Raw genomic sequence first — 116,819 nt, 5'->3', positions numbered from 1 at the left:
TAAAAATGGATGGATGGATTATTGGAGGCTGGCAGGAGGCAGTTGGCAGGTCAAGACTCGGCTCCCTATTGAAATGCGCAGTGCTAAACAGCCAATAGTCCGGTATCGAGCCAGGAGAGCTGGAGAGACCCGCTGCTCGCATCTCTTAAAAACGCTGCAGGTGAGCCAGCCTGGCTCATAAATCTGCTTCAAATGGTAAACAGCAAAGTGGAGTAACAAAATGTTCATGTCAGCGCGGGAACTCATCTGTGCTGCCAAGGGGCATGAAAACAGATGCATGTGTTTGAAACAGAAAGTCATTGCCCTTGTGCTTCCTTGCTTCCTTTGGATCAACGTTTAGCAATCAATGCATGCACTTTAAACATGGAAACTTTTTAAAACACACTATTTAGCACCTGTTCTCACACTCTTGTTAGTTCTCCAAAGAGGCGAAGAGTGCCTGCTTCAAGCTGTTTATATGTCACTCCCAGTTGAAGTTGACTGTAAAACTGATATAAAACAAGATAATTAAATGTTGCATACTTTAACACCAAACTGTTGAAACAAACCATAACATTTCTAGCTAGCTTAATGCTAACATATAATGTGAAACGCCATACACGGGCTAACGAAAATTAGCGTTACTATTACAGTATTTATATGCTTTCAAACAGCTGCACTTTAACAAACTGAGCAGCAACATTACAATAACGCATTGTGCATCAACAATACTCACAGGCTTAGCGCCGTTGTTACGCGGAATCCTCACATCTCCAAACTCACAACTTTCCAGAAAATTTTTTTTTTACTTGAGTTACCAAACACCATGTTAGTTACCTTTTAATGCCATCATATACTGTTCGTTGTGAACCATCAACACAACACCACCCCAAACACATGCTAATTTAATTAACAACAAAAATGAGCAATTTCTTTATTTCTTTATTTAATCTTTATTTATCCAGGTAAAACAATGAGCTAACTAATCAGTGTAAGGGCGGAAATTACATTTATCTAACCTAATAATTTTCACTCATTGTTTAAAAAACATCCAGACTTTCAATCCTGAGGCGACATATTGCCGCACGGCTCCCGCAAAGTGAGGAAGAGGCAGAGTTTTACGACACTTCTCAGACAGTTGAAGTGTCCGAGAAAGTTAATAGATTTGTTCTCAAGCCATTTTCATCGCTCAAAAATCTGCGATGTAGCGCGGGTGCGAACTATGAACCGCAATATTTACTGTTACGACAAATGGAAAACTATGGCAATAATATCGCACAGCTGGTGACTCCCCCAGTACGGCTAACAGGTGCCGGCTTTGATCTACGCTCTTAAACGTTGCCAGCCGTGCAAAAAGATGTCCAGCCCCTCTTGCGGTCCCCAGCCCGTCGCCTTCATCAGGGACGCAATTTGACAAGTTAATTGTGAATTTCAACGAATCCACCAGCGCAGTTTTCGATGGAACGCCGACCCGTGCGTGACCCCCCACCCCCACCCCCCTCGCACCTCACTCCCCTTGCCTCATCTTAAACAGACCGGGTTCAAGCTCCCGGTCCGCAGAATCCCGCAAACCAATCAGCGTGGGGCCGTCCGCTAATCCCGCCGCAATGTAACATTCCAGCTCTAAATCCCCCTGATCCCTCCGCATACATGAGCGTAAATACACGAATTGGGACACGCTGTGATTGAACAACAGCTAAAATGCCCGGGTAGACCCCCCACCACCCCACAACCCCACATCCCGACCCTCAGGTGCACCGAGGCTGAGAGCGGCGTGCAGCTCTGACAGTGACATCCATCACGCGTGATGAATAATCAATGAACACCATCTGGCGCGCTCATCCCGGACTGCCTCACCTTCCTCTCCTTGCCTGTTCTTTTCTCTTTTTTTCCCCCTCCACATGTTCCCACAGCTTGTCGCAGCGGTGACGGGTGGCAGGATCCCTCGTTCCCTAATTGTGCTGCATAATTCTGCGGAAGCTAATGAGGTGACCCGCGGCCCTTTAAAGGACGCCCTTTGTGATTTCTCCAAGACTAATAGGCCGGATTGACGCGGCACGTCTAAGTGCTCGATTGAGCGTCCGTATCCCGTTTTTCACATAATGCCGCTGCCCATTCCTGATGCTTTTAATCACTTTCAATACAGAGAATAATATTTTGTTCATATATTATTATTCCACTGTGGATAGTTTCCTTTTTCACTGCTTATATCTTATATATATATATCTTTTTTAGAATTGAACATTTTATTGATTATTTCATTGATTAATTGAATAATTGTATAAAAATGTATTTTGCATGAAAATTTATAGCAAAATGTATTTTCTTCTGATTCCTATTATCAAACAAATCCAAATAACAATTAAGCAATTTGACACGAGAGGGAGTAAGGTTGGGCTCACCAACCTTTTTGAAAGTAAGAACTACTTCCTGGGTACTAATGCGAAGGGCTACTAGTGTGAAGTACATTTCTGAGCCTGCTTCAGATGCAGCTACATGTCACTCGCAGGTTATTCGTATAACAATTATTTTCGTGCTCAATTTCCAAAACAAATTGTCCTTAGAGGTGCCCCCCGCTGTCTGAGGAAATGTACACAGTGACATCTCGGTGTCCATTTTTTAGCGCTACACGACAGCTCAGCAAGCCTCTTGTTGCCTTAGTGGCGTTCTATTACTGATAAGTGCTTTCGTCCTTTGGGAAATAGAATTTTTTTTCTTCTAAATTGATTGTGATGTTTGGTCTGTGAAATGTCAGGAAAATAGGGAAAAATGCTGAAGTCAAAACAGATGTTTGTAAATGTCCAATTTTGTTTCAACGCGAAGATAATCAGTCTGCTTTCTTGGAGGACTACAGAAATCAGAGAATATTTACTGTTGAGAGGCTGAAATCAGAGGATTTGGACAATTTTAAGCTTAAACAATTACTTCAAGCGATTAATCGAGTATCAAAATATTTTGATGATCAGTTACTTGTTGTGTGCAACATATAGCGCTGCTGACTAGTCTTGCTGCTGTTCACGTTCTAATTTGAAATGAATTTGAAGTATCTCATTTGAAATCTTCAACATAATAAATAGTGAGTTAGGCAAATTTGTATATTATTTTGGATCTGGTATACAAGGCTGCTGACTATTTTTGCTGATTTTGTAATACACTATAGTATAGTATTGTGTTGATATGCTGTCATGTTTCTGTTCTTTGCCTGTGTGCTGTTTTTTTCTTTGTCTACAGTTTCCTGGGCGACTGCTGGTGGGCGGAGCCTCCTGTGGCACACCTGTTGGCAATGACTATCAGCAGGTTCTTGGTGCCGGATTGTTGCATTGCATTGTTCACTCACATTGTCTTTTGTATTTCATGTTCTTGCATAGGGTGAGAAGCTGAGAAGATGAGGTGGCTCGGGCATCTGGTTAGGATGCCTCCCCGGTGAGGCGTTCAGGGCACGTCCCATCGGGAGGAGACCCCAAGGATGACCCGGACACGCTGGAGAGACTACATCTCCCGGCTCGCCTGAGAAGAGCTGAAGAGCTGGACGAAGTGGCTGGGGATAGGGAATTCTGGGCTTTCCTGCTTAAGATGCTGCCCCCGCGACCTGACCCGGATAAGCGGAAGAAAATGGATGGACGGATGTTCTCGTGTTCGTACTACTTGCTCCTTGTTATCCGGTGTTCTGTGTAAGTACCTTGTATGATTTTTGCTATTTTTTCTGGTTTTTTCCATTTTCTGTACCACTTCTCCTCACGCGGGTGGCGGGCGTGCTGGAGCCTATCCCAGCTATCTACGGGCGAGAGGCAGGTACACCCTGAACCAATCGCAGGGCACATAAACAAACAACCATTTGCACTCACATTCGCACCTACGGGCAATTAATTGCTCGTTAATTGGAAAGTGTTTGTATTTTTACAAATACAAGTGTCTCCTTGCACTTGCATTTTCTTCCCCAAATCATCTATATGCACTTTATTTTAAGGGTAATGTTGTAAGATGAGTATGAAATAATATTCAAGTGTGTTGGATCATAATTAAGGGTATCATGACGGTTTAAACTGTTAATATAGACGATTATGAATGTTGTGCCAATTATTATTATTTTTTTCACCATTCGCGGCATGACTCGCTCGATCTGCCACTAATTGTGGGTGTTTAATGTATAGTAAAATATATTCTCAATTTACTCACAAATGTAGTGTGAAATGTGGGTCTGTTTAGTTGAGTGTTGTTATTTGAATGGCAACAAGTAGCAACACAGGTTAATTGTACCTTCTGCCGTATAGTGGAAGAGCATTTAACTATTCGGTCTGTCACAATACATCGCTGGCATAGATGGATGAACAGAAATGCTAGTCGCAGTAACTAATCATTTATGCACCAGCTAAGTGAATTCACTGAGCGAAAGCGAGTGGCGGGTAGCATTAGTTACTCAAGAATTCTTGAAAACAAATTCCAAGGGACCCGCAGCTCAATTTCCAAAACAAATTGTCCTTAAAGGTGCCCCCCGCTGTTTGAGGAAATGTACACAGTGACATCTCGGCATCCATTTTGTAGCGCTACACGACGGCTCCACAATCCTCTTGTTGCCTTTGTGGCGTTCTATTACTGATAAGTGCTTTCGTCCTTTGGGAAATTGAGCTCCCTCTCGCCAGGCCCGCGCAAGGTCAAAGCTTTCGCCGTGATATTTTAGTCGCCAATGCAGCGGTGGGCTCGTTTGTTTCAGCTAATTAGTTCACAAAACTTGTTTGTGCCCGTCAAGTCGACGTGCTGAAATGAAATGCGACTATCAGGTTGGGGAAGCGGCTCGAGATGCCAGTCACATCTAAAAAGAAGAAATCAAATGCTAATGTATTCGCCTACTGACTGACAGCTCATTCAGTCGCATGCGTCGGGAGATCGTCCCGCTGACATTTCTCCCCAATCATCTGTAGCGCATTCCGTGGGAGCAAAGCGGCTTGTGTTGGCCGAGCACTCCCGGTGAAAATAGAAGCAATCATTTATTCATCGATTGAAACATCACAGGACTAACAGGCGGTGGGGGTGAAGGGGGACGGTGGGGCGGGCTTGTTTAGCAGAGAATGGGGCAAGAGATGGACAGGGTGGAAGATGAACGGCAAAGATGCGGGCGGGGAGCGAGAGAAATGGAGTGCGCATCAAGGCGAAAGCAGGAAAAGGTGACGTGCCAACAGTAAAGGACAGTTTTGCAGGAACAAAGGACATCAAAGTGTACACAGGAGGTTTGATGGCTGGATGAGAAGCGCATGGGAGACGGGGGTGGAGGGGGTCGTTATTGCAATAGCGCTCACGATCAAACCCCATCAAAGGTAAACAGAGGCTTTGAGAAATTGTGCAGCGGGCGAAACTGCAAAGCTTTAACCAAGCCGAGTGCATTGCGATTGCAAGCTGTGTCAACTTGGTGTTTTAGAGCAGGAATGTCGATTGGATGTCCACCGAGCCCGACATTTTCTTATTCCCCCGCGCTCGTAGCATCCATATGGCCGTATATACTGACATCAGTGTCGTGATGCTGGTTGCTGTGCCTTGCGATCGGAATAAAGATGTTATCGCAGTTGTTGCTTGCACATTATTGGACATAACGTTTTGACAATGAAGTTCGAGCTTTACTTGGTCCAGCTGGTATGAATATTTTAGACTAGCGGCAATCGGAATAGCCGAAGCTAGCGAGGCTAACCACTATTCCTGGTCGCCTCGTTGGCGATTTCATTTCTCTCTAGACGGGCGAGTCCAATGTCTTCTGAAAAATGGATGATTGGAAGACAAGATGTCAAAAACGTGTTTAGCGGTTAGTCTTCTTCAAGCTTTAAAAATCGTTGCGGACTAGTCGATTAATCGGTTCAACCCCTACTACAAACATGTTTTACGGGTGGACCTTGGCTCTCTGACCAACCAATCAGAGGACAGAACTACCCTGACGTTATTGTATGCCTCTAAGGTTAGAAATCTGATTCGAAAAAGAAAGTCCCATTGCAAATATACTTTGTTACGTGGGTCAGCGCTATTGCTTCTGAAGGACCTGAGAAGGTTAGGCTGTCATGGCAACACATCGAATCTGAAATCTGATTGGCTAAAAATTCTAACATCCATGTTCTGGACGCAGTGTAGCCAAGAGAAATGCTACAAAATGAAGAGGACAGACTGTTGGGAGTAAGCTAGTACAATTTCAATGAGCAAATATTATAATTTAGGTTGTACATGTAGGTCAGTGCTTCTGATATTCTTCAGGCCAGAAGAAAAAAGTGGATTTGGGGCAAGAGGCGGGTGTAACACCCTGGGCTGGTCACCAGTCAATCACAGGGCAATTATAATACAAACAAGTGGTAACCCAAGACAGTTCATGAGTTTAAATAGCCAGAGTGATGTAGAAGTAATTTGCTATTTAAAAAAGAAAAAAAGAGGCTTGTCGATTTTTGTAAGGTGACAATCTAAACACTGTAATACATTTTTTTTAAAATTGTTTTTTAATTGACACACATTGTTAACAATCTCATCTCAGGTACAACACGTCCAGTACAGCTGGAAAAGCGTTTTTTTTTTTTACATTGAAAACAGTTTTGTCCTTCACAAGTATATACGTGACGTGGAACAAAAATAATGGAATTTCAACCACAGGTGCTTTGAGTGAATTTCAGATGACAATCTCCGAGACATTCTGTCATGTTTCTGTTTTTTTTTTTTTTTTTTTTTTTTTAATTCTTCGGCTTCCTCCCATGCGCTGGAAAAAAACAAAACAGAAATCTACAGACTGGGACAGGTACGGTGATGCAAAAAGAAACGAATAGTCAAACAAAGCAATAAATAATTACAAAGAAGCAGCTAAATATGTAAAAATTCCCAAAGCCAAACTCCACCATGGTCCTTTATTTATTTATTTATTTTTTAAATAGTAGGCTATCATACAGCAAAAGACATTCAGTAGCGGTAAAAAATAGTCATGCAAAGAAAGTTTCCCCCCCCCCCCCCCCCCCCCCACATGTAGTGCGCACCAACAACACGGGTTCAATGAGCTTCGTCGAGAGAGCCCAGCAACAGTCGGGGCCTTCGGTCGTTATTGTCGCTGTCCTCCACGGCCTTTATTTGCTACGATACTCGAAAACGATATGACACAATGTACTGTCAAGTCCGTGCACGAGTCTATTCATTGTAGACTGTTTTTTTTTTTTTTGTTTCGCTGAGCAATAATGGTCTTTGTTTCAGGACCCACTTTGAGGATTATTTTATATATTATATATATATATATATATATATTATAATCATAACCATTTGAATGAGCGCAGGTTGATGATGGAAAAAAAGACTTTTTTCTCCTTTTTTTGGCAAGTTGTTTTGTATTACTTTAAATCTGATATACACATATTAGCTTTATATAGATGTAGTCTACATTTACAATCATTTTCTACACGGTAAACAAACAAAGGTTTTCATTCCAAACTGACAAAAGGATGGCAACTAGAAAATAATGTTAACTGTTGCCTAGCTAGAATAGACATAGTAGAATCTTTTCTTTAAGTATAGAAAATTAATTGTTTTAAATCTAACAATCAGATATTTTTAGATATATTTTTTCTCTCCCCCCGAAGTCCTCTGTGTACATTCATTCTTTCGCAGATATATTATCGTACATTGCCGTCTTACCACGATTACAGTTCCTCTGAGTGGATGACGTGGAACAGCGTGACGTTGTAGAGCACCTGGTGCCCATTGTTCCAGGCGTACAGGGCGCGGTCCCGCGGGTTGTAGTCCAGCATGGAGATGTGCGAGTACTTGTTCTGGAAGGCGATGTCTATGTATTCGTACGTGGAAGAGTTGGTGGAGTAGGCATAGTAGACCTTGGTGCCTCCCGAGTATCCGTTGGTGACGTACAGCGTGCCGCAGATCATGAAGGACTCGCCGGCGCTCCTTTTGGGGTGGTTGGTGGTCCAGCTCTTGACGATCTGCAGCGTGCTGGGGTTCAGCTTGCTAATGACTATGTTGCCGGCATTCTGGTTGGTGGCGTAGACGGCCCACAGGCCCCCCTCGTCCACCATCAGGTCGATGTCGGAGTGGCCGCCCCAGGCGTAGCGATACACGTTGTTGAAGCCGGCGTAGTCGAGTTGCCGGGACTTGCTGATGGCGGAGGCGCGGAAGTCAAACTTGATGATGACGTGGCTCTGGAACTTGTTGAAGTAGATGGAGCCGTTGTAGACCACCTGGCCCGTTCCGGACCACGGGTGGGGGAGACGGTGCGAGGTGAAGTTGTCCGACGTCATGAAGTCCTGCATGGACTTGTACTCCCGCACGAAGCGGTTGTTGTGGTAACCATCCATGTACCAGACCTGCGAGTCACATCAAAGACGGACACAAAGGAGTCAGGGGCACTAAGGATTGGGTCATTCAGGTGTAGTTCTATAATCTGAGCCAGCAGATAGAAAAGAGGCATACAGTAGTACCTTACCTTGTCGATGAAAGGACTTCCGTCAAATGCCCTTCCCTAACTGGCACAAGGCTAACCGTCTTTAATCACCAACAGAACATTGACATTCCCTTCTGTCACGCTTCCTAATTTCAATTTATTGTACTGGATCCTGGCTGTAGGAACTGACAGACTGATGGTGCCTGGCTAAATAATAGAGCGGCATCAAAAATGGCCCAACAGATCGGCAATGTTTTTTTTACCCTCTAAACTGCGTTATCTGCTGTCAGAACGCTGACCTTTTCCTCTGCACCGCCACAGGATTTCGGCAGCGTGCGCACTCGTCAGCCCTAATTTAAGGAGACGGATCGATGTCAACAGTTTGCAAATGGCAGCAGCGGGTTTTCACAGAGTCAGTCAGCTGTAAATCGTACACATGTTCCAACCCGCTAAAAGCCAAATCACAAATCTGGAACAGGAATTCAATTTGCATAATTGGGATTATAAATCTAGATAATTTAGATAAATGATACTTGACTACTACTATACCAAAATAGGAGTACAGTACAAACAATCCTAATTTGGATTAGCACCAACTTCAGTTTGCTTTAGTGTGGTTTGTATCCGATAAGTCCTGATCGGACTTGTCTCCATCGCAAGGTTTGAAGGCGGAATGGCGCACATAAATGGCATACCAGAGAGAAATCAGTTACATTGTGTTAAAATACCAGATACTTTGTTCTGAGATACAAGGTACTTAGTACTGCAATAGCAGACACTAAGATACCAGGTACATTGTGCTGACAGTACCTATAAACCTCTGGCGGAATCCGAAATTGTTGTTTTTTTCAACTGATACCTTTGTAACATAGAAAAAGGTGGACTATTCTCTGTCAACCAATCAGCGGACAGCGGTGGATCTGGCTTCGCCCTACACAAATGTAACAAAGCGTACCGCTTGCGACTAGCACCCCAACAATGGGGATACAGGGAAAAAAAACCCCGGACTTTTCCAGGCGGATATTTTGTGATGGACACTCACGGTAAAAAAATGCATAGGCCTACCAAACTGTGCTGAATCAAATTGTGCTGCTTGGTAGAAACGAGGCTAACGATATCAAACTCCTACATACTGCATACCCAAAGTTTTGAAGTTAATCATAGCGAACGCAACTGAACTGTACCTCTTTGGTGGAAACGGGGCTAAAGATACTGAGTTTATTCAAGCGAGAAAAAAATGACAAAAACAGACATACGGTATCTCGCAATGTTGGCCGTAGGGAGGAGAAAGCGTAATATTTGTAGCGAAGATAACAGTATAACGGTGTCTGCCAATATTTACAAATAAACCACAGCTCAAAATTAATAGATGCGTGCAGCTTAAGTCAAAGCATTCCGCCGGCATTTCCTTTGCGAATACCTCGATTTTGCAGGCAGCTCACTCGCCTCCAACGGAAGAAATTACACGGTAAACACGCGTCCCAATTAAGTTAGCGCCAAGAGTTCCTCAAGGAACACGCGGCGCTGAGATCTGGCGGCGGGTGAACACAGTAGTCAGGTTGACAACTGCGGGGGACAGCGGCAGTCACCGCCCCCCAATAAAAAGCCCCTTCTCAGCGGCTTTGTACCGACCGCCACCGTTCCTATGCTGCGCCGGAGGCTCAAACGCTTCCCGAGACATCCCGCCTTTTTTACCTGCCGCCCTTCCGCCAAGCACCTGCCACTCCACTGGAATTGACTTATGTGAGTCACATCAGGAAAGCTCTCTTTGAATCCATGTTTTGTTTGTGCTTTCCGTTATCAGTGTGTGGGGGGGGGGAAAGGAAAAACAAAAGTGATCTTAGGTTTTTTTTTTATGACAGAAAACCATACATGAAGCTCTTCAACTCACTTTCACATAGTTCCTTGGCACCGAGATGCCACAAGCTGGCACCAAAGAAATGTTTCGAAATTCCACTTGAACGTGGAACGAACGAACGAAACGAAACGCGCCTGACTTTGGGTCGCGAAAGGCGAAGAAACGAAACCACAGGATAAAAAGACAGCGGCATGCCAATGTCGATTACCGGCATCCTTCATTTTCCTGCCCCTGTGAGAATAGAACAGCAAATCTTTCATGTGATCTGCTTATGTATTCGCTTTCCAGGTAGCCTTCACAGCGTGCTAAATATAACATTAGGTCAGCAATTTGCTCGTTGAAGCAGCCTCCAGGAAGCAATTTACATAGCGGCGGATGTTCTTCATTCTCCCGACGTGACATTGAAAGTTGGGTCGCTGATCGCGGGGCCCAATAAAGTGCTCTTGTTTTGCCGCCAATAAAATGTGTTTACTTCCCGCCCTCACCTTTACTTGTCCGCTACACTGCTTCTGGTTAAAGCCAAGATTTATAACCGATATTTGCATTTTCTTGTTGGGTTGTGAAAGTCTGACCATGGATCTATTGGTTATTTGCATCACATTCTTCTTTTTTGTTTTTTGTTTTCTTGGTGGTGTTGTTTTGTTTTTAAAGCTCAGGATAAACTGGAATATTATCAGCCCAGCTCTGGCCAAAGTCAATGTGCTCGCAAAAAAACGTCCAGCGTGACTGTAGTAAATGTTAAACATGTTCAATATTAACGATTAAATGAGTATGTCTGATTTAAACACTTCATTATCATTTATATTCAATTTAGGAACGTTGTTTCATGTCCTTGGAGTTTGGTGATCATCAGTAACCTCAATGATGGAGTCTACATTAGTGAGATTGACTTATTTCCATCATTTTTAGCTCCACTGAGGCGAGGGTGAGAACATTGTAGCTCCTAAGCATCTACATGTAGAAGTAGCGCTGGTAGCTTACAGATAAGTGCCGGACAATCATAAATATTCAAACGTGTTCAGTATTTATGTACATAAAATCGTAACGTGTGGGGTTGACAGCGAGGATGTCTAAGATCTTTTCAGCAATTCATCAGCACTGCTATTTAGGGTTGGAAAAAAAATCACGTTATTTTGGTAACCTCTCAGATGGATTCGACATTACATTCATTTTTAGATCGTGAGAACGTAACGGGCGAGTCATTGCGCTAGTGGGGGGCTGACAATCAGGAATGTTAAACATTTTCAACATTTATGATCACCAATTCTTATCAAGTGCAGGCAAAACCGAGGATGTCCGAGCCACCGACTGTGATTTAGAACGTAACAAAAGCCAATCGGGAATCGGTCTGACTGAAGAAGTGCCGGCATGACTAGATTGCAGCTAGGTAGCTAGCCTGGCTGCTTCTTGCTCCGCAGTCTGGATACACTGCTAGAAATTGCTGCCTCTCACAGGTCGGCATTGAGTGCTACATCAGATGACGCTTTTGGATTTGGGGGGCGAGATTCTCCATTGTCAGGTGACAAATTTTTATCTTACATGAAAATCAGTTAAGATGGCAATAACCTCGACGCCTGCTTAAGCTTGTCGATTTTCTGCCCTTTTGGTAGCAAACCTCTCAGGCTGACGTGCACAAAACGGTTGACCTCATTCAGGAATAATCCAATGAGGAATCTAATGAAATTCCGTTTTGCCCATTTGGCTTCTTGGCCACCTCCGCCGGGGCCGAAACGCTGCCAACAAAGGCCGACGGGCTCCAACCCAAACCCTGGGTCCGCAGACGCTCGTCGGCTGGTGTGTCGGAGAGGCTTTAGCTGGTTTGCTCTCTGCAGACGCAGCCAGCGAGCTTCTTTTTTGCCAGCTCACTCCATGCAAACAAGCTTCTGGATAATGGTCCTTACTTGATGCGCCGCGAGTCGCTTCCAGTCTGGGCTCTGCTACTAATGCTAACAAGATGTCGGCTCAAACTTTGTACATGATGTGCAGACATGCAACTACTTACAAGACAAAAGGCTAGCTTAAATTTCTATGCAGGGCAATGCAAGTTCTGGTTATAGCTCGTTACATAAGGAACGCAATTATTACGGGGGGATCGGGACCAAACTCTGCTGTGAATGGAGGAAAAAAAAACAACTGACACCCCCCAAACTGTTTATAATTCCCTAAAGTAGTAGTTTAACCCATAAATATATGGATACAGACTGCAGCTCCTGACATCACTCACTATGCCATGCTCCTTAAAGGCACACATACAACACAAAATTTGTTGTTGTTGTTGTTGTGACTTTATGCTTGTTGCAACGTACAGTAATTGCACTGTATAAAACCAGTTTATTACATTCTCATGTTTTTCTTGTTCAAGAGTGAGGGGAAAGTGAAGCGGGGGGATTGAAGTAAATGGATGGCTGGATGAAGGAATTTGTTTTTTGGGGGGCTGGAATGAATGAATAGGATTTCAAGGGGGAAAATGAATCCGATATACAAGTAAATAGATTTATGGACTTGGTCACGGAATGAATAAACGCGTTAAGTCAAGGTACCATTGCGCCTTCCAACGCTACTGTAACGCTCCAAGGTAGCCGTGCAGCACAAATGGAAGTTAACAAACATATTACGTACCCGCGTGTCTCCTTCAGGCGCCAGGGGATCCGTCATCCAGGAGCCGTACCTGGACCCCGACGTCTTGACTGTGATGGGGTCGCTGATGCTGGTCAGTTTGCCGCATGCTGCAAAGGACAGGAGTTAAGAAGACGGCAGCCAAAAGCCATTCAGGGCTGCTTTGTATTAAACGGCCAATTCGTTTAATTTGCTTGACATCCAAGCGAGTTTGCTTGAACGATGCGGGAGCCGGTGTCCATCTGGCCTCTCTCGCCGTCTTTGTCGCGGTCAATAGATTCTTGTTGTTATTCCGCTCACACGTGAGCTGCTCTGTGTACTCCGTGCATTCGCTACGCTTTTAATTGGCAATGATTGACTTCTTCGTGTGAACTTGACAAAACTTGCGTTCCCCCCCGTCTAACACGAAGAGCGGTCCGACTTTAACGAGAACGGATTAGCTCAGGGATATAAACCGCTTGCCGTTAAGCGTCCATTCCTTGGGACGCCATTTCGCCCAGGCAAATGTCAATTAGGTGGTTTGGATGAGTTAATTCGTAATGAGCCATTCCACGCCGCTAATTCAAAGAGTAAGCTATGATTGCCTGTTGCGGCTCGCCGTTAGCCCCAAATTTCCAGTCATTATATGCTAACTGTACAACTCCTCGACGCTCTTTTAAGGCTCCTAAAACCGCTGTTAAGTGCTCCAGATATTTTACTTGGGCATCGTCATTTCCAAACGGTGAAGCATAGAGTTCAGCTATTAGCTATTACGTTTTTGAGTCCGAACACTTACGAAATTACGAAATAATTGGCCTTTTAACAAGTCGTCGTCTACGTGGAGTGCGCATGTAACCTACAGAATATCACTAACTCAAAAGTAAAACTTACCGGGCATCATGTATTTTTTTTTTTTCATAGCTTTACCCCTCCCACATGCATGAATACATTTTTAATAAACATATTTGAACACACAAAAATGTGGATATGGATATGCTTTTCTTGTCCTTGGTGCTTCATGAATTTTTGACGATTGTGAACGAGGCATTTTTCGGTAGACGGGCCCATACCGATCTTGACTGGCTAGCTTTTGTTTCCAAGTCCAAACATGTAAAACGATCGGGGAACATAGCACTGAATCATTGTGACAGTCCATTAATTTCAAAGGAAATGCCTTCATAAGAGTAACCAATGATTTGCTGTTGTTGTGCACAGCATTTACTATCAGCAGTGGGGGGGTTGAGGCTCTTGCATAATTCTCAACAGGATTAGAATGAAGCAATACATCTACGGTCTATTTAATAATTCATTTATTTTCTCCAATTACGCCTCCATCTTCAAGACGACCGGTGCTTTTCGGCTCCGAGATAGCCCGCGAGGCACACCGCCCCCCCCCCCGCAATCCACTGTTCATGCTAATAGTCTTCTTAATGATGTCCCCTGGCAACTCGTAAAGTCTAGAGAGAGGGCCCCATTGGCCTGAATGTACGGAGGTCAAAGGTGAGCGGGCTGAAAGCGGCGGGTGAGATGAACGCTTTGGTGAAGAAACACTATGTTGGACCATAGATACAGCCATAATAATTGATTTTGACGTCACAAGTGTTTTTCACACCAATATTTACTGTAATTGTGATGTTAAGACCGCAATGGCATAGGTTAGTGACAGACTACGGCGCTGTGGTAATTCGGCGCGAATTGGGAGGTTTTCGAAAGACGCTTAGATGAAGTAGCATCGGTTTTCCAGGTTGCAATAGTGGTGAGCGGGATGCGGTTTCAGTCCATTCAGTGGGATTTGATTTATTTTTTCAGTCAAATTTGGTTGTTGACAACACTTCTTTGTGGTGTGTCAAATTTTGGAAGAGAGAAGACATTTGCAGCATTTTCACGTAGCAGGGACTTGCAAAGTTGCAAAGCGTTCAGATGCGGTTTTGTAAATGACACACAACACCCCATAATGACATGACAAAACATTTGAAGTTACGGCAATCTTACTTTAAAGACTAATTGTAATAAATTTGCACAAAAAAAAAACAAAAACTTTTTCACGTCATTATGATGAGCTGTGTGTTGACTTTATTTGGTTTTTGTTTTTAAAAGAAATGCATGAATCTAATCCATTTTGGAATGTGGAAAAAGTGAATTGCTGCGATTACTTTACAGATGCACACCGTATATAGCGAGCCTTAATGCATTATGTGAGACGTACAGTAGCTCACATGGCTTTGTCTAGTCCTTATTTATCCAAAATACTGAAGTTGATAGAAGTATTTGTCAAAGAGTTGACAAAGATATTAATAGTCGATTTATAACCCCGCCCTTGGAGTGGCATCATTCGTCAGCATTGACGATTAGCCCCAAGCGCTCACGTTGTTGGGACGTGACTGCGGGTGATTTATCGATTTGATTATTGCCCGGCGAGCTGGCGCGTCCCCTTGATCGATGGTCATGGTGCCCCACCCCCCGCTTCCTGCGCGCCTCGCCCGCGCCACGGGACTGTTCCAGTATACAACAAAGCTTGAAGGACAGAATCTACTTTCAATTTCTTGTCCCGTTGCAGTCGCTGCTAAAATCTCTAAATTGATTGGGGGGGGGGGGGGGGGGAACATTCTGCCCCTGAAGCCAGTTTCATTTAAATGAAATTTGGTAGGCGCATCTATCGTGAGTGGACTCAAGAAAAAGTCTCAAGAAGCCCTGCCTTAAAAGACAGGAAGTCTGCGATTTTGGTTTGAAGCCACCATTTTGGGGCCAGTTTGGCCATTTCCAAAGTTCTTCAAAGAAAGATTTTGTCCTCAGTCTCCAAAGCCAGTTTTACTTAGGACCATAATATTTGGTAGGAATATCTATTATCAGTAGACTCACAAAAAAAAAAAAAAAGTGTCATGAACTCCACCATTTTGGTTTTAGAGCCATTCTGGGCCATTTCCAGGCATCCTTCAAAGACAAACTTGTCCTCAGTTCATTTGATTTAGGAACATGATATTTGGTAGACATGTCTATCTTTAGTAGACCCACAAAAAGGTCTCAAGAAGCCATGTCCTGGAAGAGGCAGTAAGTCTGCCATTTTGGCCATTTCCAAGGGTCCTTCATTGACAAACTAGTCCTAGAAATTCAATTTGATTGCTACCAAATTAGTTGCGTATCCTAGACCGGTAAGGCTAAATTGAGTGTGCATAGAGCATGCCGATGAAGTTGGATGACTCACCATAAAACGCACAACTCTCGTAACTCGGGTTTATACGGTCCTTCACAAGAGAACTGGAGATTTTGTCCGATTGCTCCTAAATTCAAAGATTGCGAGTGCCCGTTCATTGGGACTTGGAACTTCAATTTGACTTTTTCTTCTTTCCACCCGCCCCTTCCTCTTCTGTTCTGCTGCTTATGCGGCTTATTGACCTTCAAGAGTGAAATCTAAGCAACTGGAGCGCTGCGGCGCCTTTTGGAGCGCACATGAAAGCACCGGCGGGCCTCGATTGTGCCGTCCCCCGCCGGCTAACCTCGTCTTTTATCACTTCTTGTCTTTTATACACGCACAAACTGCGCAACAAGCATCAACTCTGCTTGCTTTAGACCGGAGGGGGGGGGGGAGTAAGACAAACATTAGCAAGTCATAAGTCTCAAGTCTTAACCTTCAAGTTTTAAGCAAATCCAAAGTTACTGTGGCATAAATCAAAATTGTGCCTATGCTAAATCTCAAAAATGTTGAGTCAATTCATTACTTGCTTTAAGCAAATCTTAAGTTATACGATCTTGCTCAGTCACAATTTACTGTATATTCACATTAGCCACGTTTGACTCGATACTCTATTAGCTGTACTAACGTTCTCTTTTTCACGATTTGTTCAAAAAGATAATCCTCGATTCCAAATGTAATCATCTTCAGCGTTCCCTTCATAATACTTTATTCTTGAGGTGACCTCTGCATCAAAGCTGACTGGTGGGTTGCCAGGATCATGCGCACTACAGAGGGGGAAAAAAAAATAAAAATAATAATTTTCTTTCCAAATCAGCACGTCATACTATCTTGAGTCTTTTATACAGACTAGACTTATCAGGTCATGTTGCTCTGGACATAACACTGCTCCACAGGGCATTACAGTCCGCTGACGGCAGCGGACTAAAATCTCTCTGTAAATTGGCCGATTGGAAGACGAGACGCCAAACGCGTGATTGGCGATTAGTCGACGTCAAGCGTTAAAGGTCGACACTGTGTAGTAACAGTTGACTCGGCCACTACTCGACTAATCGGTTCAACGCCTACTTCCGACAGACATTAGGGAGCACATTAAACAATTTAAAAAAAAAAAAAAAAAAAGCTTCCCAAAACAAAGCTAACTGCATACGGTACGTTTGCAGATTAAACGAACCAAAGCAGGTCACGTGCAGCACAGGCCGCTCATAAAGTGCGTAATAATAATAGTAGTGATGATATGAGTAGGGGGGACACAATATACCCGCGATTTGCAGCGTGTCCGTGTTGCTGCTGTCTTATTCGGTCGAGTGTGGGTGTGCATCCATTAGCGCCGGGACTTGTGGTAGAGGTGTGAAGACACTGGCGACGGGCCGGAAAGCAAAAGGACTTCGCGAGCCGCCGAGACATTTATCATCACCGCGGTGCCTCCATGTTTTTGTCAGATGATTTCCTCAGATTTTGCGTGGCAGCGACGCTGTCGCGGAGCCCGAATACCAAAACGAGCAAATGACGTGAGGACGTCACACCGCATCGTAGCAATCCCCTAAATTAGTATAGTTAGTACAGTGGCGTCAAAGCACCTCATGGTGAACACGAAACATTTCCTTATGCATCTGGCTTTTTAAAATGAAATGTATGCTAAATCAAACACAGCTGAAACTTACCGCATTTCCTCAAATAGTGGCCGTGCTGGAAGTAATCGGTGGCTGTGCGTTCCACTTGAACAAGCATTTTAGCGCAGCTGCTGTCGTCTCCATTTAAGCCGATCGTGATGCCCGTACGTGTTTATATCGTCACGGACTTGTCACGCAAGGCCTCAAACGTGTCCACGCCCGTTATTTCTTAACTCGCAATTATCGAGCGTCGATTATTTTTGAAAGTGAGCGTGAAATAATTGTGTGAAGCAGTCCAGGAGAGATGATATCATGAAACTCATCGGTGCGGTGACGTGTCGATCTCTAGCAATCCCATCGAGAACGCTCCCGTCTTTCACTACAGCCGGGAGCCTATTTAATTTTTTGCCCAATTTTTCTTTCTTTCTTCTGTTCCACAAACAACCTGAATTGGGCGCATGTGTACTGTTCACCTACGACTTCAGTTAGAGGAGAAAAGACGAGAAAGGGAACCAGCTGTGAAAGAATGTGCGCGTCTCCTCTAACTTTTGCTGCTCTGTGCAAAAATATTACTTTCTTAATATACTTTATATTCACTTAGGATACCCAAATTAAAATTATTGAAGCAGGAACCAAAAAAAAAAAACCCAAAAAAAACATTTTACTAAAGTCACAAAAAAAAAAAAAAAAAAAAAAAAAGGCGAACTCCTCGCTTGTTGTCGTACTTGTAATGCAGCGTAACCGTAAATCAAGATGCCAACGTTTCTGCGTGGTGCGAATGTGCCTGAGCATCTTGTCGGTGGTCGTCGCGGCAGGTGTGTGCGTGCACGTGTCTGCGTCTGTGGCCTACCCAATTTTTGCATGCACGCTCGCAGCCTCTCCTCGAGATTTGACACTCTGCTGTGGAGCTCCTCGAAGTCATAGGCCCCCATCTCCTCCTGCAGCCCGCTTAGCACTGACGTCAGATTCTGGACCTCCTCCTTAAACTGCAATACCAATTTGGCATCGGCCTTGTACTCCACCAACACGGGTATCAACGGCCTAAGCTCCTCCATTTTCGCCTTTATGGCCTGAAAGGATTAGAATAAGCTCGGTTGAGTGTCAGGCGTGTCGCAAAACCGAGACCACCTCCCACCCAGACGTCGGCCAAAGAAAAAAAACAAACTGTCTTTTCCTGACTACGCTAACGCTAACCTGCCACCAACCCCCCCGTGTGTGTTGTGTGTATATGACGGTGTGTGTGTGTGTGTGTGTGTGTGTGTGTATGCGCGCAAACCAAATATTCATTTACTTTTTTTTTTGTTGTTGTTGCTCTCGAGGTTCCGTCCCGGCGGTGACCAGCCGCTTAAAACAAAAATAAAAAAGCAAGCCCTCGGTACACCAGCAACAATTGGGAAAACTCTTTATTGGTCATTGTCTTTTTAAAATGCAACATTGTAGCAAGGGTTACATGCTTTTTTCTTTTTTTATTTTTTAAATTTTTTAAATTTTTTTACATGTCACACAGAGCTGGAATTTTACTAGGGTTTTTCTTGTTTCATTTTTTTTTCTTTTTTTTTTTTTCTTTTTTTTTTTTTTTTTTGATTTGTCGAGTAACCAAATATGCATAGACAAAAGCTCCAAAGCAAGTAGAATGAAATAACAACAATTAGAGATTAATCAATTACACTTGGAAATAAAAGTAGAGGCGGGGGGAAAAACAGCAATAAGAAACATGCAGGAAAAGATCAGTGGTGTGGGCGGGGGCTGGTCTGGCTCTTAATGGCTGCTAAATGAACTGCCCCCAAAAAAGCTCTCACTTGGGTTAAGTGGGAAGGGAGGGGGGAGAAAGATCTGGATTTTGACCTGCCTCTTCTTCCCTCTGGCTCTTTCTGTTTCTCTCTTTACATGTCTTAAAGTTAGCCCTGTAAGCAAGAAAACGACAGGCTGTTGATGGCAGCTTGCTAACCTCGCTAGCAGACACACAACAAACAAAACGCGCAAGATTTTTTTTTCAAATTTTTTTTTGGATACAGGGAAAACGGTAACGCCGTTGCGTGCGATGGGTGGGGCGTTGCGATTATGGTGTTGAACATGCAGGGGGGGACGAGATCACACAGTAGAGGTCCGATTTGGGAAGCATCTGAACAAGCTAGCGCCAATCCTCAAATAAATGCTCCCCAATGGGAATTTTTTTTTAAAGCACTTGGTGTCACTGGAGAGAAATTAGGGAAGTGGCAGTGTTTTTAGGAATTTGTTTTATCTGTGGAAGGAAAAATAAAGACCTCCCCTCAAATCACAAAAAAGTAAATGCCTCACCTCCAATAAGGAAAACGTTACAAACACCATGTGTCACAGCGAACATCATTACCAAATGAACGCAGCAGCAGTGTTTTACGTCTTGATTTTTTTGGGGGGGATAAAATAAAGGCCTCACCTCAAATAGTCCCCCCCGAGATTTTTTTTTTTTTTGAGGGTGATGTATCATAGTAGCCGTCATTAGCAAATTAACATGGTGGCGGTATTTTAAGCGTTTTCATTAAAAAAGTAATTAATGAATAAATTCCTTTTTTAAAACATTTAACAAAGTAGCACCTCACCTCTAACAACTTCCTAACCCTTGCCAGCAGGTAAAAAATACTACCAGAATGTGTTGCTGCCAAATTACAAAAATAGCTACCTGTATTATAATTTTTTTAATCTGCGTTATTTTTGGGGGGTATTTGTGGGAAATTTTTTTACAAAATATAAATACCTTGCCACCAATAAATGCCTCATCTCGCTTACTGCAGGGCAAAGAATTACCACAATGTTTCAAGTCTTGATTCATTCAATTTAAAATTTCCAAAGATGACTAAAAATAAACACCTCACCACCAATAAACTAATCTCTCTTCAGTGAAAAAAGGACGAACAGCGCTGGAGGTGAACATCATTACCAAATTAAGGTGGCAGTTGTGCTTTAAATCTTCAAATATTCATATTTTGGAACTTAATCAATCAAACTATAACCTATTGCTAAAGCTACACGCTAAATGTGTTCTTTTCCAGATTCACCAGGAATGAAAATTTAAACTTTAACTCATGCTTAAGAAGTTAGCGTTTCTTTCTTTATGCTTCCATTTTGGCAAATGTGCTGCCTCCCTGCTGTTTTGGAGGGTGCAACATTAGCGAGCGCGAGCATGTTCAGATTTCCTCCAAGTTTGGACAATTGTCTGGGAAGGGATTATGGAAATACTGTCGCACATCCAGTTAAGTAATCATGTACACTATTGTTGAAAAGCTTGGGGTCACTTCGAAATATCCTTGTTTTGGAAAGAAGAGCACTAGTGTGTTTGTATACAGATAAGCAGTAGATATACACTACCGTTCAAAGGTTTGGGGTCACTTGTAAATTTGAAAATCTTTTTAACGACAAGCACTGTTTTTATTCAAAGGCGATAACGACGAATTAATCCGACCTACAGTCTAGACATTGTTAAGGTCTTTTGAAAATCCATTTCTCAGTGACCCCCAACCTTTGGAGCGCTAGTGTGTGTATCTATAGATGTTCATAAAGTTACTGTGCACTTTTTGACTTTCCGAACACCCGCACAATGGTGCGTTTTTCACGGAAAATACCAAATTGTCTGGGTGACCCTCAACTTTTGCACAGTAGTGTATGTATGGGAGTGGCACGGCGGGATCGGACCGAACCATCCCCAAAGACGAGATGGAATGGCTCATGGTGTGCTCACCTTGTATTGCTTGGCGATATTCTGCATGTGGTTCTCCTCCACCTGCCTGAATTTAGTTTGCAGGCCGCGGAGCTGCACCTCCATCTTCTCCACGTACTGGAGCTCCCTCTGAGTTCTCTGGTCCAGGACCTGGATGGACTGGGTCATGTTCTGGACCTGCGAGCAAACTTGTGTGATGCGTCGGCTGTTTTTTTTTTTTTGCGGCGATTTTAAGTCAGGTTACCTTCTCTAGCAGTTGCCTCAGTTGTTTGGTGCGGGCATCCCTGGAGCACATGGATTGTTGGGGCGCCACCACAGTGCAGACGCACCTACCCTCGCCGTCCTGGCCCGAACTGTAAACCTGCCACGACTCCTCTGGATTTGCCGGCAGCACCTGAAGGGCGGAGAAAAGCGGCGGTTGAGTGGCGACGCCTAAAGAGAGGTGCTCAAAGGGTGAGTAAATTTGGAAATATTTCAAATTGGAAACGTTTCATGTGAATTTCTGGGAATTTAGGTTAATTAATGTAAAGCTATGTCATTCAAGCATCAATACTTTGTTTGTCATGAGCAGACCTCCATGCAAAATATGTAGATGGCTTGTCTGGCCAGAGAGGGCAAGTTCCAGTTTAATACCCAATCTTCAATTTTGTACGTTTTTTTTTTTTTTTAATAAATTTTTATTTTTTTCTCTTCTTGTGCTTTCCTATAATTTCCCATGGTGATTTCTGATATCAGTTCACCACACCCTGAGCACGATTTTTGGATGCTTAGTTGGAGAACTGCTGACACAAGATGGCGCCAAAGCCCTGGCTAAATAGGAAAGTAATAATTGGATATATATGTGTGTGTGTACATGTGTCAACTGAGACTAAAATGCATGTCTCGGATGCCCCAAGTTAAGCCTGGGTTGTTAGCGGAAGTTATGGCGAGTCTTCACCCACACAAGCATATACAGCGAACGTGCACTTCCGGTTCACTGGTGATATCTTCTGGAGTTCAGAGTTGCTCTCCAAAGTGGGCAAGATGGTCGACGGATGGGAAGACGGGTAAGATCCCAATCCCAACCACTCTCATCCAGCGCAATGAATGAATCACGGCGGATCAGAATCGGTCGTTTGGGAGCGTGCTGCAATCATTCGTTCACAGGAGAACATTTTCTGACCGACTGACTGAACCGAGCAAGTGGAAACAAAAACATTAATCGCCCTGCAAGTCCCGTGCGCGCCAGCTGATCCCATCAGTGGGAGGAAGCCGCGAACAAATTGGAAAAAGGTTGCTGCCGCGCCGCTGCACTGGCAACAAAGAAGATGCCCACTCAGAAAACGAAGTAACCCCCCAGACCAAGTGTCCTGGGGTTTTAGGAAATAAAGCGTTGTACCATCTGATTTGATTCAAACTGTTAACGGTTTGTTCCGGACGACTCAAAGGTGACGTGCCCGGACTAACGAGCACGATACCTACAAACAAAAACTGTGACTCCATTTAGGTTGAACTCGCATTTGATTAACCCCCGAAGTATTCAACGCATGCACTCATCTATTGGTGGAAGAGATTTACGTGGGTGTGGTAAACCATGACTGAAACAGTATATATGATTGGTTGAGTTGTGGAGTTGAGGTTTAAGCACTGTCCCCCCCCCCCCCCCCCCCACCCCGATGAGCCCCACAGGGGAGACTTGCTTGGAGGTGTGGAGCGCTGGTCTTGATACATCTGATGAGTTTAAAGCTTTCGTGCTGTCATACTCTCATCAGTTGAGGGAAGATGCATGATGAGCCAGAATCTCTTCAGGATGGGAACCGTACGACTGCAACGGTGGTCTTTAGTAATTTGATGGGTTTCAACCTTTGGGTTTGTCATATTCTCATCAGGATTCTCACAGCAGATGAAGAGTTATTTGTCGGGGGTAAAAGGACAAAAGAAATAGTTGCACACTTACTCCGGTGCTCCGGTCCAGGTAGCCACCCTGCGCCGTCGTCAGCTTGGTGGTGTTCAGCCCCACCAGCGAGGGGAGCGTCTGCGACATCCAGTTGGTGATCATCGCCATGGTGCTCAGCACCACGCCGATCTTGAGCAGCGGCACCGACATCTTCCTCCCCCACCACCTTGCCAAAAGTGCACCTCCACTCACGCCGTCTTCATCCTAACGACTCCGGGGAAGATTTGCTTTGAACAGGGTTCGCCAAGCCCGGGCTGGCTCGCCGTTTCACACCGGGTCTCCGGTTGGGTTCTTCGTTTCTCCATCATCTTCTTCTTGCAATGTAACTTGATCCAGTGGAATTTTTTTTGGGGGGTGGGGGGGTGGGACAGGATAGGTGCAGGATCCTGTGTGTGGCTCGGCTTTCTCCCGCGCACTGGTCCCTCTCTCTGATGCGCCCCTTTACTATTTGCTTCACGCCCACAACCCGCCTCCCGCCTGCCGTCATTAAGAGGCTGCACACTCAGAGTGGATGAGAGCGGTGGGGGGGGGGATAGAGGGATGGAGGAGGGGAGAGCTACTACGCAGCTATCTCCAGACGCAATGATGTCAGGCAGCCTCATGGAAAAATCTATTTCAGTTTGAGGCGCCCATCGCGGTTCGACCCTCCCCCGAGTTGGGATGACAATGAGGGATTAATCAAGCGGCAAAACTGCGAGGGGATGCTCTCGGTCACTGTGGCGGCGCTGCCTCCACCCTCCACTCCACCTCTGAATCAACTCTGCTTGTGATAGGGCTTCTCTGATGGGTGCGGAGATGCTTTCAAACCCCTAATGAGTGTTGGGCTTTTAATGTCTGGGACTCTGGCGCCATCTGGACGCAAACGGTGGTAATGTGGGTGTTCAAGGACTGCAGGTCCATCCCTAGTCATGAGGGTTGCAAGTGAGCTTTCAAGGAAAATTGAACGTTTTTAAGGATGCGGTGTCATTTTTAACCCTCGTGATCATTTTGGGAATATTTTTGTAAAGCAATAATCCACTTTCCACTTGTGCATCTATCTATGCCAGCACATATAGTGACAGGCGGAGCAACCAAATGCTCTTCTCTTCCACTAGATGGCAGAAGGTACAATTAACCTGTGTGTTCACCTGTTGCCATTCATGCAACAGAATAATAGCTTTTTGATCAACTAAACAGGCCCTGGTTGAAATGTAAAGTAAATTGAGACGAGATGATCATGATTTCAGTATGAATACCTTCTGTGACACTTTTCTACAGCGGTTTACTGATCCTGGTGCGGTTTTTCTGACGTAATATATGAATGAGCTTTGGCGCAGTAAAGGTGGGGAAACACTGTTTTTGCTTCCCACCAATGACGCACATCTACCCCGTCTGTTTGGTGTGCGCAATTGCACACCAAACCTTTTCAAATGAAAGTTCAGCCATGTGACTTCATCCATTTTTTTTTTTTTGTCCTGTATATGTGCACTTCCACACGTAGGCCACGAAATGGCAGCGATGCATCATGCATGAGACCCCCGGAATAGCCGCAGCGCTCCTGTCTGCCGACCGCCGTAATGCGTTTTTACGGGTAAAATGGAGGCCGAGTGTACTCTAGCCACGTCGGCGCATCGGTGACTTGAGCAGAGGTCACCCCACGTGTAGCCGCAGTGTACGCTTTATTACGGCACCGTGAACACAGCAATTAAATACATGCCACAAATAGTGAATCCATTTTTCACAGTCCAAATCTGACAAATGAGCATTCAAAGTTTCTAAGACACGAGCCCCGTTTTTTAAAAAGTAGCATCATAGCCCGTGGAGTGTTACATTGAGCAGCAGTTGCCATGACGACGTTAACACACGCACACACACACACACACACACAGTCACGCTCCCGGCCCACAAGTGTACCACGAAAATGCAACTCCCACTCTGACTGCCACTCATAGCATAGCACCTCGAGCTTCAAATTTGAACCATTTTTTTTTTTTTTTTTTTTTTACAACAAAAAAAATGATACGGGTTACGTAACGTGATGTTCAAATATCTTAAGCAGTCATTCCGCCACATATCTTTGAGACTGGCCTGCTCAATAAAGTCAGGAACAAATTAGAAACGGTGCATTTTTCACCACCGCAAACCAGAAAAATCAGCATTAACACCAAGGCACAAATTACATTTCTCCTGACTAAACTTTTGTTGGTTCTACAAAAGTTTTTTTTTTTTTTTTTTTTTTTTTAGGAAACAGTTTAGTCTTTGACCAACCTAGGGTGGATGTTTTTTTGTGAACATTTAATGCAATTTATTCTGTAACGAACCTAACGTACGTCTTCTTCTTTCGAACATCGAAGACAATTTACCGACACGTTCTCGGTAACGTGGGAGACACGCTACAATATAGAGTCAGACAATACCTAACATAAGTCTTTTTTTTATTTTATTTTTTTTACAACAAAGACAACCTAACGTACGGTCTGTGTTTCTGGGAACGTTGACAATAATTTCGAGTTACTAATCAGCCAAGCGTACAAATGTTTGTAAACATCGAATGCAATTTAGCGTCTTTAACAAAACTACTGTTTCTTTTTTGTTTAAAATCAGGAAAATTTAGTCTTGAGGAACCTATACTATGTCCTTTTGAAAAGGCTGAAGACTGTTTAGTCATGAGGGAACGTTAATTGTTTCGTTAAGTTTTCAGAAACGCCGGCAACAACTTCCAATTTCTAATCAGCTAAGCGTATGGATTTTTTATAAACATCGAATGCTATGTAGAGTCAACGACCTAACGTATGTCTTCTCGAAAACAAAGAACAAGTCAATATCGGGGTAACCCAATGTACGTGCTCACGGAAACGATGACGACAATTCCGATTTTTATCAAACAAGTGTACGTATTTTTATAAACAAATACAATTTTGAGTCAAACAAACCGACCGGAAGTCTTTATGGACCCCGATTTCCGTTAACATTAAACACAATTTAAAGTCTCTAATGAACTTAATGTAGAACCTTTTTTTTTTTTTTTTTTTAAATCTGGAGGGAACATTTCATACGTTAACATGTCGAATGTACATTGCCTCTGACGTGTTTTTGTAAATGTTCAAGACAAAGTTGACTGTTGACAATCAACCAAACGCACATTTTCGTAAACATTGCTGACCACACTTGACGAGTTTGACCTTCCCAATGTTCACATCACATTGAGAAGGTCAAACTCGTCGTGTGTTCAACATGAGGCTCACTTGCGAAGAATGCCGTGTGCCATCCTTACCTCCTTTTTATCGTTCAGAGTATCCAACGATGAGCGCCCCTTTTTTTTTTTTTATGTGGATTTGTTTAATTGTATTTTTTTTAAAACCTCAATTATGATTTGGAATGGCTCCATAACATCTCGAGCCGCTTCAACAGAGCTATAACCCCGCCGACGCTCTTTTTATCGAGTTTTTATTGCGGCTCACTTATTAGGAAGGCGCTTGCCGTGGCGAGAGCCGATCTGCTCTTTTGCGCGAGAGCTTGTTTTCGATGTATTGATCTGTTGTAATGTGTTCCTTGTAACTATTGTGAGATCACTGTTGTGCCCTTTAAAAAGAAGGAAAGAAAAACAACAACAGTAAAGCGACCTCAAGCTTTGTGTAAAAATGTAAGCGCAGCATTTTCGTTGAATAATGGAAACGCAACAAGATAAATGTGTTTGCATAATATGAGTCGTATCGCAAATTACTCCACGTTTCTCACCCTTACAGTCCCGAGATGTGAAATAATTTTGCTACCCAGCATGCACCTTGATTTTGCACATCCACGAATCGAATGTCATAATCACTCTATCGTGACATTTTTCACCTGCATAATATCACGATATATTGTTTCACAAATTAGTCTGCAACCTATGTATGTTCCCAGTAGTGCAAGGATGACGAGTCACTTGTGATACATTATCACAATATTTTGTCAACGTTTACGATAGTGATAATCGATGGGAGAATATTGTTCGCTACATCCATCGCACAATCGTGGTATCGACAAATGAGATCACTGAATCGTGACTTTGCCAAACTAGAGCAAATATATTGTCGCGATATTTGAAAAGAAAATGAGCTACCATTTTTATGTAATCACTTTGTCTTGAGATTAATGTGAGCAAAATATTGCAAAACCAGTACTTTGCATCCTGATATGAATTCTGTGGAAATATTGCAAGAATGAGACCATCGCAACTTAATCTGCGATTCATTGTGATTGTGCGATGTTCTGATAGAAAACCAGCGACCAACCATTGCCCAATAATTGTTAATTTGTGATATCAACTTTGCAAACGATCACAAAGCGCATCGCAACTTACTCTGTGACTCATGGCAGTTCTGCAGTATGTTGAAAGAAAATCTAGTGTATAGTATGTGCAGTGTATCGCGAATCAACTTTGCCGAAATAGCATAAAACTACAACTGGATTGCAATTTATCTGCTGATATTTCAAAAGAAAACCATTATATACCATTACTGTGTTATTGATGCATCTCGATCTCAACGCTGCCTAAATATCGCAAAACTTATCGAAACGATTCATGGCGATTTCTCCGTATTTTGTAAGAAAATGTCGTCATGATCTGTTTTTTCTCGTTTGATTTATATTTCGTTTTGTTTCATGTTTTATCTAGTTTTCCCGTGTTCATGTCTTGTCTTGCGTGTCAGGTTTTCGGTTCCACCTGTTCGCATTAGCCCTGTTCCTTGTGTCTACCAATCAGCCACTTGTGTCTTGTCCAGGTGTGCCTCGTCGTCTCGTCACGTAGCTTGTATTTAGTTCCCTGGTTTCTTTCCGTCTGTGTCTGTTCACTGATGTCGCTGCAAGTCACGTTACGATTTTGGTTGTGGAGAGTTTATCATTATCATTTACCATCTTGATGTCAACTTTGCCGAAAAGGTCGCGAACTCGAACCGTATTGCGACTTTCCCCCCGATTCATGTTTTCGATGTTTTTAAACAAACCTAGCTCCGATTACCGCAAAATCACTGCATCTTATCAACTTTGCCAGACTATCGCAAAAAGAATTCCATAGCTCGACTGATTCCGTGTTTGTGATATTTTGAAACCAGATACCATTACCGCATAATTGGGGTACTGTGAAATCAACGTTACTATCGTAATGGGTACGATTAGCGTGTTATTGATATCACTTTGCAAAATATTGCAAACTCATACCATATCGCAACTTATTCTGTGCTCCTTAAATACTTGAAATAATCTAAGTGGGGGTGGGTCACTCCTGCGATACAGCGCAGATGGCCCGCTTGATGAAGTGCCTTTTTCGATGACAGGAAGTCATCTTTCTTTTTATATATTACTGTGCACTAATGGTGTTTATGCGTTAATCCACTCGCTGAGCATGCTCACAACACCTCCGGGAGGGAATGCGGTTCGTTGGGATTTCAACGCGGTCAACACAATCATATTTTTCTCTCAAGTAGATGTCGTATTAGCATCAAGGCGGCACGCGTAATCTCGTTAATTACGCTTTGCTCATTTCTCCTGAGCCAATGAAAGGGCCCGGATGTCGTTGTTAACAGGAAGGGGGATGCAAAATGGCGTTTTGAAGAAAATGTTTTTGAAAAAAAGAATCTTACTTGCGTGAGTTCCGTGCCCACGACGATGAGGACCAGCGCGAGGAGCCTGCTGGCGGGCTGCATCTCTCTCGCCTTCCCGAGTGTGAGGATGGAGTCTTGTTTTTTTTTGTGTTTTTTTTTTTTTCACGCCCCCCCCCACACCCCTCCCCCCCTACCCCCTACTGCCTTCCTCGCGTCTTCTTTCTCGGCGTTGCAGGTGTTGTTTTGATGCCTCGATGCCCAACGTGAGCTTACACTACAGTAGCCCCCTTTCCCCCCCGCCCCCTCAGCAATGGTGCGTATGCATCGCCTCGTTTCCACCGCACCTCCTCCTCCTACTCTTCCTCTCTTGTTTTACGCGTCAGGGAGAAGCATTTGGGTCGGTGGGTGGCAGGTGCTATAAAGTTTACATTACCCCGTCTGGACACGTCGCCGATGCTGCCGGTGGAGAGACTGGCCGAGCGCGAGGTGCTGAGAGCCGGAAGTTGCAGCCTGATGATGGAGGGATGCAGCGAGGGAGGGAGGGAGGGAGGGAGGGAAGGAGGGAGGGAGGCGAAGGGAGGGGGTGGTCCAACTGGCACACGCGCATAGGAAATGAATGACTGCAAAAATCAATAGAGGTCAATTAGGAAGGAGTGTTAGGGACGCACTGAAAAGGGAAAAATATGCAATATATTTCCAGATGAAGTCGTCATCTAGACAATGAATACAAATAATTTTAGGGGAATTAAAAGTCATATTTCATCAAGATAAAGTCTGATGTCATTGAGAATGAAGTGGTAAATAGTTTAGTTCCCCCCCCCCCAAAAAAAAGGCATAATAGGAAATGTATGACGATAAAGGCTTTTTTTTTTTCAAGGAGAATTCGCTCATACTTCAAGGAGAAGAAAGTTTCATGTTTTATCTATACAAATGTGTAATATTATGAGAATACATTTATAATTGAATAATAAAAAACACATTCACTGCCATTGACTGCCGAGTACGTCGTCCTCATAATAACACCCCAACAATGAATTCATTCTTGTCAGACTGTCACTTTTGTCTTGAAAACTCAGACTTTATTCCGGTCATTAGTGTTTGAGTGGCGCGGGAAGAATAAAGAATAAATGGGCTTTTTTTTTGTTTTTGTTTTTTGGGAAAGACTGCTTGATGACCGAGTCAAGAAAATGGCAGAAATGGGAGGAAGGAGGAAGCGGGTTTAAATTTAGGTCCCGCGACAGATTTTTCTCCTCGGCTCTCAGGCGTGCTGCCATTACTTTCCCCTTTCATCACTTTCCCCTCCGCTGCCACCGTCCTCTTCCTCCTCTTCCCCCCCCCCCCTGTTCATTTACTGCGCCGGGCCCTGATTAGCTCGGTGTTAACAGGCGGCGCGCCATCCAGTGATTTATTAGGAGTATGAAAGCGGGCGAGCGTGGAGGTTTGGGGAGTTGGAGGAGGAGAACGGAGGCCGCCATCGCCTCGTCCCTCCGCCGTGAAAACGACGACTTGTTTGTTCTAAGCGACCTTTTGAAATGTCAGCGGGCCATATTTCACTCCAAGGTGGGACACGATACGTTTCCCGATTTGAAAACGATTGCCAACCAATAATGTGCCAAGGCATGTAATTTGCGTCGCAAAAATCCCACGGCACACCAACGAACAAATTTGGAGCATAAAAGTACGTAGCGTGGTGCCTTCAGATAAGAGATTAATTTTTCCGTGACTATGCTTGTAACTCAAACACTCATATCAATGTTCCTTATTGAAATGAATGGAAATGCCATTACAGCGGATCCCCACATACTCGCGATTCGCCACCGGCAGATTCACCTATTGGCAGATTTTTTCTTCTTTTTTTCAAAAATGTTCTTTTTTTTTTTTAATTAATTTATTAATTTTTTTATTTTTTGTAATCGTTGTAAATATTTTTCTTTTTTTCTTTTTCAAATATATATTTTTTTCATTTTTGGGATGGGAACCATCCCGGACAACACTTATTGGCAGTTTATCCAATATTTTTGGGGTTTAAAAAAATGTTTTTTTTCAATGCCATTATAATGGCCGTCAATTATTATCCGCATATTTTTGCTATTTGCTGTCCAGCCCGATCCCAACTGTAATACATTACAGCCCCTTCAATAAGAAAAAAATAACATACACTAAGGATTCAATTAAAAGGAATACATAGGTCAAAACTGTTTTGAAATTTTTTTTTGCCTCAGTTCAATGGGCATTTTGCTGCTCCTGGTATGCGCGCCTTGGCCGCTATATTAGTCATTCTTCGGAGGATAAAAAATGTGCTCTACTTTTCCAAATGAGTCTAGTGAACAGCGAAGAATTCATCTTCGCGGACCTTTGCGTCAGGACAAAATGTATTTTGTCTGAGTTTACGAACGACCCGGTTTACAAACAATTCGGTTTATGAACATTTAAAAAAAAAAAAAGACCTGGTTAGATATACTGTTTGACATAATACAGTGCTATTCCCTTTCATGAAAAAAAAATGTCTGCAATTTCTGGATTTTAATTTCAAATCAAGTGCATGTTTACATTAGTTTTCCGCACAGAGTTGAGCTCGCTGTGGCCTTCTGTGATTGTTTCGTCCGGCTTCATCTCGCCACCACCAGCGTTAATTTGATTAGCATGGCACGCCGCCACGAACGTCGTGTGCCCTGAGAGCAGTCGATATTATACAGTACTTTAGCAATCGGCGTGAAGACATTTTCATCTTTTTTTTGTACGCGAATGTGACTGTAGGCAAATCATCATCCTTGTTTAAAATAAAATAAATAAACGTGCCTCTCCCCCTGCCCGTAATCATTAGCATAATGTGTTAGCTCGGGGCAGTTCAGTCGGAGAGGATTGTTGAACAGCTCTTAAGTCAGGGTTTTCCCCGACTCAAATTGAGGCATTGAGGTCGTTATCGTTCTGCTGCACCTTGCACTTGATCAAATTGTTCTATTCATCTATTTTTATTTTATTCTTCTTTAGCCAGTGACTGCTGCGCGGGGCTACAATACATGGATCGTATATTACAAAGCACGCCTTTCTTAGTTTATGTGAGTCGGGGGAATTTGTGGAGCCACTGCGGATCAAAAGCCCGCTGGCTCTGTGTTTTGAAAATCTGGTGGCGTTAAAATCATCCTAAATTCTATTATTTTTAAAGTCACGTTTTTCAACTTTAAATTTTATATATTTTTTAAAATCGTCTGCTCAACTCATTCGCTGTCTAACAGTAATGCTAACAGCTAATTGTACACCCACATATAACCCCTTAAGCAGCCCATTTTTGAACACGAACGCGGCATCAACACATTTACACATTCAATTTAACAGGACTCCTAGTCATATATTCTTTATCCTCTGAGAGGAGCTGAGATGTCTATATTGTATAGATGTACATGTACAGTACATAGTGTATAGTTCTGGGTATATATTACATTGCCCCCCGGTGGCCAAGGCAGGCAGCAGCACAATGGCCATTCAATTGATGTCATTCGTCAGGCAAGTTTAGACAGCTCACACTCGAACAGATTATATGCATGTGTGAAATAAACAGAGTATGTGTCACAGCTGATTACTAAAGAACAGAAAAAAACGAAAAAAAAAGTCGACTTTTTGCTTTGGTAGGGTCTGCGCTTATATTGTTGCAGAACACAATATCCTGTGGGTGCCGAAAGATTAACCAAAATGCTCTAAAACCGTCGGCTTTGAAAGTGATTGGTAGTGAATAAGGTAATACAACGTTATTCCTCGTCAAATGAAAACCCTCGCTTCAGCTCCATGTCCTTCCCGGAATCCTCGCTTTCACTGTTCCTCTCCGTTTTGTGAAGCTTAACTACTTTCGTGCCTGACAAATGAGCGCATCTCATCAGAAACACGAATCCAAAAACCCCGCTTAAGCGAAATTTATTGCAAAAGCGATGAGCAGCTTCCTACGTGTAAAATAAAATAAAAAAAATGCATCATCTGTCAAATGCAGTTTGCCTGGAGTTGTTTGTTGTCTCGGCGGTGCAAACACGCGTTGAAAATGAAACGAGACCTTAGCGCGCGGCTGGATGGATGCTAATGAGGTTGTTACGGCAGTTGCTCGCGGTCCGCCGGGATATTTGCATCGCGGCCAAATAAATGTCGGCACCAGCTGCTGCAGGTTCTCCCAAGGTTTATTTTTTTTTCCACACCTAAGATGGATGTCAGAGTTTCTGTAATGGAGGTCGTTTTTACCTTTCCCCTTGGTACAGTGATCCCGTTGTAATTACGTTGAAATTTAGCACTTTTTTTGTTGTTGTCGTGAAAATCAGCCGGTTTCAACCAGGCATTTTTACACACTGGGCCCGTCGAATGATTGAAAACTGTCCTATTTTGACTGTTAACTAATGAATGAATGAATGTTGTTAATATTATGAAATGAAAATACCTTCACATAGAATTTTTCATGTCCGCAAAATCTAGCGTTTTCATGGGAGCATCTTTTCGTAGAGCTTTGCAACAGTGTAATTAGTTGGAGAGAGACATAAAAAAAAAAATAAAAATGAAGTCGCTTCATGGATTCATCGTCTTTTAAATATTTCCCTTTGGGGATTAAAATTAGCATTGTGAAAATGTTTCCAGTTTTCTTAAGTGATAGGAGAACAGCTTTCTGAATATTCTGAGCTCATTTTCGGAAGTAATCGTTTAATTTCACTTTTTCCAAAAATTTGACATGCCACAAAAGTGACCTTTTGATCTGCATTTTTGCGCTTCTCCTTTTTAAAATTCACTTCTGGTAAAGAAAAAAACCTAACAAAAACAAAACATGCCGCCGGATTTGCGTCGGTCGGTTAACATGCAAGTGGCGTCCACGCTACACAAACACAGCTCGATGGGGACGGAGATTAGATGGCGACGACGGCGTCTGTCCGCTTTAGCGACGCTAATACCGGCGCACACTTTGGGACGTGATGTGCATGGGAACTGAGACGCCGTGGGGAAGCGGGAGACATCTTGGCCTCGCGCTCAAGTCGAGGGTTCGGTGGCAAAACCGAAATCCTCGCGAAACATTTGCTCACTCGGCCGCGAGGGAATAGGCGCCGTCCCCGCCTTTTCCTTTCCGTCTCTGTGCACATCGTGAAGCGCAATCCCGCCATCTGTCTTCGCTAAGAATCGGGATGATTAGCGAGTTTGGCTCCCAGCAAATTCCGCACTCTCCCTTGTTACTCGGAGCCAAACGCGAGCGCTCCAGAAGACAAGGAGTGGACTTATCATAGGAGCGTGATCCCCAAAGATTTTCCCGGTAAGCCTGCTCTGTGGAATTGTTTTTGAAAAATTCAGCCCACGCTGTCTATTTCACTTAGCAATGTGAAATTTGCTAGAGACGTCGCTCATGATTAGTCCCACAAAAAAGTCTTAAGAAGCTATGCCTGAAAAGACAAAGAAAGTCTGCCATTTTGCTTTGAAGACACCATTTTGGCCATTTCCGGGAAAGATGAACTCATACCCCTCCCCAGAATGTTTTGGAAATTCAGCCCATTTCACTGAGGACCAGGAAATGTGCTAGGCATGTCTATCATGAGTAGACCAACCAAAAAGTCTTAAGAAGCCATGCACAAAAAGACACGGGAGGTCTGCCATTTTGTTTTAAAGCCGCCTTTTCAGCGTAATTTTGGTCATTTGCAGATGTCCTTCAAAAACAAACTCAACCTAGAGAGTCTGTCCGTTTGTGTCGGTTTGAGATGCTCAACTGCAACTGGAACTCTAGTTGTTGGGATTCGTATGGGGGCAAGAACATTATTCAGTGAAGCTCTCAGACCCCCGGAATAGACTGCGAGTGTCACTGCACACCGAGTGGAACGCCTTCTCCGCTGCTCATTTGCATCGTCTTCATCAGCGCAGCGCCGCCTCATTAATAATGCAGCGGCCGAGAGGGAGGCCGCGTGGGCCGCAACACTTGTTTGTGCGCCGACGTGTCTTTTATATAACTGCGGCAAACGCCAGCGCTGACAGACTTTCAACTTTTGAAGAGCTTCCTGAATTGAAACCATCTTTCACACTCGCTCGCACCGTTGAGCACTTTTTTTGGGGGGGTGGGGGGGGGGGGGTCCTTCTTTTGAAAGGAATCGATGAAGGAGAAATGCTCGAGAGCCATCTGACCTCAAACAGATCCAACTGGCAAGTGAATGAATTCAACTGAACCTGCGAGGGCTTAATGGTGACGTAATTGGCACCTTTTGAATTAATTTGGACAATTTAGGATGAACTCGTATGTTTTGCTTTTACTTTGATTTCTTTTTTCTTTTTTTTTTTCTCTCCACTTCTTTTCAGATTACTGTAGGCTCACGTTGCTCTTTTTTAGTTAAGTTACAATATTGTCCACACACGCGCACACACAAAATTGTAGCGGTAGTGATGCGTTAAATTGAACATATTTGAATTTTACAGAGACCATATTTATAAAAAAAAAAGGGGTTTTAAAATTATTTACATTTTTTTTCCCACACACTTTAAACTTGTCAACACTTACTGAAGCACACCTAAACTTAAAAGACACGTTTGAAAGACTTCTTCAGAGCCGGTTTTCAGTGTTGAGCAGATATGGGAGACTATCGTACCACTTTTAGGAAATAAAAAAGAAGACTTGCCAACTCACACAGTTCTCCAAATGAGAGGCAGAGCGTGCTTGCTTCAAGCTGGTTATGTTTCACTTCCAGGTGAAGTAAAAGTGAGACATCAAACAAAAGAGAATGCAACCTTGTCTATTTAAACACCCAAACGTTCAACCAACTCGTGTCATTTTGTCTAACAAAAGCCTGCTAGCTTAATGCTAACATACAATGCGATACGCCATTGACAGGCTACGGTAATTCTAAACCTTCAAAGCCTCACCGTGCGACAGTTGAGCCATTGAGCCTTGCACGATGCGCTGCGACGGAAAACTGCGACCTTGTGTTCAGGTGTACGGTAGTAGGGTATATACAATCCTAAATTTGGACCTTGGTCTTGAGTTTCTTTCACTCTCTCACAGTCCCGTTAGATAATTTTATCCCATAAATGATGAATCAAGCGCTAAAATGTCATTGCTTTACTTTTCCGGCGCGGTGGAAAAAAAGCAGCATGTGCTTCGCTTTTCTGAGGAAGCTACACTTCATGAGTTGGATGAACCCAGACTTCCACTCATTTGTCAGGCTGTCAGCGTTTTTGTTGTTGTTTTTTTTTTTTATTAGCGTTTCTCATTTCCGGCGGGTGCAGTCGAGCGACGGCGACACAGGTGTGCTGTCGGCAAACTGGAAGCGGAACGCAGCTGGAAACCTGACGTGATGTCTCGCTCAGCTGTGCGTGGCACTTATGCTGACCACCTGCAGGCTTTTAGTGAGGAAAACAAAACAAAACGGGGCATTAAAGTGACCCAGTTTGGAGCAACAATGAGGACAAATGTCCCTAATTCTCGGTGCTCATTTAAGGGAGACATATTATGCATTTCTTCCCCCACAATTTTCAACAGTTCCCCGGTGTCTTAATCACGTCTGTGGCATGCTTTTGTAAAATCCCCCAAGGATTAAGAATTTATAGCATCATTCATCTAGACTTCTAAAATCAGCCCTTTTGGGGAGGGGACTGTCTCGTGGACACCCTCAAGACCCATAAACTGCTAGACCGACGGCGAGTACGGATTCTGTTACCACGACGACTGGAAGTGGAACTAGTGGATTGAACAGGCAAACAAGCGCCTTCGACAGCAATGAATCCCAACCCAGAATGATCCAATCCCACTTACTTGGGCCAAAAATTCCCATTTGTTTACTACAAATAATTTATCTTTTATCATCCATCTATGCCAGCGATGTATAGTGACAGGCAGAACTATACAGCTTTGCTTAACTTTGGGCCTTGACAGGAAAGCAGGTGTCATACCTGTGGAAAATTGGGGGGGGGTTCTGCATGACTTGAAAGTGGCTCTAGATCTTCACAAGACGAGCCTACGACTTCGGCAAGAGCAAACCGCATTCAACTTTGCAACCGCGTTCCTCGTATTGCTCGCCGCTTTAGAGCATTTTGACTCATCTTCCAAGAATATTGTGTTCTGTGACAATAAATGACAATAAAAGAAATAGTACGCTCCCTTGTCCCTTTGTTTCCATCTTTTTTCGTTCTTTAGTAATCATCACATACTCTGTTTATACCATACAAATACATACTCTTGTTGGACTGTGAGGTTCCTAAACTTGTCCAACTTCCAACATATTGGCATTTCCCTCCCTCATAATTGAACAAGCTGAAATTCACCGCCTAATTTTTATCTTCTACTCAAAAGCGGTGCTGATCTCAAAACCAAAGTGAGGCAATTCCGCCATGTACTTCATTACAGGGGTTTACAAACCTGAATTCCACAGACAAGCTGGGCGAGATCCTCTTCCAGGCGACGTTGAAAAACATACTTGACAAATATATTCATCGGTGACAGTAAATGGTTGGATTCCAGTTGACGGATATAAACGTAAATGGCAATGAACGACTAAAGAGACAATATCAGCAGTCCTACTTAAAATAAGAGTTTATCACTACAAGTGATTTTCACAGAACAAGCAAGCTCTGCGAAAATGAGTTAATGAAACTCGTTAAAAATAAACAAGCGCAGGGCTTCCACTAATTAGCTACAGCTACAGTCAGCATAACTGTGAGTTATATTTTTTAATCATTTGCTTTTACTTGTTTCTATGGTAGTCCATCAAAATATTGCTTTTCGTGAATGGGTCGAGAAACGCTGCTTTAAAGCCTGCGTCCAGCTCCGTTAGCTGTGATGTCAGCGCGCAGCGGTAGCGCTTCTCCACCACGCCGCCAGCGACTGATGCAACGTGATGCCACACTGGTGTTGAATTAGCAGGAAGAGGGCAAAGGTGGGCAGTATCACGTGGGCAAGCCCGGGGTGCGAAAGAACGGTAAATTGGGCCTGGAGGGGAAGGGGGAGCGTTGAGTCGAGGCGGTGGATGAAGAGGCCAGGCGGAGGTGGAGGAACACGTGGCCGACGTAGCCGACAAATTTCAAGCGGAGGTGTCGGAGACAAATAATTGAACAGTGTGAGCTTGTAATAATGACCATCTCGGACCGTGTGGCCGTGTTTTCACACTAGGAGACGAGTTGGTTTGAATAGAAATCCAGCTGGTTCCCCCCCCCCCCCAGGTGCTGTTCACTTTGACAGGTGCGAACATGGCAATCCAACTCAGGTGCTCGAGTTTCGATGTATAAGCACGTTCATTTTAGTTGTGTTCGTCAACCGCATTTTCACAGTTCACCGTTGACAAATTGACCTATTTGCGTTTTTTTTCCCTGTGGAATCTATCTTCAGCTATTGGCTGAATTCGCATCTGTCGGTGTATTTTTATGATTCTTTTTTTTTTTTTTGGTAACCCCCAAAGATGCCAAGAAGGGGAGGAACTAATTTCCTTGCAAATCGGGTCTCATTAATCTCTTCATCAGTTGCTCTGGTTTAAAAGTTATACAGCTGGGAGCCAGGCTTAAAAAGTAATCAGTCAAATCTGGAAATCAATTCTAAAGGAGACTGGAAGCCAGTGAAGTGCTGCGACTTGTGTTCCACACCCAAGTCAGCGCAAATAACAGTTTTCGATGTCAAAGTTTAAAAAAATAAATAAATAAATTATTATTTCAAAAAGTCATAAAAACGGAAGCGAAGACGCACTAAAGCCAGAGAGACGAGCATAGAAGGCAGCGGCGGCGGCGAGGGAGGCGAGCGAGCTGGTTTGATGTGTAAATACGCCACCCGAGGCGGCCATGTTTCCCCTGCAGGACGACAGGTAACAACGTAGGGTTGACGCGTGGCATAACAAGTCGGAGCAGAGATCATTAACATGCGCGAAAAGGGGGGAAAAAAAAAACCCGAAGTATGGTGTTGCGTTGTCGTGGGAGTTGCAAACATCTGAGATTTCTCGAGAGCGGGGGGGGGGGGATGGGACGGAAATAACAGCGTAAAGTATTTTTTTCCCGCAGACTTAAAATACAGCAGTGCTCATCCTTGGCTGAGTTGGCATTGGAGGGCCGGAAAGGAATTTTTGAACAAAAATGACTTTGAGGCTTCTCTCAGCAGGAGACGCTTTGTAGCGCTGCTGCAGGACGTAGCCTTGATTTAATTAGATGGTGGGCTTTAAGTGCCAGAAGGGAGACCATATGGTCGCGCGCCCGTAACCCTCCCCGATCCTCCTCAAGCACGTTCGGCTCACGATGCTGAGAGGAGTCTCGGCTTTGAAGCTCGAGAGAGAGCGACGAGGCCGAAGACGATCGGCAAGGACGGCCCGACGTTAACGCCGTCCTGTTTTGATGAACTGGTTTCGGTAGATTCTTCCCTCCGCGCCATCGTTTTGACATTCCGGAGACGCTTGAATATTGGCGGCAAGTGTCTTTGGCTTCATGAAATTGAAACTTGTGAAGTTGAGTTTTGCGTTTATGGCGTGTCATCAAATTTTGCCACCGTGCTCCGCCCACACGCAACGATTGATGTAAGAGCAAACGCTTTGCAATTTAGTGTCATCCATCCCTCTAGTATACCGTATGCGCTTCCAATTCGGCAGCAATCCAGCACAATTTTTAAACAACGGTTCGAAGGACACTTGGAAATGGCCAAAATCAACTGAAAATGGCTGCTTGGAACCAAAATGGCAGCCTGACTGTGTTTTTCCCCGGCATGCATGACTTCTTGAGACTTTGTTTGTGGGTCTACTCATGAGGGACTTGTCTACCAAATTTCATGTTGCTAAGTGAAACTGGCTTCAGGGGCTGAAATTTCCCCAAAACTGCTACGAAATGTCCATTTTCACCAGGATGGCGTTTTTGAATGCGGGAAAGCCGTCTGCAGCGAGGAAATAAATAGGCTTTGCACGCTGATATATACGGCCCGTCGAAATTATTCTGTCCATCTCCCACGCTACATCTTCTATGCTAACGTGTGCATAAATCATATTTTAGTGCCCTCATTTGCATCCTCAAATAACACACTTGGAATTCTCTTTTTCTGTTTCGTTGTTCTGCAAATGATTTAACGGGGAATAAAAAAAAAAAAAAAAAAGCCCAAGAGCCTCCCGACACCCCCGCGCCGTGAAATATTCCGTCATTAAAACAGGCCTAATTCACGCGGGCGCCTTTGACTGAAGTCGACGCAAAGCTGACAAACGTCACCTCGCACCTGAGGACGTGCGAAGGATTTACGCTTTAATCAGCGGCCAGATTGGCGATACATCGCGATACGCGTTTGTCGTTAACTTGAAGAGGACTTGATTGACGGCGTGGGGCTTATAAAGCGTCCAATTAAACTGGAAAAATGTTACTGTTGCATTTTTTTTTTACAATGTATTTTCTAAGCTTCCAATCGTGAGTGAAAACAAAGAAAAAACCGCGCAAAGACTCTTCAACAGGTACAAAATCCGTCAGACTTTTTACGGCATTGTAACAAATAATGACAACCATCGACAATAATTTGACCGTTATTTCTGTTGTCCATTCATACGTTTCGTTTTCATTTTTTCGGGAGGCAAATGGCACGGATGGAATGGAATACATTTTGTATCATTTTGGTTCGGTGTTGTGTCGTGAGATTGTTCTCATGATGCGCCTTGGCTCAATTCGGCGCCTCTGATTGAAATTCGAATGAGAACGCCTCATTTAAAGAGCGTCGTGGGTTCCGTTTTGGACGGGTCAAGCAGAGGGAGTTTCGGGCCGGTCGGGCTCTCTCCCTCGTGTCGGCGCGTAATTGCTTTGAGCCAGAGGACACTCGGCTATCAGAAGTCTGGTCCCGCCGCCGCTGACCCACTTGCATGCCAATCAGATAAGCGGCGAGAGATAATGCAGCAATGCACGTCGCTGGGAATTTAATAACGGGCTTTTCCGCTCCAAGGGGCTTCCAGATCGAGCAGCCGACATGTTTGTCGATGCGCCGCCGTGATTAAAGCGCTCGCCACCCAGGGGTTGCGAGGACCAGTTTGGGCGGAATTTTGCCAATCTCATACTAGATTTTCTCCAATTGTACCCGAAGAACGAAAGCATCTTTTCCTCGGTGAAAAAAACTGCCGGAATGTTGCCGACGCTCACCTCTTCTTCTGAGCCGTCGTTGTTTCCGGTCGGGGTAAGCGAGGAAAAAAATCCTTTCAAACAAGAAAAAGAACTCATTACGTCAACACAAGTTCTGATAAAAAAATGTCGCTACATTAGCAACAGCTGTACTCTCCTAACTTTTTTGGTTTTGTTTCGTTTACGAACTGGAAGTCTGTTGAGAGACGAGTGAACAAATCCTTTCAAATATGAAAAAGCATGTTCAATACAAGTTCTGATAAAACTGTTGTGACATTGGCAACATCCACACTCTCCTCTTCTTCGGTGTCGTCGTCGTTTCGGAACTTCTGGAAGTCAGTAAGGATGAGTAAAAAACACCTTTGGAAATTCGGATAAAACTGATGCTACGTTAGCAACCGCTGGCTGCTGTCCGGATCCTCCGATTGGTCCACGAACAAAGACAACTCCAAACATAAAAACTCTTCATACTGGTATGGCTTCTTTACACTTGCATTTGAGAAGTATATTTTTTATTTGGTTTATTAAATAATACAATAAATATATTAGGGTGACGACAACAAGAGAGCAAACATAACCATTTCATGCATACAGATGAGTTTTAATGCTTCAAAAGACATACAAAGGAGTGGATGGCCACAGTAAACTTGGATTTATTGACATTTTGAAAACAAAACCAAAAAAAAAAAAATCAAGAGGGAAAAAAAACCTAATGGTTCTTCTACTCCTTTTTTTTTTTTTTTTTTTTTTTTTTTTTTTTGTCCGTACACAGGCTTGACAAACAGACAGACAAAAAAAAAAAGTTAAAAATAAAATCAGAACAATGGCTGCTTCTGGAAAACAAACAGGAAATGCGTCCGTTTTATAGTGAAAACATCTACAAAGCATATGGAGAAATTGTTCAAGTCACATATTTGTTTATTCGGTTTTTATTATATTTTAACAATGAGCAAAACACATGAACGGGAAGAAAAATGTCTGTGAAGGGCTGTAGAAAATTCTGTGGTAAGATAGTAGTGGTCATAAGCGTAAAAGAGTGCATAGGTTGAACATTTATTATTATTAAAATAAAAACCTGTTTCAGAAGAAGGAAAAAAAGCACCTTTCCCAAACAAAGCGTTGACTTTAAAGCTCTCTCTTTTTTTTTTTTTTTTGGCATGGTTTTTCTTCACAACAGCAACTCGAAAAAAAAAACAGAAAATGCTCTTTGGTTTATTTCTCGTCCCTCCAATTTGTTCCCGAAATTCAAACAGATGGCTGTGTTGAGAAAAACAAAAAACAAAACGTACAATACGCAGCAAAGTGTATGTAGCACCACAGAAGAGAAAATAGCACCGAAGTTCTTCCGATTTTCGGGTGGAGTCATTCGATTTCCTTTTTTTTTTTTGTTTTTTTTTTGTTTGCTTGTTTCAAATCAGTCGAGCTTCTTTCATTTCCATTCACACGAACAAGAATCCCGATTGTTTTTTTGTTTTTTTAAGTCCCTTGTTTGATGTCTTTTTTAACACGTCGAATTTCCTCTTCGTTGATGATGATGATGTCATCGGCACGTCCGCCCAGTCAATTGAGTCCCATGCACGTTTTGAAGCCAGTAGAGCAATAAAACAAACACCAGGATCAATATACAGAATGTACTTACAAACATAAAAAATATTTATATATTTATATATATTTATTAAAAAAAACAAACAAACAAAAAAAAAAAGGGCAGGGGAGGGACAATTATGCACAAACAAAGCTCCCGACAACAAAGAAGAACGAGCGCGACAGGAAGGAGGAGGAGGCGGAGCCGAAATGGAGTCCGTGGCGGGGAATGACACCGGTGCGAACGGCACCGTGTGATCATCCACTTTCAAAACTTGCATGTGAAGGAGAAGAAGGCACGCTGAGGTTTCAAGGTTATTTCCTCTCATCCTACAGAATTTTGCTTTATGGAAAAAAAACAAAACAAAAAAAGAAAACTTTTTTTACAAATAGAATTGTCCTAGAAACAAAAATAAGTGTTGTTTGTTTTTGTTTTTGTTTTTTGAAAAATTGCCTCCATATTTTGCTCAGTCTTTAGCCGACGAAGCAGACGGGGCCCACTTCGAAGCCGAACTTCTGCGTGGGGCCGCCGAAGTCGTTGAACATGATGTCCACAAACGGCACCTGCTCCACCTTGGGAGTGTTGAGCTCCAGTACTGTCCTGTCGTAGCCCTTTTTCAACTGCCAGAGACAAAAAAAAAAAAAAAATAGTGGGAAAAAGCCACACCGATAATCGAGAACGGAAACCAATAACGTTAGCAAGAATATCTCTCAAACATTATTCTGAGAGAGGGTGTGGGCTGTGTTAAGGGTGATTTTCATTCATTCATTCATCTTCGTTAAACACAAAGCGATAATTCCTTCTGTTGTATTAATGGCAACAGGTGGTGGCTCAAGAGATGAATTGCAACTTCTGCCCGTCACTATATGTCGCTGGCATAGATGGAGCGTGACCAGGACCGGAGTGATAACGGCGCTCGCTTTCCTTACCGCGCAGCCGTCCAGCACGGCTCGGATGTAGGGGTTGTTGTCGAAGGACATCTCCTCGTCGTTGGAGCCCAGGAAGCGAATGGCCTTGTCGTAGTTGTCGCCCTCCTGATCGTGCCAGGCCACCGACTGGTGGCAGCTGTACGTCAGGTTCTGGCGGGCGGTGGCGCTCAGCAGGCGCATGAAGGTCATCTGCACCACGCCGATGGGGTTGCCCTCGGCGTCCACGTAGGAGAGCTGGAACGGAAAGCAACAGCGGGAGCTTTTTATTTTTTATTTTTTATTTTTTTAGTCCAATTTGGGAATGTTTATAAAAAAATAATAATAATAATAATAGAAAAGCGAGACAACCAGCGTTGTGATAGAAGCAAAGATGTTGAGTAAAAAACCCGCAATACCCATTTTCATGACTTTTGTTACTTTGTGTTCCATTATTTTAAACACATAGTGACATTTGTACGACTACAGAAACCATTACATTTCGTGTGGATCTTTTGTGTGATTTAATTATTTATCATAACTGCAATTCATTTCATTAAACATCACAACATATCATACATTACCACCACCCACAATCTTTTATCGTAATTGTTCTACGACGACATTTCCCGCTAGTATTGAGTTACATTTCTTTGTTCCACAGCATACATTAAAAGCTAATATGATTTCTCTTTATGATATTTAATTGGGCGGCACGGTGGGCGACTGGTTAGAGCGTCTGCCTCACAGTTCTGAGGAGCGGGGTCCAAATCCCGACCCCGCCTGTGTGGACTTTACATGTTCTTCCCGTTCCTGGGATTTCTACAGCCACTCTGGTTTCCTCCCACATCCCAAAAACATGCATAGTAGGTTAATTGAAGACTTGAAAATTGCCCGTAGGTGTGAATGTGAGTGCGAATGGTTTGTTTGTTTGTTTGGCTGGCAACCAGTTCAGAATGTACCCCGCCTCCCGCCCGATGATAGCCGGGATAGGCTCCAGCACGCCCGCGACCCTGGTGAGGAGAACCGGCTCAGAAAATGAAATCCAGAAAAGGAAGGATGGATATTTAATTGCGGATTTTCCCATCTATCACGACAAGAACTCTGATGTGTGGACATTAACGCTTGCAGTTGCTTTACGATTAGATTTTCAACTAGTTTTGGACCACATTTGTTGGTTACCAGCGTATGTCAAAAACTGTTCCAACCGATTTATCTTTCATTTGAATGCAGATGTTTTGTGGAATTTTCCGATATATCGTGACGAAAAACTCAAGATCGCTGGATGAAAGTGAACAATACTGCCACCAACAGGACAGGTCTTTTATCGTAATGTTTATACTGGGCATTAGCCGTAACCTGATTTATCAGAACAAAAACTGATCTTTGGAAGAAAACAGACCAATCGCGCCTTCTACAAGAATTGCCGTCAGAATTGTTCTACGATCAAATTGTCCACTAGTTTTCGGCTACATTTGTTTGTTACCAGCGTACATCATAATCTGCTTCACAGTTTTGTCTTTATTACATTTCAGTGCAGATGTTTTGCTTCATTTTCCGATTTATTAGGACCAAAAAAATCGGATCCAAAATCAGAGATTATTGCCTACAGAAGAGGTCTTTTCTCAAAATGGTTGTACTGCCTCTATTATAATTGCGTTTTAGCAGTATTTAGTCAGTTCCATTTTCAGCTAGTTTTGGGCTCCAAAAACTAAAAACCAGCGTACATCGAAAATGATTGGATTTCTACCAATTTTTACATTTCGCTGTTATTCCAAGTTGCGCTTTGAGGAATTTTCTGAAAGTCGTGTTTTGGGTCAACGACCACACCAATTTGTAAATGATCAGCATTTTTCACTTAGAAACGCAAAGTTTTTCGCACATTTGAAAACAAAGTGAAATACCATAGCCGGTGTATTGCTACGGCTAATTGTATCTTTCAATGATGACTTCTGGCCTTCTCTGTTTGTCGACAGGGCAACATCATATATGTCTTGTTTGAAATAAGCTAATGATGCTAAAGAAAAAAAAAAAAAATCAGATGCCATCTTTAACCACATGGTCATTGTCTTCAAGTGAAGCAATTATCATTAGCTGTTAGCATGAAGAGCCGTTGCTCCGATTTGTATACCAACCGTGACAAATCCGTTAAGGTCCACATTGTGGCTTCGTCTTTCCCGACAAACTTACTGGGCGCATGCGGAAAGGCAGCCTTTTGTCTCCATTTCTTCTCCGTGCACTTTCATTCATTCGTGCGTCCGTTCATTCACATGCATCTCCTGAGCCACAGCGGCCTCCCGAACGTCGGACTTCGTGCCGCGTTTAATTGCGCTTCAGTGGTACATTTGAAGTTCAAATGGCCCGAACAGACACTGGAATGGTGAGAATTGGTTGAGAAATGTGGAAGTGGGAGGGAAATATGTTAAGGATCTCTTAATATAGACATTTTGGGAATGTGACGGAGAGTTTCGTACGTGTCCTGAATTAGCTGATGAGCTTTGAATTGGTTGAGGAATATGGAAGGAGGGAAATATTGAAAATATCTCTTCATTTGGAAATTTGCCTGTAAAAAAGGTGGGAATTCTGGGCTCTGAATAAGATGAACAGTTTGAAGTCGGGTACCACTGGAAGCAATTTGGAGTTTGACCACCGTGGCCCAGGTCGTCATGCTCCTTGCCCCCCTGCTTAGCGTCTGGACCCAGGAACATTACCTCTTTATCATCATCATCATCATCATAACAGCCTCAAGTGAGTGATTTTCCCAGAAGCCCCTGGGTGGCCGCTGACTGAGTGTCCTGACCCGCTCGACTCGCAACATCGCCGCCTAAAGTCCAATTTGATTTCCGTGAAGGTTGCGGAAATAACGGTTGTGTTCACGTTTGCTTGTACTGCCGCGTTCAAACAAGATGTCGGTTTACTCGGTCAGCTTACAAACAAAAGAGTTAAAATAATTAGCAAAGGGGAAATCGCACCAATAGGTTCGGTTCAGCCGCCGGAAGCACCTTGTACGGGCGTATATCTGGAATATTGAGAAGCTCTATTTGCGGTTTATGTGTTTTTCTTCTGTAACGTCCTTGATGGCGCCAAAGGCCTGGTTAACAAGTAAGTAGTAATTAGTGTAAAGGTAGCATGTTGACATGATACATATTTTACTGAGAGACCAAAATCTTTATATGTTGGGGAGGAGCTAAATTTAACTTGGAAGAGTCTTCCACCCACTGGAAGTGGCCGTTGGCACCGACTGTTAAGCCGCACCAGAACAAGCAAGTGTGTGAGCACAACATTGGAGACCTTTAGCTTGGATTCAAACGACTATTGCAATTATTAGCAACGGTGCAGCGCTAATAACGGATGCGTCCTGAGTCGGCGGCGCCAGGATATACAGCCAGTCTCTCGGGGACTTCGGACAGGGCGGCGGCAGGACCGGACGCTCCGTCCGTCCGTCCCGGTTCTGCTGTTGGACCGAAGGAGCATGCGTCTCATGCCGAGTCATGCACCCCCACCGCCGTCGTCATAACAGCAAAACAAGCCCCGTGTGCCGCGTACTCAAACACTACAACCCCAAAAAGTTTGGGATGTTGAGCTTTCGGATGAAATTTCAGGATAAAGCTGAAATGTACTATAAACCGCCGCACAGATGCATTTCATGGAACCTTCGCTAAACATTTGAATGCACATATCGAACTGGTCGATGCTTCAGTACTTTTTTGCACAACTTTCTGTTCTCTGACAGGCCTGTGAATATTCGCCATCATCCAGGTCATTTTAGTTTTCAGGGTCGCAACTGTTGGTTTTGTTCATTCCCAACGACATCCACTTGTCTACCTTTCTCCGTGTCGCTTGAAGACTCGCAATGATGAAGTACTGTTGATTAGCTGCTAGGTGTCATCTTGGTATTATGATGGCAAAATGTGAACACCAGGATTGAAAAGTCGTATGTTTTCAAGGAAAAAGGTTGTGTTTTTTATAAGATAAAACTTTTCCAGGAGAAAGCCTTCCATTTTTCAAGGAAAACGTTACTTTTGACTGCAAGAGTCACAGAAAGGAATAGAAGTGGATGTCCCTGGAAAATAAAACTGGAATGGAACTTTTCCATTTAGCTCTACGTTAAAGAACAGCAGGTTGTGCGAAACGTATTGACACATTGAACAGTTGGACAATCAAAAGCTTAGAGAAGGTCAAATTAAGTTGACCTGTAAAGGTGCGTAGTGCAAATTAGGTTGGTCCTGAAATTTCACCCGAAAGACGAAAATCCCTAACTTGTTTTGAGCAGTGTACTTCAGGTGCAGAACCATAACCATGCACGGCCCGGGGGCCCACACAATCCCAGCCTGGGCCGCAGGCGGGGGGGCCACTTACCAGGGAACCTCTCTTGTAGTGACTATACCATGTGCCTGGTGAGTCTTTGGGCCATTTTGCCATTTTGCTCTGTAAAAACCATACAACAGGCATTCAGGAAAAAGGGAGTCGGGAAGGGCCGGCTTACCAGTTTACCACGTTTGAATTCACTGAACCAGGAGCCGGGCTTCTCCTTTAACCAGGAAGTGAGTCTAGCCTGGGGGGGGGGGGGGCACGGATCGACAGGAAGGAAAAATCGTTAGTGTTGCCCACGAGGGAGAGATGATTAGTTCACCCTTTTCTCGCTCAAGCTTGTTCTCAGGGGTGATGAGGGGTGAGGGTAGCGGTCCACACCTGCCGGAATGTACCGGCGCGCCGCGGTGCCGCTTTGGCTAAAAACAAACCGCAGCTGGCAGCTAATTGCTGCTGTGAAAACTGCGGCGCACACAGAGATGAATGAAGACACCGGGGCCCGTTGGGGGATTTGCTGGAGTGCTATTTAAAGACCAGCAGACATCGATGAATCTGTCTACGTATAGTGGTTTGTAGCTCTCTATTAAAACTGTCGTCGTTGGAATTCGGCGCTAATGAGTGATGTGTCGGGACGTTAACCATCGTGGATGGAAAAAAAATTGAGGAAGATATTTGGAGATGTATCGGGAAAATAGAAGGGCCCCCATAAAATTCAAAGATAAAGTCTATACCAAAGTGGGTAGACCAGCCACGACGTGAGGATTTGAAGCAGACCCACTCAAGAAACTAGAAGAAAAGAAGCTTGATGTTATGTTGAGATGGATGTCCCGAGTGACTACAAAAGATAGAATAAGAAATGAATGCATCAGGGGGAGCAGTGAAGGTAACCCAAGTTTCAAAGAAAGTACAAGACTGAGGTGCTTTGGACATTTCATGAGGAGAACTGTCAGAAGAGAAGTGATGCAAATACGAGTAAAAGAAAAAAAAGGAGGAAGACGAAGAACCAGACGGAAAGACTGCATTGGATCAGAACTGCAAGAGAAAGACGTGGATCGATTCCATTCACGGGAACATTTAGAGGTGGCTTATACAAAATGGCAACCCTGAATAGGGAAAAGCTCGACCAAGTAATGCATCGGGCGGCGTCCATGTGACTTTCTTCTCCGATTCATCACTTTGGCTTTTTGTGGCTGATTCCGGACAGGAACGGAAGTACTCGTACTCCACACTTGAGTAGAAATACAGATGCTGGACTGCTACAAGTAGGAGGATTGAGGATTCAATTCCTTTACTTCAGTAAGAGTAAAAAGGTACAAAAGTGAAAATTGTATTTTCCACAGCAAATTCACCTACTCGCAAATGCACCTATTTGCACATTTTTTTTAATTCACTGAAAAACAAACGTAATTCACTGTTTATGTGCTCAGGCCAAAGCCTACTGAGAAGCTAGCTAGCGTTAGCCTAGTATTTTACCCCCCCCCAAAAAAATAAGCGTTCCCATAGCTTTGCTAACATCATGAACTGAGTTTAAAAACAAAAAAGCTAAATTAGCTCATGACAAGTGAAAAAAAATACACTTTAACTGGATGTTTTTTTTTTTTTTTTTCAAATTAGACAGAATTTTTGAACACCCATTTTTGGAGCCGACAACATCAAATAATTCTCTTAAATAAGGCCACGAATGCGAAATATCTTGATTCTCCAAATCTGTTTGCTTCATCGTCATTAATGCTAACCTGGTTTACGTTTTTGTTGTTGTTGTTTGTTTGTTTTTTTCCCACCTTCTAAGTTCCCAAGTTCTTAATCAATCAAGATGTCAACCGTGATTGACTATCTCTCTCTATTAACGTCTTCAAACGAAACTAGAAAAATAAGTACAGATACCTAAAACACCTACTTAAGTATTTGTACTTCCCACCACTGGACAGGAAGCGCTCGCTCAATAAAACAAAGCCTTGACAATTTCTTTTCTTCTTCACCACCTCGGCTTCATTATTCTCGGCTTAAGCAAACTGACGCTGCTCCTCTGGGGGGTTTGGGCGCGGGTGGTGGGGAGTCTTGGCGAGAGGCCTCATCAAAATGGCCGGCACGCGGCCCTCCCACCCGACAGACGGATCGCACCGCCACTCGTCAAAAAGTGGTTAAGTTGTCCCCGTCTCAATGCCGGCCTGCTTGGAAATGAATGAATGCAATGTACAAGTGAACGTTAGGAGGGGGAGATTGTTCGAATGGTAACGTCGACACCCCGCGGCCCGCCTGCACAGATGCTGCCTGTACTTTCATGGAGGCTGGTAACACATGCACCAGAGTGGAAATAATACAATTTCCTGTCAAAATCTGCGCTCCGATTATGCGTCAAGTCATATGGTTGCTAGCACCGGAGCAGTGTTACCCGCTCCGTTGAAGCCGGGGCTAAAAATAGCAACACCCCCACTCACCCCTTCAGACTTCTTGTCGGGGAAGATGCAGCTCTCGCCACCGGCTGTGAAGTTGCAGTAAACCTTGAAGGAGTCCCGGGAGCAGCCCTGGTTGGGATCGATCCAGTACTCGCCTGCGGAGCGTCAGAAGAGGCACGTGGTTATATCGCGGTTCACCTACAGCGCCCCCGATATATTTCCGATTAGACCCATCGACTTGTCTTTTCCGGAAATCCCTACGATACTGTGTCAGGGACATCTGTGGTTTATGGTGATCATTTTGTGTGGGGTTTCTAGTCTAATGACTGTACACTGGGACAAGCCGAGTCACAACAATAGTTTGTGTTGCATGTGTGCCTTTCAGGGGCGTGGCCATGTGAGTGATGTCAGGAATATGGCCGGTTAATTTTTCGCGTGACTTTCGGTTTAGGCTTGGGCGTGAGCTGTAGACGACAGCAGCTCCTGTGTGAGTGTACTCATTGTTTTTTTTTTTGTTTTTTGTTTTTTGTTCTCCCCGGCATGAAATTAACGGCAGAATTTGTTCATTGGCAACCACAGTACTCCTTTCCCACATGCGAGGGCATTACAGTAAGTACAGTATACTGTAATCTGCGATGTAGCGCGGGATCACTGTGCTTGCAAAATTCCACGTCGTTACAGCATGGGAGAAACAGACCATCTGGGAAGTCCGGGTGGCACAGCTGCAGGTCCTTGCAGGTGCGGGCAGGGTTGGCCTGGGTGCCCAGCGGGTGCTTCATCTGCTCGATCTCCAGCTTGAGCGAGTTGAGCGAGCCGAAGATCTCCTCCATGCCGTCGTCGTAGTCCTTGTAGTTGGCGTCCGCAGCCTCGTCATCCATCATCTGGCTAGCGTCGATGTTTCTGCGTGAGCGGCCCTTGGTGGAGGCCTGGAGGGGGAGTGGGTGGATGACGTCGCCTGGGGGTCCCTGTTACGGAGATAGGAAAGATTTAATCACTGAAGTAAATGTTCAAAATGTGACTTAAATTGATTTTTGATCCAGAAAAGTACATAACACATTTGATTAAGTACAGTTCAGTTGTATTTAACTTAAGTACCTTTGCAAGTGCATTTGCATTTAATCTTTGAGAACTGTTGCCAAACATTTATTTAGGTACAATTTAATTTAACTTAGCAAAGTATTTTTTGAGGTCGTACTTGGTGTATAAAGTTTGAGAACCACTGTGTAAGATCATTAAAATCATGAACCTATGGGTGGTGAAGAAGTCTTAACTTACCGGTGGGCCTGGAGTTCCAGGTGAACCAGTCTCTCCCTTTGGTCCAGTTTGACCCTAAGAAAGACCAATCAAAGGAACCCTCCATTATACTGCATTTAAAAGTATTCTGACTTCCCTTATTCCTCCAGGAACTTACAGACGAGCCTTTAGCACCTTTGGGACCGGCAGGACCCTGCGGAAACAAAGTCGATAATGTCACGATGATTTGTTCAAACGAGACTAAGTAAAGTCTGATTTGCAGAGTCTTACGGGTAATCCAGGCGGACCAAGTGGACCAAGTGGACCAGAAGGACCAGCAATGCCCTAAACAAACAAAGAGGAACCAGGAAAGTAGGATTATTTTGTTGCTTAGTTTGTTTGTCGCTCGAACATGTGGCTAACACGTTCAAAGGTTCAGGGGTTCAAATCTCGGGTTTGTGCATTTGTGGGTTTTCTCTGGGTACTCCGGTTTCAGTGCTGTGTCCACAAAAATCCCTAAACATCACCTATGGGCCCAAGCCAAAAGGACAAGATTGCAAATACAAGCAGCAGTAAAGAGTTATGGGGGGGGGGGAGGGGGGGAGGTCGGTCATCCGGAGAAGGACTCAGCATTTCAGATGCCTCCCTGATGAGATATTCGCTGACCCTGGGGCAGACTTTGGACACACTGGAGGGACTATACCTCAAAGCCGACCTGGAAACGCATCAGTATCTCCCGGTGGAGCTGGATGAGGTGACCGGAGAAAGGGAAGAAGTGGGAGGTTGGGGCTTCCCTACTTAGACTGACTGCTGCTTCTGCCGACTGGACCCAGATTAGCGGAAGAAAACCAATGGCTGGATGTACACTATTTGTGGGAGACTCGGAGTCCTGAAGCGAATAGTTTAAACCGTAAGTATGTCACAAAGTATGATTTCGACACATTTTCATTCCAACTCATCTTACAACAGAAGCCTTAGAAATAAATGGCTTACAGCTTGAGTTTCACCCTAGTTTTTGAATGGCTAACATAGACGTCACCCTGTCGAGAACCACCTTGCTTGACGATAAATGGGCCCGGCCCCCCTGCACCTCCGAGAAGACTTTTTTGTTTTACTCACATTGTCTCCTTTGGGACCAGAAGTTCCCGCCGGACCGGGAAGACCCCTGTCACCCTTTTCTCCCTGCTCTCCCGGTGGTCCAATAAGACCGATGAGACCCGGGTGGCCCTGAAGAGAGAGCACACAGCTAGTCAATAACACACTAGCACAGACATTGGCACCATCGTACATCTAACTGGCAGCTGGTGCTCTAATGGTTTCATGGCTGCGGGCAAAGCACACAGCTGATCAATCGGCCAGGAAACTAGTCCATTAGTCTTTTCTGTTATAGTTCGTGACCTCACCTTCTCTCCCTTGATACCAGAGTCTCCTTTCAAACCAGGTAAGCCCGGAGGACCCTGTAATTTTACAGGGAGTAAAAGTCCGATTAGTATCTGGGTCACACACCCAAACAACACACTGTCAAAGTTAAACTCACCATCGGCCCGGGAGGTCCATCGGGACCAGGGGCGCCGGGTAGACCTTGCTCCCCCTGGGCACAAATAACAAGCAGTGATTTTGGGCTCACGGGAAAACAGAATCTCGTTTTCCGCAGAACTAAAACTTACGACAGGGCCAGGGATTCCCCTCAGACCTTCAGAACCAGGTTTACCAGGTGATCCTTGAGGTCCAACGGGACCGGTCTTCCCTTGAGGACCTTCCAAGCCGGACTCTCCCTTTTGGCACAAACACAAAATCACACACAGAAATGATTTTAGCTTCAGTTCAGGCGGCTCAACGTTAACGTTGACCATCAATAATTACAATTCATCAGTTTACAGCCGCCTGGACTAAATTCAAGGTCAGGAATTGTCGTTGTTTTTATGCATTTCTCAACACTTGTTGGAAAGTTTTTTTTTTTAATGCATTGTACATTTTAAACTGATGCTTTTGGTTTCCCTTTTACCTTGGTTCCCTTCTCCCCTTGTCTTCCCTCCGGTCCCGTCACTCCAGGTGGTCCCTGTTTGGGAAAACATGGCATGATTGTTGTCCTGGAATATGACGGTAGCTAGAACAATGGCACGGGAGGAGAGTACTCACTCTCTTTCCTGGTGGTCCAGAGGGACCTGACTCTCCAGTGGGTCCAGGGGAACCCTAGTTGGTAATGTTATAATGTGAAAAATGTAACATTATACGATGTAGAAAAGGATGTCAGTGGACTTTTTAAATAATCACGGCACACTTACAGCCTGACCGGCTTCTCCGTCGTCGCCCTTGTCACCAGGTGGGCCATCTAAGCCCTGCACAAGACATCCAATGCCCAACCGTTTAGTCACGCACCCCAAAATAAGTTCGGAGTTTGCTCAGTCACAGTTGAATTGTTATACGTACAGCTACACCGGGCTCTCCGGGGGGACCTGGATCACCAGGGAAACCGCTCGGACCCTGAAAGTCGACACAGTCACTTTAAAGCATTTTTCGATACCGACTGTGATGAGATGAGTCCAGATGGGAACTTACAGGGCTTCCTTTGGGACCGTCATCTCCAGCGGGACCCTTGGGTCCGGGTGGTCCAGCAGTACCAGCTGGACCGGCCTCTCCCTTCTCTCCTCGCTCTCCTCTCGGACCCTGGGGTCATGCAAACGCAAATGAATATTTAGTGTAATAAAGAGCCTAACAGGAGGTAAAGGGGCTCCAATGATGATGTGATGAAACCTTATGCTCCCAGCGTTGATGTCATTGGCAAAGTTACTCACCGGTGGACCGCCGTCTCCCTGAAGACCCGGCTCTCCGGTCTCACCAGCGTCTCCCTGGATAGAGAGAGACGGGCATTTCAGGAGATTTGTCGACGATGGCATTAAAAAAAACAAAACGGTAACATTAAATCTGTCGCAAAGTGGTTTCTGGAGAGAATTAATAATGCCAACCCTTGTGGTATGATCCACTAGCTCACCGTACAATGAAGCCTATCTCCATTTTTATGAATGATGACCGTATCTTGTGGCTTCAGATCCCCTCTGGGCCTGACTGCTCCTCATCTGCTGACAACAGCCCAAGTGCCAGCATGACTGACAGCTACTCAGTACTGTTATTATGCTGATGTTCTGCCTCGTAAAAGTGCCATTTCGGCGGAAGTGTCACTAGCCCAAAGAGATGTGAGAGCGTGGGGTTGTCATTTTGAAACGGAGATCTGATTGGGCGATTAGAGGCCTGTAACAGCTTTTTCCCGTGTATTAATGGCACAAAGTAAATTTTCCTTGACAAACCCCTTTAATCATTTTCATTTTTCAGTATCACGTCCCTGTGTAAATTTTGTGGTATGAACCCGGCCCGGCAAATTTTCCGTCATTTGAGGTAGTAACAAGCCCCTTTGGCATTGCCTGTAAAACCCGTTTTTTTTTTTTTCCCCCCCCGTGATGTTGTTCTGTATAATCATCATCAGAACGGCGGGTGAAGTCGACACCTTCCATCTCCGGCAGTAGAAACAAAGATTGAATTAGGCAATTTTCTGCCTTTGGCAGTAGTAACAAACCTATTTTATAAAGACTGTAAGCGTCAACTTTGAAGAATCAGCTAGTACATGTCTTTCACTGTTATTTTGAATGTTGTTAAGGGAAAAACTCCACCAGCAGCCACTGCCACCTACAGGACTGGAGGGGTATCATTATCATCTTCATTAGTTTGAAACTTGTCTGTTTCTTTCTTCGCTTCTCTAACAGAAACGCCATTGGCATTGCCATTGGCATTGCGGTCCAGCCTTTTGCGGAGGTTTACCGTCAACTGACTTACGGCATTAATGAACGCATTCGTCACCCCGACAGATGAGAGTTGTTTGTCGTACTGACAGAGCGGCCATGCAACCTGTTTGCACACAACAGTCTCCTCTTAAATCAAATAAACTCGAGTGACGCGGCGCTCGCCTGTTTGCAATTCTCATGCCCGTCTGGGGAAAGAAAGAAAGGACAAAGAACGGAAAGTGCCATTTGCCACAATCCATCTCCGCAAATGGAGCAGAATTGTGAGACTGCCACGAGGTAGAAACTTGCCAGATTCCCAGGAGAGGAAGAAGCTCCCTGAGATGTACAAAAAAGTGCAAATACGCCATAGGAGTAAAAAGTGCGGGAGGCAAAGTAAGCAAACAACAACAAAAGAAGCAAGGCTTACTTTCTCGCCAACAGCACCGGGGTTCCCAATACCACCAGGAGGTCCCTGAGGTCCGTCGGCACCAGGGGGTCCGGAGGGGCCTCTTGGTCCAGGCGGGCCGGGTGGACCCTTAAAGAAAATTATGTTTCAACAATGTGAAAAATCGTGACATAAATCCTGAAAACAGTGAGCCCTCGCTGAAGAGCGGTTCATCGTTCGCACACCCCCTGCGATAAGCAGATTTTCAAGCGATCGTTTATCGAAATGCCAGGCAGCGCTGAGCTCGACTGGAGGAGATGCCGTGTCATTAAGTAGAGAAGGTCTTGACTGGAACTAATCTCCAGTAATAGTCGTTGTTTCCACAGTGCAGAGAACATGCTGTATATGCCTGTGAGTAATATGCTCTGTATGTATTGTTGCTCCGTGAGCGTTAAAGTAGCAGTTTTTTTTTTAAAGCTTTACAATTACCGTAACATCTATGCTCATTTCTGTTAGCACATCTACGAAGTTTCACATTATATGTTGGCATTTACCTAGTGTTTTGTTAGACAAAATATTTTTTTTTTCCAAATTACGTTGTGTCAAATTATTTTTTGTGGTACGTGTCAATTTTCCAGTAAACTCCAAATGGGAGGGAGAAATGAACACGCTATTTGGAGAACTGCGCAAGCGAGAGTTTTCTTTACCCCCGCAAAGCGTTGTTATACGATCGTTTCCCATTTCTTGACAGTGAGAGAGTGAGAACAGGCGCTAAGGAATACTTTAAAAAGTGTGTTTTAATAAGGTGAAGTGTATTTTATTAAGTGTAAATGTGTTCAAGGGGAGGGTTCAAACTATTTAAGAAAATCTGTACCGAGCATTTCCAGCAATCGCAGGTGGGTCTTGACCGTATCCTTCGCAATGAACAGGGGTTGACTGTCTAGCATATTGAGGTCTTGTTTCTCACTTACCATCTGACCAACATCGCCTGTTTCTCCTTTTTCGCCAGGTGGACCGGGCAAGCCCTGCGGAAAACAAGAGATACGTCAATCAATCAGAGTGCTGCGGGGAAAATCACCTCCACAGATTTACACTTTTTCTTACTTGCAGCCCAACTGGGCCCGGGGGTCCGGGGAAGCCTCTGGATCCTTCGTCTCCCTTCTGGCCAAACAGACCCTGCTGACCTCTGGGACCGGGCTCGCCATCTGCTCCCTGTATACCCAACATAGATCAACAGGTCAATTGCCAGTTGAACACAAAAGCGCAGCGTTAAATTTAAGACACTCACAGCAGGACCGGGCGCTCCCACGGGCCCTTGTGGTCCGGTGGGGCCAGGAGGACCCTGTCGATTTGAAGGGACGTGTTAATTTGATGCTAATTGACGATTAAATACAGAGTTAAAGATCAGATGAACTCACATGTTCGCCTTTGTCACCTTTGCTTCCTTTCTGGCCGGGTTCTCCGAGCTCTCCCTGACAAACAAAGACAATGACAGCTATTACAAATGTTAAGTCGAGCCGAATAGTTTTGCGGATGAAATGAACGCAGAGACGAAAACCTTTTAGAGACCTTATTTCATCAGGGAAAAAGAAGGTGACAGAAATACCCCACCTTGTCTCCGTCCTCTCCGGGTGGTCCGGGGGGTCCCCCGGGTCCTGGCAGACCCACCGGTCCCTGAATACCATCTCTTCCAGCTGGCCCTTGAGGTCCTTTCTCTCCCTAAGAACAATTTCAGACACAGCATCAGGACTCAAGATTCAGAATGGGTGTAACAAGGCTTACTGCCTGTAGAAGTCGACTCTTTTCTGTCGCTGTTCCGTATAAACGCCGTCGACATGAAAAATTCCCGGCTAGACTTAATATGGGTGATATTAAGTCGACCCGGCAATTTTCCATCTTTGGCTTCCGATGCAGATTCAGTAGTAACGAGGGCCTTGCAGACTGCCGGGTAAACGGCAGCATTTTGGGGGAAAAAAATCTTCGCCTTCTGTGGTAGTAACAAGCCCCTTCAGCACCCACGTGGAATTGGGGGGGATGAAGTCAGACCTACAGTCTTCCACCTTGAGAGTTATTACGGCCCACTTTCATACCTCCTGTAAAAGTAGACTTATTTATTTTCCACCAACATGGAATTGGGGTGGATGTCACCCTGGCAATTTTCTGCCTCTGCAGGTAGTAACAAACCCCTTGACCATTCCCTATAAAAGCAAGCTTCAGGACTCATTTGGTATCTGGGACTCAAGACTTCCTTACCGGTCCGCCTTTCTCTCCTGCGGGGCCCGGAGGTCCCTGGGGGCCGGGGCGTCCGGGCAGGCCTGTGGGTCCGCCAGGGCCAGCAGGACCACGTTCGCCGGGAGAACCCTGTAACACAAAGTACGGACAATAAGTTCTGTTCTTGACAGTGTTGAGTTTTGCTTCAAACAAAGAGATCAAATGTTTAAAACATGGCAAAGTAAAACTAGCATCGGGACATTACCTGGTTAATTTTGCTGAATTAATTTGAGAGAAACTAAAAATGATGCCATTAATTGCATTGAAACCAAGTATCGACAATCAGTTTTGTTCTTGTCAGTGTCAAGTTATCGCTCTTCATCCAAAGTAATCCAAAAGATACAAACTCAGTATAATAAAACGAGCGTCAGCACTTTACTTTCATTTTTGCTTCATTCATTTCCAGAAAACTAAACATAACAAATCTAATCACATTAAAACAAAGTATCAACAGTCAGTTCCATTCTTGTCAGTCTCCAGTGTTCGCGCCACATCCAAAACAAGCCAAATGGTAAAAAGAAAGCGTCTGCACTTTAACATGTTCATCTTGCTTGCCTAATTTCAGACAAACTAAAAACAATGCATTTAAGTGCATGAACACAAAGTATCGATGGGCAGTTCTGTTCTTGTCGGTATCAAGTGTTGTTCTTTAACCATAAAAGGATAGCAGACTAAAGTGTACGCTCAAAATCTGAAATGAAGTACAGACTGAGGTCAGGTTGCAGTGGTACTTACAGCTGGTCCGGGTGGGCCGTGAGGACCCTCGTTGCCTTTCAGACCGTGAGCCCCCTGTGAACAAAAGCGGAGGTTTCAGACCACAGCACGGCTCTTTAGCTTTCGCCTTCCATATGTTTGTTTCGGGCTCGATGTGGAAGTAGGAGCAGATTACATAATAAGCAAGACTTTGTGCGTGGAGTTCTGAACAAACAAGGCAGGGTCACGTCGTCGTTCTTCTCGAGCCCACGCAAGGTCTCGCCGGGCTTTTGATAGCCCACGAGCGTTATGCAACGACAACGCAGAAAGAAGATCGTACTGACCACAGGGCCGGGCAGGCCTCGTTCGCCGGGGAAGCCTCGCGGGCCGGGTGGGCCGTCCTTTCCGGCTGGGCCAGAGGGTCCTGGGTCGCCCTGCGGGGGGGGGGGGGGGAACAATACCATGAGGCCCTCAAGCGAACACTCTGGCAATCTTAGCCGCCTTTTTTAGGCAAAGTACGAGCCGTTCTTCAATCCGGCCCACCAGGGAATTTACAGTACATCAAGAGTCCACTTTTGTGTTCCTAATAATGCATTACACTTATGTATTTATTCATTTTTTAAATTCATGTATCTAACTAAATACTTGATTACCATTTTATAAATACATTTTTAATTCAAAAAATTGTTACTTGCTTTGTTGTAAATATATTTTTTTTCATAGTAAAATAAACCATTTCAAATACTCCATACTTAAGTTTTTTATATTTTTACATTTGATTAAATAATTGGCTTTGTAATTTTTTCACTAAGTCAAATGTTTATTTTATGCATGCTTTTTTTTAATTAAATCATTTGTTTGTGGGTGTAATTATAATTAGCACATTGCTATTTTTAATGGTATTGCAACAGTAAGTTTAAAATGAATTAAGCAATTATGCAATGAGGTGAACAATATTTCGGCTACGACCATTTTTGTGATCCGATTACGCCGCGTCGACGTGCGATTTTTGGCCTGTTTGAGGATTCACCTTAGCGCCTTCCTTCCCGGCAGCTCCGGGGAGACCCTGCTCACCGGGTGGACCTGGGGGTCCTGGGTGGCCACGATCTCCCATTTGTCCAGTCTCGCCGGTTGGTCCCTGCAAAATCACAGTCACAAGAAATGGTTGACTCCTTATTACATTTTTATGACAACTAATAGCATCAAAATATTAAATAGTCCGTTTTATATTGGCCCTGGAACAGATTATTTCGATTTCTCTTTTGTCAAGGAGGAAAACTGTTTCAAAATCCCAACAGATGGGATTCATTTCAACTTGGAAGGTTCCGTCGTCTAAAGAGCACGCACTCACCTGGGGTCCGACCACGCCTGGAGGACCAGGAGGGCCGGTCTTTCCTTGGAATCCCTGCGTGTCGCATACGAAGACAAAGTATAATAAAAGAAGTTGTCGTATGACTCGTCTGACCAAGTGAAAAAAGGATAGACGACTGATTTTATAGACGACCACTCACAGTCTCTCCTCTCTGTCCGGGGTGTCCGGGAAGTCCGTCTTTCCCGGCAGGCCCCTGAGGAACCGCACAAAGACAAACATTACGCTACACTGAGTGGACGGATTGAGAGCGGCCCTTGTAATATTGTTATTGCATTTGCAACAACAACAAAACTCATCAAGGCACATTATGTGTAGAATATTAATAGATTTTTGTCTTTAGTGGATTACGAAATACAGCCGTAATGTAACAATGTGGAAAAGGTGTACTGTACTGTAATATTCATTTTATTATGGGGAATTATGTGAAGAATTTTCCAGTTTTTCTTTAATTCAATAGATTTTTCCAAATATCGTTTTAATGTGTAAACAGTAAGAAAAAAAGTTATATTTTTGAATACTTGTGCACATATACCGGTAATATTTTTATTTTTTATTTTTAAAATTTTGATGGCATTTTCTTTACTTGGTCCTCAGAAGGCATTATGTTTAAAATTTTACAGGACTTTTATTTTTTTCAAATTCAAATGATGGCTGTAATGTAAGCGAAAGCGAGTGAGTGAAAATAATATTTGTATATTTTCATAAAATTTGCAAATATTTATTTGAAAAAAATCCTCACTTTTCTCAATTATGTTTCTCGTGTGAATAATTATGTCACAAAAAAATCTAATATATGTATTTTAAATATAGCTGGAACGGAATGCGGAAAAAGTGAAGGGGTAAATAGTTGTGTAATTATGTATGTATACGAAAATATTTTTGTTCACTTGTCAATGGAGCGGCATTATCTGTGGAATTTTATTTTTTAATTTTTTAAAAATTCTATTCCATTTCAAAATACTGTTGCAACATAAGATGTGGAAGCAGTGAAGGGGTGTTTAGTTGTGCACTTTTACAGAGTTAGGTTTTGACGTTTGTTACATTTTCACACATTTCCAAAAAAGTTTTTACTTGGTAATCAGAGGCATCGTGTGTGCGCGTGTATAGAAGTTTAGAGGGACTTTTAAAATGTCGACTCAATTTTCCAAATACGGCTTTAACAGCATAAAAAAGGTGGGTACTTGTTTACATTTTATAGTTGTTGCTTTTTATGTTATGAAATGTCAACAACAAAAACAACTTGTCTACTGATGGGGCATATTGCGAAGAATTGAAAGGGAATTTGTATCCAATTTGGAATACCGCTGTAACGGAACAAAATGTGGAAAACGTGACGGGGGTGAAAACGTACAGGTGGGCCCTTCGGTCCTGGGAATCCAGTTGGTCCCTGAGGTCCTGGCAGACCCTGACACACGAACATCAGTGTTTATTAATCAAATTCATTCAATTATTAATTTAAGAGCTTGGAGGTCACCTACCCTCTCGCCGAGAGGTCCTGGTGGTCCGTCTGTCCCTGAGGTGCCCTGCAGAAAGAAAGAGACCGTGGGTTGAATTTCCCACCATTATGAGTGAAATAAAATGACTATAATGAGTATAATAAAAGATGTCCATTTAAGCGTAGATTTGACATTTTAAAGTGAAAGTTTCACGCACTTTTGGACCAGCTTTTCCAGTGGGTCCCCTTGGTCCTCTCTCACCTCGAGGGCCCTGCGGACAACGAGGAAGGGTTACATACCATGCGTGGCAAGACCGTCAGAGTTTGAGTCGTCCGAGGTGGCAAGATGGCCATCTGTCAGCGTCACGACACTCACTGTCGGTCCTCGCTGGCCACGCGGTCCCGGCTTTCCCGCCGTTCCCTGCGGACCCAAAAGGAAGATTCGTCATTCTTTCTCATTCGGATTACGGAATTATTTCCTGAGAAATTTACGACAATGAAAGAGCAAAATAACACGGATAATGTATACTTAATGTTACTTGCTACGCTATGTTACGTTATGCGTTACACAAGAGTTGCACATACCCGAGTTCCTTTCTCTCCATTAGCACCAGGGAAGCCTTGGAAGCCTTGCGATCCCTGTGTGGAAAAGCAAGAAACGTGTGTTCTCACTCACTATGATACAAAAATGTAGAAAAAATAGCACGATTTTGTTTCATGTCCATAGATATTTTAAATGCACTGATGACCCTGAGGCAAATTTTGCCAAATAGAAACAGAAAGAAGGTCATTCCCAGGCACAATAACTTTTAACGATTTATTTTCTGGTTTCTCTTATTGATTTATTTATTTTTATTGAATCTTGAATGTAAAATCAGAAAGGGCAGAAATCTTACGCCTTTGCCAAGGCCAAACTATGAGCAAAAAAAATGTAGATTGTCGTATGTGCGATAGTTGGCAAACAACTTCCTGGTTCATGGAGGATGGCTGGTACCATTTTGATTCGGGGTGGGGGTGGTTGGACACTTCCATTGATGCCATTGTGACTCAATGCCTTGTCCAGATCCCCACCAAAATGTCATGGCTTCTTCTTTTTATGACAAGTCATATGCTTTCTCACAATTTACTGTTTTAGTTGAATACAAAGTTAGCGAAAAGACTGACACAGTGGATTTTTGTCTTCAAAGTGAAGAACTACGAATTTGTGTTACCTTTGGTCCTTGTCTTCCTGGGTATCCGGGCAAGCCGGGCACTCCGAGTTTACCCTGTGACAAGATATACACATCTGAGTGAAGATGTAGACTGCTACGTTAGCTTGATGCGCTAGCTACATGACCGTGACCAATTCTTACCTTCTCGCCAGATGGGCCAAGGGGACCGGAGTCTCCGGGGAGACCCGAGCGACCCTTGGGCCCCTCGGGACCGTCTTCTCCTCTGGGTCCCGCCGGTCCAAACTCGCCCTAAGTGGTGAGGACATGAATAAGCGTTAGCATGAATGCGACAAATGTTACCATTGGTGCTAAGGGAAATAGGGTAAAAAATGTTAACATATTTTCGGGGCAGATTTTAAGTTGGATTTTGCCTCGAATCTTTCATATTGATTGGCTTGTTATCTCGAGGAACTGAAGGAAACTCTCCAGGGTTTTGAGGGGTTAGTAGTGCTATTGATTTCTTTGTAGTAAGGTTGGGTGGACTACAAGGCCTGTTTGAGGATTCACTCAAGGACTACGACTCACAGTTAAAGGCAAATGATTCAACGTAAAAGACCACAACTCAACAAAATAAGCTACGAACCACAAGTAAAGGTGAGAAGCCAAGGTTATGACTCAAGCTTAAAGGCTACGACTTAACATAAGGGCTACGACCCAAGGTTACAACTGAAGGTTTAAGACTGTGAATCAAAGCTAAAGGCTGCAACGCCTTGTGAAAGACCGCGACTCAACTTAAAGGCTATGGGCTCTAGTTTCGTGACTCGCACAAAGGTGGGCTAGACCCGGTTTTGGTAATTTTGTGAACCGGCGTACCGGCAGCACATTTAGAAGTGGGACGTCTGCGCTGGTGTGGGTGTCATCACAGCAGACTGCAATTCTGTCCAATCGAAGCAGCTCCTCTCATTTCCTTTAAAAGCGACGCAATAGTCTCACACGGAGACGTCTCCACACGTGGAAGAGGACGCAATGATCCATGTGTGACTGGAGCATTAAACGTTAGCGGGTACCCTTATTAAATACAGAATGAGCTGGTGAAAACTGCTGGCGACTCAAATATTTCCGCAGACCTCACTTATCTATATCCCCTCCAACGATCGTTCGATTCAAGGCTACGAGTCGTCATAATAGACTACAACTCAAGGTTATGACTCAAGGTCAACGCCTACTGCTACGACTGACGGTTAAAAGGCCAGGACTCAAGGTTATGAGTCACAGTTCAAAGTTACGAATCAAGTTTAAAGCCTATAACTCAAGGATAAAGGGTACGACTCAAAGTTAAAGGCTCTCACTCAACGTGAAAGGCTACGACTCAAGGTTAAAAGCTACAACTCAAGGTTAGGACTCAAGGTTGAAGGCGACAAGTCAAGTCAAAGGACCCAAGGTTAGATCCAACGACAGACAGTTAAAGGCTACGGCTCAATGTAAAAGACTTCGACTCAAAGTGAAAGGTTACGAGTCGAGTTTACAACTCAAGTTTGAAGGCTATGACTCTAGGTTATGGCTCAATGTTAAAGCCTACCAATGACAGTTAAAGGCTACGACACAATGAAAAAGGCTATGACTCGTGGTGACAAATGGCGGTTAAGGGACAGGACTCAGGACAGGTTATGAGTTACTGCTAAAAGCTACGGCTCAAAACTAAAAGTTAAAGTTGCGGAGATGACAGCTGGAAAGTGGCCGGTGCCTGGCCACCGTAACGGTGCCTTATGTTTCCTCATTACCCACAATCCCCAGCAGGTCCAGCGTACCGGAGCGCTACTTTTGGCTGTCAAACAAGAAAACAAACTAGGAAGACTTACCCTGTCACCCTTGATACCCATGTCTCCCTTGAAGCCCAGGAAGCCGTCTTCACCCTGGCAACAAGAGCGAGGCTCAATTTAAATGGAAATTCATCAAATGACACCCGGGGAAGACAGACGACGCATCATGAATAATCATCTACGTGTTACTAACTCTTCTCCTTCTCTTACCTTCTCTCCTTTGGTTCCTTTCAGGCCGCGAATGCCGTCTGCTCCCTAAGACGCAATAACATACAAAGGTAAGCTACAAAGTGGAAAAGTTTGCATGTAGAAAAGTGCGACTTTATTGTCGGAACTTGACGATCTACTTATATTGTTTTCTCGAAATAAAATCTCACTTTATTTCTGGAAAAAAAAAAAAAAAACATTATTCACGAAATGTTACTGAATTTTCTCCTTTAAAATAAAAAGCCATTCTAGTTTTGCAATGTTACCCATTTTCTCTCTTGAAGAAACATTAACATATTTTTAAAAAAGGGTTTTATTCTCACAATATTCAGAATCTTTTCAAGAAAAAAGTGACTTAATTCTCGTGAATTAAATCTTTTTACTTGAAAGAAAATCCTCATTCTTCGAAAATTATAACTTTTTAATCGAAATATCTTGACTTTATTCTTGTGAAATTGAGGTATTTTTATGAATGTGAATTTATTCTCAAAGAAAATACTTTTTTTTTTTAAAGTAACTTTATTTTTATGTTTTTTCTCCCGCTAAAAATTACCTACCCATTTACAAACATTTGAAAAATGAGACATCATTTTGCTCAAACAACTCACATTTTTCCCCTCCTAATATTATGTTTTCTCACAAAAAATCCACTTCATTCTTGTAAAAGTCTGACTTTATTTCCAAATAAAAAGTATTTATTTTTTGTGAATTACAACTTTCTGCCAAAAGAACATCTGACTTAAGTCTCATTAATACAATAATACTTTATACTTGAAAAATCCCACCTATGTCCTTGTAATACGGCCTTTTCTTACTTAATATTCTTCTTCATTCTTGTTCCAGTCCAACTTTTTTCTCCAAACAATGATACTTTATTCTCGCAAATCATAACCATTTGCTAAAAAAAAAAAAAAAGCCCCCCCCCCCCCCCCCTAATTAATATTGCAACTTATTTCTTTGTCATTTTACCATTGTCTTTTGTAGATACTACTTTTGTATTATTTTAATATTTACAGTGACTATCGCGAATAGTGGTTTTGTCCCGTTGTCAGCTTTTGGCGGTCCGGCAACTCACCTTCACGCCTCGTGGGCCGGGATAACCGATGGGTCCTTGAGGGCCGGCGGGTCCCTGGAGACAACAGGAAGGTCAAGACTTGCAACAAACACACAAACATGCAACAGTGGAGTCATAAGTAAGTTACCAAGTGTCCCTTCTCTCCATGAGGTCCTTCTTTTCCAGGGTGACCCTACGAATCGTAGCAGTAAAATAACATCATCTCATCTGCGTGTGAGGACAATCATGAAGACTTATTATGATGGCCAAAGATCATCGTAAAGATTTATTATTATATTATAAAAGTGGAAGTGGTAGAACTATTGGAGGGCAAAACACAGGAAAGTTCATTCGTCAGTGAGGACTTTCTTCTCAATTATTCTTACGGACTGTACGACTGGACTTCACACACACGCACACACACACACATATACATATACTGTATATCTATTTATTACCTACACACACACACACACAAACACACATTCCTCATTTTGGCCGAGGGAGAGGAGAGATTGGTAGGAAATGGAGAGCTGATGGCTTTCCAGTGTTGCCACTTTGGGAAGGAAATGGATCCGAGATGAGGTGCAGGCGGGCGCCAGCAAACAAATGGAAGTGCAGAAAGAAAAAAAAAAAAAAGAAGGAAATAAAGGAAGTGGAAAGAGCTATTTGTACTCTCAAGGCTAAAGAAGGATAAGGGGAGGCATTGCAGCCAAGGTATTGATTGATGTAACATTTGTTTTATTATATATAGCTACAATATTGACAATAAGATGCTCGGGACATAATACCAAAAGGATTTAAAAAAAAAAAAAAAGTATTAGGCCACGCTTGTTTCTTCAGTTTTTTTTTGTTTTGTTCATTTTAATACCCTTAAAGTACATTTGTTTGGAAAAATGTACTGATAACAACAAAGAGAGCCCATAATAGTTGAATTTAAGAGTTTATATCTAGCCATTTTTCCATAGTTTTCTCACTGGGGATACAATAAGCCTTAAGCAAGTCAAATAGGACAAAATATGATGGAATCAGCTACATTTTTTTGTCACGTTGATTGTATTCTTCACGCAATACAGTATCCGTTTAGTGGTACCAGGGATTCAAATGAACAAGAAGTTGAAGAAACAAGGGTGGTCTAACCATTTTTTTCCATGACTGTATAAGGACTGGATGGCATCACTGTATGAACGTACACAATCCAAATGCATTGTGGGACGTGTAGTTGCAGGCCACTCTCTAAGCCAGCATTGCAAATTGTCAGTTGAATAAATACAAACAAAAACAAATATACCAAAAATTGATAGATTCTCAAACATTTCTTTGAGAACATGGTAAAACGGGTTACTCACTGGTGGTCCGTCAGCTCCTGGCATTCCTGGCAAGCCGGGCTTACCGGTTGGACCCTGCAAGTACAAAAAAATAGGAAAATATATAAGTCACACTCCAAGAAATGGTGGAAATAAATCTCCATGCGTCAGACGAAACCAGCTGCATTATTATTTCATGGTTGACTAATTAAAAAGTGGATGGGAGCCATGTTTCAGTTGTGCCTCAGAGGCATGGTGTGCTCATGACTTAGCATTAGCATTTGCATTAGCATCCCATTAAGTCGGATTGCAGAGGTGGCAGATTTATGCCTCAAACATAGTTAAGTCCCGCAAAAACTGAGACGTCACCTTATCTCCGGGAGGTCCAATGGCACCTTGAGGCCCGGCAAGTCCCTGCAGGGAGGTCAAATGTTATTTTTAAGTTTTTTTAATCATGGATTTGCTCGGAAAGCATCTGCTCACCTGAGCGCCAGGGTTGCCTTGCTGACCAGGAGGTCCTGGTTCTCCTTGAGGTCCCTTTGGGTGCGGGGTGCGAAAAGCATAAGCCATCATTTCCAGGCAACACTTTTACTACTTCTGTAAATCCCTCAAAAGTTGCGCAGGTTCAAATACGATTACCATAAATTGCTTAAAAGTTACACAGACTAAAGTAAAACAACCATTAATCCTTCCAAAATTGGGCCGGTAACAATGAGACGACTGTAAATCACAATCATGTTACACAGGTCAAAAGAAATTACTGTAAATCCCTCAAAAATTCTGCAGGTTAATGTAAGACTGTCATAAATCACTCCAAAGTTGCTCTGTTTGTCGTCACTTACGATGTTGCCCTTGGGTCCAGAGTGGCCGTCCGCTCCGGTGACGCCCTGCGGGACGCCACACGAAATTGGATTTAGCGCTTATTACTGCATCAACCATAAAGATCCAGAAATATAAGCGACCGCAGTCACTGTGAAAAGTGACTGGTGGTGGGAATGTGGGACTTACAGGAGGTCCCTGAGTTCCCTGAGGTCCTTTAGGTCCCAGTAAACCACGGGGTCCCTGGGATAAGGGAAGAAGAATCAGATCAGGAACACCTTCACAACAGCTACAATTAATAATAATCCACAAAAAAAGTTTTTGTTTTGGAAAATCATACTGTACTGTATAAAGACATTAACTGCAAAAAGGTAACAGCGATTTCTTCTTCTAATCATCGCTACAGCTTTTTAGATCCAATTTTAGATTATTATGTACACTATCATAATGTGTTCCAGTCAACTAAATCGAATAATAAACAAACAATAATGAACAGAGTCATCAATAAAATTAACAGGTATACAAAATAATAATAATAATAATAAAAAAAGAGCTGATCAATGAAATGACGCAGTTTTACTGATCTGTCCCACAGTTTGTGGGCCCTACACTAAAATGAGTTGGATACTAGTCGACACCATCTCATTTTCATTTTCCAGTCGCTCTGCCTTTGCAGGACATCAATCCAGTGTAGCACACCCTGGTGGACAAAATACAGCATAACGGCAGCTCTAATGGTCTTAAAGGTAATATCAAGACTTTAACGCAGATTGAAATGAGAAATGGTCGTAAATTCCCCAAAAGTTACAAGGCTGAAAATGAGGCGATCGTAAATCAGAAGGTTTAAATGAGACGACCGTGAATCCTCCCAAAGTTGCGAGGCATAAAATTAGACAACTATGAATCCCACAAAAATTGTACGGGTTGAAATAAGACTGCTCCTTAAAGACCCCCTCTCAAATTGCGCCGGCTACTGTAAATCCCACAAAGGTTCCGCGGATTAAATTGACACTACTGTGAATCCCCCACAAGTCACAAGCCTTAAAATAAGAATACCATAAAGCTCACAAAAGTTGCACAGGTGATAATATAACTATCCTAATTCCCCTTTATTTAGCTTAAAACCCCCCAAATTGCTCAGGCTACTGTAAATCCCTCAAGGTTTGTGCAGTTTCAATGAAGACTACCATAAATGCCCTAAAAGAGTTGAAATAAGATTACTATAAATACTTCAAAAGTTACACAAATTGCAAGTCTTAAAATAAGACTACTGTAAATCCCACAAAAATTGCACAGGTTAAAGTAAGACTACCCTAATTTGCCCCAACCCAATTACCTTAAATCCCTCCCAAAATTGCTCAGGGTAAAATATGAGACTACCCTAAATCTCGTCAAAGATGCGCCGGTTCAAATCAGACAACGTAGATGTGCTCTTTTCCAAAAATGGGAACACTCACCGATTCCCCGGGAAGACCCCTTGGTCCGATCTCTCCGTCCTCTCCCTGGGAGCCAAAAAAGAATCGGGATCACATGGCGGGAAGTTGACGGGTGGAAAAAAAGTGTGATCAGATCTTACCCTCTCTCCATCCTCGCCGGGAGCACCAGGCGGTCCGTGGGGTCCCGCTTCACCCTGGAACCACGCGCATTGGTGTTAGGGAAAGGGCAATGCTAACAAGGGGAAACAATTAGTCACTCACTCTGTGTCCTTTTTCGCCAGGAAGTCCGGCCAGACCGTCAAAGCCGCGATCTCCCTGGGGAAAAAAAGACAAAACCAAACAAAAAAAACATCGCAGCAATCTGGGGGTTTTGCGAATGTCGTAGTTCATCCGAAGTCCGAACGTTGGTCCACGTACCTTAGGTCCAGATTGGCCTGGCATTCCCCTGGCGCCATCAGATCCGGCGCGACCCTGCGGAAGTCACAATTTGTATTCATATTGTGATATTGGATTTTTTTTTTGCCCAATATGTGGTATGGTCCTTCTTTACTTGGCACCACACGTACCCTTCTGCCGGACTTTCCAGGAGGCCCAGATGATCCCAATGGTCCCCGTGGACCCTGCAAGAAAAGTCCCAATTTAGCCAAAATTCTGAGGAAAATACATTTATTTGAAAATCAAATCAAATTATTACATTTAAACATTCAATTAAATACAATATTATTATATTATTATAATATAACAAAAATAAAACAAAGTCGAATCAAATGAAACAAATAAAATACAATTCAATTTAAAATACTAAGGCTGCAACTAACAATTTTAATAATCAACTCATCCATCCATCCATCCATTTTCTGAGCCGCTTCTCCTCACTAGGGTCGCGGGCGTGCTGGAGCCTATCCCAGCTGTCATCGGGCAGGAGGCGGGGTACACCCTGAACTGGTTGCCAGCCAATCGCAGGGCACATAGGAACAAACACCCATTCGCACTCACAGTCATGCCTATGGGCAATTTAGAGTCTCCAATTAATGCATGTTTTTGGGATGTGGGAGGAAACCGGAGTGCCCGGAGAAAACCCACGCAGGCACGGGGAGAACATGCAAACTCCACACAGGCGGGGATGGGGATTGAACCCCGCACCTCAGAACTGTGAGGCTGACGCTCTAACCAGTCGGCCACCGTGCCGCCTAATCAACTCATCTGTTGATTATTTTTTCAATTAATCGATGAATCGGATTAAAGAATTTTTTTAAAATTTCCATCTCTTTTTTTAAAAATCAGGGCATTATTTCAAATTGACAGTGTAGAAAATGCACAAACATAAATCGATTATGATTCAGTTACTAGTTTGGGTTGTGACATTTCAGAAAATGAGCAGAAATGTTAATTGTTTTTATAATTTAAATAATTGTTTTCCAAAGTAAAAGATGTCAGCAAATGTCTTAGTTTGATGAAATAAAAAGAAAAATCACTGTTTTGTTTTTATAATATAAATATAAATAATTACCTCTCTTATCATTATAATAAATTAAGATATTATTATAATATCCTAAGATTATTCATTCATTCATCTTCCGTTCCACTTATCCTCACTAGGGTAATATATATTATTAAAAAATATTATGATAATTATTCAGATATTACTATTTGGAGAATTTAAAGTTAAACAAGGTCTCAAAATAATTAATCTATTATCAAGAATTGTTTTTGATTAGTTTAATTGATTAGTTGTCTATATATAAGTATAGACATAAAATAAAATATACTATGATAACCTAAACTGAAATAAATAATAGTATTATAAAATATAGATATAAACATATGAAATATGTATTAACAAATAATATAATAAAGAATATAAAAACTACAGTGTAATAAAACATAATACACTAAAAAGTAAAATATAATAAAGAATATAAAACTATAATGTTGTAAAACTATGTAAAAATACAAAATTCTATAGTATAATAAAATAAAAGATACTAGTATCTAAAATAAAATATATAATTTTCAAGATTAAACAATATACTGAAATACAAATTAATTCACACATTAAAATATGTAAAATATGAAATAGAATGTAAAAGGAAAATCATAATCAACTAAAAAACATTTATAAAATGAAGAATAATATAAAAACAATAGTATAATAAATGAAAATATGCAGTGATACAGTGAAATATAAGTGAGTTAATACAATAAAAATATATATTGTAAAATAATTGAATACAAATAAAATACAGCACACAAATCTGTGCTAACCTTATTTTTACACTTGTTTGACAATTACAAAAATGTTCAAATGTTACTTTTAAATAAAACTGGCTGCAGCAGCTTTATAATGGCGACAGCCTTATTTGTATTGCTCTTATTTGCAAAGGGGAAACAAATGTGTTAAGGCAAATATCTCGTCTTTTGGAAAGATCGAATATGAACTCTTTACCTGAGGACCCGCCTCTCCGGACTCTCCCTTCAGTCCCGCGATACCAGGAGGACCCTAAAAACAACAACACTGATGAATGACGTCGTCGTCATCGTCATCTCATCGGTCACGTGACTTCAGGCGACTTCCTCCTCGTACGCACCAACGGGCCGGTCCTGCCGGTCAGACCCATCGGACCGGTCGATCCGCGCATCGCCAGCTGGACACGGGAAAGACGTAAGTTACCATGAGAAGACGAGTATGCGGTACTGCGTCAGACCACGTGGTGGGGTGCCGACTCTCACCCGGGCCTGCTGCATGATGGCCTGCATCTGGGCCTCCTGAGCTGACACGGCGGGGCCCTTCTGCCCGGAGTCTCCACCGGCGCTGAATCGGAACTGCGACGGGGAAGAGCCAAAGGTGCAGCTTCACCAAATATGTCAGACAACACCCGCAGTTTGATTTACAAGCCAGGTTTTTTTTTTTTCCTTCTGCATCACAGTTCTGAAGTTCGAGTTCGAATCCCTGCTTATCTCCGGATACTCAATCCGACGTTCTCCCACATTGCGCAAACATGCGTGTTGAATTCATTGGCCGTACCTCTCGGTGTGAATGTGAATATTTATTCGTGTACGTGTGCCCTGTGGTCAGCTGTCGACCAGTCCAGGCTGAGCCCCACTTCTCTCGCCAAAAGTCATCTCAGGTGAAATCAATTACTAAATTACTCCGCCTTCCTTTCCATATTCCCAAAGATGCATGTTAGGTTCTTTGGAGACTATAAATTTTCCATAGGTGTGAATATGAGTGTGAATGAATGCCCTGTGCAGGTAAATGGAAGAATCTTTTCTAAAACACCACCAGCAGCACCTCAGGCCGTTTCCACAAATGTAACACCTGCCACCTGGTGGCCAGAAGGCAGCATTGCACCATGGAGGAATATTCCATTCCACTCCCTTTCACAACTGGTCATTAAAGGCCCGATTGTCGGATGTCTCTAAAAGATGATCCTGAGTGATTATACTGTTGTGTCGGGTATATTAAGTAAAGTAAAATGAAATATAAAGGAAGGTATAAGTGAGGAAAATATAATAAGAATACCTGAGTACCTTCAAGTTTGTTTTCTTTGCAATCCCTTACCGTTACCCCTTCAAATTCACCACTGACCGCCTCATGATAATCACATTTATATTTTACTGTCTGGATGCCACTGCAATGATTCATATTTTAATCTTTCCAAAATATTCATGAGCTCATTTTCACACAAATTAACGGAATAGTCCATAACTTTATTAAGGGTTTGCTAATCGATTTCGGGGAACCTCGTGGTTTGGAAACCGTAGTCCAAGATGACACACACAATTGCAGCAAATCGTTTATAGATTGCCTCACTACGGTGTTTTTTATGTATTTTTTAAAAATATGTATATATCAAGAGGCAAACTACAGACAGCTGAATGCAACGGTGACTCAGTCTCCCTCCCTCTCTCTCTCACACCACCATTCAGGCATTTTTTTCAGATGTCATGTGGCTTTCATTTGCTGGTTGGCAATGGGCTACGCCTGTACATATGTGATGTGTTTTATTCTCAAAATTACAAATGCAAATTAACTCAATGTGCTCAATTTTTATTTTTTTATTTTTTAGGGGGAATCATTTTTCCATCAGAATGACAGATTTCCCGTCCAGATGCCGCTTGCGAAAAAAATGCAAATTTGCACCTGGGAAACTCATCAGAGACGGTGAGGAGCGGGAAAATGTGACAGCTTCTGGGTCATTTTGACCCGATTCCACAAGTGCAACATATTGAAAGTAATGATTGACGATTTATCCTAATTCAAATGGTTAATGTAAAGTTACCATGGTGATATATTCAACGTCACATATGTACACATCGCTGTTCTTCCGGGTCATTCTGTCCTGATTCAAAGTCACTACATGAATGAGCTATGTGTTTTTTTATTTTTTATTTTTTTCTTCCTTGCTTCACATTTTTAGTAATCTAATGAGCAGCTGTGTGAGCAACATTGTGATTATCAAATGTCCTGTATGCATCACTTCTGGGTGATTTTGCTCAATTCAATCATTTATGTCAGTGATTTTAATGTCGACTTAACTGGGTAAACATAAAATTCGCACGACGATGATGATGTATTTGCAATCCTGTACACATCGCATTTCATTTGGGTCATTTTGACCTGATTCAACGCCTTCAATTGGGAAATGAATGTTTGACATATTTTTCAATCACGTTTTTCTTAATTTATCTGGTACACATATCGTCAACATGATGATATATTCAATATCCCGGTACATTTCGTCATTATTCCGGGTCATTTTGACCCGATTAAATCATGTCATTCATTGACATTATTTCATTTTACACTTATGTATATTATTTGTTCAGTCATTTTGTGTCATTTTAACCCTAGGCTGTTATAAACATACAGGTATAAGACATATAATTTTGGCTATATGAATAAGTGACAAACAAACCTGAAGTAACAGACACATTTACATAAATTAACTTCTATTTAAAGTCAATTTCAAGTTTGGACTGAGGCCTTGGATGATGTCGTTACAACAAACGCCACAAGAGGCTGCTAAAGCACAGATCGAATTATTTTTTTTGTAACCTTCAAAACAAAACAACAGGAAATTTTACTTTCCAAAAGAGTGACTCTAGTACAAATCTAACATGAAATCTGAAGTTGAAAGCAATTAATCACACTTGAAATGTATGAATGAGTGAATCTCCCAACACAAGACTGCATACGCGTATTCATTATGACGTTGTTGAGTTGTTTACTTACAGGCAGCATGAGGACAGTGCCAGGGGGCCCGGGAAGACCATCAGCACCAGGAAGACCAGGACGACCCGGAAGACCCTGTTAGGGGACGAAACAACAACGAGTGTACATACGCATGCACTTCACCAACAATCTCATCTCAGTTAAACAACACGCTCCCTGTGCCGCAAACATGAAAAATCTAACTCTATGCTTGTTTTAAGGAATCTTGCCAAGTCAAATTTTCCTCATCCTATTGGCAGATAATTTTGCTTAATACAAGTAATTGTCATCATAGTAAGTAATACAGTAATACATTCCACATTGTCATTGCTTTGTTTTCTTCATTTTTTAAGCCCAGTTTTTTTCAGTGTAATTTTCCTCTTCTATATGCTGATAGTTTTTTATGAATTATGTAATATATTCTTTTTCCCCCTTGTTTTTAAGACCAGTTTTGGCAGTGTAACTAGATACTATTTATTTTTAGACAGCTAGCTAGCTAGACAGCTAGCAAGCTAGACAGCTAGCAAGCTAGAGAGCTAGCTAGCTAGACAGCTAGATGGATAGATAATAGTTTTTTTTAAAGAAACCTTGCCAAGTCAAATTCATCGTGTTCTATTGGCAAATGAATTTAATAAAGTAATATAATCCCATATCAGCCGAGTTTTTGCACTGTACTCACCCTCTCGCCGGTTTCTCCAGCAATGCCCGGTGAGCCGGAGGCACCCGCGGGTCCAGGAAGACCCTAGTTTATAAGCACAAAATAAGATGACATTGGACTCTCACATGTATCTCATTAAGTTCTTCTTCTTATTATTATTTTCATTTGAAAAGTGGTCACACGTAGTGGGGAAAAGGAAGATGGGCCCTCCATCAGGGGGTGCTATTTATACTCTAAGGCTATGACTTGAATTAGGACTGCCTCTTTAAGGGAAAAAAAAGCCCAATAATGGACATCTGGGCAAGTCCGTATCTCATCTGGGAAAGCGACCGCTCCCTTTTTGAACGAGGAAATCAAGGCATGTTTTCTGTGCGGAGCGCTAACCTAAACAGGCCGGGCTGAGGAGAGAACAGCAACTCGTGCCAACAGTCAGAAGGAACAAGACATGCGGAGGACAATGTTCAGGCTGCTTGACTTACCGCTGATCCCTCAGGCCCAGGCGGACCTTCCACCAGCATTCCCTGCAAGGCACCAAGCACATGAATCGTGAGGGTGGGTGGGTATGGGGGTGCGTCTTTTGAAAAAGTTATTAAAACGACAAGGTCGAGCCTTAACGCGCATTCCTGCCCGTCATTCCGTCACTTGAGCGCATGATTAATATGAGCAGGGAAAAAGCCCTACGGTGCAGCGCAATGCATGGCGCACCATATCGCGCACCGCCGTGGATGACTCATTTGAGAGGCGACGCGTACGTGCACGCTCAGGCAAGCGCGTCGGGTCAACTCCAGGTTTGTGGTGGGACCATTTTGGGTGTATTCGAACGAGAAGTGCACGGTTGCGGCATGGGATTCCCTCCAGGAGCACCCTCAAGGGAGGGTGTGCAAACTTGAATGTGTAATGACGTCGTGGTCAGATCATTATTATATAGCGCAGTATGGGACAGGATGCGTCAACTCTATTGGGAAAAGTCTGGGGAAACGACGGCTATTGACGATCACAGCACGATGGGGTCATCGGGATGTTGTTGGGGGGGTACGTTGGCGACCACAATTTAAAAGGGGTTTCGCCAGTTCTACCGTGACGAAGGAAAAAGTTAAGGAAAAATACTGTTGGAGATGACAATGTGAAGAGGGTGTGCCCACTCTTTCAGGATGTTGAAGGACAAACCTGGCGGGGGGGGAAAAAAAGCCTCTCCTCCAGATTAGTGACGCACCAAAATGACAATTCCTCACCCAAACCAAAAATGAGGAACCCGAGGCCGAAAACCGATACGCCGAAAGAAATTACTTTGCCAATTAGTAGTAAAATTGCTTTCATGGTCATGACCACAGAGCTGCCGACGTATAGAAATTCACTTCCGGAATACTGCTAGCATACTGTTGCATTGCACAACGTAATCATTACTGTATAATCATAACCGTTAATAATTGGCGTCTCCGTCGTTCTCCTGTTAATTACTCCTCGACCTCCATTTGTGAAAATTTCAGCTTATTCGCTGCCACGGAGGCGATGATTAGCGACTTATGCTGAAGCAAACGTTAGCCTCCGCGGCTCCCCGTCGTATTTAACCGCGTTAGCTGTAGCTGGGGCGGCGCATATTAGCGTGCAACAAGCATGCCCCCTTCGTACCCACACAGCAGGGGTGGGCAACTGTTCAATGTGGACGCGACCTTTTTATTTTATACAGGGTGATTGAAAAGGAAACTCCCTCTTTTACAATACTTATAATTTATTCATATGTTGCCATATTTTTCTCATTTTGTTTGTGTATGTTCCACGATTAAAGGAGCAAGTCTGTTCTACCAAACCAACGACTTGGGAAGAACTTGAAGGGCGAATACGAGAAGTTATGTCTTCCATCCCACAAGAGTTCCTTGTGAAATCAGTTCCCAGGCGGCTTGAGAAACCCTCGAATTTTAAATCAAACTCCATGCAATACACTTCCTTCTCATGTTCATTTCTTGTAAGAATTATAGTTCAGAAATAGATTACAAGTACTTAAAAATAGGGAATTACTTTTCAATCACCCTGTATTTAATTTCTTGAAAGCCGACATCCGTCTATTGTCTGGAAGGCGAAGAAGCTAAACACACAGTCAGTGCAAATACCAAGACGCTCCGTCACGCCGCAGTGTATACTCATTGACATTTGTTTTGGGAGTGAAGCGGCTTAGGTTCTGAGCGAAAAGCTTTGAGGGAATTCTCCATTGCGTCCTCTAAGTGTTTAGACACAGCCCGCGCTGTGTTTACACATGACTGACGAGCCCCAAATGGCTCTTCTCCAAATGTTTACATTGTCGTCCCGATGACCACGGCCTCTCCCGGGTGGTAGTCCACCAACAGTTTGTGTCTGGATGAGTGCATACGGATGGTAGATGCAAACATCCATACGTGCTACATATGCATGGGGAGTAAGTCACAATATGTGCATTAGTAAGTTGCTCGTCTTAACCTTCAAGTTTCAAGAGAGTTACTAAGTTACCGTGGAAGAAATCAAGCAAGTCGAGTCGAGTCCCCACTAAATTTCAAGTGTGTCAAATCTTTACGTCATCGGCAAGTCATACAATCTCGCTCAGTCACAACATGTAGATTATATATACATTTGATCTACTTTGCATATGTGCAAGTCATAAGTAAGTCTTAAGTCTTAGCCTTCAGGTCTGGAGCAGGTCCCAAGTCATTTTGTCTTGGGCAAGTCACAGGTTATCCCAAGTCAAGACCTAAGCCAGTTAATGCAGTCTTACCTGCATATCTGGTCTTCTTAAAACCAATAAGATCAGATGAGTAATTATTAATTATCTATAGATCTGATTCTCAAGTCTTCGTTTTTGTCAAGTCACTGAGTGACTCAAATCGACTTAAGTCCAAGTAACATTGACTCGAGCGCCCATCTCTAATTTTAACGCATAACGGCAAGAAGCCTGGTTTATGTTTGACCAGCTATCGTTTAGCTAAATCCTTAATTGCCCCACATTGATAAATACAATTTTAACAATCGGAATCGGAATATACGGAAGTTAACGTAGGTCTTTGTTGGTTTTATAGTGACCGATAGATAGATGTAGCTGTGTCTCTTTTGAGTTGCCAACGTTGTCCCAATTTTCTTTTTCCCAATTTGATCAAAAACAAAAGTACTTGAAGAATCTTAATCTCTCGTAAGAATCTTCAGAGCTCCCTTTATGGTATTTGCTTCATGAGGGGGCTCCTGCCCCCCGCGTCGTAGCGTACTGGTGGGTTGCAGATTAGCACACAATTTGAAACCTTTTGAATGCAGGTTTTCAAACTTAGGTCTGACTGGAGTCAAGTCAAGTCATTAGAGTCCCCCACCTTTGCGTGGTTTTACTCACAGGTTCGATGATAGCCGGTTCTCCCTTCTCTCCCTTCTCGCCGCGAACGCCATCGACCTGCAACGCAAACGCTGCTGTCAGCCACACGTCATCTTTCCCGCCTTCCCTTTTGAAATCCTGTCCACCATCTTTTTCTTTGAGCCTAACCCTCATTATCCTCTGCCTGTGCTCAGCATCTTGTGCTCTAACTGCAACTCTCTTCAAGTCTTCCCTCACCAGATTCATTAATTCTCTGGTTCTTACCTGGTGGCTCCTTTGCCAGCATCTTTCTACTTCTCATACTCAGTTTCCCTCCTCTGCACCTGTCCAAACCATTTCAATCTGCCTTCTCGAGCTTTATCTCCAAACCTTCCACTCGGTGCTGTCCCTCTTGCGAGCTTTTTCCCCCTACTACTCTTATCCTCTACTAGATTTGTCCCATACTATCTTTCACTCTACTACTTTTGTCCACTACTAGCTTTGTCCCAGTATCCTCTATGCTGTCCTCCACTAGCTTTGTCCTTCACTAGCTTTATCCTTTACTAGTGTTGTCCCTCACTAGCTTTATCTGCTACTAGTTTGGTCCTCTACTAGCTTTGTCCCCTACTACCTTAGTCCTGTCACTTGCTTTTTCCTAGAGTAGGTTCGTCCCCGCGCCCTCTACTAGTGTTGTCCCAATGTCATTTACTAACCTTGTCCTCTACTAGGTTTGTCTCAATGTCCTCTTCTAGCTTTGTACTCTGCAAGTTTTGTCTTTTACGAACTTTGTCCCAATGTCTTCTGCTACTTTTTTTTTCCTCGACTAACGTTGTCCCCCGCTGTCTTAAGCCTTTCCTTAACTTAAACTTGTGACCGCACTTTCCTCCATCCACTTCATTCTGCGTGTTCTTTCTTCTTCATCTCTCTTCCACCCTCCCCCATTGCCATTGCATTCAGTTTTCCCTTACCTGTCCATAATACTCGTTGGTTTCGGCGGGAAGCACTTTGGAACCTTTGTCATGATATTCCAGGTCGTCGTAGTTGTCGTCGTAAATATTCAGATCCAAATCGTCATAGTTATTGATGTGCTCCTCTTTGAAGATGTCCAGGTCCGTGTAGTCCCCGTCACCCTCAATGCCCAGGCCGGTTCCGGTGGCGATGGAACCGCCGGCTCCGGCTCCTGCGCTGGCCGATCCGCCCCCGACTGTGGAAGAGCCTCCCGCTGACACGGAACCACCACCGCCCAGGTTGATGGTGCCACTACTGCTACCACCTCCAAGACCGAGGTCTATGCTGCTGCTGCTGCCTCCGCCGCCCAGCCTGATGGTGCTGCTACTTCCGCCACCAAGGTCGATGGTACTGCTGCTGCCGCCGCCCAGGTCAAGGGCGCCACCGGCAAGGCCGAGGTCGACGGCGCTGCTGCCGGCGCCGAGGTTGATGCTGCTGCCGCCGCCGCCGCCGCCCCCACCGCCAAGATGGATGGTGCTGCTGCCGCTGCTGCCTCCACCGCCGATGTTAACTGTACGGCTGGGATTTGCGCAGAGGTGAAAGTAAGTCACATATGTGCAAGACATAAGTCTTCAACCTTCAAGTAAGTGCCAATTTACTGTGGCAAATCAAATCAAGTAATTTGTTGGGTTCAGCAAGTCATAAGTCATACAATCTCAAAATGAGTCACATGTATTTGCACATTAGTCACTTTGCACTCTGTATCTCTCATCACATTCAAGTCCGAACCTTCAGGTTTCGAGCTAGTACCAAGTTACTGTGGCAAAAATGAAATGAGTCAAGTCATTAAATGGGTCAATCAGGTCATAAGTCAAGTCATACAATTTTGCTCAGTCATAATATATATTTGCAATTACCTACTTTGCATTCAGTATCTCTGTTTGCGCCAGTTGTACTACCATAAGCACATATTTTTAATAAAGAGGCAAGACTTGTCAAGTCATGTACTTTAAGTCTAAGTCAAGTTGAGTCTTTCATAAAATGTTATCCTAGTAAGTCCCAAGTCCTAAAAGCGGCAACCTAAGTCTGACATGAGTGAAGTCATGTGATTTCGAGGCCCCTACCTGCTGCTGCCTCCACTGGTTGTCACGTGGCTGTCCACACCGTAATCCCCATCGCCGTAATCTCCGTAGTCGCCATAGGCAGTTCCAAGCTAGGAAAACCCAAGTCATTAACCCGAGAAATACTGGTGTCCACATCTAAGCGATTCACCTACTGTTGTTTTATTAATGGTGATGGAAGATCCACCGCCACCACCACCACTGATAAGCCTGGTTTCCACTGCACTTCCTGCACCCAGGTCAACCTTTCCCACTGCTCCCAGGTCCAGTTTATCGCCGGTGCCAGTGCTGGTGATGGTGATGCGCTGAGAGCCGTCGGCCTCAGGTGACGGCGTCAGCTCGTCGTAGTAGTTCTCGTAGGTCTCGTAGGTGTTGTAGCCATCGTACGCGCCAGCATCGTCAGTGGCGCTCGCTGAAGAGCTGCTGGAGGACGAACCCGAGCTGGAAGACGAAGAGATGACTTTGCCACCCGTGCCAGTGGCTCCCACGACCTCCTCCACTTTGGACGCCAGGGTACCCCCGTCCGTCACCTGTAACGCAGTGCAGATTTGTCGTGGCGCAACGTATTTCAGTGACCCACTTATTGATCGACTACCTTGACTTCAGTAGTTGTCTCCTCGTTGTCGGAAGTTGACTCGAGGGGCTTTCCGTCCACATCCTCGTAGTAGGGGTACTCATAATAGTAGCTGTCCTCCTCTGTGTTCTAGATCATCAACAGCGATGATGAGAGCTTGTCTGCTATTAAGCACTCGTATCCGAAAGCCGGTGTTGTGGAAAAGCGAACCCCCGTCTATTCACAAATTCACCTATTCACGTTTTTTTTGGGTGTGCTTTCTGTAGTGCTATAAAATGCCACAAGATGGTGCCAAAGTCTGACTTCAGAGTTGCATGCCTTCAGTGCAGTACTACCTTGTGCCACAACATGCTGGGCAGCACTGAGCGCTACTGGAAGAAAAGAAAAGGTCCCCAACTAGTCTCCTGTAATAGTCTTTATTCCCACAGAGCAGAGAGAATATATGCCCGTGAGCATTGTTGTGGGTGTTACAGTAGCAGTTGTTTGGTGGTTAATAATTATCATAACATCTATGTTAATTTTTGTTAGCCCATCTATGGTGTTCCACATTATGTTAGCATTAAGATTGCTGACTTTTGTTCGCCAAAATGACATGGTTTGGTTGAACATTGTTTTTGTTACATATGCAATGTTTACATCTGTTTTGTTTTAACTTGACAGTCAAATTCAAGATATATTTTGAAATGAAATTAGTGTTACGGGATCATAGTCTGTCGTATATTTACAGTTTAAATTGTTGATATAGGCATAGTAGATTTCCGGTTTTGGCGCGCCATTAATCAAGACAGAAGAATGCCTTCGACTTGTAGAAACGTACAGCGGACGCCCCTGTTCCAACTTGTTAACCCCACTGAATGAGGAATGACTTTTTTTCCGCAGTTGTTTTTTTTTTCAGCGAACGTGTTAACACTCAAAGGTCAAGTGCATGTTCTTCATTTAACACCTCGCAAGGTAACGGTTGATTGGCGGCACGTATTGAGGCAGGAACTCAGATTCGGACAGGCGCCATTCATCGTCATCAAAATCATAACCCAACCTATTGCCCGATTAACCTATGCGCTCCGTCAGTGAAAATGAAGTGCTCTTGTCTGATTGGACGGTTGCAAACGACTATGGATTCAACTCAACCTAATAGGTTGGAATTTGGGGGTTCTTTTTCTGGAATATCATAAAGCATGTCCTATGAAAAGCACGCATGTCCAAATTTTGATCGCATTTTGCCTTCACCGCTTGTGCATGTATTCAGCTACATTTATTATTTGCCATTAACCAACATGTAACTTCTTTTTTTTCATTTTCTATTTTCTTTTCTCATCAAGATTAGATTTAAAATGTCTTAATGTCTTCTTGCTGCTTTGTTTTTAGTTTACAGTCATGTATTGGTTGTACATTATGATTGATACAAGTGTTTATGTGTGAATATTGCTGCAATTTTATGCTGAGGGCTAAAGCCTTGTTTTATATAAAAGTATTACTTTGGCGCCATCTTGGTGCCAAGGAACTGTGTTAATCACATTTTAGGAGCTTCATGTAGTGCTTTGTCGCCATACTGTGGCATCTGTGAGCTATTATAAACCTTTTGCGGGGGCATACATTACTGGGTATGTCAAGGAACTATGTTGAAGTGAGTTGAGGAGCTTCATGTAGTGCTTTGCCACCATCTGGTGGCACCTATAGGCAATTATAAACCTTTTGTGGGGGGGGGGGGGGGCATCAATAACGGGAAGTTACCACAGTTTTTGTGCTCAGGCCAGTCTTGTGTAATATAAAAGTATTGCTTTGGCACCATCTTGTGGCATCCTGATGCCAAGGAATTCTCTTGCAGTGAGTTGAGGAGCTTCTTGTCCTGTTTTGCTGCCATTTTGTACTATCTATAGGCAATTCGAAAATGTTTTAGGGAGGAATAGTAGGGGCACAAGGTACGATTGTGTCTGGCCTTGTTTTATCTTGTTTTGTTCTTTTTGGCATTTAGCAGAGGTGGGAGTTAAGTCCCAAATGTCAAAAAGTAATTCTCAAGTCCTTGAAGTCAAAACATGACATATAGTACGACTTGCTGAATCCAAGTCGTGATTTGACTTGACTTGGCTTGGTTTTTGTGACTGTAACTTGGGACTGGGATGAAATTTGAAGGTTAAGACTTGAGAGTCGGAAACGAGACGATAGAGCTAACGGAAATTGTGACAACTCACGTAGTCGTCGGTGTTGGGGTCCTGGTTTTGCGGCTGGTCGGGCACGGCCACCTCGCAGTCGGGGCTGTAGTGCTCGCAGTAGTCATAGGCGGCGCGGTGGTCTGCTACAATCATTAGCTGCTGGATGTCTCCCTGGAAACAGCGAGAAACAGGAAGTGAGCGAGACGACCAAGTTATGCATTTAAACAAACAAGGGCAGGAGGGGCGAAGGGACTTCAACAAATAAGGACAAAGCGGAACATCTGCACACAAACTAGGTCAGGGCCTGGCTTCACCTTCAGAGCCTTCAGTTCCCCCTTTGTTTTTCATACGATTCTCGCCTTTTGAAGACTTTTATGCCTCGGAGGTGACGGTGAAAGGTTTGCGCGTAGCGTGAGCAGACCTGCAGGAGTTTGATTTAAAGGAGATCGTATAGCAACGTGGAGGGGGCGGGTGGATGGAGGGCTGGCCAGTGGGCGGTAAAACGGTTATTTAAGAAAGAAAAAATGCTGACAAGTGGGGTGAGATCGATGGGAAGGCGAGAGAAGGGAAAAGAACGCGGAGGCGCTGCGGGATCCCCGGGCTACACGGGGAGCTGGGTGTGTGTGTGTGCGTGTGTTCGTGTGCTACAATTTTCGGAGTGTTAACGCACACACTGTATCGCTTCTGTCCAAACATGTTCTCATCGGAGCTCCAAATGCAGTGATGTCATCGCACATCATTCCAATACGGAATCAACTTAGCTCAAACAAACGGGGGGGGGGGGGGGGGGGGGGACAGGAACAACGAGGCACAATTGTGGGAATGGACTGCCATGTTTGGTGTTTTTAATTAGGCCCCTCGTCCTGCGCTGTGCACTGCAAAAACTGGCCTTTATTCTGTTCAAATCTCCAATCAAGATTTTTAACGAAAAAAAAAAATAATTATGTTAAATGCGTATCTGAATCTGAAGTACACAGGTAGCGTAGCTCGTATAACCAGTAGTTTTGGGCTAGCTAATGTTGACTTGATTTGAGAAATCTTGCCAAGTCGAATGTTCCTGTTCCATTAGCAGATCATTGTGCAGAAATTAAGTAATATGTTCCTCATTTCATGACTTGTTGTTTTTGAAGGCCAGTTTTAGTGTCGGTTTGCAGCAACAACACACTGAGCACTAAAACCTTGTGATCCTTTAATAGTCCTCAGAGCGGGAGGGAAAATGATGTTTCCTGCTCTGTCTTTGGCTTATCACTGTCGTTTACTTTGGGGCGCGAGAAAACAAATCCCCACGCTTCCTCCGAGTACGGGAGGAATGAAGTAGCTGAGAAACGGTCCAGTGACCATGTCTCCGTTTCGGGATATGCGAGGATTTAAGAGTCGGTTTCGCCGTTACGTTTGGCAAGGCGGCCGGTTGCAGCTGCGCTCTGAAGGGACGATGGGATCTCGGCGCTCGCAATGAGCTCACACTTGGTCGGGGAACGTTCGCAGCGTTGTCGAGAACAACGTGACCGCGTTCCCTGGCCTTTGTTCTGTCAGGCTGTGGAAAACTCACGTAGAATGGTTCTAAATCTAATAAAAGTAACTGTGATATAATTACACGTGTTTCGTAGTCGCTAAAGTTTGACAAAAGAGCCTCACTGATCAAATATGGCACGTATGCCGTGATTGATATGCAAATAGGAGGGGGGGGGGGGGGGAAACAAAACTAATCCTTGTTGGACCCGGTACTGTTCCGCTTGTGTCCAGGTGGGGGCGGGAGGGAGCTCCCCTGAAGGACGCAGCCAAACATCTGTCTCCCTGCCTGAACTCGACCCAAAACTATTCAGGCTGGACTGAGTTCTTTGGACCGGAGCCCTCCGGATTGCACTCTCACGATTTGCGGTTTTTCTAAAAGCTGTGCAACAAAGTGTTGCGACATAAGCCACCGCACGCGCAAAAAAAAAAAAAAAACACAAGCGTTGACGTTTTAATGTAGAGTTTCTCAAATTGTGGTCCGTGGACCACATGTGGGTCCCTGGCAAAGATGTGATGCCTCTGTTTGTTCACTTACGTTTTTTAAATGTAACTTTACAATGATTCAGTCCAAGTAAATTGAATTTCGTACAATTATTTGTTTCTCATTTAATTTTAATACTGTGTTATACGAGAATACTTAACTATATTTCTAATTTTATGTGTACAGTACCTGCGGCTTACTCCCACCTATTGCCTTTTGTTTTTGATTATTTGTGAGTCGATGGCATGTTTGATTTTTGGACAACTCCTGCGTCTCCACTTAACCACCAATGGTCAAGATCTACTTAAGTAGGTTTTCCAGGTATCTGTACTTTACTAGCGTACTAATTTTTTTTGGCGACTTCTTACTTTTACTTATTTTAAAACTCAGGGATGTACTTTCTTCTCCTTTCTTGATCTAAATAGACTTTTCTTCAAGCTCTGCGAGTTGCGACGCCACAAATAAAAAAAGACATGGAAAAAGGTTAAGTCAAGCTGAGTTGAGATCTTGATTTATTGTGATCTTTTATGATCTTAAAACTTAGAAGACGGGAAATACGTGAGGCGGGGAGCAAGTAACGACGGCTACAACAAATTCAGAAACGCGAGCTATTTCCTGTCCGTGATGTTATTTAAGAAACTTAAACTTAATTCGTAGGGAATTCATTGTGTCTCGTGTCAGTCTAAAAAAACGTCAGCTTCCGGCATTCAAAAATGTTCTGTCTAATCTGAAAAAAAGATACGATAAAGTGTATTTTTCTCAGTTGTTATCGTGAGCTAATTCAGCATTTATTTGTTCGTCAGTTCGCAACGTTAGCAAAGCTATGGGAACACGTTGTTTTGATGGCATAAATCTTTAACGGGTATTGTCTATAATTGGCAGTGAAGCATGTTTTCTTTTTTTTTACATAAATACATTTGCAGTGCATTTCAGAGTCTGTACTTTTTTACTTTTACTCAAGTATAGGTGTTAAACAAGTACCTCTCCATCTACCGTCTCTTTGTACACAAGCTTTAGCTGTTGTTGAGCCCGTCGTTCGATTTTGCTTCGAGATAACGTTCTGTTGTAAATTGTCACGATATCAATTGACTTGCCTGTCAGTATTTGTGCTCAGAGTCTGTACTTTAAAAAAAAACCAAAAAAACCTTTTATTTAGGTACAGGAGTTGAATAAGTGCTTTTTTTTTCTTTTTACACATCTGTCAGCTGTTGTTGTGCCCATTGTTCTCCAGTGCCTTGAGCAAGCTTTCTCTCGTGAATTGGCGCCATATAAATGAAATTGCTGTACTTTTACTTAAGTACAGAGTGTGAGTACTTTTGCCGCCTTGAACCACGCTTCCCACCCCTCTGCTAAAGAACTTAATCCCGCGTCTCTCCGGACCATATTCCCATTTCCCGTCCTTTTTTTTTTTTTTTTTCACCCTCGGTTGCGTGTTTGGCTTTTCGCTGAAAAGTGCTGAGGTGGTGAAGGACTGACTGAGGGAATAAAAGGGAGCAAACATCTGATTCCAGTTAGGGAACTCGTCTTAATTGGTGGAAAGTCCTTACAAATATTCCCTTCCCTAACCCAAAAGTATGGAAAAATGTGACACATGGATGACACGTTTAAGGACAATAAACATGTTTTAGTGGAACCATTAACCGTCCCATGCTGAGAGAATCTGACGCTTGAGTTACAATACACTCCTCCAAAAGTAGGGAAAACGTGATATCTGCGCGTGCGACTGCAGCGGAAACAGATCACATTAAACAGAGGAGGCCTACATTCGAGGTGTGTACATTAAATATGATGTGAATATGGTACATTCAAGGTACAGTATATAGAACATTACATTAGAGGTGCATTACGTTAAATAGGATGTCAATATGGTACATTAATGGTGTATATACATGAAATATGATGTAAATGATACAGTAGCCGTGTAGAGCTATTGAATATGATGGAAATATGGTACCTTAAGGTGTACAGTATAGACAAATGTGATGCAAATATGCTATATTCAAGGTGTGGGTTCCAGATCGTATCCTGTGGAGCTCCTCCACCTGAACCGTGCCGCGCAGTCGGCAGTACCAATAGAAACTTCTGGATGATGTCGTGCCATGTTGCGACCATCCCAAGATTGACCTCAGCTGCAAGATCATCACATTTTCCAGACTGCCTTTATGTGCGCAGCCCCCCTGTTCACCAGCTTCCCCGTGCATGGCCTTTCCCCTTCCGCTTAACCTTAACCTAGGGGTGTTGAAAATTTGCCCTGGGGGCTATTTGCAGCCCACTGCACATTTTATTATCATTTAAACATTTTTTTTTTTTTAAAAAGCACAGTCTGAATCAAAAGGTTATGAGAAACAGTTTAAATCTAGGCAGATGCTATGCTAATTTTTTACAATTAGAAATAAAAATGTAACTGCTAGTAAATTAAAAAGTTCCATGATATGACAATTTAAATGAAATAATCACAATGAAATTTGGCACATATGTTTTTAAAATTGCAAATAAAGGTGAATGTTATGGGACATCATGCCTTTTTATTTTATTTTTTTTTAAATGTAAAAGAAAAAATGAGTAAAACTTTGTCTCTATTACTTTAAAATGTTAGTTACAGGATTGAATTTCAAGTTACAAGATATCACACTTTTTAATTTCATTTTTTTAATGTAAAAAAAAAACAAAAAACATTTGTCACATTTTCTTGAACACTTAAAGGTACCAGTATTTTTCTTTTTTTTGTATTTAAGTTTTTGCCTTTTCACCACTAACACCACACTAAAATTTAGACTTTTTTTTTTTTTTTTTTTTTTTTTTACATATCTTGAACTACTTATCATATGTTGACCTATAGCAAACTGAATTGTTTTTTTAGCATGTTTCATAAACACAAGGTGAAGGGATTGCACAATCCTTCCTACGTAGGTGCTAATTTTGGCTTTGAACGGCACAGGCGGCGGCACCGTGACGAGTTACCGAGACGGTACTTATGGACGTTTGTCCCGCTGACCACGACATCCACTTGAGAAACCAAACCACAAACCAAAGATGGAGGGCTTAGGGTAAGTAGCACTGTTTCACAACTGCCTCACCACCACTGAGTGTACATGTACATGTACATTGAGGTTTTATGCCTAACATGCTAACTTAGCAAATATTCACGCAAGAAAGCAACTTTCCTGTGGGTGTCTACGAAATAATTTGCAATAAATGTCATCATTTACAAAAGTGCGTACATACAGTATTGGGACCAATAAAACAAACATTATACAGTTAACAAATTAAAAGCTTTTATATGATTGTGATGTATTTTTTCATAAATCTGACAATGGTCATTTAAAAAAAATATATATTACAGGAATAAAATCATGTTGGTTTTTTTCAAGAGCAAAGGGAGTATTTTTTTCCCCCCGAGAATATTGTCCTATTTTTATTAAAGAATAGTCTTTTCCAGAATAAAAGGTGTAATAGTATGAGAATAAAGTTCTACTTTTTAAATTCACTTGTTAAAATCTGACTTTCTTCCCTTGCTAAACTTTGACTTGAAATCACAGTATTAACTTTACTCTGGTAAAATATGACTTTTTTCTTGCCAAACTGACTTTTTATCCCGACAAAAGAAGTTTTTTTTCCTGTAAAGCTGTCGTTTTTTTGAAAAAAAATATGACTTTAACATTAAAACTTTTTACCTTTTACCTTGTTGTACACACTATGTTTAGTTTTTTTGTGTTTTTTTGGTGGGGGAATGCTTGTGACAGCACAAATTCTTATCTGAGAAATATGTTTGTTCTTCTAAAGAACAGACATTTTTTCTTGAAAAAACACGACTTTAACATCATAACGTTACACATTTTTTTCTCTAAAAAGTACAAATTTGTTCTCAAAACACTCAAACTTTTTTTTATATACAATTTTAATTCTGAATGGTTTTGTTTCTGCAAATGTTACAACTTTTGTTCTTGAAAAAAAATAAAAATGAATTTTTGTAGCCTTACAACCGTTCTTCTCTAAAAAAAACTTTTTTTTCTTTTTGCTTTTTTACCGTAACATTAGAACTTTTTATCCTGACAAAATTTGTCTTTATTCTTGCAAAGATTGTCTTTTTTTTCCTCTTGAAAAAAACCCCAACTTATTCTTGTGAAATTATGATTTTTTTTTTAAACCTGACAAAATGTGTTTTTGTTCTGGTAAAGATGACAACTAATTTAAAAAAAAAAAAAAAACAATTCCACATAACATTACAACTTTTTTTTCTCTTAAGTACAAATTTGTTATCGTAAGATTAGGATTTTTCATCCCGACAAAATACGTCCTCGTACTTGTAGAGATTGACATTTTTTTTCTTTAAATAAACACTACTTTATCCTCGTAAATGACAACTTTTTTTCTGTTAAAAATACAAATTTGTTTTTCATAACATTGCAGCTTTTTATCCCCAAAAAAAGACTTCGCTCTTGTAAAGATGCCGACTTTATTATTTCTTGACAAGATGTATTACTTATTCTCATTACATTACTTTTATTTCTCCAAAATATGAATTTGTTATCGTAACATTGAATTTTTTTTCTTCAAAATAGGCAACTTTTTAACTAAATTGTTCTTAAATATAGTGTTAGAATTAAACATGTATTGCATGTCTCTTTTCTAAATGTTTATACAATCTAAAATAAAGTTGTTATTGGTTTGACCCATTTTTTGACTGTTTCGAGTGGATTTACACAGTACGGGTCAAAATGACCCGCAACATAATCAATTAAAAAAAAATTTCAACATAATACAAGGGTTAATTGCTATTTCAGGGCTACGCATAGTATTTATATTTCATTGGCGTCAAAATTATGAGCAGTTCTTTCGAACCATTTCTCCTCCGGACCCAAAATGTTTGAGAATCCCTGTGCTAAAGGCTCTCGTCAGAACATGCGCTCGGTAAGTGGCGCTGACGAAAAAAAACAAAACAAAAACAAAAAAGTGGGATCAGACTAAATGTCGAAGGTGTGAAGGGAGCAAGCGGAGAACGGTGTGGAAAGTATACCGTTTAGTGTTCCATTTTCTCTCGGGGAGTCTTGTCTGTCCCGCCAGCAAACTGGCAGATGAGCAGCGGGGGAGGCTTTTAAAGCAAAAAAAAAAAAAAAAAAAAAACATATCGCCCCGTTCCCACGGCAACAGCCGGGAGTCGAGCTGCCGATAGCCGGGGTTGGAATTGAAATGGTTTGGGTATGGCGTCACTCCCAATAAAACAACTGCAGCCCACAGTGCGCTCGTCTCTTTTGGCCTTCCTGGGTAATTACGCCTCGTTAAAACACTTGGAGATGCCACCACTTGATCCGAGCCAGCTGTACTTGCGAGTCCATTTGGTTCAACGGGAGCTTTGAAATTCTATCAAAATTTGGTTTGGTTAAAACCAATTCAAGAGGTCCTCGGTTTATGACAGTTTCACTCCCCGTGCCGATGACCTTGAACTCTTTTCAACGTTCCAATAATTCCCACGTTACCCGGATTCACACATTTTTCACAGTAAAATTCTCAAATGAAGAAGTATTTCACACATTTACCTCCTTCCACATTTCTTGACCGATTCAAACCATTCCATCTTCAAAATGCTCAGCTCATTCAGGACACGTACGGAACTCATATTACATTCCGGAATTTCCCACATTTTCCGAATAAAATTCTCAAACGAAGAGAAACTTTACGCATTTACCACCTCCTTCCACAATTCTTCACCGATTCAAACCATTCCAACTTCAATTCATCTACACTTCAGAAAACCAATGTCAGTAAATACAGTTCGGCGCTACATCCGTAAGTGCAACTTGAAACTCTACTATGCAAAGCAAAACCCATTTATCAACAACACCCAGAAACGCCGCCGGCTTCTCTGGGCCCGAGCTCATCCAAGACGGACTGATGCAAAGTGGAAAAGTGTTCTGTGGTCCGACGAGTCCGCATTTCAAATTGTTTTTGGAAATTGTGGACGTCGTGTCCTCCGGGCCAAAGAGGAAAAGAACCATCCGGACTGTTATGGACGCAAAGTTCAAAAGCCAGCATCTGTGATGGTATGGGGCTGTGTCAGTGCCAATGTTATGGGTAACTTACATATCTGTGAAGGCACCATTAATGCTGAAAGATACGTGCAGGTTTAGGAGAAACATATGCTGCCATCCAAGCAACGACTTTTTCATGGACGCCCCTGCTTATTTCAGCAAGACAATGGCAAACCACATTCTGCACGCGTTACAACAGCGTGGCTTCGTAGTAAAAGAGTGCGGGTACTAGATTGGCCTGCCTGCAAAATGTGTGGTGCATTATAAAGCGTAAAATATGACAACGGAGACCCCGGACTGTTGAACAGCTGAAGCTGTACATCAAGAAAGAATGGGAAAGAATTCCACCTTCAAAGCTTCAACAATTAGTGTCCTCAGTTCCCAAACGTTTATTGAATGTTGTTAAAAGAAAAGGTGAGGTAACACAGTGGTAAACATGACCCTGTCCCAGCTTTTTTGGAACGTGTTGCAGCCATAAAATTCTTAAAGGTTATTGATTATTTGCTGAAAACAATAAAGTTGATCAGCTTGAACATTAAATATCTTGTCTTTTTAGTGTATTCAATTCAATATAGGTCGAACATGATTTGCAAATCACCGTATCCTGTTTTTATTTATGTTTAACACAATGTCTCAACTTCATTGGAATTGGGGTTGTACATGTGCCGTACTGTTGATTGGCTACCAGTTCAGGGTGAACTTCACCTCTCAGCCAAAATCAGCTTGGACTGGCTGGGATGGCTGGATGGATGGATGGATGAAATTATTATTATTATCTGCCACAGGCCACAAAAGAAAGTGTTCTTTTTTTCCCCCACAGATGCCGACCATCACTGTGTAAAATCTTCGAGATGTTAGCATCTTCATTCATTAGCTTAGATTCCGACCAGGTCTTTGTTGCTTTGTTGCAAATGTCTGTAAGTCAATGACCCAACTGTAGGGGGAGCTCTGGAGTAAAAATATATTTCTGACTCCAGACGATTTAAATCAGTAACAAATCGATTTAAATCAGTAACAAATCAAACATGTGAAGGTCATCCTCCGGAGATCTTACATGGCAAGCTGGTTTTGGTTCGCGCCAGGCGTTGATTAACAGTTTCGGAAGATTTAACATCAGGAGATTGGTCGCTCGGTGGCGTGGGGAGCGGGTGATGTCACTTTTCAAACGCTCCAGTGCACGTGAGCGGAAGGGAGTTGCGAGGTCGGCTGGCTCGGCATCAGTCATGTCGGATCGGCCTCTGCTACTAATTACAAGAGTGCTGATATTTCTTTTTCAAAACCAGCGTGACACAGGCGACACGATGCCGTTGGGACTCTCACATGCTCAAGCAATAGATTTTTTGGGACGGCGTTCTTATTGAGTATCCTCTTTAATTAGTTCATTATAGCACGCTAGCGAGTGAGTTCAGGACATCCAGAAATCCATCCGTACATTTTCTGAACCGCTTATCTTTAAAACAAATATTTTGGTGATTTTAATCCCCAAAAGGAAATATTTAACAACAAATCCATGAAATGAGTTTTCCCCCATAGTTTTAGGAATTTTTTTCCAATGACCATCCCAAGTTAAAAGGACAAATGGTAGACGGCAATCTTTGTTAACAATGTTGTATGTATTCCGTATGAAAAGTGTTTTTGTCAGAAAATCAAAGAAGGGTAATTTCCGTTGCTTTTCGGATAAATTTGGAGATACAGGACGTAGGGAATTATTTACACAATAGCTTTTTTTTAAAACCCTGTTCTGATCAGGTATCCTCTCTAATAAGTACATCATGGCATCACCGCATTGCATTTGTGTTCAATTAAAAAAATCAAAAGTTGGACAAATGAAATAGAACCACAAAACAGTTTGTCAACTTGACTGTAAATACTGGCGGTCACAAAAAGACAAAGCGTCGGCAGCATTCTGTAACTCGGCCGTATTTGTTTTCATTTTAGCTCCAAACACAAACTTGTTGGCACAACTAAACTTAATCAGTATGATGCTTGCTATCTTAGCCAAAAAATAAACACTCAGCTTCCAGTTATAATTTTACGTGTTCATTTCATATTCACACTGTACAAGGAAATCGCTTAGTACTGAAAGTCAATGCTAACGCTAAGGCTGTGTTTGGTTTGTTGCCGTTCCAGTCTAAAGCTAAGAATAAATCCAATCGGCGTACGAACGGTCCTAAGTGGTGTGAAAAGCTGGCTTAACTGTTTAAATGCTCAAATAGAACAAACCTGTCGAGCCGCAACTTGCAAGCTCACATTGTAACCTCGGAATGCTAATGCTAAGCACATTAGCATTGCGTTGCGGCCAATCAGATTTCTCTATGGCAGAAAGTGATCCGATCATCGCACGTTTTAAAATGTAGTCATTTGTCAAACAGCAGCATCTCCGCTGTCAGTACTCGGAATGTTAATGCTATAAACAAAATAACGTACTTCAGATTGCCGTGCGACTGGTCGGGAACTGCCATTTGCTCGAGCAAACAAAAAGAATCCGAAATGGGCTTGCGGTGGGCTAACGACCGTAGTCTAGTTTCAAAACATTGTGAATTGTCAAAACAAATAAAGACGATAAAGACACCCATCATCTGTGGACACATAATGCTAATGCTAAAAATAGAATAGAACATCCGAGAAGAGATTAGCCTTTATTGTCATTGTAGCGAACAACAAAATTGGAAAAACACTGCAATCTGTTTCCCTTTTGGTCGAGAGAGGCCATTCGCACCTCGGTCGCAACCAACAAATATGAATCTGAACTGAGCTCAAACCAGGCTAACGACTGTCCAGTTAAGTCCAGTTTTGAAGTATCGTTGACCGTCAAAACAAATCAGGAAGAAGACACTTTCTCTCGTATGTGGACAACAAAGCAACGCGCATCCACTATAACTTGTTATACCCAGCCAAATTTCTCACATTCCCCGAAATTCATCAGATTGTCGTGCGACCAGTCGAGAGAGGCCAACCGTTCTTCGTTCACGACCAACAAAGATGAATTGGAGCTGGGCTTGAAATGGGCTAACATCCTGAAGTCGAGTTTCAAAAGATCATCGACGTCAAAAACAAATCAAGAAGAAGACAATTTCTGCTGTCTGTGACACAGAATGCTAATGCTATAATCAGCAGCATGCTTCCATTATCAGTTTTGTCATGGCCAACCTAATTTCTGACATTTCAGAAATTTATCTCACTGTCAGGTGACCGTTCGGGAACTGCTAACTTTATACAGCCAGCTTTAGCCAAGGCCTCTGCATCGCGGCTAACGCTACTGTACACTGTTATGGCACGTGGGTGGCGGGCGTCGGGCAAGCTTGATCACCGACATGTCTGCAGAGAAAATGGCCCCCACTACCACAAACCTCAAATGGGCAACAGTGGTTTTTTACAGCCTCACCAAAAAGACAAAACAGCTCAATGCGTTCATTCACTGTGAACGTTTTTACCGTTTTCTCGTGCTATGCAGTAAAGAGAACTCAAACAGGGCCAACCTCAAAGACTTCTTCATCAAGTATTCTTGTTCCGAACACGATAATTCCTTTGGTGTCGATGATGGGGTGGGCAGATCGGAGAAGCTTCTGGGCGCTCTTCTTTTTACAGTCCAGAATGAGGGTGATGGTCTGCTTGTGGACACTGATGGCCACTCGATGCCACCTGGAAGAGAACAAGAAGAGGTGCTGTCGGTTCACACGCTTTCTGAGTTACTCGTTATTGGTTATTATACTTTGGGGCTAAAGTGAGCTTTCAAATTCAAATATGTTCTTGGGTACATTTTGAGCATTAAACGATTCAATGAAGGGTTGAAGTGTAACCCTACAAACTCTCACCCGACCCTAACTGTACGAACTCTGCCCAAAACCTTAACCCCAAAGCCTAACCTCTAACTCTAACCTAAAACCGACCCCCTTACTCCAACCCCACCTCAGGTCTTTAACCCTGCTAACATTAACCCTAAACCTTAATTCCCAACTCTAACTATAAACCACAACTCAAACCCCATAACCCTAACAATAACCTAACCTCATATCCAAATCCTAAACCCTAATCCCGTCCCCTAAACCACTAACCCTAAACCCCTAACAACACAAACCTTAACCCTACCATATGGTAACCCTAACTCTGAAACTGAGTCCCAAACACAAAATCCTAAACCCAAGTCCTACCCTGTGCTTTCCCCCTTAGACTAAACCATAATCCCAGGCCACCAAACCTAACCCCAAACTCGGTGCCCCTAAATCATAACACTAACCCCGAATCCTAAACCCAAACGGCTAACTTTCTAACTTAAACCCTTATCTTCTGTGACGTGAATGTCCACTAAACCAGTCCACCTACTTTCCATCAGCCAGGTTGATCCCCCGGAAGAGCGGGTAGTCCTCTGGTCCGGGCTTTCCTGTGTGGTCCTCGTAGAGGAAGACGGGCGAGCGCCCCATTTCCAGCCCGAGTTGCTGGATTCCCTGCTCGTTGTACACGGACAACAGGAACGACTGGCTGCCCTTCTTGGGCTTCACCGTGGCCAAGATGGAAAAGTCCCGGGGGAATACATCACCTGGCAGGGGGAAGGAAAGCGTTTTATACTATATATTTTGTGAAAGAAATATTGGACTTTTGGGGGGAAAAAACAATGTTGATGTGTAAGTATTATACCAGACTGCCATTACACAACTGTGCATCATGCATATTGCCACAATGTAACATTTAGTCAGACAAGAGTGCTCTTGAAGATTTTACAGCCCCAGGAGGCGGGCCAATTGAGTTGAAAAACTGTAAGCTGCTGACGACACGAACCCTGGCGGAGGTAGCTTCTGTCGCCCCGAGGTGCTAATTTGCGCATAGCCTCAGCAGACGTACCGTGGCGTGGGAAGTATGCGCTATAATTTGCGTGCCCTTTTTGGGTCATTAAGGTAATAGAACGGACTGTTTCTGGCTTTGAACGAATCATCCTTTCCTCACGTTTGATGACTGCATGTCTGCGCTCGCTCTTTTCCACAACGCCGCCGCAAGAGCTTGTCGTGTTGTCCAACACCGTTTAGCGTCTCTGGAAAAATTAATGGGATAAAGTGACGTCACTGGATAGGCTCTCTTCTGGAATAAAGGAAGGTAAAGACATGGACTAGTGCAAATAAAGCTATCTTAACATGTAAATGATGTCAAACCCGTTTTCAAAGTTTGCGTTTTTGAAGGAACAGTCATTATGAACCAAAACGTTTTATGTTTTTACTGTAACGCTCGCGCCTAAGTCTAGTTCACACCTGATATCGGTGCCATTCTTCTGAACTCATGAAGCAATTTTTCAAAGGTTTGCATTTTAAGAGTCCAAACGGTCACATAAATGAACAGTTTTTAATGTTTCGCTAGCCAGTAACGCTATTTCAATCAAAATTCCGTGGACTAGACTCAACTAAAGTAGTTTTTACAACAACAAGGTTTTGCATTGTTTTTTTAGTGCTTTGACGGAAACAATAATGGTGGCATTTTTTCTGAAACTGAAACATTTGCATTTTCCTGCTCAAAACAGTCATGTGACGGAACGGCTAAGACGACAACACTTTTTAGTGCAATGCTAAACACTAAGCTTTGCTTGTACCTCAGGATGTGGACTAGAAACAACTACCTTCGTATATTTATATATTTCGTATATATATATTTCAGTTTTGACGGAAAGGTTAGGCATAATTTTCAAAAACTCTGAAAACTCATTTTAAAAGTTTGTGTTTTCATGCTCAAAACAGTCACGTAAACGATCGTCCAAAACAACAGTTTTTAATGTAGCGCTAACCAATCGCTACCTAAAACAATGTGAATAAAGGTGGCAAAGGTTACATTTGTCAACAAGCGTTTTCAGTTTTTTAATGGTGTCATTTTCCAAAACTTTGAAACCTGTTTTCAAGCATAAAACTGTAAACATTTTTATCGTAAGGCTAGAAACCTTGGACGATGGAGTAAAAGCAAAAGGCTTTTTTTGTTGTTGTTGTTTTTTTTTTTGAGGGGGGGGATATGTTTGTATTTAGGCCATTTCCAGGCTCCAGAGCAGAGTTGACATGTAAGCAAGCAGACAAAACATCTATGTTTTTATTGTAATTCTAGCTCCTTAGACTACATTTTTGTACGGCAATGATGTAGTAAAACTAGGATTGTTTTTTGCATTTTTGTTTACAAAAGTTTGTGTTTCCAGGCTCCAGAATAGCGTTTTCATGCAGATTTTGTATCACATTTTTATTATGCGGCTAGTCCGTTAGGCTAGCTGGCAAGCGGAAGGTTACGGTTATACGATGTATTCAAGTCGTGTATAAATTTACAAAGTGCGTTTTCAGGCTCCTGAATGTTTTCATATAAACCAACAGACAAGCCCAAAATGTTTTTACACGAACACCTGAGGCTGCGTTCATACGACATTTCTTTTTTGTTGTTGTTTGTTTTAAGGCTGTTTTCAAGATTTTGCATTTTCATGCTCCACAACATCATTTTCATTCCAACAGATGGCCAAAACGACCCAAATTGAATCCACTAACCCCCAAAATTGTGCCCGCCACAGTCTTGTAATTACAGCACGTGGCTCAGCTGAGTTTAAGTTTTCTTGCTAAGTGTCTTCTTCAAAGCGAATATCAGTCTTTGGTAGAGCGTGACAGGAGACGCTGGCCGACAAGAAGGAAAGCCACGGTGGCGCAGTTCAAAGGTCCGCCAAAGGCCAATCCCAACGTCTGACGCGGACGGTGGTCCAGTGGAGCGTTTTTACTTCGTTCATTCCTCTGCATCTCAACCACATCACTGCACTTCTCCTTCATTTTACCCTCCAACCGCTAAATCATTCCAAGAATGATTTTTTTCTTTTTCATAAAGAAAACAAAATGTGGGATGACAGTACAAAAGCAAAGAGAAATGATAGACGGTGGAAAATTACGGCGCTCCAGGGAAAACAGAGAAGATGGGAAAAGAAGAGCCAAAGCCACGTCTGTGAAGTTTAACCCACAGATTAAAATATTTTTACATATTTAATCCGACCCTGCAGTTTAGTGGGAAAAAGCGTAGGAAAATAAGAATTTTACAGATTTGCAGGTTACTTTTTTATTTCATTTAGTTGGTTAATTAATTATAATTACATTTATTAGAAATACATAACTTTTCAGTTCGAAGAAAAAGTTACAATTTTCAAGACCCTTAAAACAGCTGGATTCAAAGTTCATGCTGGAAGGCTGACATAAATAATGAAGTTAGGGGAGCCTATAAAAGTGCTACCTGGAGGGCAACAAAGGAAAAAAAGGAAATTGCTCTCCCGCTATGTTTGGCCGTTATATCCCTGCCTTACTGCCATGCGGTGTAGCAAGTCCCTAAAAAGTGGGATCGACCAAGACACCTGCACGGGATTAGCGTAAAGCTAAACTCACCTGGATACAGCTGTTTGGTGGGTGCGCTGAGTTGCGCCTCTTTGGATACTCGGTAGGCCACGTCGGGTCCTTGCGACGACCGCCGATTCGAGCAGAAGCCTGTTGTTTTCGTGACACCTTCGGGTAAACTGGGAAAATCTAAAATCTTCAAGAGGTTTGCTGGTTCCGCTGCACAGAAAGAAGGAAGAGGAGAAAAACACAAGGAAGTTACATTAGTCATCAGGTTTGTAGTGTAAGTTGATGTGTGGCTAGCAACTAAGTTCGTTATTAGCTGCTAAGTTAGCTGTAGTTCAGACAGAGCAACACAAGGACATCCCACAAAACAAATCCTGCTAACCTCAGATAGCAGATTGAACACAACGAGAGCTTGCCGTGGTAGTTTAGCAGCATATCATGTTTTGAGCTAACAATAACATGGATTTTGGACGCGTTCAATTGACTATGCGAATGACCACATCACTTTATCCAGACCTTGCGTTTATCCGGGTTAGTTTTGGTTTTCCCCCACACAGGCATTGTAACATCAGAGGTTTGGCCAAAACAAAAAAGTTGCAACAAGGAGGATGGCGTTAGCCTTCTTAGCTTAGCTGGCTAAGTGTGCTAGCCCCACAGATAGTTACATGACCTTGTAAAGTTAGCATTCGGCTGATATAAAAATGATAACTGGGTAAGCGTGCTAGTTGACCGTAGCTAGGTCTCATTCGTGTTAGCATTTTGAGCAAACAACAGCAAAGATGGAATTTTGAGGAATTCAAGTAACTATGCAGACAACAAAATGTTGTGTGGCCATGTTACCATGCAAACTCCACACAGGAAGGCCAGAAACGAGATTCGAACTCCGAACACCATAACTGTGATGCCGACAGGATAACCACTCTTTCACCGTGCTGCACGAAAAGGTCTGTAAAATGCTAACTCATTTCATGGAGAGATTTTCACAGCTTTACCACGACATCACCAAAGCTTACTTGAACCGCTTCACACTAATGTACATAGTTTTTTTGTTTGTTTGTTTTGGGCTTTCCAAAGACAGCAGCCACACAAAGACAGTGTCAATGAGGTTATACTAGTTTTTAAAATGAGAATATGTTGAGTTTTAAATTGTTGCTTTCATACGGCAATGAAGCTGTGCAACGTTAAAATATTGATTTTTACACATCGAATGGCAACAATGCTATGCTATGTTTTTAAATGTTGTTTTTGTGCAGCAATGAGGTTATGCTACGTTTTGTGTTTCAGTTTTATGGAGCTTAATTCACTTTAGGTTGGTTTTTGTTTTTTTGCTGACACAAGCACAATAGTCATATGACGGGAAGTGTTTTTAACAAGTCATGTTTCGGCGTTCAAAACGCTCGCTGCCATCCCATTCCAAGCAATGCTAAAACGACCGCGGCCCAAAACATGCAATTACCACACTTGCCGGGGCCACCAGAGTACACACATCGGGTCAACCCGACTCGGACCCCCCGGAGTGCCAAAACCGCTCTGCTCAAACAGCTGTTCCCGCAAAAGCATCCAGCCTCGGACATGTGGCCAGGAGTGGGTTTGCGTCTATATGAAGCGGGACTGGTGTAAACACAAAATTACACAGACAACAGGCACGGACGGAACAAAAGTGAGTATGCTGTTGTTCCTGCGGGAGAGTTCCCATGGGCAGGTATGACATTCCTGGGAGTGGAGCGACGAAGGGACCACACACACACACACACACACACGGAAAAACAGAGAAAGTGCACGTGAGCTCCCACAGCTGGACGGGAGAGCGTGCCGGAACCTCTCGCTTCCACATCATGGAAAGTGACGCAAAGCAGACAACAAGCAACACAAGTTTGTGTCAGTAAAGCTCACCCACTCCATGCTTCGTCAGCAAAATACAGGTAAATGGACATTATGCATCATCAAATTAGTTTTTTTTTTCTTGTTTGGGTGAATATTGGAAAATCCTTATACCTCTTTTTAGGGTATTAATTGGACATTTCTGCATGAATATACGTCTTTGTTTATTGGCAGCAATACAAGAGGCAAAAATGGGGGGCAGAAATGTCAGATTTAGAAAAAGAAGAAAATAAGACCAGTTGAAGAAGTTGCGTCATTTATTTATTGATTGATTGATTTATTTTGATTTCAAGTTGACCCTCAACATAGCAGGCGGGTTATGTATAAATGGGGTGTTTGCAACTTCAAATCATTTTCAAATATTGAATAAGAATATGAAAAAGCAACAATGAGACCAGCAAAAGAAGTTAACGTCCTACTTTTTATTTTTTTTACATTTACATTTTTTTTTTCTACACTTACAGATTTAGTTTTGGATAAAAGGGTGGTATTTTTCTAATTTAAAAAAAATATATACATACATATAAATATATATACTTATAGGCTATACAGTGATGTAAATGAGGAAAACAAAGCCACCAGTACTTAAACTTATTTGTTTTTTCTTTTTTTGTTTTACTTAACTACATTTCACATTTTACTAGATTTCATACTTACAAACATTCTAGATTTTACATAAAATATCAGAGGTTTAAAAAACTATGTTTAAGGGGGCTTTACAAATATGTTCAATATTGACTAAAATGTAGAAAGACCAAAAAAAAAAAAAAAAAGAAAGGCTAGCAGAAAATGTTTTGAAATACTTTTTTTAAAAACTATATCAAGCCCCTTATTTAATTATATTCTAATTATAAATATATGACATGTGGTGTTACCTTTCAAATTTGCGTCCGACAGCGGCAATTGCTTTCGACACAACATGGCGGGAGAAATGAGTGTTGGCAGTTAAACTTCACACCCTGTCCCGGCTTTGCACACAGCAGGCGTCACGCTTCTCTGACGCCGCTAATACAACCCCTACAAGCGGGCAAGTAAGCGGGTTGCTTTCGTCCCCCCATTCAGTGCCAAAGCGGGACATTGCCGCGTCGGCACTTTCATACAGCCGTGACGGAATCCGCCGTTCAGATAAGTCTGCTGCGACGTATAAAAAAAAGTCAAGACAGCGACAATTGTTTTCGTAACGGGTTGCCTCTTTGAGTTTCCGGAAAACTGTCTAAGCCGGTATTTATTTGTCCGCCTTTCAAACAGAACCAAACAAAGCGGCAAATTGTCACGTCGGTGTACGCTTTCACGCAGCCGCTGTGGAATCCCGCATTTAGATCAATAGATGACATCTGGTGTTGATTCCTTTCGATACAAAAGCGAGTAGTGCTGTACACATTCACATTGCCGCCGTCTTGCTTATGTTACGCTGTTAATACTGGTTGAGCTCCTTTCACACAGTTTCCAGTAAATCAGAGAATCAGAGCCGTCTAAACCGATTAGTTCTATAAGTTGACTACAGATTGATTCACCTGTTTTTCCACACAGAACCTAACTAAGCAGCAAAATTTCCTGCCTGATTCCGTTTTCACACAGCCCGAATATAAAGTACCAAACAGAGAGCGACTTTATCCCAGTTTATACAAACAACAAGTCCCTGTCAAGCATTCCCAGGAGGAATGCGTTCGGAGCGGCGTGGCTTCCTAATCGGGATGTTCTCATCTCGTTCTCCCGCCGATCTGGCCCACACTTCCTGTCTTGGAGGAAGGCTCTTATCCCCGCTCGGTAATTGCGCTTGAGCGCATAGCAAGACGACGACCGGAGACGCGTTTCTCTCTCAACGCGCAGGGATTTTAGCGACAAAAGCTTCATGCAGCCTGGCGGAAAGAGGACTTTTGTCTGACTGTCGAGGATAGCGACAGAAAAACACTGAGGGGTGGCCACAAATTGGCTGGATTAATAGTTGGAAGTTATAAGTAGACCACAAACTATGATCCCAAAAAGCAGCAAAAATAGCAATTGTCCAGCAGGAACGAGACCTCCATCATTTGTTACCTTGAGCTCAAACACACACAGTATATGCGGCAAAGACTCTCTGCTAACAACTCAGGTTAAACTTAACTCCTCCCCGACATACATTAATCTTAGAGCAGTGGAGATGTATCACTTTAACGTACTTCCTTGACACCGATAACCACTTTCCTAGTTTAGCGCCATCTTGTGGCATCTTATTGCATTGCAGAATGAGTCCAAAATTTGTGGAAAGCTTTTTCAGCGAATAACTGAGGAGAGGTTGAACAAAAAACACAAACCGCCTCTGAAACTACGTCGGAAACTGCAAAATTCCTGGGTCGTCTTCTGACACCCGCATCAGTACCTTACACACAGGCAAACAAGCCAGCTCGTGGTGGCTAATCTTTAATTATTTTGTCATCTTTTCATTTCAAACTGGCATTTTTCCAGGCTCACTGGACGTGTGTAAGGTACCAATGCAGTAATTTTAGGGCTTCCGACATATCAGAGACTCGCTGCCCATGCCCCTTTGCGTCGAAAGCAATTGTCGCCATCGCGCTGACATCGCTATGCATCTCATTATGTCAGTCTGTTTTGACAAATTAGTTGGATAAATCTCATGCGACAGTTTAACGGGAATGCAGTGTGAGAGGCGCTCGTGGGGTGCGTGGCTCAAAACATTTCTGCAATCGTTCGTACGCTATTCCGTCTGCATTTGATTTTTCACGCCGTCCTTAAAAAAATGGTAATAAAGAAAAATACATCAGGCTGGTTCTTCAAAACAACGATCATTATTTTCACACCCATTGTTTTTTTTTTTTTTTTTTTTAAACATTTTCTTTGAAGAGCACGCTGTAAAATCCTGAAATAACCAGCTTTGACCGCATGCGAGCTTCAAATCGTGAACAGAATGGAATGACGGCTCCAATGGCGGCACTCGCTGGTGTCCTCAGACTGTTTTCACAAGCGAGCAACCAGCCGTCTTCTGCAGTTTCCGTCCGTCCCTTAATCATCTTTGCCCCCCCCCCTTTTAAGGGCAGGAGCGTGCATGTGTCCAGTGGCGACAAGTATGGTGACTTCAGTGTCTGCCGTGCAACAGCTGGAAAGGGCATCAGCGACCCCTTACAGTAAACTCTCTGTATTCGCAGGGGGGGGAGGGGACCGAGCCCTCAAAATGTTTATAATTGCCTATTTTAATAGTTTAAACCATACATATAACACAAACTATGATCCCAATAGGCTTCCATATAATTTAAACTTCGTCTTCTATTGGTGCCATCTTGTGGCATCTTTTGGCATTACAAAAAAAAAAAAAAAAAAAAACACAACTAGGAATAGGAAATTTTTCAGGAATTAGCAGAAGAAAAAGAAACATTCACAGGCCTTCACTGTGCATGTGTCGATTTGTCCCATTGCCCCCACATAGAGCATCCGGATGGCGAGTTATTAGTTTACCGACAACAAATGAAGCAATAACAACAACTCAATAACAGCAGTGGGGCCACCATTCGATGCTGAGTCACGATGCTCTGCTAACCCGCTTTGACACGAGCTAATCCCATCAAGATCATCGGGATGGCCCCGGTGCTTTCATTTGAACGCAGATATCTGTTACTTGCTACATCTTACTTTGTCAAAATATGCTGGTTGCAAAAAAAAAAAAAAAAAAAAAAAAAAAAAGAGAATTAAAACAAACACATACATACAGTACAGGTAAGGTGTAGTTTTCTGATTCTAATCATCATCTAATTTAATGTTTTATGTTATGTTGTTTTCTTCAGTCTGCATTTAGCTTGCGTCTGTATTTTTCTTCTTCTTCTTCTTCTCAGTACAACAGCCCTGCAAGTCAATAAAATAGGGAAATGTTATTTGTTTATTTATGTACTCATTTAATCATTTAATTTTTGTCTCCAAGCAGCTTGCCATTGCAAATGAGAATCTGTTCTCAATTGCCTTACGTGATGAATCGGTTAAACTCAAACACAAATGTGTGCAGAGAAGTCAAAACCCGTCCGACCCGTCAAAACTGGTCTTGTAACAATTGATTTGTGTTTTTTACTTTTTGTGTGTAACATTTCAGAATCTGTACTTTTTGACTTATACAGTACTTATGTGATTGACTTTTACCAAGGTATTTATTTCTTTATTTGACAAAACTATCTGTACTTCTACTTAAGCACAGAGAGAGGGTACTTCTGCCACCTCTGCCCGCTGCGCTTCACTCCATCACCCAATGCTTCGGCTTTGCATTTCTCGATCCAATTTCCCCGGTGTACATTTGGGCCCCCCCCCCCCCCCCCCTCCGCTCCGACCCCCCACACTCCCCCTGCAGATCTAAGGGCCCTCAGCGAGGTCATAGTGAGGTGAGCCAAGCGGCAAAGGTGTGACGATAACACAATGGCGCTTTCTCCGCTCAAGCGCCAGGATACATATGCGGCCACAGCCAAACATTAGCGAGACACACGGGCTCATTCATTGGCTCGGGAAGCCATCGTGACCACATCCCGAGCTGTCGGTCGCCACCTTGTTAAACTGTGATGTTTACCCACTTAGCGCAAGCGCCTCGGGGACCACCACCTTTGGGCCCACCTGCTAAAAATGCGCCTCGCATCAAAGAGGTTCCCTCGCAGGCACGCTGCAGTCGGTGTTTCCTATCGTGGGCGAAAAGTAGCAAAACCGTACACTGCGTCCTTTCTGCGGGATGAATTGAAGACGTTTTAAGGCCACTTACATCAAAGCTAAGATATATTGTTTACTAAGAGTGACCACAACACATACAATACAATACAAATTCGGTTTGCCACAGTCGGAACAGAACTCGTACGCTGAGGACCGCCTGTAATATATATTTTCTTCCGATTGTATTTTGCGAACTGATTTACAAACTGGTTTTGCTAAAACGCAAATTCTAATGATATTTCAAGTATGTAGCGTTGCATGATTGAGCTGACGTCTTGCAAGATTCAATTTTCGCACAAGATGAGCTTTCTATGCAGAAGCATCAGTGTTTCACAGGACCACTAGTTTGACACATGAGAAATGAGCACAAGTTCTATTTAAAATGGCTTCTTTTTCTGTACATACTGTCGCTCGACGTTCGATTTTAAACGATGGGAACTTTCTATGAAGAGCCAGCAGTGTTTCAGGCGACAGCCAGTTTGACACACGGTAAAAAGAGGAGCGTGAATTCTATTCAAATACGTAGCGTTGCGGCTTTAGGCCAGTATCATTCACTCGCCCCACGACCTTTTATTTCCACCTTCTTTTCTTTGAACAGTAGCTTGGGATCCATAATCCAGGTCTCGGCTCAGTGCCAAGCGTGTGGTGGATCCCATTCCTCCATCTCTTTTTCCACCACACACACAGGGGAACAATCCTTGTACGCTCTTCAGACGGCGACGTTTTCTTTGACAGGAGGGAGGGGAGCTGGAATCGTGAAATTTCACGGTGGGGAGGAGATTAACATTCCTTTTTCACTGCCCCTCGTCCTCCTCCTCCCGATGGGCACGGGCCCTTGCCGAAGAGAGGCCGGGCGGCCGACTCTGCGGGCGCGCATGCTTGACCTGCCTCCGAGGACAAGCAAGCGGTAATTAGCAGCCACAAAGAGGAGCCGAGCTCCCAAAAACAAGAATGCGCAATGAAAGACTCTCCTCCCAACGAGAGCGCATCTCCACACACGAGACATCAATACGGCAGGTTAGTTTGGTGATCTGTTGTAACCCTAACACTTAGAAGCCTCACGGTAACTAACCCTAACTCTAGCCAACCAATCCTAACTTAAACCCGAACGCGCGGTGCAGCCAGATCCTCAATCAAGCCATCAATACGCCACTCTAGCTCCAGTACCGTCCATAACCTCACACTTCTTAACCAACCCCTAATCCGAAATGTTAACTAACCCTAAAGCAAAACCTCTACCTATTCCCGAATGCTCTCTAACCCTACCCAACCTTCTAAACTAAACCCCTGGAACCTCTAAACCTAACCCTTGAACCCTTTTGCCTACTTCCCTAATCCCTAATCCCGAACCCTCTAACCCTAAACCCTAATGACCGTTTAGCCAGAGCCTAGCAGCCACATTGGCTTGATTATATATCATAACCCTAACACTTCTAATCCCATTGCAAATTAACCCTTAACCCCAAACCCTATTCCTAACACTTAACCCCAACTCCAACTTTAAGCGTTCCCCCCAGCCTAAAAAAAACATAACCCAACCCTTAACCGTTTTTGCTGTCTAAGCCATTCTGTACTCAATGGAACAATATCGTGGCGAGACGCGCGTGCATTAGCAACGACCTTTAGCATGTGACCAGACGTGGGAAATCATACTGCAAGAATTACGTCTGCTAGATTGAGCTCATGACACGCACGCGCGCGCACACACACACACACACACGCGAACCACATGGACATCCTGTTGAGTCAAGTCAAAGTGTCTGCACAACACACACACACACACACACACACAGCTACACACGCATACAACGCCACGAGACGGTTCTTAGCTTTTTACGGCGCTAAGGTACTTGATCAAATTTTAACTTTATTAAGAGGGTTTCATGTGACACAAACTTCAACAACACAATCGTCCCAGAAAAAGCAATTAGCTGGCTTGCTAACGCTAGCCTATGTTGTCAAGTCGAGTTGAGTCCCCTCCAAAGTTCAATCGAGTCAAGTCATTAGTTGGGTTATGCAATTCAAGTCTTTATCATCCAGAGAACAACAGTCACACCTGGCAACGACAACAACAACGCTCATGTGAGCGCCCCCTGGAGACACACCCACCTGAGATATAAATCGGGGGTCTCCTCACATTAGATTTAGAATGAAGAAGCATTTTGAATTCGACATCTTCGACAACGAAGAAGAGTCCAGTTGCCTGCGTTCAATTTTCGGAGATGACCGTGACCTAAATGACTGAGAATCTCAAATGGTACGCTTGCTTTTTATTTGCGTCGACAGAAATCGTCGGGTAGACGTGCCTTCCTATTCTTCAAGTGCGAAATAAATGTTCCGAAAATGTGTCTGCGAGCATGTCGGAATTTTGCCCAATTGTGGTGTCACAATTTGATTAGCTGAGATAATAACCAGTCCCCTACATCGAGTTTCCTCCTGGTAACTAGGCTGGTTGAAGATCCAGAGCCACTTTCAAGCAAGCACTTACACAGAAGTATCATGTTAAAACCAGCCTCTGATAAATAGCGCATACTCGAATGTTCGTCAAAGTTGTTGACGTGGTGGTGGAGGGTGTTTATGTTTAGTGATGAAATGCTCCACACAGCGACACGAATGGTCTAAACGTCTCATTAGACGAATTGTTGCCTCCATGAGTGAAAATGCCTTTTGCCCAAAGTCAGCTGGGTTGGCTCCAGCTTCCCATGACCCCGAACAGGATAACCGATCTAGAAATGGTGGATGTATAGGTCGGGAAAGTGGCTAAGTAGCCGCTCGCTTCGTCGCAACACCCTAGCTCCGCCCCCCACGCATCGTCATGGCGACAAACGCTGTGCTCTGCATTTACATGAGACAGAACCGTCGGCGCAAAAACATGTACATTTTAATAGCGCTGTAATTATTTACTTTGTGTATTTTGACGGAAAAATGTCAGAGAGAATTAAGACACCTGGGATCTGCTTAAATTGGGGGGGGGGGGGGGGGAATAATGTCTCCTTTAAGCACTTAATTCCCTGCTTAGCATCAAGTGAAAGCAGACTATAGCGATTTAAGCGTCCGTATGCCGAAAGATGAACCACATGTAGTTTTGGAGTGTTTTTCAAGGACTCTTTCTCTCTGTCTGTGTCTCGTTGCTTTAGCAGAGCACCAGATGGTTTAGTTCACAGCGCTGATGATATAAATCTGTCCACCCCTAACTAGAACGGAAAAACTGACTCAATGCTCTGCTGTTTTTTTTTTCTCCCCCTTACACTAGAAAGCACAAAGAAGGCTCCGAAATCGTTTACATCTCAAGACGGCAAATTCGAGAGGAAGTCCTTCCACTGCATGGTTTTCGGTGACTGATTTTTCCTTCAATCTGAATTCTTATTTTCCTCTTCATTTTAGGAACTATAACCTAGTACACAATAAGTACCTTATTATATATTAATTTGAAATAGTTTAGTTCTTCTTCGTTTGTTTGCATCTGTCTTTTTTTTAACACATAGGAAATAAGTAAATATAGAATTGGCAAAAAAGAAAGTCACAATGAAAAAGGATGTAGAATTTATTGTAATTTTATGAGACTATTGTCAAGATTCTTTTCACTTTTATCATGACTGTAAAAATCCAATTTTAACAAAAGAAAAAAAAACTAATTGTAATAATACAAGGAAAAATGCCAATGTTAACGTATTATGAGAAACGTTGTAGCATTGTTAAAAATATGTATCATTGTTAAAAATATTATGTGAGGTAAATCTGATTTTTAACAAAAAAAAAATATTAAAATGAATAAAGTTACAGTATTAGAAAGAAAAGGTAAAAGTCAAGGTTTTGAAAAAAATTGGGAAAGAAATCTGGATGTTACACAGTCGTAATGCTATGAGGAAAATAAGGAACTTTTCCCCAAGTGTCTATCCTGAAAAGCCAAAAGGTAAGCAGAGCTGCATTGAGTTTCGTTGACTCCACAAATTCGTTTTCTGATAAGCGCCACATACACACAGTGTAGCGTCTGAACTGCCGCCTCCTCGAGTTCCGGTCATGAGGCAACAACGACATGCTACCGGTAGCGGGCTACACCCTGGACTGGCCACCAGCCAATCGCAGTGCACGTGTACAAGTCGAAAAACGACTTGAGGCTTTTGGCAACAGAAGCGGGGCAATTCAAGCGTTCATATCCACACCTACGGACAATTTAGAACATAACCTAATATGCATGGTTTTTTTTTTTGGAATGTAGGCGAAAGCCAAAGTACCCGAAGAAAACCCATGCAAGCACAAGGAGAACATGCAAACCCAAGATTCAAACCCCAAACCTCAGAAGTGTGAGTCAGACCCACTAACCACTTTACCGCTGTGCTGCCTACGCATACTGTAGTTCGTCTCCTTTAAATATTTATACACATTAACGAGCTGAGGCAGAATGAAAACACGAGCACAATCGGCTGTTTTTTTTCCATCGTAGCGCCTCCGAATTCAACTACGTACGACCAGCAACGATTGTATTTCATCTGGTTGGAAAGTAAAATGGAGAAAAAGTGCTTAGCTCGAGTATTCCTGCGGCCCAAACTGCGGCTAAGCCTGGCCGGGGGATATGAGGTTGGAAAGGATGAGTCATGCACTGATTATAATAGCCTCATTACACTTTTTTTTTTTTTTTTTTTAAATACCAACAACAACAGTTTTCTTGTGAACGGACTACAATTCCCAAATGAGCCAAGAGGTCGCACAGAACATTCCTGTCCCTGTGAACTGTAACCCGAAACCGAAGCGACGGGGCTTTTGTGCTCCCGAGCCGATCGGGGCTGGGTGGGTGGTTGTTGGGGGGTCTTGGAGGGTTGGCGTATTTTTACACACAGAGCGCCATTCAGCACTTCCAAACAATCAGCCTTAATTACGACGAGATCTAATAGGCGGGATATACAGTGCAGGATGCGGCGAAGAATGAAACGTTTATGCACCCAAAAAAGGGGGCGGGACTTAGATCCATGTGCGGCGGTGGGTCAAAATGCCGTACCATGTATATTTATTCATCTTGAGTTTAGCTAGCAGTCACAACAGCGGTATGTAATGGCTAGCTAATGCGAATTCCTTCCTTGGATGTTGTGAATATTTTTCTCACGCGGGTTGGACGATATTGCAGAAGTGATCAGAAGTATAGAATTCCATATTCTATATATATTCGCTCTTCACGATTCACAAACGCTATTCCCGATTTTTTTTTGTGCTCTTTCAGAAACGCCCTAATATCGCCACCAGATGAAGCGTTGTCTAAATAGGAAAGTAGTACAGTAATTTGTGTTGGAGTGATACATCTCTGCTGCGAAACAAGCTTTGCGTGTAAATGTAAAAGTGGAGTAATGGGAAAACAAGCTAGCAGACAGTTAGCCAGCTACGCACTGAAAAACAAAGCTATGGATGGCTCGCCGCGCAATTCGCAAACAATCAATTGCATGCAATCAAGACGATCAGTTAGTCGATTATTATGCCTATCCCTAAAATGATCAGGCCATTTTTTTAAATATCCGTTGAAGTTCAAGTCTCCAAAAAGCTGTAATCGTATAAACAACAAGCAGCCAAAACAAAATAAAAATGTTCCATTTTGAGTTAAAAACTGTCAATGATATTTTTCCTAATATTCTTCGATTAATTCGACGCTCGTAACCCAATTCTTAGTGAGCAATTCTGGATTATTTTGCCCATCCGTAAATGATAAGGCCATTGTTTTGTAAAGCTCCCACTTTCAAAATATCATATAAAATTGTGTGGGACCAAAACAATTTTTGAGGTTTTCGTTAAAAACGAACGTGTATAACAACATTTTGTATCATCTACCACATTCTTAATGATCAATTGGTTGATACATCCTTGAAGCCCCTTCATAAACGATTGTTTTCAAAAGACCTGATTTTCAGTCTCTGAAATGTCGTTATTGTATTTAAAAAAAAAAAAAAAAAACTTACTTCAACCAAATTCTAAATCATCAATTAACGGATTTATCGATCATTACATCCCTAAACATTCATGCGATTGTTTTTAAAAACGTTCCCTTTTTAAATGTTTTTACCGTACAAACAAGCTTTTTTTTTTATTCCTTAAAACTTTCCCTCAAGAAAAGTCATACAAAGGACAGAGAAATCAACTCAGTTGCTTGCAGAAATGTTCCATCGATTTCACACAGATTTAATTACCACACAATTACCATACATGGACAAATTGATTATTTTGCCCGTCCTTAAACATAATAAAGCAATTGGTTTTAAAACATCAGAAAAGTCTAAAGTATGTAAGTATCTAAAGTACAGACCTGCATAAAAAAAAATTAAGAATTTGCCTCAATTGCTGTCAAGACGGGCGGCATGGTGACCGGTGCCTGTCCCTAAACGGGATACTGCACTTGTTTGCAGAAACTCCCCCAAACGAGTGACGGTCCTCCATAAAAATTTTTAGTTGCTTCCAGACATGATCAGTCTATTCCACACAGGATTCTGAACAATCAATACAGAGACTCAAACCAATTATTCTGCCCATCGCCCGTCACGTTCAACAGAAACATGTGTTCAGTTATCGTTAGCTTCGTCAGGAAATCAAGAACAAAGCAACTCGTTAAATTCTGCACAGAGTCAATCAGATTTAAACAACTTTAAAGTGTCCAGAGGGGGGAAAAAACAGCACAAATGCGTATAAATTCTGAAATGAAGAACACATGTGATGGCTGCCTAAAAGAAAAAAAGCATCTTTTAATGACCTTGAACGTGGACGTGCTATCCTTTTTCTCTTTTTTTCAAGAAAATTCAGCTGAGAGGCTACAGATGTTATTCCATTTGGAATTTTCTCGGAGGAAAAAAAAAGCGTCCACAAGAATGGTGTATTTTCTTTTCAGTGGGGGGGGTTGCAGTTTTTTTTTCTGCCGAGAATCGGGAAGAAAACATCTGGAAGACATTTTTCCTGGCTTTTCTGAGGCTTTAGCAGACGACGCAGTGGAAGCGTATCAAATCCAGATGTGGCGGCCAGCTTTTCTGATGTTGAATTATTTTTTTTTCTCTTTCTTCGGATGAAATAAAATAAGGTATTGATGGATCCTGGACATACGCTCTTGCACCACCGTGTGTCGCCACCACCGCCGGCTTTGCCCAAATCCGTCGTTGTTTTCGCAGGGATGCGCTATTCTGAGGATGTTTTTTCAGTACCGTTCATATTTAGTTAACGCTTAGCAGTTGATTTGGTCGAACACTACAAAGAAGAACCATATTTTGCTTCTATTGGAACAAACAATAGCAGTGTTAGCATGTTAGCCGCTAACCCTAAAACTAAGTTAACGTACTATTAGCTCTGCTAGCACGCGGCTGTCAGTGGGTTTTGTTGTTTTTTTAGCACCAAGAAAATTACCTAGATATGCTAGCGTCAATTTTCCAATGACTGAAGTGCTAACATGCTGACACTGTTGCCCATGCTAATGGTTAGCTCTTTTAGCATGTGGCTATCAGCTGGTTTTGTTGTTAAAGGTGCAATATTTTGCTGCCCTAAAGGTCTTATGTGTCTTGTTCTTGCTCATTTCATTCGTGTTAGCTGCATTCTTGAACGTTTGCTAAGATGCTAAAACTGTAGGCTAATTTTGCCTTTGCTAACAATAGCAAAGTGGAATCAGAGTGCAAGATTAGCTCAGCTAGCACGCAGCTGTCCATTGGTAGGCCTACCGTCTATATTTTATGCCTAAAATGGAACTAACGAAAGCTGTGTTCGCTGAGTTCTACAAAGTTTACTAACTTGCTTAAACTATAGGCTAGATTTGCCTTTCATGCTGACAATAATGAAGTGCAGTTGAAGTGAACAATTACCTCTGCGAGCAGAGGTAGTTAGCAGAAGTGTTAACATTTTAACCGCAAACTGTAGGCCAGAGTTGCCTTTCGGACCAACAATAACTAAGTGGAATACAAGGCAACGTGCGAACTATTACCTCTGTTAGGACGTCATTTGTCATTTGGTACTTGTGTTTAATTTAGCGCTAAGAAAATTAGGTAAATAGGCTAGTAAAAATTTTCTGATAACTGCCGTGTCAGTGCTAACATTGACAGGGTTTATGCATCGGTTAGCTCTATTAGCATGTGACTATCACTTGGCTTCGTCGTTTTAGGTTCAAAAAATAATTAACAATATTTTGCTGTCAGAAAAGACGGCCTTTAATTCGATGCTATTTATAGCTAGCATGTGAGCCGCATTATTTAGCTGAAATTTTGCTAACATTCTAATACCATTGGCTATATTTACATTCCATTTGTATTTGCAGAGGAGTCAAAGTGAACGTACACAATAGCAGTGACACGTTTTACGCTAATAGCACAATGGGCTCGCGTTAATTTTCTCAAGCATTCCCAATGATTGACTCAGAAGTGCTAACACTGCTGCCCTGCTGTAATTACGACAAGGGAACTGGGTGTAACCTTTCACATGTAAAAATATTTTGGGCGGTGTTTCCCCCCCAAAGGCTGAGAAATAAGCAAGTTATGATTTGATTTCAATGTCCATGCATTGCGGTTGATGGGAACGCCGACGTCACCAACATGGCTGCTACGTAAGTGCATTGGTAAGCCGGGCTGCTACAGCACGCTGACGTTTCTAATCTTCGTACCTATGGCTAATATGCTAATGTGACAAAAATTTCTTTTTTTTTGTTGCTAACATGCTAACACCACTGTACATGCTAGCATCATGTTAACGCTTAGCTCTGCTAGCGTGCAACTTTTGAATGAACACTTTTTTAGCAATTCTGTGTTTGACAAGAAAAATATTCATCATTTTTGGGACAGAAAAAGAAACACTGAAAAAAAAAACAGCCAACAGCTAGCATTTGCTAACATTAAATGCTTATGTGAGCATGTGTTTGGTCACTGCCACAGAAAACAAATGAAATGGCCGCACCATCAGCACAACACTGTGAGGGACCACCTGTTGGACCACCAACAGTGACGAGCTAGATGCTAATAATATATGCAGGGCCAGACGCACTTTGCCCCCCCCCACACCCCACCCCCCATGACAAGTGGCTTTGAGGGACCCTTCCACTTTGCGTCTATCCCAGCTGACTGTTCTCCAATCCACTCTGCAAGTGTTAATCAGTCATTAGCTATGTAATGAGGCAATAGCTATGTGAACCGGTACACTACCAACAGCCCACTTGAACCGTCATCCAGACAGATTTTCTATTCCACTTAGCATAATCATTAGCTAGCTATATGAACCACTATATATTCAATGCTCCACTTTATGCAATATCATTATCCATTCATTGATTTTCTCTTCCACTTAGCATTATCATTAGCTAGCAATGTGAACCACTATGTACTCAATGCCTCACTTTAAACCATATCCATACATTCATTTTCTGTTACGCTTATCTCTCTATCTCAGATGACTTGGTCGCCAGTCCAGTAGGCAATTTTGGGGCATTTCAAGAAAATCGGCTATGTGACATACTACACTGCCAATGTCCTTCCTTAATACATCCATAAACCACTCATTCTGTCTATCCAAGTTGACTGCTCACCAGTCTAGTAGAAAATATCAGGATAATCAGCCGCTGTATGTGAACCACTATGCTCTGTGCTACTTATCTTGTCAGCTGACTGGTTGTCAATTCATTGTCTGCAGGAAAGTCAGTTATGTGAACAACTACACTGTTAAGTGTACAACTTTAAGTAAAACAACTATTAATTCAGACACTAATCCCGTCCATCTCACCTGACTGGCTGCCGGTATGTGTGGCATAGCTAGGGGAACCACTACATTTTCAGTAATTTTTCAAACTTGTATAGTTTGTAGTTGGGTCAGCTGGTATTCAAACTAGAATATCAGACTGCGTGGCAGATGTGCTACATGTCCACATGTCTTAATTTAGGGATGGAACAAAGTATTTACAGTATATTTCAATGCATTGCTCTGTGATATAGTCTGTCAGGGTTACTTTGATCACATAGCGATTACCTTATTACACTTATGTTATAAATGCTAACATGTACCACTTTTCTGTCGCCTCTCCACTGTGTGTTGATTTAGGGTGATTAGTATTACTTTATGTTAGTTTGATTCCACAGCTATGTGACCCACTACACTCTCCAATCCCCTAGTTTTAGTCATGCACCCATTTTCTACTCCCGCTACGCCCTGCCTTTAGGTGATATTTATACAGCTGTTGTTGATCCTCGCTGATTGGTCACCATTGCATTGGGCATTTGGAGGAAACTGATCTACGTGAACCACTACACTACTGAGCTACCAGTGCCCCGCTTTAAGTGAGTTTAATATCATGCCACTTATCCCATCTATCCCAGCTGTATATTGTATGCTTGCAGGAAAATCAGCTATGTGAACCGCTACACTCCCAGTGTCTTTACGTTCATTATCTGTGCCACTTTTAAGATTACATTTAGATAGTAGTGTCATCTTTTTACACTGTTAAAAATGCTCAGTTGAGTTTGATGGTGTAGTGTGTTGGTTCAAATCAGATACAGTGTGTGACCCCGTTCTGGGTGTTCTAATATACCTGCAGTGCACAATAAACAAAAGTGACTTGAAGAGGTCTAATACATGCATTAAAGCCCAAAAAGCTGTTTTTTAACTGACTTCTGAAAGTCTAATAAGCACTTTTCAGAACTTTTAAGCAGCATAGGCAACATTTTTTACAGCTTGAAAAGGATTTTTGAAGACCGGTGAAATTTTGACTTCATTTTAGTGGGATTGTACTTCCTTTTACACTTATACAGCTATTAAAAATGGAAAAAGCTGTCCCACCACTGAACATATTTTAACACGGTTCTTCACATTCAGTGACGTAGATATGATGGTACGTCACACATTTTCCCCGGTATGGTGTTAATATGATCAAGTATTGTGAGTTACTTGACCCCCCCCCCCCCCCACTGTCTCAGCTTTCTTCTGGCCCAGGAAAAAAGTATACCTGCAGTGCAGAAAAGTGACTTGAAGTGGCATCCTTACATGCATTTATGGCGAAAAAGCCCTTTTCGAGTGACATCTGAATGTCAGTGAAGTATAATAAGCACTTTTCACCACTTTGAAGCTGCATGAATGACAGTTTCGCAGCTTGAAAGCACCTCAAAAACAAACAAAAAAATGTTGTTTTGTTTTTTTCCCCCCAGAGTCTATTTGCATCCTACCTGAACTCGCTGGCGATGTGACAAAAAGCAAAATGACAACCAGGGAGATCAGGGCGTCCCTTAACCTCCGTTTAACTTTCCATCTGATGGGGGTATCCATGGCCGCCTGCCTTGAGTGCACCACGGCTCTTCGCAGCTCAACTCAAGTCGGACCCGCGGCCGCTTGTGATCGCTTGACGAGCAGGAAAAAAGAAGAGGAAGGAAAAAAAAAAGTGGGGGAATGGGGGAGGAATAGTGTTGAGGTGGAGGGGAGGGGTGGGGGGCTCTCAAGCAGCCATAAGGGTCCCGAGCTTTCGTGGGGGGATCCTCCGGACTGGACACACGCCGTCTGGTCCCGCTCAGATGCTGCGCTCCTCTGAGCCGCCTGCAGCCGTCACTTTGCAGCCCCCCCACATCCCCCCAAAAACTCCCCCTCCCTCTGCCTCAATTACACACCCACCACCCCGGGCTGTCAATCACCAGGCAGCCAGCACGCTTTCGGCAAATCAGAGCCTGTTATTGGGCAGAGGGGGGCAGTAGGGAGGCAGCTTGCGAGGCTGGGAGGGGAAAAGTGCAAGGGGAAAGTTTCACGCCTACAATTCCTGCACTTGGAATTCCAGAAAAAAAAGAAAAGAGAAGAGAAGGAGGGGAGGAGGGCAGGAAAAGTCATTACCGAAGTAGAAGTGGATTCAAATGAAAAGACATTACATGCACGCATACTGTCACATACTTTAATAAAAGTGCAAAAAAAAGGTGACCACTGTTAATATTAAGACGTAAAAACCAT

General features: G+C 42.8%; 2 protein-coding genes across 5 annotated transcripts; both read right to left on the bottom strand.

Annotated features, from left to right (window-relative positions):
- Positions 1 to 6,443: 6,443 nt before the first annotated feature.
- olfm1b (olfactomedin 1b) lies at positions 6,444 to 29,021 on the bottom strand. 2 transcript variants are annotated; one of them, XM_061747141.1, is made up of 6 exons: positions 28,864 to 29,021; positions 21,572 to 21,721; positions 21,349 to 21,504; positions 18,484 to 18,703; positions 12,855 to 12,961; positions 6,444 to 8,300 (listed from the first exon to the last, which is right to left on the bottom strand). In XM_061747141.1, exons 1-6 carry the CDS (start codon positions 28,924 to 28,926, stop codon positions 7,626 to 7,628), a joined length of 1,371 nt encoding a protein of 456 aa, XP_061603125.1. In that variant the 5' UTR covers positions 28,927 to 29,021; the 3' UTR covers positions 6,444 to 7,625. The 2 variants fall into 2 exon arrangements, with proteins under 2 accessions (XP_061603125.1, XP_061603124.1); XM_061747140.1 differs by lacking the exon at positions 28,864 to 29,021 and adding an exon at positions 23,264 to 23,658.
- Positions 29,022 to 41,348: 12,327 nt separating this feature from the next.
- Positions 41,349 to 116,459, bottom strand: col5a1 (procollagen, type V, alpha 1). 3 transcript variants are annotated; one of them, XM_061747913.1, is made up of 67 exons: positions 116,054 to 116,458; positions 98,394 to 98,561; positions 95,344 to 95,557; positions 94,500 to 94,662; positions 83,038 to 83,169; positions 80,870 to 80,977; positions 80,430 to 80,804; positions 80,278 to 80,366; positions 79,174 to 79,732; positions 78,248 to 78,304; positions 75,381 to 75,422; positions 74,923 to 74,985; positions 74,265 to 74,339; positions 71,759 to 71,851; positions 71,617 to 71,673; positions 71,475 to 71,528; positions 69,595 to 69,648; positions 69,446 to 69,499; positions 69,290 to 69,343; positions 69,169 to 69,222; positions 69,050 to 69,094; positions 67,782 to 67,835; positions 67,616 to 67,660; positions 67,257 to 67,310; positions 67,143 to 67,187; positions 66,816 to 66,869; positions 65,615 to 65,659; positions 65,488 to 65,541; positions 64,416 to 64,460; positions 64,245 to 64,298; positions 62,587 to 62,694; positions 62,446 to 62,499; positions 61,820 to 61,873; positions 61,611 to 61,655; positions 61,453 to 61,506; positions 61,278 to 61,322; positions 61,151 to 61,204; positions 59,939 to 59,992; positions 59,779 to 59,832; positions 59,458 to 59,565; positions 58,772 to 58,861; positions 58,470 to 58,523; positions 57,717 to 57,824; positions 57,075 to 57,182; positions 56,882 to 56,935; positions 56,752 to 56,805; positions 56,568 to 56,675; positions 56,435 to 56,488; positions 55,506 to 55,613; positions 54,098 to 54,151; positions 53,862 to 53,969; positions 53,733 to 53,786; positions 53,588 to 53,641; positions 53,442 to 53,495; positions 53,308 to 53,361; positions 52,970 to 53,077; positions 52,840 to 52,893; positions 52,706 to 52,759; positions 52,422 to 52,529; positions 51,594 to 51,647; positions 51,481 to 51,516; positions 51,345 to 51,398; positions 50,767 to 51,034; positions 50,112 to 50,224; positions 47,722 to 47,790; positions 43,387 to 43,620; positions 41,349 to 43,077 (listed from the first exon to the last, which is right to left on the bottom strand). In XM_061747913.1, exons 1-67 carry the CDS (start codon positions 116,151 to 116,153, stop codon positions 42,931 to 42,933), a joined length of 6,105 nt encoding a protein of 2,034 aa, XP_061603897.1. In that variant the 5' UTR covers positions 116,154 to 116,458; the 3' UTR covers positions 41,349 to 42,930. The 3 variants fall into 3 exon arrangements, with proteins under 3 accessions (XP_061603897.1, XP_061603896.1, XP_061603898.1); XM_061747912.1 differs by lacking the exon at positions 47,722 to 47,790 and adding an exon at positions 47,849 to 47,917 and having other exon boundaries at positions 116,054 to 116,457; XM_061747914.1 differs by lacking the exon at positions 47,722 to 47,790 and having other exon boundaries at positions 116,054 to 116,459.
- Positions 116,460 to 116,819: the final 360 nt, after the last annotated feature.

The sequence above is a fragment of the Phyllopteryx taeniolatus genome, chromosome 15 (assembly GCF_024500385.1).
Source record: "Phyllopteryx taeniolatus isolate TA_2022b chromosome 15, UOR_Ptae_1.2, whole genome shotgun sequence".
In the NCBI taxonomy this organism is placed as follows: Eukaryota; Metazoa; Chordata; class Actinopteri; order Syngnathiformes; family Syngnathidae; genus Phyllopteryx; species Phyllopteryx taeniolatus.
Note: the sequence above shows the minus strand (reverse complement) of the source record. Positions and strands in the feature narration are given on the sequence as shown.

What these genes read in the sequence shown, in the direction of transcription:
- olfm1b (XM_061747140.1), bottom strand. Translation starts at nt 23,413, where the DNA reads ATGTCGGTGCCGCTGCTCAAGATCGGCGTGGTGCTGAGCACCATGGCG. An exon ending in ACCTGGACCGGAGCACCGGA is followed by an intron (nt 21,722 to 23,263) that starts GTAAGTGTGCAA and finishes TCCGCCCTTCAG; the next exon opens with GTGCTGCCGGCAAATCCAGA. An exon ending in ATATCGCCAAGCAATACAAG is followed by an intron (nt 18,704 to 21,348) that starts GTGAGCACACCA and finishes TAATCCTTTCAG; the next exon opens with GCCATAAAGGCGAAAATGGA.
- col5a1 (XM_061747913.1), bottom strand. Translation starts at nt 116,153, where the DNA reads ATGGATACCCCCATCAGATGGAAAGTTAAACGGAGGTTAAGGGACGCC. An exon ending in GAGGCCTGCCCGGCCCTGTG is followed by an intron (nt 58,524 to 58,771) that starts GTCAGTACGATC and finishes TTTTGTTCACAG; the next exon opens with GGGGCTCACGGTCTGAAAGG. An exon ending in TTGGTCCGCCTGGATTACCC is followed by an intron (nt 51,517 to 51,593) that starts GTAAGACTCTGC and finishes TTGTTTCCGCAG; the next exon opens with GGTCCTGCCGGTCCCAAAGG.